This window comes from Lampris incognitus, chromosome 6 (assembly GCF_029633865.1).
Source record: "Lampris incognitus isolate fLamInc1 chromosome 6, fLamInc1.hap2, whole genome shotgun sequence".
Lineage (NCBI taxonomy): Eukaryota > Metazoa > Chordata > Actinopteri > Lampriformes > Lampridae > Lampris > Lampris incognitus.
This window is the reverse complement of record NC_079216.1, coordinates 24,336,279-24,480,457: the sequence shown is the minus strand read 5'-3', so window position 1 is coordinate 24,480,457 and position 144,179 is coordinate 24,336,279. Positions and strand designations below refer to the sequence as shown.

The 144,179-nt window shown below is 44.8% G+C and overlaps 4 protein-coding genes across 7 annotated transcripts; 3 read left to right on the top strand and 1 right to left on the bottom strand.

Moving 5' to 3' along the window:
• Nucleotides 1–26,967: 26,967 nt before the first annotated feature.
• pla2g15 (phospholipase A2, group XV) lies at nucleotides 26,968–69,524 on the top strand. Of its 3 annotated transcripts, none has more exons than XM_056281513.1 (8): nucleotides 26,968–27,219; nucleotides 29,419–29,575; nucleotides 36,225–36,343; nucleotides 49,338–49,436; nucleotides 56,109–56,333; nucleotides 56,855–56,967; nucleotides 58,859–59,139; nucleotides 69,312–69,524. In XM_056281513.1, the coding sequence occupies exons 1-8, from the start codon at nucleotides 27,078–27,080 to the stop codon at nucleotides 69,469–69,471; spliced, it is 1,296 nt and encodes a 431-aa protein (XP_056137488.1). In that variant the 5' UTR covers nucleotides 26,968–27,077; the 3' UTR covers nucleotides 69,472–69,524. The 3 variants fall into 3 exon arrangements, with proteins under 3 accessions (XP_056137488.1, XP_056137490.1, XP_056137489.1); XM_056281515.1 differs by lacking the exon at nucleotides 69,312–69,524 and adding an exon at nucleotides 61,799–61,880; XM_056281514.1 differs by lacking the exon at nucleotides 69,312–69,524 and having other exon boundaries at nucleotides 58,859–59,855.
• Nucleotides 69,525–69,982: 458 nt separating this feature from the next.
• On the bottom strand, nucleotides 69,983–81,540 carry usb1 (U6 snRNA biogenesis 1). The gene is made up of 7 exons (XM_056281516.1): nucleotides 81,210–81,540; nucleotides 80,464–80,603; nucleotides 79,888–80,071; nucleotides 77,344–77,397; nucleotides 76,857–76,962; nucleotides 71,214–71,294; nucleotides 69,983–70,897 (listed from the first exon to the last, which is right to left on the bottom strand). The coding sequence occupies exons 1-7, from the start codon at nucleotides 81,383–81,385 to the stop codon at nucleotides 70,790–70,792; spliced, it is 849 nt and encodes a 282-aa protein (XP_056137491.1). The 5' UTR covers nucleotides 81,386–81,540; the 3' UTR covers nucleotides 69,983–70,789.
• An 11,773-nt stretch (nucleotides 81,541–93,313) lies between these two features.
• znf319b (zinc finger protein 319b) lies at nucleotides 93,314–96,798 on the top strand. Its single transcript, XM_056282375.1, has 3 exons — nucleotides 93,314–93,321; nucleotides 93,410–93,596; nucleotides 93,684–96,798. The coding sequence occupies exons 1-3, from the start codon at nucleotides 93,314–93,316 to the stop codon at nucleotides 95,262–95,264; spliced, it is 1,776 nt and encodes a 591-aa protein (XP_056138350.1). The 3' UTR covers nucleotides 95,265–96,798.
• A 3,728-nt stretch (nucleotides 96,799–100,526) lies between these two features.
• On the top strand, nucleotides 100,527–125,236 carry csnk2a2b (casein kinase 2, alpha prime polypeptide b). 2 transcript variants are annotated; one of them, XM_056281405.1, is made up of 12 exons: nucleotides 100,527–101,548; nucleotides 102,404–102,515; nucleotides 103,364–103,465; nucleotides 104,722–104,772; nucleotides 105,030–105,089; nucleotides 106,428–106,511; nucleotides 111,885–111,995; nucleotides 113,800–113,901; nucleotides 114,179–114,279; nucleotides 114,774–114,922; nucleotides 124,143–124,226; nucleotides 124,632–125,236. In XM_056281405.1, the coding sequence occupies exons 1-11, from the start codon at nucleotides 101,445–101,447 to the stop codon at nucleotides 124,217–124,219; spliced, it is 1,053 nt and encodes a 350-aa protein (XP_056137380.1). In that variant the 5' UTR covers nucleotides 100,527–101,444; the 3' UTR covers nucleotides 124,220–124,226; nucleotides 124,632–125,236. The 2 variants fall into 2 exon arrangements, with proteins under 2 accessions (XP_056137380.1, XP_056137379.1); XM_056281404.1 differs by having other exon boundaries at nucleotides 111,885–112,010.
• Nucleotides 125,237–144,179: the final 18,943 nt, after the last annotated feature.

Below are 144,179 nucleotides of genomic sequence, written 5' to 3'. Positions count from 1 at the left end.
GTCTACTCATCCATGCACGTTACACTAACACTACCCCCCTGATTCGGGAAAGCACGTCCGCGCGCTTCAGCATATCAGCTCTCTCACGCCTCTGGGCGCACGCGCTTCCGATGACCTCACGGTCGCATCATCCTACTTCTGACACCAATGTAGCGAATTCGGGGGGCAACCACAGGAACTGCCGCAGGCGGGACGCGAACCCGTATCGCGGGAGACATTGCTGACCACTCGACTAAAGGGTCCGACCCGTTACTCAAGGACCAACGTGTCTACTTATCCATGCACGTTACACTACCCCCCTCCCCCCTCCTTCTGGAAGCGCGTTCCCGCGCTTCAGCATATCAGCTCCCTCACGCCTCTGGGCGCACGCGCTTCCGATGACCTCACGGTCGCATCATCCCACTTCTGACACCGTAGTGTAACATGCATGGATAAGTAGACACGTTGGTCTTTGGCTAACGGGTCAGACCCTTTAGTCGACTGGTTAACGTTGTCGCTTGCGGTGCAGGAGACACTGGTTCGCGGCCCAGCTGTGGCGGTTCCCTGACTGCCCCCCGAATTCGCTACATTGGTGTCAGAAGTGGGATGGTGAGACCGTGAGGTTATCGGAAGCGCGTGTGCCTAGAGGCGTGAGAGAACTGATATGCCGAAGCGCGGGGACGCGCTTCCCGAAGGAGGTGGGTAGTGTAACGTGCATGGATAAGTAGACGCGTTGGTCCTTGACTAACGGGTCGGACCCTTTAGTCAAGGACCAACGTGTCTACTTATCCATGCATGTTACAATACTGATGGTGATCGCGTGGCTTGGGTCCTGGACTGATCCGGTGGCATCTGGACACTGCTTGGCATCCTGCGCATCATATTCTTCATGAATTTTAAAATTCTATTATAATTCTGTTATCCTCTTTCAGTGTCATATTCCGCCAGTATTGGTTGTGGTTGCTATAGTTATCAAGCCTCCCTTCCGGTCTGCCTGTGTTGCAGGCTCTGTTGTCTTCCTGTGTTAACTAAATGGCTGCTGCCGCACGTTACCATCTGCGTTGTGTGATTCATTGATGTCGTCTCTCATTACTGGCGTGATGGCAGCGCTTACCAGACTTACGTCCCGAGGACTGATATTTACCGAATTAATCGCGGTAGCCCTTCCAGGGGAATCACAGGGTAGTTACGTCTACCACCAGACACAGCTGGGCTAGCTCAGACACAGTTGTGCTAGCTAAGTGGGCAGCATGGCGACACATGGAGCACCGAAGCAGTGGTAATTAACAAAGATCGAGACGGTGAACTGGCATCAGAACCTGTTTTATATACTGTCGCTCGATGCCGGGTTTGCCCCCTTCCTGCTCGATGGCGTGGAGTGGGAGAAGAAGTCTAAAACGTCCCTTGTCCGGGGATTCACAGATGACGGTGAAGATATTCCCGCGCTCCGACGTCGCACTAAACAGAGGGTAGCCATGTTAGAGCTAATGTTGAGACAGATAGCCAATTATTGTCCTGTAATCTCTCGTCACAGCATAGTCAGGAACTCCACATCTATTGACAGCATATGGCAAGCTATTCGTCTACATTACAGCCTTCAGTGCACCGGGGCTGTGTCTGAACTCCCCAAGTCAAAGCAATCCATCACTGTCCGGACAAGGAGGTCATGTCCCCTTTGTAGATGTGCCGGTAGGCCTGATAATCACTTCCTCAGCAAATGTTCCTTTCTGCCCCCCCAAGATAAAATATACATGGCAAAGTCGCGCCTGGTTTTGGGAGAGCAGGTCGAGACTGATAATGAGGTAGAGGAGTGCGTTAGTGGGGAGCCAGCGCCATCTAGTGGTGTGAAACGTGTACTTATCAAACAGTCCCCTTACCTCGATGCCTTCCATGGACACTGCCCTGTGCGTCTCACCGTTGATAGTGGGGCAACAGGCAACATGATGAGGGCCTAATGCACGACCAGGCTGGATGTCACCGTCACAGGAAGTATGGAGTCCGCATTCCAAGCAGATGGCTCGTCTCTTTTGAAAGTATTGGGAGAGACACGGACACACTTCCAGAGACATTGGCCATGACCTCTATTTTGAGGGCCTCATCGCTGAGAATCGCTAATCTGACATCCTGGCTGGAATTCCCTTTATGGAAAAGAACGACGTCTCCGTCAGACCAGCCAAACACCACATCTGCTTGGGCGAGGATATATACCGCTATGGCACCCTCCAAACACCGATGGATAGGCATGCCGTACGGCGCGCGCATGTGCTCCGCGCTCCGGATAAATCTACTATGTGCCCAGAGGAGTACATCGAGCTCGAGCTGCCTCCTGAGCTGTGCAATGTGGACAGTAGCTGGCTGTTGAACCACATGTCAATGTCTCATGTGACCAGTCTGATACACAGCAGTGGCCTGCCCCAACTTTGCTATGGGGTGTGTCCGGGAAGATCCATGTCCCAAATCTCACTGGCGAGCCGCAGCTGGTCCAGAAAAGCCGCCACCTATGCCGTGTCCGCGCCACATATGGCCCGTCACTCAGTGACGCCGCCATGCCAGCTGATCCCTCCAAACCGGCCCCGACAACCATGTCAGCCTTGTCCTCTGACCGTGTCGCTCTGGATCCAGATAACATCATGCCTGCTGACATCAGAGATGAGTTCCGCGCCCTGCACAGAGAGTTTGATGTAGTGTTTGATCCCCACTTTGAAGTGTCCTTCAAAGTGGGGATCAAACACGGCGCTGTGGGTCCGTTTCAGGCCAGGGTGAACATGGGACCTGTCCTACCTCTGCCCTTCACCAACGGGTCGGCCTGGCTTGCCATACAGGCAGGGTGCTCTGACCTCAGACGGAGTCTCATCAACGATGAACGCAGAGACACTCTCAGGGACACTTTAACCCGCTTATGTGTGGGTCTGCGCCCTCTCGACGGCCCCTTTGCTGTGATCAGGACTCACCCTGTGCCTGGTTTTGCTGCATTGGCAGGGGATGGGGCCCTCACTATGCACAGACTAGTTGTTGAGGTGGGCAACGCCAAGAATGTCAATGATAACCAAGTGGCGGAGAAGGCAGTTCAAGAGATTCAGGGGGAGATTCTTCGTCTCGAGCCTAACTGTAGGGCTGTTACTCCCCTGTTACTCTCTGTCGCTACGGCCAACCTGAACAGTCATGATAGGTTGCATGGATTGTCTGCCCGTGAAATGCTGCTTCAGCGTGACCAGTTCTCTCATAGGCAGTTGCCTGTGGTTGACCAGGACCTCTTCTTGAAACAACATTCGGAGCGTGTCACAACCATCCGTACAGCATGAAGTCAAAGGTGCCCTCTGGTCGTGTGGCCGTGCCTCCCGCCATTCAACCTGGTGAACTGGTGTACCGGCATGGTGACCGGAATAAGTCAAAGGCCCGTGACAGGTACCTCGTCATGAGCGTGGATGGTTCATGGTGCAATATCCAAAAATTCACGGGCTCTCAACTCCGTCGCACCTCCTACAGGGTCAGGCTGGGTGACTGCTACAGAGTGGAAGGTCCCTCTACGGCCTCTGAACCCCTCGCGGACGATTTCGCGTCTGATGAGGACTTGGACAACCCTGTCCCGCACTGCCCTGACATACCACCAGCCATTGCCGAACCCCCACCTGCACCTTGCCTGCCTTGTGATAACGATATGAGGCTGGGGGATGAGACTGTGCCTCCCGTCGAGGTCGAGCCTGGGGGGAGCTCCCCTGGTGAGTGTGTGCCTGCTCTTGCACCTGATGCTGCACCTCGACGCTCGGAGGACTTTGAACTTTAGGCCAGTTGTTTGTGTGTACTGGTTGTAGCCCGTGGAATTAGATACCACACAGGACACAATTACTTCCGGGGTTCTTGTAGCTTTAATTTTATTGTTTGAACCTTCGAATGCAGATCGTTTTACTGAGTGCATACATTCCTGTGTCTTTCGAGCAAACAGCTCATAAATGTTCACAGATGTGGCAAGTTTAACAGAAAAGATTTTAAAAAGGGAAATAATAAATACAAAATACGGTGCAAAATACGGCAGTGGACTATGTACGTTAAACAGGGTTTAACAAAGACATGTGGAACTTCCTGAAGATCGCGCAACTTCTCACTCTGTCAGTTACCTTTAAACAGAATTAAAATGCATATAAAACCTTTACATCCCAAATGCAATGGCATGGTGTGGCTTTATTCACGCCAACATTACCTTGTCATGCCTGCAATGGCGAACAGCGGTCGACGGCTCGCGCCCAAAATCACCGAACATCAACTCCAGTAGCGTCTAAATCAAACCATCTTGTCAAATTACCGACATACAATATTGTTTGGAATAATGTTACAGGTATATTTCACAAGATATTTACCCTTACTTACTACGGAGTCAGAGCCTCGTCACACCGCAATCTTCAGGCGCTCCACACAAGAAAAAAAGAAAGAATACCCAAGATGCACTTGGATAACTTGCACGGAATTACAATAAAAGTCCGCCACTGCCACTTACTGGTCAAAACATGCAATGACAACCAAAACTATAAAAATACACTCACAATCTGCCTCACAATTTAAATACATCAAATGACATTTTACATGGCTTGACAGTGTAACAATTACATATATTAACAGTTAAACTATACTAAATTTAAGTGGAAAATCATTTAACATATTTAACAGATTTACCACCCGGCTACATACTCCCCTGCAAATATAGTCAACGTCCTCGGTGACTACGAAACATGAACTGACTCAAATACTCCCTGCAAGGCCTTTTCAAAGAGAGCAGCACCCAGGCTTGTCAAAACCTTAGAGACCATGTCTGTGCTGACTGAGACTGCATTACAGGCTGACTTTGGCAGATGAAATGGGTTTGAATGAGATCCAGCCATTTCCCGCTTGCTTTTCCTAATGGCAGGTTTAGGTGCATAGGTTCTACGTCCTGCTCCACCAGCATCCTCTGTTAGTGCGGGCCTGTCCCTGTTTTCAATAATGGGCAAGTCACTGTCGCTAACGTTTGGATGCACATCATTAACACATTCTGTTTCTGTGCCACAATTTCTCTCATCTGAATAACCTTCCTCAGGTCCTTCACCGTCACTCTCATCTGTGGGTGCTGTCACAGGTAAACTAACACTTTCTGCTGCAAGAGGCAGGTTAGGTACTTGCACAAGCCGGCGAGGGATGACTTCCTCAACAATAACAAAATCAGCCTCAGGTGACTCAGGCTCATCCTCAGCTACAGGCTGTGTAGTGGTCTGTAACCTAGTTCTAGTTCTTGGTTTGGGAACTGGTTTCGCACAAGGTCGCAACTCTGACCTATGAACTCTTTTAATGGGACCTCCCTCAAAAGGTTCAACAGTGTGTGTGGTACCCTGGATGTCAACTACCTTGTAGACTGTTGAGGTCCATGTGTCCTGAATCTTATGTCTACCTGGGGGTCTGTGACGTAGGAAAACCAACTGACCAATGTCCACAGGAGGACAATACACCTTCTCATTTTGCAGTGAGATCCTCTCAGCTGCCTTCTGCTCTGAGTACTCTCTGGCTCTCTCATGTGCCTGTCGGAGTCTCTCCTGATGAACAGACAACCAATCCTGTTTCCTGTCTGACACACACTCACGCCCTAATAAAGCATCTACTGGGAGATGTGGCTGTACCCCGAAAAGCAAATAATAAGGCGAGTACCCTGTGGTGGAATGAGGAGTGACATTATAGGCATATACTACTTCAGACAGATGCTCTGGCCAACGCTTTTTTTTCTCGGGTGGGAGTGTCCTTAACAAGTCATGGAGTGTGCGATTGTATCTTTCACACTGACCGTTTCCCTGTGGCCTGTAGGGAGTTGTCCGTGTCTTTTTAACCCCATAGAGTTTGCACAGCTCTGCTATAATTTCACTCTCGAAATGAGTGCAGTCTCTCTGGGACCCCATATTTCATGAACCACTCCCTGAGCAAAACTTTAGCTGTAGTGTCAGCCTTCTGGTCTTTGGTAGCATACGCTTGTGTGAACTTTGTAAACACATCGGTCACAACAAGGACATTTTCACGGCCATCTGAAGCTGCCTCCAACACTGTAAAATCAACAGCCACCACTTCTAGAGGTCGGGAGGCCAGTAATGCCTGAACTGGAGCATGGATTTTTGGCTGAGGCATCTTGGTCAAAATGCACCGCTCGCAGTTTTTAACCCAGCTTTCCACATCCTCGCATAGCCCTACCCAAAAACACCTCCCTCTTAGCAAGTTTACAGTGCGCTCTATGCCCTGATGTCCCATGTTGTTATGTACATTTTCTAGAACTTGGTCCCTCAAACAACTAGGCACGAGTAACTGCCACACTTCTCCATGACGTGGGTCTGTGATAACCCTGTACAACAACCCTTCTCGTTGTTGTATGCATCTCCATTGTTTCAACAATCTTTTCACTTGACTAGACAGGGCTGCTCTCTCTCTGGGACATGGCCTCCTCCCCCGATCCCAAAATGCCCTAAACTCTTTTAGGGTGGGGTCACCGGCCTGAAAACCTACCAGCTCCTCTCTGGTATAACCTGGCAGTGTGGGGGTGTTGCCCTGTTTAGTACCTGTCTCACCAGACCTCGACTCTCCAGCACGGATCTGTCTCACTTTGTAACACTCCAGACCTCTAGAGACAAGACCAGGATCCAGAACTGTTCCTCGCTCAATCAGGTTACACACAGTGATACAGTCGTCAAAATCCGAGTCAGGGTCTATTTCAGGCTCCCCTGCAAACTCCTGCCTAGAGAGAGCATCTGCGGCGGCATTACTGCAACCAGGACGGTACTTAACCTCGAAATCAAAAACAGACAGTTGCGCTACCCACCTCTGCTCTATAGCACCTAACTTGGCTGTCTTGAGGTGGCAGAGGGGATTGTTATCAGTCAGGACAACAAACTTTGAACCAAGCAAGTAACCCCTGAATTTTTCAGCAACTGCCCATTTTAAGGCAAGCAACTCCAACTTCATGCTACTATAATTTCGGTCATTCTCCTCAGCCTGGCGTAGTCTGCGGCTAGCATATGCTAGGACACGTCTGGTGTCACCTTGCTGCTGACACAATACAGCGCCTAATCCATGCTGACTAGCATCTGTCTCAACTACAAATGGTTGTGTGAAATCGGCAAAACCCAAAATGGGAGCAGAGGTAAGTTTTTCCTTTAACTGCTCAAAGGAAGAGTCACACTCTGGTGTCCACATATTACAAAACTGGTGACCTACTTTCCCTGTTTTTTTCACACCTGAACATTTGTTGACTAGGTCATGCAGTGGCCCGGCAATCTGTGAGAAGCCTCGAATGAATCTCCTGTAGTAACTACAGAAACCCAAGAACGACTGCAGCTCTTTGGCAGTGGTTGGGACCTTCCAGTTCTTAACAGCAGAGACCTTGGAGGGGTCAGTTCCTATACCTTCTGCTGACACCTGATGACCCAAAAACTTTACTGACTGTTGTAGAAAAGCACACTTCTGCAACTTCACCTTAAGGCCCGTCTCTGCCAGTCTCTTAAACACAGTCTCAAGTCTCTCCAAATGCTGCTCAAATGTCTCTGAAAAAACCAAGATGTCATCTAGGTAGACCAGGAGTATCTGAAAAATGAGATCATTCATAGTAACTTGCATAAGTCTCTGAAATGTAGCTGGACCGTTACAAACACCAAAAGGCATTCTCACGTACTCATACAGACCAAACGGTGTAGTAAATGCAGTCTTAGTCCGATCTCTCTCATGCATAGCTACCTGGTGGTATCCGCTCGCCAGATCTATGGTCGAAAAGAACTTTGCCCCTCTCAGCGCATCAAAACTCTCATCAATTCTCGGGAGCGGGAATGCATCACGTCTTGTCTTTGAGTTGAGTTTCCTGTAATCGACACATAGCCTCAGACTACCATCTGCCTTTCTCACTAGTACTATGGGCGAAGCATAAGCACTAGAGCTTTCTTGAATGACCCCTTTTTTAAGCAGCTTGCCAATATGTTCCCTGACTTCACTGTACTGTGTGGGTGGGATTCGTCTGTATGGCTGTGTTACAGGTATGTCATCTGTCAGATGGATCTCATGTTGTACTTTGTCAGTGTGGCCTAGATCTTCATCTTCTGTTGCAAACACAAAAGAGTACTTCTCCAGTAACAAAGTCAGCTGTGCTTGCTGTTCTGGGCTACCACAAAAATTGAGCTTGCCGAGAATTTCCTGCACATCTGTCGGTGTTTCGGGGTGTTCACTGATACTCACTTGTTCAGTATCTGCTGAGATTCTCTGGAACTGTACCTCACAAAGCTCATCACTTTTCACACAGTCTACCTGAGTCAAAACCCCTAGCCTAGTCCGTGGCCCTAGCCAGATATCTTCATCAGACATGTTCATGACTCGGACTGGAAAAATGTGATTGCCCGATGAAACCAAAGTAGGCACAACAACCAAACCTCCAGGAACGGGGACACCCACAGACTCCAGCAACAAAAAAGAACCATCCTCACTCACGGTCCTGAGTCCCCTAGCCATAACTGTAGCAGCAGATGAAGCAGGTATATGGACTACATCCTTACCAGCTACCCTAGTGAAAGAGAGTCTGTCTGTTGCATGTACTGCATGAAGATGATTAAAAGCCTCTCTCCAGTTTGAGTCAAACCTCTCCTGCAGTGTGGTGCCAAACTCAGTGTGTACTAGCTCTCTGCATTTTTTGACAATGTTCATCCCTATTAGACCTGGAACAGAGGAAGAGTGTTCAGAATCTTTAACTATCAGAAAACCTCGCTCTGGGATAGTCAGACCCATGGCTTCTACATCAAGCTCCACATAGCCCATATAGGGTATGTATAATCCATTAGCTGCAGTGATCTTTAACCACTCAAATGCCGGGTGAATGTCTTCACCTTTCACTGACAGGTGTTCCCTGAAAAAACTCTCAGAAATTGTACTGACCTGGCTACCAGTGTCAAGTAAGCAGGACACTGTAACACCTCGTAGTTTCACCTCAACAGTTTTACATTCTCCGACTGCACGCTCTAAGATCCTGCTTCTGTCTGGAGTCTCTTTTGGTGAGCCAGCTTCCTCCCCTCGAGTTGTGTGGCTCATGACAACTGAGGGTGCAAGTTTTCCTGCACTACATAAGAACTAGGTGTTGCGTCCCCTTGACCCCCTCTGGCCTGTGAGCATTTTCTTGCAATGTGACCTATGCCTCTACACTTGAAACAGATAGGCTGACCATCTGGTGTGAACTTTGGCTGGGGTCTAGGTCGTGGCTTGGGCTCTAGGAATGTCTGTTGAGTGCTGCGCTTACTCAGTTCACCTACAGCAAAGGCTAGATCAGCGAGTGTTTTGCCTAACTCTGCTAGCTGTTTTTCTTGATGGGCTACTGCTCTCCGAACATCATTTAATGCAATACCTTGGTCATTGTTTGTTTTAATAATAGAGCACTGGGTTTCCGGAACCTCTGATGTAACTTGGTTGCTCTTTATGACCCTGGGACGATGAGACCTGCTGTCCTCCATCTCCCACAGGAGGGCCTCGTTCCTCACATCTAGAAGACTGCTCTCTGGTTTGTCCCTAACCATTTTCCTGAGTTCACGCCTGAGTGCTGCTTCTCTTAAACCCTCAATAAACCGGTCTCTGAGCACAGTTTTCTCATTAGGTATTACATCTGTGGACTGTTTCACTACAGAGCTCAAAATCTGGGATAGTGCATGGGAGTAGTCACGGAGGTCTTCTCCATCAGTTTGGTTACGGTTGTAAAAGGTCTGCAAAAGCTGTGTGGAACTGCGCTTTTCCCCAAATGCATTGCTCAGGTAAGAGTATAAATCACTGGGCCCCACTGACTGACCCCTCATGCATAGTCACACCTCTTCCAATGCAGGGCCATGCAATAGAGATAGTATATAGTCACATTGTTCTTCTGTTGTTTGCTCTCTGTATCTTAAAACCCTTTCAACCTCTTCAATAAACTCTTCGACAGATCTCCTGTCTGTACCACACTCCCCACTAAATGCTTGGATCTGGCGTTCTCTTGGAAAGTAGATGTATGAACGTGTGGGTGCACTGTTATCACTTGCTCTCTGAGCCCTTGCTTCACCATTTAACCTGGTGAGCTCATCTCGCAGTCTGGCAAGCTCTTGCATGGTGGTCTGCATTTCTTTTGTAGCACCTTCACCTATACCCATTATGCCACCTGAGGTGTGGCCATTATCATTACGTGAACTCCCTTCATCACCAGAATCACTAGACATAATGATATATTAATCTTTACTCAGTCCAGTATAAATGAGGATATTTAGTTCAAAACCTGGTTCAAGGATACTACAAGGACAGTCTTTAACTTGGAGCCTTGCTGGATCTTGGTCTTTGTAGCTGAAGTTAGCGCTGGAGTCCTCTGCACTGGTACGGCTGAGTCGTGTGAAACAGGAAGCACCAGAACCTCTTAGATGCCCTCACGTCGTCTCTCGCTGGTCACCACCTCCACAGCAGGATGGCTTCAGACTCAACACCAACGGACGTCACCAGCAATCTTCACCACTGCCGTATTTTTTTTTAAGTAAAAATAAGCCACTCTGTTGCCAATTTTTAAAAAAAATGTTTTAGCTACACCCCACTCCTGGTACCAAAATTATGTAGCCCGTGGAATTAGATACCACACAGGACACAATTACTTCCGGTGTTCTTGTGGCTTTAATTTTATTGTTTGAACCTTCGAATGCAGATCGTTTTACTGAGTGCATACATTCCTGTGTCTTTCGAGCAAACAGCTCATAAATGTTCACAGATGTGGCAAGTTTAACAGAAAAGATTTTAAAAAGGGAAATAATAAATACAAAATACGGTGCAAAATACGGCAGTGGACTATGTACGTTAAACAGGGTTTAACAAAGACATGTGGAACTTCCTGAAGATCGCGCAACTTCTCACTCTGTCAGTTACCTTTAAACAGAATTAAAATGCATATAAAACCTTTACATCCCAAATGCAATGGCATGGTGTGGCTTTATTCACGCCAACATTACCTTGTCATGCCTGCAATGGCGAACAGCGGTCGACGGCTCGCGCCCAAAATCACCGAACATCAACTCCAGTAGCGTCTAAATCAAACCATCTTGTCAAATTACCGACATACAATATTGTTTGGAATAATGTTACAGGTATATTTCACAAGATATTTACCCTTACTTACTACGGAGTCAGAGCCTCGTCACACCGCAATCTTCAGGCGCTCCACACAAGAAAAAAAAGAAAGAATACCCAAGATGCACTTGGATAACTTGCACGGAGTTACAATAAAAGTCCGCCACTGCCACTTACTGGTCAAAACATGCAATGACAACCAAAACTATAAAAATACACTCACAATCTGCCTCACAATTTAAATACATCAAATGACATTTTACATGGCTTGACAGTGTAACAATTACATATATTAACAGTTAAACTATACTAAATTTAAGTGGAAAATCATTTAACATATTTAACAGATTTACCACCCGGCTACATGGTGATAATGTTTTGTCTTACCTTACAGGTCTAGTTATATAGCCTGAGCTGTGATGTTGCCTGGTGTTCTGTGGTGTTATTGTTGTACTGTGTGTAAGGGGGGGGGTCTTTCTTTTGGAAAAAAAAGGGGGTGATGCCACTATTGGTTGTGGTTGCTATAGTTACCAAGCCTCCCTTCCGGTCTGCCTGAGTTGCAGTCTCGGTTGTTCTTCCTGTTTTAACTAAATGGCTGCTGCCGCACGTTTCCATCTGCGGTGTGTGATTCATTGATGTCGTCTCTCATTACTGGCGCTCTGTAAATTGTGTAAACACAACATCCATTGCACGTTGGCTGTCTTGGGAGAGAGATCCCTCCTCTGTTGCGCTCCCTGAGGTTTCTTCCTATTTTGCTCCCTGTTAGAGTTTTTTTTTAGGGCGTTGTTCCTTATCTAATGTGAAGATCTAAGGACAGTTTGTTGTGTTGCTGTGAAGCCCACTGAGACAAATTTGTCATTTGTGATATTGGGCTATACAAATAAAATTGACTTGACTTGACTTGATGGTCAGACCCATATTTATACATGAAACCGGTCGTTGGTTTCGGTCGTTACTGTATAGTAGTATGTATTGTATTGTTTATAAGGGTGGGTATACCTTTAGTGAGAAGGAAGATGTAAGTTAGTTGAGTGATGATACGTATGTCTGTAAACGTTGTATCCAGATGAACTGGTTCAACCTCCTTTGATTTTCTTACCTGGATTATCGAGCACGCATCAAGACAACGGAAACGGAACGGAAGAAATACGTTCCGGAAATACGGGACGTAAACATATTCAAAACAGAATATATTGCGTTCGTGAATGCTACTGAAACGCTAAGAACAGAATATGTTGCTGCTCTTTCACATCTGGCTACGCACTGCAACAGTCCACCGTGGAGCAGAGCAGGAGAGAAAACCACTCTCCATGCGCTGGGAGGCTTATAGTTGAGGAGGAGCGCACAGCTAAAACACCCCACATACAAATCAGTCTGACAAAACACTCAATACACATAGAAACAGAAGAACGACGAGTTAGAATAGGTACTGTAGTGTATTTGAATAAGAAGTGCATTACTCAGTGTGACTGCTAGGCAGCACTGTAACTTTGCTGTTGTGTTACTGTGTTTGTATTGAGACCACAGAATAAAAAAACGTCGTTGACTGACTAGACATGGCTTCCACCACATGTTACATGGTGTCAGAATAAAACTTGAAGAAACCAAACAAAGGAAGAAAATGGAGCAGATGAAACCTCCGACCTCATTAAGTCTAGAAGGAAATCTAGCGGAAAATTGGAGAGTCTGGATCCAGAGATTCGAACTGTTCCTTGTCGCCAGCGGAATTGACGAAAAGTCCGATGCAGTGAAAAGAGCCACGTTCCTACATGTGGCCGGAGACGAAACAATTAAGGTATATAACACACTTGACTTCGATGAAGACGTAGATGACTATGATATATTGAAAGAGCTATTCCGCCAACATTGTGAGCCAAGGAAAAATGTGACATATTTGAGGCACCTGTTCTTCACTCGAGTGCAAGGAAAATCAGAATCTGTTGATGCATATGTGACTGATTTAAAGAATAAAGCGAAAGACTGCGAGTTTGAGTACCTTACCGACTCACTGATACGAGATAGAATCGTGTGTGGAATCACGGATGACCAAGTGAGAGGACGACTACTGAGAGAACCGGACCTCACGCTAAACAAAGCAATGGACATTTGCAGAGCCAGTGAGTTGAGTCGGAGTCAGCTAAAAAGTCTACATGAGGAGGTTGAAATTCCTGTTAATAAAGTCACCAAGAAAAAACAACGTGACAAACAGAAAGACAGTGGTGCCACAGCACAGAGGGTAAAGATGAGAAATCAAGGAAACTGCACAAGATGCGGCTACAGGCATGAGCCAAATAAGTGTCCTGCCTATGGACAAGTGTGCAAAGCCTGCCACGGGAAAAAGCATTATGCAAAAATGTGCAACTCACGCAAGCACACAAACAACCATAAGGTGCAGCATATAAACAAGGCAGAGGCAGATGATCAAGAATTCTTTATTGGCTCAATCCAATTAAAACAACAAGACCACTCAGTCTCACAAATCAATGCGGTGGATGCAAAGAAAGAAAAATGGCATGAAGATCTGATTGTCAACAAGACAGTTTTGAAAGTCAGGCTGGATACTGGAGCTGATTGCAACCTCATTTCCATGAAAGACCTCAGAAAACTGAGATTGGATAAAAAGGTGAGCGAATCTCACTCCAAGCTTGTTGCTTATGCAGGCCACCACATTCCAGCTAAAGGCAAAATCATGTTGAAATGTCAGTACAAAGATAAAAAGTATGATGTGGAGTTTGAGGTCATAAAGAACAATGCACCTGCAATTCTAGGAGGAGAGGCATGCGAAGAAATGGGGCTTGTCAAAAGACTGCATGCGCTTAAAACAGAGTGACATTCTAAGTGAATATGAGGATTTATTCACTGGTTTAGGTTGCATACCGGGAGTATACCACATTGAGACAAATCCAGATGTCACTCCAGTAGTTCATGCTCCCAGGAAAGTGCCTGTTGCCCTAAAAGACAAAATTGAAACAAAGCTGAAAAGAATGGAAAACTTGGGTGTGATAACCAAACAGACAGAGCCTACAGATTGGGTGAATAGTATAGTGACTGTAACAAAACCTAACAAAGTTCGGATCTGCATCGACCCAAAGAACCTGAATACAGCCATCAAAAGAGAACATTATCCGCTGCGCACAATAGAAAAAGTGGTAGCTGAAATGCCAAATGCCAGATTCTTTTCAGTTGTAGATGCTAACCACGGATTTTGGCAAATCCAACTGGAAGAAGAAAGCTCTCACCTGTGTACATTCAACACACCATTTGGGAGATACAGGTTTAAAAGACTTCCATTTGGTATATCGTCAGTACCTGAAGTGTTCCAGAGGTGCATAGCCAGACATCTAGAAGGGCTAGAGGGTGTAGTCAATGTAATAGATGACATCCTGGTCTGAGGAGAGAGCATAGAGCAGCATGATCATCATTTGAGACAACTGCTGGACTGCCTGAGAAGCATTAATCTGAAACTGAACAAAAGTAAGTGTAAGATAAGGATGACAGAAATCAATTACATTGGTCATGTGCTCAGTGAGAAAGGACTCAAGCCTGATCCTGAAAAGGTCAGAGCCATACAAAACATGCCTGCACCAGAGGACAAAGCCGCCCTGTTATGTATGCACACATCGACAGTGCTGCATTTGATTTGGTGCTGTTCTATTGTGCTGGGATCGATTGGTGATGCCTGCGGGCTCTGGGTTGTTTGATCGGGTCTGCCTTTGAGGCTGTGTCAGTCTAAATAAAGAATGCCACGGAGAGGTTGTGTCGAGCGACAGCGCTGTGTCCTGACGTGATTTAAAAATACAATATTGGCGACGAGGATGGCTGATATCTCTCTCCCACCACCTGCCCCCTTCCTGGCATTACCTGGCGAGCCTCCGGTACCATGGACTCGCTGGCTACATAGTTTTGAAAATTACATCATCGCCTCAGGGCTCGACGACGTGAGCCAGGCTAGGAAGACGGCTCTGTTGCTACACTGCTTGGGAGCAGAGGGTCATCGTGTGCTCGGGACTCTGGGGAACGTCACAAGCTTTGACGAAGCTGTGGGACTTATGAGCACCCATTTCGCTGCTCCACAGAGTGCCCTCCTTCGGCGATTTATATTCCGTCAGCGACACCAACTGCCTGGTGAGTCTGTGCGGCAGTACGTAGCTAATTTGCGAGGGCTAGCTAGCTCATGCAAGTTTGGCGCGCTTCAGGAGGAGATGGTTCGCGACCAGCTAATCGAACACACCAACAACGCAAAGGTGCGTGAGACTCTCCTGCTGGAAAAAGACGATCTGCTGCTGTCCAGAGCAATTACCATCGCACTACAGGTTGAGGGAGCAGCTGAGTGTGCTGCTATGCTAAATACACAGCAAGTGGCCACCTCCAGTCAAGCTGCCAACGACTCCTCCCTCTACTCACGGCTGCCCCTCGGGACGCAACCCAACCAGAGCGAGGCGGGCGCCGACTCCACTGGGGACGTCTTGCAACTGCAACGACGGCGTTCTCGGCCCCGCCCTCAACAGTCCTGTGGTAACTGTGGATCTCGGTCTCATGTTTCAAGGGCTCAGAACTGCCCTGCCCGTGGCCAGACATGCCGTAGCTGTGGTAAGCACAATCACTTTGCCAACGTCTGTCGATCTTCCCCGGCTGGGTCAGAGGGCCACACCCCCCAGTCTTCAACCGCTGTCATTCACAAGGTGAGCTCTGAGCCAGTGTCATTCAAATCATGCACAGTCAACATTAATGATGTGTGCATCCCCCTGCTGTTGGACACCGGTGCAAGTGTGTCTCTCCTGAATGTTGATACCTACAGTCAATTTTTCGGTTCACTGCCACTGTCCGCACCCTCAGCTGTCCTCTGTGGGTATGGTGACTCCAAAATCGATCTGGTTGGCTCTCTCCAAGTGACTGTCCGCTATGGAACCAAGCTGGTGCCCAATGCAGTTTTTCATGTGGCACGGCGTGGGGCCAACCTGATGGGCCTGGACCTGTTCTCCACTCTGGGGTTCTCCCTCTTAGACACAAGGGGGGCAGCAATCCTGACTGTCGCCACACCTTGGCAGCAGAAGTGGCCATCGCTGTTTATGGGGCTGGGCTGCCTCTCCGCCTTCACCTATCAACCTCTCCTCAACCCTGCTGTGAAATCTGTCATCCAACCACTGCGCCGCATCCCGTTGGCTCTCCGTGATGGGGTCTCCGCCGAGCTGCAACAACTGCTGGAAGCTGGCATCATTGAACCGGTGGACGCGTCACCTTGGGTCTCAAACCTCGTGGTGGCTAAGAAGAAGTCGGGGGGCCTGCGTGTCTGCGTCGATCTACGTGCAGTAAATAAGGCAGTGGTCCCTGATAAGTATCCACTGCCCACCTCAGAAGAACTCACTGCTCAGTTCTATGGCTCTGAGGTGTTCTCCAAGCTCGACCTCAGACAGGGGTACTTACAGGTGCCCCTCCACCCCAGCAGCCGAAACCTCACAGCCTTTGTGACACATGCAGGAGTGTTTCGCTACACCAGGATGCCTTTCGGTCTCAGCTCCGCCCCTAGCTGCTTCCAGAAAATCATGGTCTCCGTGCTGGCTGGCATACTGGGCGTGGCCATTTATCTGGACGATATAGTGGTACACGGGCCCACCAGTGAAATCCACGACAAGCGCCTTAACATGGTCTTCGCAGCCCTGTCCAAGCACAAGCTAACTCTCAATGCTGAGAAATGTGTCCTCTCTGTGCCAGCCATCGACTTCGTGGGGTTCCGGCTGTCAGCGAGCGGTGTAACTCCACTACAATCCAACGTGGACGCCATTCAGGCCATCCCTGAGCCCAGCTCGGCCGCCCAGGTCGCCTCCTTCCTGGGTATGACAAGTTACTACCTGAGGTTTCTTCCCCAGTACTCTGCGACCACAGCCCCCCTGCGCCAGCTGCTGCGTAAGGACGAGCCATGGGTGTGGTCAAAGGCATGCAGTGACGCTGTGCGTGATCTCAAGACTCAAGTGACTTCACCACCAGTGTTGGCTCACTTCAACTTCTCCAGCTCCACCTTTGTGACCTGACGCATCAGCCACAGCGATAGGGGCCGTGCTGTCTCAAACCCAGAACGGTGTGGAGAAGCCCATTGCCTTCGCCTCCCGTGCCCTCAACCTGACCGAGCAGCGGTACTCCGTGGGTGAGCGTGAGGCGTTAGCCTGTATCTGGGCTTGTGAAAGGTGGCACCTCTACCTCTATGGCCGCTCCTTCACCCTCAGGACAGATCACCAGGCCCTGACAGCGCTGCTGTCCACATCTGGGACAGGCCACAAACCCCTGAGGCTGCACCGCTGGTCTGACCGCCTCCGCCAGTACAACTTCAGCCTGCAGTTCACCCCAGGCAGAGACAATGTTGTCGCCGACCTGCTCTCTCGCTCTGTCTCCACCCCAGCTCCACAGACGGACACTGACTGTGTGGAAAAGGACATTGTCCAAATGCTACACACACCCCTCCAGGCCACTGTCTCTCTGCAGGAGCTGAGGGCAGCCTCCGAACAGGACCCTGTCCTCTCCCAGCTCCGCACCTACATCCAGAACGGCTGGCCTCACAAGGTCCCAGAGGAGCTGGCTGCGTTCGCCCGAGTCAGACAGGAGCTCTCCTGCTGGAACGACACCTGCGTGGCACGTGGGTTTTGCACAGTGGTCCCAGCTGCTCTCCGTGCACGTGTTTTGAATACGGCGCATGAAGGCCACCTGGGCATTGTGAAACTGAAACAGCGCTGCCGAGACGTGGTGTGGTGGCCGGGGATAGACAGAGATATTGAGGCTCTGGTGAAGGACTGTTCTGCCTGCCTTGTGAGTGGCAAGACTGGCCACCAAGCTCCCCCACCCCTGCAACCTCTCGCCTGGCCCTCTCAGCCCTGGGAACACCTGCAGTTGGACATTTGTGGTGAGATCCATGGAGTTCCCCACCACCAACGCTTCATGGTGGTCGCCTACGATCTACACTCAAAATGGCCTGAACTCACCACTTCCGGCACTGTGACCTCACAGATCATCATCGACTTCCTGGACTCTCTTTTCTCTCGCTGGGGCCTCCCAAAGGCCATCACCACTGACAACGGCCCTCAGCTGGTCTCTGCTGAGTTCACTGCTTATCTCGAAAGCAAGGGCATCCGTCATATACGCACTGCGTACTACCACCCCCAGGCCAATGGCGGCGTTGAACGTTTTCACCAGTCACTGAAGAACGGCCTCAGAGCACACATGGCCCAAGGGTGCTCTTTCACGCAGGCCATCCGTCACACTCTGCTGCACTATCGGGCCACACAGCACTCGACCACAGGCGTCTCCCCAGCCTCTCTCATGCTAGGCCGGGAACTGTGCATGCCCCTTGACAGGCTCCGCCCCTCCACACCTCAGGCACCTCCCTCTGGGGTCAGAGCCTCAGTCACTCGTCAGCAGACGCGGATGAAGCAACGGTTTGACCAGTCAAAACGAACCAGGGTGCCAGACATCAATGTGTCAGACTGGGTCAGGGTCCGCAGGCCCCACAGGGACAATAAAATGGCTTCATACTGGTCCTCTCCTCTCCAAGTCACCCGTCAGCTGGGCCCAGCCACTTACCTCCTCAGCGATGGCACTCGGTGGCACTCCAGTCGTCTACGGAAGGTGTCAGCTCCGCCACACACAGCTGGTGACACAACCATAGCCATTCCCTCAGCATGGCGAGACGCCCCGGGGCTTCATGCAGCTCCTACACGGGCCCCAGACATTTCTGGGCCTCAGCTTCCCCTGCCATCTCCCTCCCCACCTCGGCCTGCCCAGCCTCAGGCCGACCCGTGACCTGTTCGAACACGTTTACGCCCTGGCCACCTAGAGGACTTTGTGTCAACCTTTCATGTTTGAAATCCTGCCGGGGGGGGGGGGGAAATGTTATGTATGCACACATCGACAGTGCTGCATTTGATTTGGTGCTGTTCTATTGTGCTGGGATCGATTGGTGATGCCTGCGGGCTCTGGGTTGTTTGATCGGGTCTGCCTTTGAGGCTGTGTCAGTCTAAATAAAGAATGCCACGGAGAGGTTGTGTCGAGCGACAGCGCTGTGTCCTGACGTGATTTAAAAATACAATACGCCCTCCTGAGGTTCACAGGGTTACTGCAATACCTCTCTAAATTCATCCCCAACCTCTCAGACTTGAGTGCTCCTCTGAGGAAGTTGGAAGGAAATGTGGAATGGCATTGGGGGTCAGAGCAACAACAGAGTTTTGAAAAACTAAAAGCTCTCGTCAGCCAAGCAATAGTACTCAAGTACTATGATTAAGGCTGGGTGTTTGTCACGGAAGTCGCGGGTGTCACGGATTCCGTGATTCTCGCCATTTTTTTTGCCATGTCCGCGATTTCCCCAGTTTTTAGTGCTTTCTGTGATTTTTCTACAGTTTTGAATGGTAGCCGACCTGTCAATCTTAACGTAGCCTACAGTGTGATCTGTATAGGCACTAAGCATTTTAACCATCACCTCTGAACCGCATATAGCCTAGCATTGTACATTTTGACCTACACTTCGACCCATAGATTGTCCCAATTAGCGGAAGTTTACAGTGTAATGTTACGTTCCCATGGTTATGTTAGAAGCGCGAACGAATGAAAAGCTAACGTTAGTCGCGGTCCGATCAAAAACTTCAAAATGAGTAAAACTGCAAAGACCTCCGCTAAAGCACGATCCCTACAATACCCAGAAGAAACTTTTCATGTCAGTGGTGGTTTGTTATTTTGCTCAGTGTGCAACATCCCGGTGGACTACACTCGAAAAGCAAGTTGCGACAAGCATTTGCAGACAAACGTCCATAAAAAGAAAACCGCAGATCGGGCCATTGAAACCGAGAAGAGCCGAAAACTGCGGAAAACTGTGTCAGAGCTGTTTCAAGCTAAAACAACCGCACAATTGCATAGACAGAGTGAGGTAATTAAACTTACAGAAGCTTTCACTTCAGCCAACATCCCCTTACACACACTGGACAATGTTGGCCTGAAGTCCTATCTGGAAAGCAATCTCCGCGACATCGGAGTAATTCCAAGTGCCTGTCAACTCCGACGCACCTGCCTAGCATATTCGTGAAACACGTGAACGAGATCACAGACAAACTCAAAGTTTGTGACGGAATTAGCATTGTTGCTGACGAGGCAAACAGCGGGCAACTGCCCTCTCTTTTTTTTTATTCAAGCACTTGTTACTGTTGCTACAGTTGCGCATGTTATTTCAATAATTTACCACTACTGTGCATGAGATCTCTTGGTTAATTGAATACTGTAGTGGGAAATGCCTGGGGATGTACTTGGAATGTTGCACTGGGCTCGTGCAGCTAGAGGACCAATCACAGGTTAGCTCGCGCTGTCACAGACGCAACTATATTAGACACCGCGGGAGAGACAAAGCGCCAGAACTGTTTAGTAACCATATCGTAGACTGTCACCTTAGCGTGGGATAGAGCAGGGAAACCTAGCGTATCCTGGGCTAGACAGTAGATACGGTGGCTAGCAGTGGTAGTGTTAGCAGCAGACTGCCTCGGTACCTGTAGCTAGCTGACTACCCCCGAGAGCTTCCCCAGAGAGACTGAGAGAGACATTCACCCGGTCACACCGGAGCCAGAGTACAGAGAGAGAGAGAGACACGCACCCCGGAGAGCAGCCATCCATCTCCCGCCCCGCCTAGAGCTCAGCCGCCCTGTTCCATCACCAGCCCTGGTCCCGAGGTGAGCTTGCTAACCCATTAGCACACGGCTAACTAGCTAACTAGCAGGCTAGCCCTAGCATTGGCGCAGCTATCTAGCTAACGGTGGTGAAGCCCGGTTTGTCGCACCTAAAAGCCCCCGCCTCCATCCATAGTTATCCGGGCTAGAGAAAAACCGCGACAAGTGGTGTCAGAAGTGGGATAAAAGGTTGGGATTCGCCATAATCTCAACACCGGAGGATCCTGCCCCGGTCACATGGCGGCATAATTCAGCCTGCACACTGTGAGCTAACCCAGCTAGCAACTGAGTGAGTCAGCCATTTTGTGAAGCACTGTAATTTCTTCAGTAGTCACGTAAATCAGTGGAAAAATAAAAATGTCACAGGACAAAGAAAACGTAAAAGAACAGTCTGAGTTGAGTCTGGATGGTGCTGGTGTGGGGACAGAAGACCCCGGAGAGCACGCCTGGATGAAGCTCCTCCTGGCGCAGATGGAAACCATGAACCAGACCCAGGTTCAGATGCAACGCCAGATGGAAAACATGGAACGCCAGACCCAGGTTAAGATGCAACGCCAGATAGAGATGCAGATGGAGGCCCTCACAGCGCGTATCGATGGACTAGCGGAAGCGGTGGCTAAGCGATCTCGTCCCCCCACACCTCCCATTCAGCGCACTGATTGGGCCCGTCATCGTTCAGATATCCAAGGTGAGCCTCCCGGTTTGTCGCCCATCGCTCAAGTAGTGAAGCAAGGGGTTTCTCCTAGTAGCCCTCAAAGCGATAGTGGTGTAGGGTCGGCAGGGGCTGTGCTCGGAGAACGAACTAGCAGAACGGTGCAAGACATGAGCCTACTCTCGCAGTTCACCCCGGCCCGGGAGAACCCAGGGGCCAGACAGCGAGACGGCGCTGATCACCTGTTGCCAGCAGCTATGGCCGCAGTGGCTAACTTGAGCGACCGGCGCAACGAGGAGACGCCAGCCAGGCCGAGCAGCAAAGCGGCCCCAGCAGCCCTGCGCTATACAGGAAATGGACCCAGTGAGCCCGCACCACTTACCAGCACTCCGATCGGTCATGGTGGAAAAAATGGAGCGACTGCAGTACCACCCCCCGACGGGATGCAGGGTGGCCAAATGTCCCTGGACAGCAACGGCGGCCGAAACCTGCTGGATGACAGCGTTGGAGGGCAGGCAGGTTCCTCTAGAGGTCAACAGAGCCAGACAGGAGACCTTCAAAGTCGGAGCGGCAACCGAAGCTCACAAGGTCCCGACCGAGGACACGAAAATGACATCAAGCTCCTCGCCACTTTTGATGGTAAGGGCGACCGGGATAGTTTCGTTGGACCATTCGAACGGATGGTGAGAAAGAGGGGCTGGACCGACGAGACCTGTTTGGACGCCTTGTATCTCCGACTGAGGGACAACGCCATGTCTTTTGTCATCGCGCAGCCGGCTCCGATAAAAGATGACTACCACGCGCTCATCACCCAGTTACGCCGCCGCTACGGTAAAGAGCTGCCTGAGGGAACTGCGCGCCGTAAACTCAGCGAGGTTAAGCAGGCCAGAGAGATGACCCTCTATGAGTTTGGCGAGGAAGTGAGGAGACTTGTCACACTGGCATACCCGCAGGTTGGTGTTACACTGCAGGAGGCCTACGCTGCAGAAGCCTTTCTGCGCGGGCTGAAGAACCAAAACATCGCGTATGAAGTCCTGGGGGCAGAACCCAAAACACTAGCTGAAGCAATCAGGAAGGTTGAGGCACGCGAGTATGACTTTAAAGCGACGCTGGGGCGAGAGGTTGAAGGAAAAGGGAGAATCCGGCGAGTAGCATGGGAAGACGAGCGGCGTCGCGATAGCTCTCCAAGTCCTCCACCGGTAGGAGACAGCATGAGCACCCCCGAGCTCAAGACCCTGGCCAGTGGCATCGACAACATTAACAAGGTGAAGTTGCACAGGCACATCAGCCCAGACCACCTACTCCAAGTGTGTTCTAGAGTATGTCCACTGCTGGAGAAAGAGGTTCCTGCCAGCGTGCCTGGTCTCCACAGCATCCTGGGAGCCGGCAGGCAGAACCTCCTGCGTACCAACAAGAGCTGCAAGCATGTTGTGTGGAAGGGCTCAGCGCTGGCTGCTCTGCACTGTGGACGACCCCCAGAGCCTCCTATTATCTATGGGAGTCCACCCAATATCGTGGAGACGAGCAATGGGCGTCGGCTCAATGGCTCCTACCGTCTACGCCAGCTACTGCCTACAGCTGTCTACCAGCACATGAAGATGCACAAGAGGATTCTGGGACATCTCTCCTCTGTCTACTGTGTCACCTTCGACCGCACCGGGCGACGCATTTTCACGGGCTCAGATGACTGCCTGGTGAAGATCTGGGGCACAGATGACAGGCGCCATGCTCTGTTGTCTGCTCCAGCACCAGCCATAGGGCCGCAGGAAACACCTGAAGGAGGTCCTCCCGCTGTTGACATGGAGGAGCCGGGGGCGCAGAGAACAGAGGAGTATGAAGGAGTGACAGAGCAGGAGGAGATCGATGAAGACCTTGATCTCCGGCTGGAGGACCTGTTCCACGCAAACGACGATGGAGGACCCAGCACACCAGGCTCCCCGGCTCGGTTCCAGCCGCTCCAACACACTGCTGCCAGCTACTCTTCAGGCGAGTCGACAATCACCCAACGTCGTGGGACAGCAGCCTGTGCTCCGGGCGGGCAGTCCAACGCCCCTGACCCAGAAGGAGACGAAGCCGACGCCGCTGAGTCCCATCTCCCGTACACCACCAGACGGGGCCGGCCAGTCCGGAGGCCCGCCTGGCTCCTAGACTAACTTTGACGGACGTGACTAGTTGACTTGGGGGTTACTAGGCTAGTCACAAGAGTCCAGTATGGATAGCGACCACCCACATTTGTTTGACGCCCTTTGTTCCGGGCCTAGTTCATTTCGCGGGTGTTCTGTCCCGTTTATCGTGTTAGATTAATCAGACTGATCTTTGTAGTCTGTTGTTCATTTATGTTGAAGGGACTCAACAGTGCTGGAGGGGGGCAGTGTAGTGGGAAATGCCTGGGGATGTACTTGGAATGTTGCACTGGGCTCGTGCAGCTAGAGGACCAATCACAGGTTAGCTCGCGCTGTCACAGACGCAACTATATTAGACACCGCGGGAGAGACAAAGCGCCAGAACTGTTTAGTAACCATATCGTAGACTGTCACCTTAGCGTGGGATAGAGCAGGGAAACCTAGCGTATCCTGGGCTAGACAGTAGATACGGTGGCTAGCAGTGGTAGTGTTAGCAGCAGACTGCCTCGGTACCTGTAGCTAGCTGACTACCCCCGAGAGCTTCCCCAGAGAGACTGAGAGAGACATTCACCCGGTCACACCGGAGCCAGAGTACAGAGAGAGAGAGAGACACGCACCCCGGAGAGCAGCCATCCATCTCCCGCCCCGCCTAGAGCTCAGCCGCCCTGTTCCATCACCAGCCCTGGTCCCAAGGTGAGCTTGCTAACCCATTAGCACACGGCTAACTAGCTAACTAGCAGGCTAGCCCTAGCATTGGCGCAGCTATCTAGCTAACGGTGGTGAAGCCCGGTTTGTCGCACCTAAAAGCCCCCGCCTCCATCCATAATTATCCGGGCTATAGAAAAACTGCGACAATACATTCAAGCTATTTAAAACACTCCGTGATTTCTGCCTCTTTCTTTTCAGTTTTCCGTGATTGTCTACAACTTTGCCGTGATTGCTCCGTGACTTTAGTCAATATTTTCCGTGACAAACACCCAGCCTTAACTATGATGTCAGCCAGCCAGTTACCTTATCTGTTGATGCAAGCTCTGAGGGTCTGGGAGCAGCGCTACTTCAAGATGGACAGCCAGTAGCATATGACTCCAGGGTATTAACTGACTGTCAAAAACGATATGCACAAATTGAAAAAGAATTGCTTGCAATCGTGTTCGGCTGTGAAAAAATCCATCAGTATCTATATGGAAGACATGTCCATGTAGAAAGTGATCACAAGCCACTGGAAGTGATATTCAAAAAATCACTCCTCAGCGCGCCAGCCAGACTACAAAGAATGCTCATGAGACTACAAAAGTACAGTCTTGAGGTCAAGTACAAGCCAGGCAAGGAGATGCATATTGCTGATGCTCTAAGCAGAGTATTTCTAAAAGAGCACCATGAGAAACTCCTTGATGAAGAGCTGGAAGTCAACTTTGTAAATCACCAACTCCCAGTATCAGAGGAAAAGTTGCAGGAGTTCAAAGAAGCAACAAAAGAGGATGCTGAGTTGATACTGGTTGCAAATGCAATTCAGAGAGGATGGCCAGATAAACAGAGACAGCTTCCAGACAAAATCAAACAGTATTGGACATTTAGGGAAGAGCTGTCATATGTAGACGGACTCATAAGAACTCAAGGTTAGTAGTACCACACACATTGAGAAGTGAAATGCTCAGGAAAATCCACGAGTCACACATGGGCATGGTTAAGTGCAAGGAGCGAGCCCGTGATGTACTGTACTGGCCGGGCATGGCCAAACAGATAGAAGAAGTCGTGGATCGGTGTGCTGTATGTAACACACACAAGAACAATAATCCCAGAGAGTCACTTATGTCACATCCAGTGCCTGAGAGAGCATGGGCAAAGATAGGTGTGGATTTGTTTCACTTCAGTGATGCAGAGTACTTACTGTGTGTGGATTACTTTTCAAAGTTTCCTGAGATCATCAAACTGAATGGAACCACAAGCAAACACGTCATCATTGGGTTGAAGTCTATATTTACAAGGCATGGTGTGCCAGATGAGTTATTCAACAATGGCAGACAGCTAGTGAGCCAAGAGATGGTGGACTTCAGTGCTGAGTGGGGTTTCAAACACACCACCTCAAGTCCCAACTTCCTGCAGTCAAATGGGCAAGTTGAGAGGGCAGTTCAGACAATAAAAAACCTGCTGAGAAAAGCACAGGACAGCGCTGGTGACCCGTACCTAGCACTGCTTGAATACAGGAACATGCCACTGAGTGGGGTTGGCCTCTCACCTGCTCAGATGCTCATGGGAAGAAGGCTCAAATCAAAGTTACCTGTGACAAAGACATTGTTGCAGCCAGCTGTCTATAAAAATGCCAGGAGCAACCTCGTGTATAGACAACAAAGACAGAAACAATACTTTGACCACGGAACCAGGACACTGTCTGACCTCCAAGATGGTGAAAATGTGAGGATCAGACAAGGCAACAAGTGGGAACCAGCCACTGTGGTACAGAAACACATACAGCCGAGATCATACATTGTTAAAACCACAAGTGGAGAAATGTACAGGAGACATCGCAGACACCTGCTCAAAACAAGAGAGACTTCATTCCCAGGGACACCTGATGACGTCACACCAGAGCACTCATATCATGTGGAGCAAGACACTGCCAAGTGCTGATCCACCCAGCCCTATTCCAGACTGTTCCACTGTACCGCATAGTCCAAGAGTAGTGACTGACAATACTGTATCCACAAACAGTCCTGTGAGAACAACGCGCCGTGGAAGGCCTGTTAGAGTGTCAAGGCGTTATCTGGACTGAGTAGAGAAGAAAAGAAAAAAAACTTGAGAAAAGGAGATGTAGTGTATTTGAATAAGAAGTGCATTACTCAGTGTGACTGATAGGCGGCACTGTAACTTTGCTGTTGTGTTACTGTGTTTGCATTGAGACCACAGAATAAAAAACGTCGTTGACTGACTAGACATGGCTTCCACCACATCATATATTACAGGTACCATTGACCAGTACAGTTACATTAAGTTATCTTTCAAAACAAACATGCCAAGATATGATTGGAACGTATTGTTCTTGCATTTATAACTTTTTTTTCTTTCTTTTTTTTTTTTACTAGAACGTCGCTTAACCATGTCATGTTAAAGTCTACTTCAACAACAAATATTACTGGGACCATTACAAAAAATTGCGGATGAACATTTAATAGCCAGGAAGTCAATATATACTACCGTTGACTATCCCTGTAACAAACTGGCCACAATTTTGAACATTGACCATACACGATCCAGCCATACACTAGGGTTTGACCTGTTTGTTTCCTAAGAGTTTCTCCATGCGCAAGTACCTCATCTGAAGTTCGACTACATCGGAAATCGACTACTTCCGACTTCATTGGGAAACTTGTAATGCTTGGTGGACTGTTCTGCAATCTGTTTTACCTCGTGATCTTCACACACATCACCGTCGGACACCAACATACGCCCGCCTGAAACTGTATGTGTTGTGTGCTCGCCGGCTCCTCGACGGGATCATGACGGTTTCTTCATAAGGGATCGGGGGCCATGACGAGTTGGCACGGTGTAGCTGACATCTTTCCGCTGCTCCAAGTAATTTTATTGTTGTTGGCTCGGAGCAACGGGAGACCGTTGGAGAAATGTCTCAACGGCAGGTCTTGCCGGCCCGAAAGACCGCCCGTGGTGCTCAGTAAGTGTATTGACATTGTTTATTTTGCAGCGCACCCGAAGATGTTTGCAGTCCGATCGCTCTCGCCATTGTCTGTCACTGCGGATGTGCAAACGACTCTCCCTTAGACGCTACATAGACTCCAGCCAGATCCCCTGTTCGCACAGGTCAACCAACAAGTATGATGTGGCTGGCCTTGGCGCCGTGGACTGGGCTGTGGAGTTGGTGGTGTTGGCGAGGATGGATGCATATTTGTACATAGTTACCCTGCAGCTAGCGACATCATTTAACCAGTTGCCCTAAGGTGGAGTCTTGTTCCTCGCCAGGGATCTTGTTTAACATCACGGCAGTCGGTCATGTGACTATACTGTCACACTGCATGCGATCCTCGAGTCAAACCGGGACTTTGCCAAAAAAGGTCCTTCTTTAGGGAAAGTTAATGGTCTTGGGTTTGTTTGTTTGTTTTTTTCCAGTGTTAATTTCGAAGTCGTTTACCTATTCGATTAACGAGTGATTTTTAGTTTTTGTTTTTTGTTTTGTTTTTGTTTTTTTGCCAAAATGAGAAAATGCTATACGTTCCGTATCTTAAACTAGTGTGTTCGAACTTAAAAGTGGTTCTTCTCCGACCTCTCAGCCAAAGCCAACTTGCTTGCAGAAACCTTGCATTGTGTTTGGTCATGTGTCGACCGCAGTCTTTGTTAAACTGCACGACCCTTTGTGTAATGTGGTTTATGGCTCTCAGGTTATCAGTTTGTGGCAGATAATCTGATGCCGGTATGTGTTTGCGCGTTTCCACGTGTTTCTTTAGCAAACATGAATGACAAATGATTCAAACAGTTGATAATAAAACTGTTTTAAACCAGAAATATCAATCCAACCATCCGTCATGTCTTAGCCTGGACAAAGCCAGCGGTATGACTCGTGAAGAGGTGAACACAGCCCTAATGTCCACCAACTTCTTAAGATGAGTCCCAACTGAACGAGCTGCATAATGGAGATGGAAGATAAGTGCCAGTGAAGGGCTTAACTGGCTTATGTTTTCTGATCAATACATCTGCCATGTGCTCCAACTTTGATTACTCATCCCCCCTTATCTCCCACACATTCAAGGAATTGTTTCTATTGACTGCATTTAGACGAGGTCATAGTTTGTAGATTCCCCCTATTCCTCCCTATCTTGAGCTGATTTGATGATGTTGTTCTTCCTCTTCATGCAGATATGCACAGGTTAGGTAAAGTCCCATAGGAGGTGGGAAGCTAGAGATGGTCCACCTGGTGACCATGTTATGTTGAGCATAACATGAGCATATGTTGAGCACATGTTGTCATGTGGACCATGCTGGGTTGGGTTGAGTTGAGAGTTGAGTGACAATGTGTAAAGTGATGGATTAGTGCCTTAGAGAGGGTGAAGGCCTATTTTTTGGAATACCCAACAAAACAACCTACAAAAACCATTTTAGATCCAGATAATAAAGCCAGCCCCCCCCCCCCATCCAAAATGGTTGTAATCGAGTTTGTGTTTTTGGGTTTGGTCAGTATGGGCAAAAAATAATTTGTGTGTGTGTGTGTGTGTGTGTGTGTGTGTGTGTGTGTGTGTGTGTGTATACTCTAGTTAGCTCATAATAGCAAAGCGTTCGAGTTGTAAATTCAAGTTTAAGATGAAATGAGATGACTTGAACCTATGTAAGGCCATGACACATTGGTAGTATTTTTAAGAAACGTTCCTGGTGCTTCAGCAGGAATGGTGACAGGTAAAATGGGAACACCAATATCGATTATTTATAGGTTAGGTTAACAATGTTATTGTAACCAAGTAAATTTGTTTTGTTCTAAATGATTCGTCTATTAACCACCAGCGTTATTCAAAATATCGTGTGATGGACTTTGGGCAGGATAAGTCTGAGATATTGACTAAATAACAACCAGTAGTCTTTGGTATTACTCTCAGATCCAGAAGTGTCGATTTATTTGTTTAACCGTTTCTCTTTTGTTAACTTTTTTTCTCATCCACATTTACATTACTAGCAATTTGGGACCCAGCAATTATTGCAGGGCAGTTTGTGGGAGATTTCCACAAGAAAAGAAAGGAATTGTAATGTATTTTTAGTAAAATGTGTTTCTCCAGCAAGATAAAACCTGTCATCATAACCACTGTCATCATAACCACTGGACTGTTTCATTACTTTGTTGCTGAAACTTTGTTCTCATTGGTTTTGGTAGTTCCGGGAGACCTTGGGAACCAGTTGGAAGCGAAGCTGGATAAGCCCAGTGTGGTCCATTATATTTGCTACAAGAAGACCGACACCTTCTTCACTCTGTGGCTCAACCTGGAGCTGCTGGTCCCTGTGGCCATAGACTGCTGGATAGACAACATCAGGTACCACATTCCTCCTCGTGTGTTTGTCCTGGCTGTCTGTGTCCACATGTGTCTATCTGTGTAACTATATACACTACCGTTCAAAAGTTTGGGATCACATTGAAATGTCCATATTTTTGAAAGAAAAGCACTGTACTGTTCAATGAAGATAACTTTAAACTAGTCTTAACGTTAAAGAAATACACTCTATACATTGCTAATGTGGTAAATGACTATTCTAGCTGCAAATGTCTGGTTTTTGGTGCAATATCTACATAGGTGTATAGAGGCCCATTTCAAGCAACTATCACTCCAGTGTTCTAATGGTACAATGTGTTTGCTCATTGGCTCAGAAGGCTAATTGATGATTAGAAAACCCTTGTGCAATCATGTTCACACATCTGAAAACAGTTTAGCTCGTTACAGAAGCTACAAAACTGACCTTCCTTTGAGCAGATTGAGTTTCTGGAGCATCACATTTGTGGGGTCAATTAAACGCTCAAAATGGCCAGAAAAAGAGAACTTTCATCTGAAACTCGACAGTCTATTCTTGTTCTTAGAAATGAAGGCTATTCCATGCGAGAAAGTGCTAAGAAATTGAAGATTTCCTACACCGGTGTGTACTACTCCCTTCAGAGGACAGCACAAACAGGCTCTAACCAGAGTAGAAAAAGAAGTGGGAGGCCGCGTTGCACAACTGAGCAAGAAGATAAGTACATTAGAGTCTCTAGTTTGAGAAACAGACGCCTCACAGGTCCCCAACTGGCATCTTCATTAAATAGTACCCGCAAAACACCAGTGTCAACATCTACAGTGAAGAGGCGGCTGCGGGATTCTGGGCTTCAGGGCAGAGTGGCAAAGAAAAAGCCATATCTGAGACTGACCAATAAAAGAAAAAGATTAAGATTGGCAAAAGAACACAGACATTGGACAGAGGAAGACTGGAAAAAAGTGTTGTGGACGGATGAATCCAAGTTTGAGGTGTTTGGATCACAAAGAAGAACGTTTGTGAGACGCAGAACAAATGAAAAGATGCTGGAAGAATGCCTGACGCCATTTGTTAAGCATGGTGGAGGTAATGTGATGGTCTGGGGTTGCTTTGGTGCTGGTAAGGTGGGAGATTTGTACAGGGTAAAAGGGATTCTGAATAAGGAAGGCTATCACTCCATTTTGCAACGCCATGCCATACCCAGTGGACAGCGCTTGATTGGAGCCAATTTCATCCTACAACAGGACAATGACCCTAAACACACCTCCAAATTGTGCAAGAACTATTTAGAGCAGAAGCAGGCAGCTGGTATTCTATCGGTAATGGAGTGGCCAGCGCAGTCACCAGATCTGAACCCCATTGAGCTGTTGTGGGAGCAGCTTGACCGTATGGTACGCAAGAAGTGCCCATCCAACCAATCCAACTTGTGGGAGCTGCTTCTGGAAGCGTGGGGTGCAATTTCTCCAGATTACCTCAACAAATTAACAGCTAGAATGCCAAAGGTCTGCAATGCTGTAATTGCTGCAAATGGAGGATTCTTTGACGAAAGCAAAGTTTGATGTAAAAAAAATCTTATTTCAAATACAAATCATTATTTCTAACCTTGTCAATGTCTTGACTATTTTCTATTCATTTCACAACATATGGTGGTGAATAAGTGTGACTTTTCATGGAAAACACAAAATTGTTTGGGTGATCCCAAACTTTTGAACGGTAGTGTATCTTAGTTTAGTTTAGTGTTATTTGCACTTATCAAAATGTAAAACAATATACATAAGTTGTATCGAGACAGAAAGCCAGAAGGCTCCTCCTGCAGCTCCCCTCATTACAATACAATACATCTAACCTGCGGCATGCAGGGATCCAAGCCAACACAGTGGAACCGTGTACTGCAGTCTCACTAGTGTACATACATGCTGTACGTGTTTATGCGTTGGGTTACCTAGCTGTGGATCTGTCCTTCTCCTTTGTTCACTTACAATACAGTGTTCTTAGTTGGTGAATGGAAACGTGTTTTTCCTCTGCCTCTTTTTTCTCGCTGGTAAGGGGTCCATGCACTTGTGAATGCTCAACATAGCTTGTATACCAAGTTGTACTTTCGTTTATTTGTCACACACTTTGGTCAGTATTCAGCCAAATGTATCGAATTGACAAGGAAATCGATTTATTTTTTTTATTTATTTAATTTTTACAGTGTTGTTCTGTAGACATCGAGAATGATTTATATTGAGAATCAAGTTATAACAAGTGTCAGATCGTAGATCCCAGACAGTGCGAGGTACCAGTATAAGTACAGGTGGCTGAGCTCTGAGCCTCCTGATGCTCCTGCGTGGTGGTTGACAGAAACATGACATAGTCAGGAGAGAGGGAATAAACTGTTAGAGACCCAGCAGGTCATGGAGGCAGAGGGAAGGAGGAACATCTTGGGGGTAATGTGATGAAAAATACTTAATGGAAAGTTCACCTTATCTGAGTTTACAGTGGAAAAATAGGTGGCGTTCTGCAGTTTTAGGGGGAAGTTCCTTGTAAATGTGATCCATAAATGGTGCTATAGTTGTTAATCTGTTTAAGAATTTGTCTGAATGCTGTTGGTAAAGATGAACAAAAATTTAAACTCAGATTATACTGCTTTTTTTTATTCTTGCTGGGAAATGTGCTTGGGTTTTAGTGAATAAAAAATAAGTAAATACATCTTATAGAATATCCCTTGGACTGTTTGTGGGAAACTGCAAATGGGACTGACTGACTGGTTTATCAGCCTGCTCTTCTCAAACAAACCTTTGAAACCTCTGCTTGTCAACAACGTGCGCTTATATATGAAGGGGGAGTCAGCATGCTCTGAAAGAAAATACATCTATATATATATATATATATATATATAATATATGTCTTTTCTTCAATATAGATGTAGGGGAAAAAAACGTCTAATACATAGCAGTACAAGCTTGTTTTGTGTTTCATGCGCTCATCAGCTGCTATTGTGATTCAACAATGAAAACACACAGTATACGTTTCCCTGCGTCACGCCCCTAATTTCAGTGGACCGCAACCAATGGGGTAGGTAGTAGTTACAATGCAGAGCAACCAATGGTGGGGTAGAAAACATTACAACCAATGGGGTAAGGGGTTGGGGCTTGTTTTGAAAAAGCATTTAAATGACCTGGGCACTGTTGAAATAGCATACATTTAGAATATAACAAGATAACGTCAAATGGGGTAATTTATGTAAATCATCCAGTGGGGTGGTGTTGGGGCACAGTTGGAAGGACAGGCAGTTAAAATATAAAAATACAACATCTAATAAATGTCATATGTGTATCATATAATGGGGGGGGGGATAAAGACATTTTACTTGTAATTAGACAGGAGATTTTTTTCTCGGTTCGGTGTCTACAACTGGTGGCCAATTCGTTTCTATTGTTCAAGGTAGACATATCAGATCTGCAGATAATAAAATACTTTTTCTGCCAAACACAGGTTACATCTTTTACCCTTAACTGAATATGCATTGCTCTTTGTAAAGATTTTCCATGATATAGAGTAACTGATATTCTTGTCTATCAATGACCAAATGTGGCGGCTTAAGGCCGTTGCATTTCTTGCATGTTCATTTCTGAAGCTACTCATGTGTGTTAAACCTAATTTTAAAAGGGCCTCTGTTAAGTGTTCACATTGCAGTTGTCTTCTCTTGTCACCGATGCCTGGTAGATGACTCCCTCTGTCTGGCATTTTACTTCAAGAGGACACGATGCCTTAGCGCGGCATATATATATATATATATATATATATATATATATATATATATATATATATATAATATAGTGTTTTTTTCCGAAACTGTCAATGGTGTTATAAGTGCTCAACTAATGAGGAGCAGAATATCAACACAGATACAGGGGAAAAAAACTTTTTTTTTCATCGATAGCAGGACTGCAATGCATTAAAACTTTTTTCCCATATCTGTGTTGATAGATATATATATATATATATATACACTACCGTTCAAAAGTTTGGGATCACATTGAAATGTCCATATTTTTGAAGGAAAAGCACTGTACTTTTCAATGAAGATAACTTTAAACTAGTCTTAACTTTAAAGAAATACACTCTATACATTGCTAATGTGGTAAATGACTATTCTAGCTGCAAATGTCTGGTTTTTGGTGCAATATCTACATAGGTGTATAGAGGCCCATTTCAAGCAACTATCACTCCAGTGTTCTAATGGTACAATGTGTTTGCTCATTGGCTCAGAAGGCTATTTGATGATTAGAAAACCCTTGTGCAATCATGTTCACACATCTGAAAACAGTTTAGCTCGTTACAGAAGCTACAAAACTGACCTTCCTTTGAGCAGATTGAGTTTCTGGAGCATCACATTTGTGGGGTCAATTAAACGCTCAAAATGGCCAGAAAAAGAGAACTTTCATCTAAAACTCGACAGTCTATTCTTGTTCTTAGAAATGAAGGCTATTCCATGCGAGAAATTGCTAAGAAATTGAAGATTTCCTACACCGGTGTGTACTACTCCCTTCAGAGGACAGCACAAACAGGCTCTAACCAGAGTAGAAAAAGAAGTGGGGGGCCGCGTTGCACAACTGAGCAAGAAGATAAGTACATTAGAGTCTCTAGTTTGAGAAACAGACGCCTCACAGGTCCCCAACTGGCATCTTCATTAAATAGTACCCGCAAAACACCAGTATCAACATCCACAGTGAAGAGGCGGCTGCGGGATTCTGGGCTTCAGGGCAGAGTGGCAAAGAAAAAGCCATATCTGAGACTGACCAATAAAAGAAAAAGATTAAGATGGGCAAAAGAACACAGACATTGGACAGAGGAAGACTGGAAAAAAGTGTTGTGGACGGATGAATCCAAGTTTGAGGTGTTTGGATCACAAAGAAGAACGTTTGTGAGACGCAGAACAAATGAAAAGATGCTGGAAGAATGCCTGACGCCATCTGTTAAGCATGGTGCAGGTAGTGTGATGGTCTGGGGTTGCTTTGGTGCTGGTAAGGTGGGAGATTTGTACAGGGTAAAAGGGATTCTGAATAAGGAAGGCTATCACTCCATTTTGCAACGCCATGCCATACCCAGTGGACAGCGCTTGATTGGAGCCAATTTCATCCTACAACAGGACAATGACCCTAAACACACCTCCAAATTGTGCAAGAACTATTTAGAGCAGAAGCAGGCAGCTGGTATTCTATCGGTAATGGAGTGGCCAGCGCAGTCACCAGATCTGACCCCATTGAGCTGTTGTGGGAGCAGCTTGACCGTATGGTACGCAAGAAGTGCCCATCCAACCAATCCAACTTGTGGGAGCTGCTTCTGGAAGCGTGGGGTGCAATTTCTCCAGATTACCTCAACAAATTAACAGCTAGAATGCCAAAGGTCTGCAATGCTGTAATTGCTGCAAATGGAGGATTCTTTGACGAAAGCAAAGTTTGATGTAAAAAAAATCTTATTTCAAATACAACTCATTATTTCTAACCTTGTCAATGTCTTGACTCTATTTTCTATTCATTTCACAACATATGGTGGTGAATAAGTGTGACTTTTCATGGAAAACACAAAATTGTTTGGGTGATCCCAAACTTTTGAACGGTAGTGTATATATATATATATATATATATATAAAACATTACATTACAGTCATTTAGCCGACGCTTTTATCCAAAGCGACTTACAATAAGTGCATTTAATGTCGGCATCAGGAGAACTACTAGTCATCAGAGGTCATCAGTGCATCTTTATATATATAAATATATATACACACACACACTTAGCACAAAAAGTGAGGAAATTTGTGTTTGGTAGATTATTTCTTTGTTGTAAAAATGCTTTTGGCAATAATCTTATACCGTTGGAAAGCCTGTTTATTTCCCTTTTAAATGGGGCCACATTTGTAAGGAACATGCATTTGTGGGATGAGCAGCAGAGCTCAGTATGTGGGTTGCACCCATGAAAAATTTGCCAAATCTTCTCTGCCAATGCCAAACAGCTTATTTTGCTGTTGCTATTGACTCTTGTTTTGAGCTTCTGGTACTCCAGGTGCTGACAATCAGCTGCCTGATATAAGATTTATTGCCAAGAAGCATTGTTACAACAAAGAAATAATCTACCAAACACACATTTCCTTACTTTTGTGCTGTTTATATATATATACATACACACACACATATGTATATACACATATGTATGTATGTATGGGTATATGTGTGTATGTATGTTTGTATGTATATGTTAGGTTAATCCCACTCTTACACATGTAGATTTCCACAACATACAAGACAAGAATTGCACAATGTGCAAGAACTGAATGAATGCTGTCGGCAGGCTGTCAGAGTTTTAATGTATATATATTTTGCCCATCGATAGCAGAAGGACTTAAGATGTGTTGAGATTTCAGAAACTAGAGTTCAGTATGCTGTTACTTTCTCTTCCATCTCAGTTCTTCAAATGCAGAAGTTGCACCTTAACTTTTTTCTCTTTTTGTGTGTGTGTGTGTGTGTGTGTGTGTGTTTGCTTTTTAGTCATGCCTTGCTTTACTAATTTAATGTATGTGTAAAATGCCAATAAAGCCAGTTAGGCATAGTCCTCTACAAACTACACTTTCATAAAGGTGGAACAAAACTGAAATGTGTGTATATGTGTTTTGTCTGTGTGTGCTTATGAGAATAGGCTGATCTACAATAGCACAACCCATACCACCTCATCCCCGCCAGGGGTGGACATTCGTGTGCCAGGGTTTGGGCAGACGTATTCCGTGGAATACCTGGACCCCAGTAAACGCAGTGTGGGTAAGTTGGAGGCTTAAAGCCTGTCTCACACACACACACACGCACACTATACTTCTTTTCAGCTGCTTCCGTTAGGGGTCACCACAGCGGATCATCCATTTCCATCTCTTCCTGTCCTCTGCATCTTCCTCTGTCACACCAGCCACCTGCATGACCTCCCTCACCACATCCATAAACCTCCTCTTTGGCCTTCCTCTTTTCCTCTTCCCTGTCAGCTCAATATTCAGTATCCTTCTCCCTATATACCCAGCATCTCTCCTCCACACATGTCCAAGCCATCTCAATCTTGCCTCTCTCGCTTCGTCTCCAAACCGTCCAACCTGAGCTGTCCCTCTAATGTACTTGTTCCTAATCCTGTCCTTCTTCATCACTCCCAATGAAAATCTTAGCATCTTCAACTCTGCCACCTCCAGCTCTGCCTCCCGTCTTTTCATAAGCGCCACTGTCTCCAAACCATACACCATAGCTGGTCTTACAACCATCTTGTAAACCTTCCCTTTAACTCTTGCTGGTACCCTTCTGTCACAAATCACTCCTGACGCTCTTCTTCACCCACTCCACCCTGCCTGCACTGTCTTCTTCACCTCTCTTCTGCACTCCCCGTTACTTTGGGCAGTGACCCCAAGTATTTAAACTCATACACCTTCGTCACTTCTACTCCTTACATCCTCACCATTCCACTGTCCTTCCTCTCATTCATGCATGTGTATTCTGTCTTGCTCCTACTGACTTTCATTCCTCTTCTGTCCAGTGCATACCTCCACCTCTCCAGGCTCTCCTCAACCTGCACCCTACACTCACTACAGATCACAATGTCATCCGCGAACATCATAGTCCACAGAGTCTCCTGTCTGATCTTGCTCATCAACCTGTCCATCAACATTGCAAACAAGAAAGGGCTCAGAGCCGATCCTTGGTGTAATCCCACCTCCACCTTGAACCCATCTGTCATTCCAACCGCACACCTCACCACTGTCACCCTTCCCTCATACATATCTTGCACCACTCCTGCATACTTCTCTGCCACTCCCAACTTCCTCATACAATACCACACCTCCTCTCTTAGCACCCTGTCGTATGCTTTCTCTAAATCCACAAATACACAATATAACTCCTTCTGGCCTTCTCCATACTTCTCGGTCAACATTCTCAAAGCAAACATAACATCTGTAGTGCTCTTTCATAGCATGAAACGATACTGCTGCTCGCTAATTGTCACCTCTCTTCTTAACCTAGCTTCTATTACTCTTTCCCATATCTTCATGCTGTGGCTGATCAACTTTATCCCTCTGTAGTTGCTACAGTTCTGCACATCGCCCTTATTCTTGAACACATACATATAGTGTGTATGTGTGTAATTATATATATATCTACTACTACTTTGGGCTACTCCCGTTAGGGGTCGCTACAGCGGATCATCCGTTTCCATTTCTTCCTGTCTTCTGCGTCTTCCTCTGTCACACCAGCCATCTTCATTTCTTCCCTCACCACATCCATAAACCTCCTCTTTGGTCTTCCTCTTTTCCTCTTTCCTGGCAGTTCCATATTCAGCATCCTTCTCCCAATATACCCAGCATCTCTCCTCCACACATTTCCCAGCCATCTCAATCTTGCCTCTCTTGCTTGGTCTCCAAACCGTCCAACTTGAGCGGTCCCGCTAATATAATCGTTCCTAATCCTGTCCTTCATCACTCCCAGTGAAAATCTTAGCATCTTCAACTGTGCCACCTCCAGCTCCGCCTCCTGTCTTTTCGTCAGTGTCACTGTGTCCAAACCGTACAACATAGCTGGTCTCACAACCATCTTGTAAGCCTTCCCTTTAACTCTTGCTGGTACCCTTCTGTCACAAATCACTCCTGACACTCTTCTCCACCCTGCCTGCACTCTCTTCTTCACCTCTCTCCTGCACACCCCATTACTTTGGACAGTTGACCCCAAGTATTTAAACTCATATGCCTTCATCAACTCCACTCCTTGCATCCTGACCATTCCACTGTCCTCCCTCTCATTCACGCATAGGTATTCCGTCGTGCTCCTACTGACTTTCATTCCTCATCTCTCTAGTGCATACCTCTACCTCTCCAGGCTCTCCTCAACCTGCACCCTACTCTCGCTACAGATCACAATGTCATCTGCGAACATCATCGTCCATGGAGACTCCTGCCTGATCTTGTCTGTCAACCTGTCCATCACCATTGCAACAAGAAAAGGCTCAGAGCCAATCCTTGATGTAATCCCACCTCCACCTTGAACCCATCTGTCATTCCAACCGCACACCTCACCATCGTCACACTTCCCTCATACATATCCTGCACCGCTCCTACATACTTCCCTGCAACTCCCGACTTCCACATACAATACCGCACCTCCTCTCTCGGCACCCTTTCGTATGCTTTCTCTAAATCTACAAAGACACAATGTAACTCCTTCTAGCCTTCTCTATACTTCTCAAAGCAAACATCGCATCTGTGGTGCTCTTTCGTGGCATGAAACCACATTGCTGCTCACTAATTGTCACCTCTCCTCTTAACCTAGCTTCTATTACTCTCTCCCATATCTTCATGCTGTGGCTGATCAACTTTTTCCCTCTGTAGTTGCTACAGTTCTGCACATCACCCTTGTTCTTGAAAATCGGTACCAGTATGCTTCTTCTCCACTCCTCAGGCATCCTCTCGCTTTCCAAGATTGTGTTAAACAATCTAGTTAAAAACTCCACTGCCATCTCTCCTAAACATCTCCATGCCTCCACAGGTATGTCTTCAGGACCGACTGCCTTTCCACTCTTCATCCTCTTCATAGCTGCCCTCACTTCCTCCTTGCTAATCCACTGAACTTCCTGATTCACTATCCCTACATCATCCAACCTTCTCTCTCTCTTATTTTCTTCATTCATCAGCCCCTCAAAGTACTCCTTCCACCTTCTCAGCACACTCCTCACTTGTCAGCACATTTCCATCTCTATCCTTTATCTCCCTAACTTGCTGCATATCCTTCGCAGCTCAGTCCCTCTGTCTAGCCAATCAGTACAAATCCTTTTCTCCCTCCTTAGTGTCTAACCTGTCATACAACTCACCATACGCCTTTTCCTTTGCCTTTGCCACCTCTCTCTTCACTTTACGCTGCATCTCCTTGTACTCCTGTCTACTTTCTTCATGTCTGACTATCCCACTTCTTCTTTGCCAACCTCTTCCTCTGTATACTTTGCTGTACTTCCTCATTCCACCACCAAGTCTCCTTGTCTTCCTTCCTCTGTCCTGATGACACACCAAGTACCTTCCTAGCTGTGTCCCTCACTATTTCTGCAGTGGTTGCCCAGCTATCTGGCAACTCCTCCCTACCACGCAGTGCCTGTCTTAACTCCTGCCTGAACTCCACACAACAGTCTTCCTTCTTCAATTTCTACCATTTGATCTTCGGCTCTGCCTTTACTCGCTTCCTCTTCTTGGTCTCCAAAGTCATCCTACAGACCACCATCCGATGCTGCCTAGCTACATTCTCCCCTGTCACCACCTTGCAGTCTCCAATCCCTTTTAGATCGCGCCTTCTACATAAGATATAGTCCACCTGTGTGCACTTTCCTCCACTCTTATACGTCACCCTGTGTTCCTCCCTCTTCTTGAAATATGTATTCACCACAGCCATTTCCATCTTTTTCGCAAAATCGACCACCATCTGTCCTTCTACATTTCTCTCCTTGACTCCATACCTTCCCATCACCTCCTCATCAACCCTGTTCCCTTCACCAACATGTCCATTGAAGTCCGCTCCAATCACCACTCTCTCGTCTTTGGGTACCCTCTCCACCACGTCGTCCAACTCACTCCAGAATTCTTCTTTCTCGTCCATCTCACTCCCAACTTGCGGGGCATATGCGCTGACAGCATTCAGCAATACACCTTCAGTTTCCAGCTTCATACTCATCACTCTGTCTCACACTCTCTTCACCTCCAGCATGCTCTTGACATACTCTTCCTTCAGAATTACCCCTACCCCATTTCTCCTCCCATTCGCACCATGGTAGAAGAGTTTGAACCCACTTCCGATACTCCTGGCCTTACTCCCCTTCCACCTGGTCTCTTGCACACACAGTATGCCTACCTTTCTTCTTTCCATCATATCAGCCAGCTTTCTCCCTTTACCAGTCATAGTGCCAACATTCAAAGTTCCGACTCTCACCTCCACACGCCTACCCTTCCTCCTTTCTAGCTGCCTCTGGACATGCCTTCCCCCTTTCCTTCTCCTTCGCCCAATAGTAGCATAGTTTCCACCTGCACCCTGCTGGTTAACGGTACCAGTGGTGGTCGTTGGTACTGCATGGGCTAGCAGTTAACTTAGCCTGCCCCACTTCTGCGTCCTGTCAGACCACCCTTAGTGTTTTCTCTTCGGTGTGTGTGTGTGTGTATCAAAACGGATACAGGAAAAAAGATTTTAATGCACAGCAGTGTTAATGTTTTTTTCACAACGAATCATACCGTTACATTGCCCAGCGTCACGCCCCTAATGTCGGTTGGACAGCGACCAATCAGATGGGGAAACATTCAAATTATAACAGCCAATGGGGTAGGTACATACGATGCACAGCAACCAATGGAGGGGTAGAAAGTAGCTTCAGTTGTAGACACCGAAAAAAATATCTCCTTTGTAACTATAAGTAAAACGTCTTTATTATCCCCCCCCCATTAGATGATACACATATGACATTTATTATGTTTTTTACATATGCTATTTTTTAAAATATGCTATTTTTAAATATGCTATTTTAAATATGGATTTTTTTAAATAGCTATTTTTAATATGGGTTTTTTAAATGTTTTTTTAACTACCTGTCCTTCCAACTGTGCCCCAACACCACCCCAATATATAATTCAATTGTTACCTTGTTATATTTTTAATGCACGCCATTTCAACAGTGCCCTGGCCTCTAAATGCTTTTCAAGACAAACCCCAGTCCCATTGGTTGTAATGTTTTCTATTCCTCCATTGGTTGCTGTGCATCATAAGTACCTACGCATTAAAATCTTTTTTCCTGTATCCGTGTTTATATATTCCGCTCCTCATTAGTCGAGCACTCAACACCATTGACGGTTTCGGAAAAAAACGCTATATATATATATATACACTACCGTTCAAAAGTTTGGGGTCACATTGAAATGTCCATATTTTTGAAGGAAAAGCACTGTACTTTTCAATGAAGATAACTTTAAACTAGTCTTAACTTTAAAGAAATACACTCTATACATTGCTAATGTGGTAAATGACTATTCTAGCTGCAAATGTCTGGTTTTTGGTGCAATATCTACATAGGTGTATAGAGGCCCATTTCAAGCAACTATCACTCCAGTGTTCTAATGGTACAATTTGTTTGCTCATTGGCTCAGAAGGCTAATTGATGATTAGAAAACCCTTGTGCAATCATGTTCACACATCTGAAAACAGTTTAGCTCGTTACAGAAGCTACAAAACTGACCTTCCTTTGAGCAGATTGAGTTTCTGGAGCATCACATTTGTGGGGTCAATTAAACGCTCAAAATGGCCAGAAAAAGAGAACTTTCATCTGAAACTCGACAGTCTATTCTTGTTCTTAGAAATGAAGGCTATTCCATGCGAGAAAGTGCTAAGAAATTGAAGATTTCCTACACCGGTGTGTACTACTCCCTTCAGAGGACAGCACAAACAGGCTCTAACCAGAGTAGAAAAAGAAGTGGGAGGCCGCGTTGCACAACTGAGCAAGAAGATAAGTACATTAGAGTCTCTAGTTTGAGAAACAGACGCCTCACAGGTCCCCAACTGGCATCTTCATTAAATAGTACCCGCAAAACACCAGTGTCAACATCTACAGTGAAGAGGCGGCTGCGGGATTCTGGGCTTCAGGCCAGAGTGGCAAAGAAAAAGCCATATCTGAGACTGACCAATAAAAGAAAAAGATTAAGATGGGCAAAAGAACACAGACATTGGACAGAGGAAGACTGGAAAAAAGTGTTGTGGACGGATGAATCCAAGTTTGAGGTGTTTGGATCACAAAGAAGAACGTTTGTGAGACGCAGAACAAATGAAAAGATGCTTGAAGAATGCCTGACGCCATCTGTTAAGCATGGTGGAGGTAATGTGATGGTCTGGGGTTGCTTTGGTGCTGGTAAGGTGGGAGATTTGTACAGGGTAAAAGGGATTCTGAATAAGGAAGGCTATCACTCCATTTTGCAACGCCATGCCATACCCAGTGGACAGCGCTTGATTGGAGCCAATTTCATCCTACAACAGGACAATGACCCTAAACACACCTCCAAATTGTGCAAGAACTATTTAGAGCAGAAGCAGGCAGCTGGTATTCTATCGGTAATGGAGTGGCCAGCGCAGTCACCAGATCTGAACCCCATTGAGCTGTTGTGGGAGCAGCTTGACCGTATGGTACGCAAGAAGTGCCCATCCAACCAATCCAACTTGTGGGAGCTGCTTCTGGAAGCGTGGGGTGCAATTTCTCCAGATTACCTCAACAAATTAACAGCTAGAATGCCAAAGGTCTGCAATGCTGTAATTGCTGCAAATGGAGGATTCTTTGACGAAAGCAAAGTTTGATGTAAAAAAAATCTTATTTCAAATACAAATCATTATTTCTAACCTTGTCAATGTCTTGACTATTTTCTATTCATTTCACAACATATGGTGGTGAATAAGTGTGACTTTTCATGGAAAACACAAAATTGTTTGGGTGACCCCAAACTTTTGAACGGTAGTGTATATAGTATATATATATATATATATATATATATATATATATATATATATATATATATATATACACACACACACACATATATAGGGCAGCACTGTGGCCAAGTGGTTAGCGCTGTCGCCTCACAGCAAAAAGGTCCTGGTTTGAACCCCGAGGGTTGTCCAACCTTGGGTGTCATCCCATCCTCTGTGTGGAGTGTGCATGTTCTCCCAGTGTCTGCAGTGGGTTTTCTCCGGGCGCTCCAGTTTCCCCCACCATCAAAAAGACATGCATGTTAGGGTTAATCCTCCTGTCTGTGCCCCTGACCGAGGCATGGCAAGACGAACTGGAGTTGGTTCCCGGGTGCTGCACGGCGGCTGCCCACTGCCCCTAGCTACACAGCTAGGATGGTTTAAATGCAGAGAAAGAATTGCCTCACGGGGATCAATAAAGTATCTCAAAAAAAGAAAAGAATGTTTCACTTTTTCTAATGTTGGGGTCACTGTAGGAAAAGTCATGAAATTTCAGGTTGAAAAAATATAATTCAGAGTCTTTTCTCTGCTGTTAAACACTGTTATGGGCCTTTTTGGCCCATAAGACAACAGAAAGTATATATACATATATATAAACACGCGTGTGCGTTATAGTTAATTTATCCAAAAACCAATAAATTGGTTGGGATTATGAATGGGGAAACTTAGTGCATACTGCGTAGGGGCATTACCATCAATACCAACGGCACATGGGACGCTTAGGGGATGGACAAGAGACGGCTAGGGGACGGCCAGGAGATGGACAGGGGACCTGGGCGACACTCAGGTGGGACTGTATTGTAATGGAAATGGTAGTGGTACGGAACTCTAGTAAAACAGAACCGACACTCGGACCAGAATGTAACGGAACTGATACTCGGACGGGACTCTACACAGAATTATGGTACTTTAGCGGAACTCTGGTGACACTGTTAACGGAACTGACTCTAAACGGGACTGATATAAACACTCTAAACAGGACTGCTACTTCATGAATTTTCCACATTCCAGTTTGATTTTAGTTGTCAACGTTGCTTGACACTTTTATATTTCAAGCCCATGGGCTTATTACTGCACTGAATTGTAAGTAAATCCATTCAAAATGTGTCGATATGGAATTCTAAAGATTTGATATGGAATTTAAGAATGGGGAAAACGGAAATCCCCATTCGCTTGCGCTTGTCCTGATTGCTCATTGCAGCATTGATTTGCTACCACATAGCCTCTCGCGCGCGAGCTCTCTCGGTGAGGCTCGCCGAGAGACTTATGTGGTGATAGCAGGGAACTGCTAATGCTAGGCAGCAGGCAGACAGCGTTTGTACTAAATCAATCACCTAGATGTTTTTCAACTTTTAGAAATATTGCCAGAAAAAGTTTAAATGTACATGGATCGACGTATGTTTGGACGCTGAGTCGAATAAACCCCACATGACGTAGGGTAAAAATGCAACCCTGAGGAGTTATTGCTGAAAAGCTGAATTGGTCACGTGACCAGCAAGTTTTAGTGTTTTCGACTGGTGTACACGGGGTGGACGGTGTACACGGCGCGGGGTAGTATTGCCTGGCACTTCCGAGGCAACTGTACCTCCTGAACGTGAGCCCTGTTACCGCCCCTGAATGTCTATGAACTTGAAGGGAGAAAAAGCATAAAATTAAATTTACGAAACCAAAATCTAGGTGATTGGTTTAGTTTCTAACCCATTTTTTTTCCAGCTACAGAAGTCTAGTGCCTCTGGCTCAGAGAGTGACTCCGCCTGCTCAGAAGCAGCCTACCATCCAAGCTGTTTTTGAGCAGCATATAAAGTACTCTAAGGAGTCCAAAGATGCTAAAAGGCTCAACAGGGCAGTGGCAGAGTTCATCTGTATGGACCAGTATATTTAGTTGAGAAAGACGGGTTCAGAAACCTTTTACGCAACCTGGACAAAAGGTATGACCTCCCCTCAAGGGATTTCTTCATGTATAATGAAATTCCCAAGGTGCATGGTGAGACAAGGTCTATTTTGAGTGCACAGCTGACACTAAAGCCATTCTTCTCATGGACTATGGACCTCTGGACCAGCAGAACTGTAAACATTAATGGCTGCAACAATCCAGCTCATCACAGAATCCTGGAAAATGTAGTCCTGGTGCTGAGCATGCGCAGCATTGCACTCTGACCACACAGCTGACAGCCTGAAGGGAGCCCTGGATGATATTGTAACAGATTCCTGGGGGCTAGATATGGCCAAAATGTCTGGTATCACAACAGATAATGCTTCTAACAACCACAAGGCTTTTGCTGACCATACCTGGATACCCTGTTTTAGCCACAATCTGCATTTGTCAGTCAAGAAAGCCATAGACATTGATCGTGTGGCAAGCTGTCTTTCCCGACTCCGCAAGACTGTCTCTGGCTTCTCAAGATCTGATAAGATGTCAAGACTGCTGAAAGACAAGCAGAAATCTTTAAAGCTGCCACAACATACACTAATTCATGATGAGCCCACCCGATGGGGTTCCACCTATGATATTGTGGATCGATAGTGTGGGCAGCAGCAGGCAGTCTCTGCTGTTCTGGCTGAGGACAGAAATAAGTGGCACCTGATGCTCAGAGACACAGACATGACAACTTTGGAAACAGTGAGGGATGTCTTGGCTCCACTCAGTGATTTTGCAGATACCCTAAGTGGAGAGAAAGAAACGACTCTCTCATCAGTCCTGCCACTCATGTGGAAGATAAGAACCTGCCTGAAAGATGAGGAAGGTGACAGTCCACCAGCGCTGGAAATGAAGCAGAGAATTAGAGAAGACTTTGAAAAGAGATACGATGAGCACAAGCTGAAGATGACCCTAAACATCTCCACTTTCCTTGATCCAAGATTTAAGAGCACTTTTGTTGCTATGGAAGAGGAAGTTAAGAGGGAAATGCACCTAAAAGCTGAGACAATTAAGCTTCCTAGGGAGCACAGACAGGAGCAACAAGAAGACTCGGAGGACAATAGAGGAGCAGCTGCTGCAGCAAAGAGAAAAAGAAGTGATCTAAAAAGTTTGCTCTGCAGGGTCACCTCAGAAAAGAAGGGAGCAGATAGTTCTGGAACAAGACAAGATTCTTCCACACCCACAACACCAGTAGATAAACTAAATAGTGAGATCACTGACTATAAACAATTGGGAGACATCAGTCCTGCAGAGGACCCCCCTGACTTGGTGGCATCAACATGAGGCACACCTGCCCATCCTGGCTCACTTTGCAAAACACTGTTGTGTATTCCAGCATCCAGCTGTACATCTGAACGCATCATTAGCACATCTGGAAATATCTGCAGTCCTAGGCGTTCTAGACTGAGGAAAATGTAGATGCCCTTGTTTTCTTGGCCAAAAATCTAAACAAGGCAAAGGGACTGAGTAACAAATAAACAGCCAGCCACCCTAGGACTACGGTTTAGGCTGAGTAGTGACCGGATACCATTCAAGCCACTTATGCTGCTATATTAGTTGGACTATTAATGTGCTAATTTTTGTCATAGTATAGATTTCATTGTGTTGAATGTCATTTCTTTTTGATTTTTTTCTCCCCAATTGTACTTGGCCAATTACCCCACTCTTCCGAACCATCCTGGTCGATGCTCTACCCCCTCTGCCGATCCGGGGAGGGCTGCAGACTACTACGTGCCTCCTCCGATACATGTGGAGTCGCCAGCCGCTTCTTTTCACCTGACAGTGAGGAGTTTCACCAGGGGGACGTAGCACATGGGAGGATCATGCTATTACTCCCACTTCCTCCTCCCCCCAGAACAGGTGCCCCGACCGACTAGAGGAGGCGCTAGTGCAGTGATCAGGACACATACAGTGCATCCAGAAAGTATTCACACCCCTTCACTTTCCCCACATTTTGTTATGTTACAACCTTATTCCAAAATGGATTAAATTCCTTTTTTTTCTCATCAATCTACATACAATACCCCATAATGACAAGACAAAAAAGGTTTTGTAGAAATTTTTGCAAATTTATTAAAAATAAAAAACTGAAATATTGCATGTACATAAGTATTCACACCCTTTACTCAGTACTTAGTTGAGGCACCCTTGGCAGCGATAACAGCCTCAAGTCTTCTTGGGTATGAAGCCACAAGCTTGGCACACCTATATTTGGGGTATTTCTCCCATTCTCCTCTGCAGATCCTCTCGAGCTCTGTAAGGTTAGATGGGGAGCGTCGCTGCACAGCAATTTTCAGGTCTTTCCAGAGATGTTCAATGGGGTTCAAGTCTGGGCTCTGGCTGGGCCACTCAAGGACATTCACAGACTTGTCCCGAAGCCACTCCTTCGTTGTCTTGGCTGTGTGCTTACGGTCGTTGTCGTGTTGAAAGGTAAACCTTCGCCCCTGTCTGAGGTCCTGCGTGCTCTGGAGCAGGTTTTCATCAAGGATCTCTCTGTACTTTGCTCCATTCATCTTTCCCTCGATCCTGACTAGTCTCCCAGTTCCTGCCGCTGAAAAATATCCCCACAGCATGATGCTGCCACCACCATGCTTCACTGTAGGGATGGTATTAGCAAGGTGATGAGAGGTGCCTGGTTTCCTCCAGAAGCGACGTTTGGCATTCAGGCCAAAGAGTTCAATCTTGGTTTCATCAGACCAGAGAATCTTGTTTCTCATGGTCTGAGAGTCCTTTAGGTGCTTTCTGGCAAACTCCAAGTGGGCTGTCATGTGCCTTTTACTGAGCAGAGGCTTCCGTCTGGCCACTCTACCATAAAGGCCTGATTGGTGGAGTGCTGCAGAGATGGTTGTCCTTCTGGAAGGTTCTCCCATCTCCACAGAGGAATGCTGGAGCTCTGTCAGAGTGACCATCGGGTTCTTGGTCACCTCCCTGACCAAGGCCCTTCTCCCCCGATTGCTCAGTTTGGCTGGGCGGCCAGCTCTAGGAAGAGTCCTGGTGGATCCAAACGTCTTCCATTTACGAATGATGGAGACCACTGTGCTCTTCGGGACCTTCGAAGCTGTAGAAATTTTTTTGTACCCTTCCCCCGATCTGTGCCTCAATACAATCCTGTCTCAGATGTCCACAGACAATTCCTTTGACTTCATGGCTTGGTTTTTGCTCTGACATGCACTGTCAACAGTGGGACCTTATATAGACAGGTGTGTGCCTTTCCAAATCATGTCCAATCCATTGAATTTACTATAGGTGGACTCCAACCAAGATGTAGAAACATCTCAAGGATGATCAGTGGAAACAGGATGAACCTGAGCTCAATTTTGAGTGTCATAGCAAAAGGTGTGACTACTTGCAATATTTCAGTTTTTTATTTTTAATAAATTTCTACAAAACCTTTTTCACTTTGTCATTATGGGGTATTGTATGTAGATTGATGAGAAAAGAAGTAATTTAATCCATTTTGGAATAAGGCTGTAACATAACAAAATGTGTGGAAAGTGAAGGGGTGTGAATACTTTCCGGATGCACTGTGCCCACATCCGGCTTACCACCTGCAGACATGGCCAATAGTGTCTGTAGGGACACCCGCCCAAGCCGGAGGTAACACAGGGATTTGAACCGCCAATCCCTGTGTTGGTGGCCAACGGAATAAACCGCCCTGCCACCCTGACACCCATTTGAATGTCGTTTCTTATTTTTTTAATATCTACAATTCTATTTTGAATCATGACAGAGTTGTTCAGAATTAAATTAAAGCTCAATGGCAGACTGGTAACAGTATTGGTATTGAAACAAAAATGTTGGTATCGTGACAACACTAATATATATATATATATATATATATATATATATATATATATATATATATATATATATATAAAACAGAACATAGTTGAGTCAAATACGAACAATGTAAAGTACATTAATGTATTTATGGAGACCAGCGGTGGCGCTAACCATGTGCCATGGAGAGCCATGTGTATGCAGGTTTTCATTCCAACCCGACTCCACACCAGGGGATTTCACTCTTTGGTTGAAGGGTTGCTAATCAGTGAAGTCACCTGGTGTGGAGTCCGGCTGGAATGAAAACCTGCATACACGTAGCTCTCCATGGCACATGGTTAGCCACCCCTGGTATAGTACATTAACGGGGTGTAGACACATTGATCACATTATCAAATACTTCAGGGCTGAGTGGTTGGTATTTTGGCCAAAACCGTGAAATTTATAATGCTCTGTTTTAACTCGTGTGTGTGTGTGTGTGTGTGTGTGTGTGTGTGTGTGTGTGTGTGTGTGTGTGTGTGTGTGTGTGTGTGTGTGTCTCTCTCTCTCTCCTAGGAATGTATTTCTTCACTGTGGTGCAGGCACTGGTGGAGTGGGGGTACACCAGAGATGATGATGTCAGAGGAGCGCCATACGACTGGAGGAAGGCTCCTAGTAAGAACACACACGTGCACACAGGGCCGCACACACAGCAGTGGTAGTGTAGCTGTCTATTATATTACACTGCTGTGTATTTATTCCCTTAGCACAATGTGGCTGTCAGTGATTTCAATTTAAAAACTTAATATTTGGTCAAACTCTTTGTACATCTGTCATAACCTCTGAATACTGAACCGATACTCTGTCTAATACTGAAACTTACTTTTACTTTATTTAGGTCTTGTTGGTTATACATTTGGATGATTTTACGCACGCTTTTTACCAGATACAGTGGATATAAAAAGTCTACACACCCCTTTTAAAACTGCAGTTTTTAGAGGTGTAAAAAAAAATGAAACCAAGATAAATTATCTCGTAACTTTTTCCACATTTTTTTAAATTGCAACCTATAAAAATAAAGTGGAAAGACAATCGGAAACACTTTAGGGGGATAAAAATGCAAAATGTACAATAACCTGGTTGCACAAATGTGCACACCTTTTTCTAATTGGGGATGTGGCTGTGTTCACAATTAACCAATCGCATTTGAACTCATGTTGAATAGTAGTTAGTAGGGCGTCCAGGTGGCATGGCAGTCTATTCCGTTGCCTACCAAGACAGGGATCGCTTGTTCGAATCCACGTGTTGCCACCGGCTTGGTCAGCTGTCCCTACAGACACAGTTGGCTGCGTCTGCTGGTGGGAAGCCGGATGTGGGTATGTGTCCTGGTCACTGCACTAGCGCCTCCTGTGATCGGTCAGGGCACCTGTTCGGGGGGGGGGGATAGGGTGATCCTCCCACGTGCTATGTCCCTCTGGTGAAACTCCTCACTGTCAGGTGAAAAGAAAGCGGCTGGCAACTCCACATGTATCGGAGGAGACGTGGTAGTCTGCAGCCCTTCCAAGATCGGCAGAGGGGGTGGAGCAGCAACTGGGATGGCTCGGAAGAGTGGGGTAATTGGCCAAAAATGCAATTGGGAGAATAAAAGGGGGGGAAATCCAAAAAAAAAAATTTGTAATAGTTAGTATACACCTACCATTAATTAAAGTTACTCTGATTAAGTCCAAATCATGTTCAACTGTAAAAGAACATGTGCAGAATTTGGCATACGCAAGGTTTTAGATATGCGATTATGATTGAATTTATGCAGTTTCTTTGTTTTGTGTGTATGCAAGATTTAAGTGTAGCGTCTAAGCAGTGTTGTATGCATGAACCCCTGGTATTCAGATGCATTTTCATTTAATGCATTATGTCCATGTTTTGAACATATCTCATTTGTTGTGCACACTGTGCAAAGAAAACAAGTGGGAAGGGAGATGGCAAGTGTGTCTGTTTCGTTTGTATGCATATATACTATATATACGTGTGTGTGTGTGTGTGTGTGTGTGTGTATGTATGTGTATATACACACACACATATATATACATATATATATATATATATACATACATATATATACACACATATACATATACACATATACACACACACACACACACACACACATACACACATATATATACACTACCGTTCAAAAGTTTGGGATCACCCAAACAACTTTGTGTTTTCCATGAAAAGTCACACTTATTCACCACCATATGTTGTGAAATGAATAGAAAATAGAGTCAAGACATTGACAAGGTTAGAAATAATGATTTGTATTTGAAATAAGATTTTTTTTACATCAAACTTTGCTTTCGTCAAAGAATCCTCCATTTGCAGCAATTACAGCATTGCAGACCTTTGGCATTCTAGCTGTTAATTTGTTGAGGTAATCTGGAGAAATTGCACCCCACGCTTCCAGAAGCAGCTCCCACAAGTTGGATTGGTTGGATGGGCACTTCTTGCGTACCATACGGTCAAGCTGCTCCCACAACAGCTCAATGGGGTTCAGATCTGGTGACTGCGCTGGCCACTCCATTACCGATAGAATACCAGCTGCCTGCTTCTGCTCTAAATAGTTCTTGCACAATTTGGAGGTGTGTTTAGGGTCATTGTCCTGTTGTAGGATGAAATTGGCTCCAATCAAGCGCTGTCCACTGGGTATGGCATGGCGTTGCAAAATGGAGTGATAGCCTTCCTTATTCAGAATCCCTTTTACCCTGTACAAATCTCCCACCTTACCAGCACCAAAGCAACCCCAGACCATCACATTACCTCCACCATGCTTAACAGATGGCGTCAGGCATTCTTCCAGCATCTTTTCATTTGTTCTGCGTCTCACAAACGTTCTTCTTTGTGATCCAAACACCTCAAACTTGGATTCATCCGTCCACAACACTTTTTTCCAGTCTTCCTCTGTCCAATGTCTGTGTTCTTTTGCCCATCTTAATCTTTTTCTTTTATTGGTCAGTCTCAGATATGGCTTTTTCTTTGCCACTCTGGCCTGAAGCCCAGAATCCCGCAGCCGCCTCTTCACTGTAGATGTTGACACTGGTGTTTTGCGGGTACTATTTAATGAAGATGCCAGTTGGGGACCTGTGAGGCGTCTGTTTCTCAAACTAGAGACTCTAATGTACTTATCTTCTTGCTCAGTTGTGCAACGCGGCCTCCCACTTCTTTTTCTACTCTGGTTAGAGCCTGTTTGTGCTGTCCTCTGAAGGGAGTAGTACACACCGGTGTAGGAAATCTTCAATTTCTTAGCACTTTCTCGCATGGAATAGCCTTCATTTCTAAGAACAAGAATAGACTGTCGAGTTTCAGATGAAAGTTCTCTTTTTCTGGCCATTTTGAGCGTTTAATTGACCCCACAAATGTGATGCTCCAGAAACTCAATCTGCTCAAAGGAAGGTCAGTTTTGTAGCTTCTGTAACGAGCTAAACTGTTTTCAGATGTGTGAACATGATTGCACAAGGGTTTTCTAATCATCAATTAGCCTTCTGAGCCAATGAGCAAACACATTGTACCATTAGAACACTGGAGTGATAGTTGCTTGAAATGGGCCTCTATACACCTATGTAGATATTGCACCAAAAACCAGACATTTGCAGCTAGAATAGTCATTTACCACATTAGCAATGTATAGAGTGTATTTCTTTAACGTTAAGACTAGTTTAAAGTTATCTTCATTGAAAAGTACAGTGCTTTTCCTTCAAAAATATGGACATTTCAATGTGATCCCAAACTTTTGAACGGTAGTGTATATATATATACAATGCATCCGGAAAGTATTCCCCCCCCTCACTTTCTCCACATTTTGTTATGTTACAGCCTTATTCCAAAATGGATTAAATTCCTTTTTTTCTCATCAATCTACACACAATTACCCCGTAATGACAAAGTGAAAAAGGTTTTGTTGAAATTTTTGCAAATTTATTAAAAATAAAAAACTGAAATATTGAATGTACATAAGTATTCACACATTTTGCTATGACACTCAAAATTGAGCTCAGGTTCATCCTGTTTCCACTGATCATCCTTGAGATGTTTCTACATCTTGATTGGAGTCCACCTGTAGTAAATTCAATTGATTGGACATGATTTGGAAAGGCACACACCTGTCTATATAAGGTCCCACTGTCGACAGTGCATGTCTGAGCAGAAACCAAGCCATGAGGTCAAAGGAATTGTCTGTGGACCTCCGAGACAGGATTGTATCGAGGCACAGAGCTGGGAAAGGGTACAAAAAAATTTCTACAGCTTTGAAGGTCCCGAAGAGCCCAGTGGTCTCCATCATTCGTAAATGGAAGAAGTTTGAATCCACCAGGACTCTTCCTAGAGCTGGCCGCCCAGCCAAACTGAGCAATCGGGGGAGAAGGGCCTTGGTCAGAGAGGTGACCAAGAACCCGATGGTCACTCTGAAAGAGCTCCAGCATTCCTCTGTGGAGATGAGAGAACCTTCCAGAAGTACAACCATCTCTGCAGCACTCCACCAATCAGGCCTTTATGGTAGAGTGGCCAGACGGAAGCCTCTGTTCAGTAAAAGGCACATGACAGCCCGCTTGGAGTTTGCCAGAAAGCACCTAAAGGACTCTCAGACCATGAGAAACAAGATTCTCTGGTCTGATGAAACCAAGATTGAACTCTTGGGCCTGAATGCCAAACGTCGCGTCTGGAGGAAACCAGGCACCTCTCATCACCTTGCTAATACCACCCCTACAGTGAAGCATGATGGTGGCAGCATCATGCTGTGGGGATGTTTTTCAGCAGCAGGAACTGGAAGACTAGTCAGGATCGAGGGAAAAATGAATGGAGCAAAGTACAGAGAGATCCTTGATGAAAACCTGCTCCAGAGCGCTCAGGACCTCAGACTGGGGCGAAGGTTTACCTTTCAACACAACAACGACCGTAAGCACACAGCCAAGACAACGAAGGAGTGGCTTCGGGACAAGTCTGTGAATGTCCTTGAGTGGCCCAGCCAGAGCTCAGACTTGAACCCCATTGAACATCTCTGGAAAGACCTGAAAATTGCTGTGCAGCAACGCTCCCCATCTAACCTTACAGAGCTCGAGAGGATCTGCAGAGAAGAATGGGAGAAATACCCCAAATATTGGTGTGCCAAGCTTGTAGCTTCATACCCAAGAAGACTCGAGGCTGTAATCGCTGCCAAGGGTGCCTTAACCAAGTACTGAGTAAAGGGTGTGAATACTTATGTACATGCAATATTTCAGTTTTTTATTTTTAATAAATTTGCAAAAATTTCTACAAAACCTTTTTCACTTTGTCATTATGGGGTATTGTGTGTAGATTGATGAGAAAAAAAAGGAATTTAATCCATTTTGGAATAAGGCTGTAACATAACAAAATCTGGGGAAAGAGAAGGGGTGTGAATACTTTCCGGATGCACTGTAGATGTGTGTGTGTGTGTGTGTGTGTATATATAATGACTGCTGGAATAGGCTCCAGCATCCTTGCGACCCTGAGAGCAGGATAAGCGGTTAAGATAATGGATGGATGGATGTATATAGATAGATACAGATATATAGATATCTATATATATCTAGCCATATATATATATATCAACACGGATACAGGAAAAAGATTTTAATACATATATATACGGATACAGGAAAAAGGATTTTTATGTATATAGTACACACACACACACACACACACACACACACACACATATATATATATATATATATATATATATATATATATGGCATTAGCAACTGGTGAGTGCACGACGCACAAAACAGGCCTGTACTGCAATGCATTAAAATTTATATACACTACCGTTCAAAAGTTTGGGATCACCCAAACAATTTTGTGTTTTCCATGAAAAGTCACACTTATTCACCACCATATGTTGTGAAATGAATAGAAAATAGAGTCAAGACATTGACAAGGTTAGAAATAATGATTTGTATTTGAAATAAGATTTTTTTTACATCAAACTTTGCTTTCGTCAAAGAATCCTCCATTTGCAGCAATTACAGCATTGCAGACCTTTGGCATTCTAGCTGTTAATTTGTTGAGGTAATCTGGAGAAATTGCACCCCACGCTTCCAGAAGCAGCTCCCACAAGTTGGATTGGTTGGATGGGCACTTCTTTGAGCAGATTGAGTTTCTGGAGCATCACATTTGTGGGGTCAATTAAACGCTCAAAATGGCCAGAAAAAGAGAACTTTCATCTGAAACTCGACAGTCTATTCTTGTTCTTAGAAATGAAGGCTATTCCATGCGAGAAATTGCTAAGAAATTGAAGATTTCCTACACCGGTGTGTACTACTCCCTTCAGAGGACAGCACAAACAGGCTCTAACAGGTACTATTTAATGAAGATGCCAGTTGGGGACCTGTGAGGCGTCTGTTTCTCAAACTAGAGACTCTAATGTACTTATCTTCTTGCTCAGTTGTGCAACGCGGCCTCCCACTTCTTTTTCTACTCTGGTTAGAGCCTGTTTGTGCTGTCCTCTGAAGGGAGTAGTACACACCGGTGTAGGAAATCTTCAATTTCTTAGCAATTTCTCGCATGGAATAGCCTTCATTTCTAAGAACAAGAATAGACTGTCGAGTTTCAGATGAAAGTTCTCTTTTTCTGGCCATTTTGAGCGTTTAATTGACCCCACAAATGTGATGCTCCAGAAACTCAATCTGCTCAAAGAAGTGCCCATCCAACCAATCCAACTTGTGGGAGCTGCTTCTGGAAGCGTGGGGTGCAATTTCTCCAGATTACCTCAACAAATTAACAGCTAGAATGCCAAAGGTCTGCAATGCTGTAATTGCTGCAAATGGAGGATTCTTTGACGAAAGCAAAGTTTGATGTAAAAAAAATCTTATTTCAAACACAAATCATTATTTCTAACCTTGTCAATGTCTTGACTCTATTTTCTATTCATTTCACAACATATGGTGGTGAATAAGTGTGACTTTTCATGGAAAACACAAAATTGTTTGGGTGATCCCAAACTTTTGAACGGTAGTGTATATATGTATAACTTTCTTAAAAGAAACACTCAACGATAGGGAAAGTGCTCAACAAATAAGGAGCAAAATAATCCAGTGAGTCAAGTAAATTCTTTGAGACAGTACAAGCCTGTTTCATGCCATAAGCAATCAATTTACTTGACTCACTGGATTATTTACATGATATTGGTCCCAGTATCAGGCATACTATAAAAAAAATCTAAGGGGTTGTATTAGTGTGTTAGCAAAGTTGGTCCATTTATATACCCTGAAAATATTGCCTGTCCATCAGGAGCCTAATATTGTCTCACTGTCTCTGTGCCGCCCTGTGTTCCAGATGAGAATAAAGAGTACTTCTTGGCACTGCAACAGATGATTGAGGAGATGGCGGAGAAGGCTGGTGGGCCAGTGGTTCTGATAGCCCACAGCATGGGCAATATGTACACCTTGTATTTCCTCAATCAGCAGCCCCAGGCTTGGAAGGACAGATACATCAAGACGTTCATCTGTCTTGGACCACCCTGGGCTGGGGTAGCCAAGACCCTTCGTGTGGTGGCCTCTGGTGAGAGATAGACACGGGGTGCACAATATATGTACTGATTTGAAATAAATTTGTGTCGCCTAAACTTAAACACACACACACACCAATACCATGATGGACAGACAGACTCAGTGTTGTGTCCTGTCTCTGAACATTGACTGCTACTGTTCCTTTGTGCTCCTTGCATTGTCTAGAAAATGTAATTTAGAACCAAAATCTTTTAACTGAAATTTGACCACCCTAAGTACACCTGATATCTTAAAGTCAACTTGTGAACAGTTCATATCACTATCAACATGCCGTATAGTCATGTGACTGATGTGTGGCGAGCATTCTGGTGCAAAATGGCTGCCGTGCATCACCCAGGTGGTGCTACACATTGGTGGTGGTTGAAGTGAGTTACCCCCCTCAATGTGAAACATTTTGGGTGTCTAGAAAAAGGCTATATAAATGTAATGATTATTGATTATTATTATTATGATGGGGTGTTAGCTGTACCATAGGGTTTGAGACTTTAAAGTTTCTTGTCTCCCTCGCTGCAGGTGATAATAACCGTATCCCAGTGATCAGCCCATTGAAAATTCGTTCCCAGCAGCGCTCTGCCGTCTCCACCACTTGGCTTTTACCCTATGCACACTCCTGGCCCAAAGACCAGGTCTGTGTATGGTTCTGAGTGTACATATATGAAAAATACTTTTTCTCTCTACTTCTGTTCCCATCTTGTTTTTTTTTCTTTTTTTTGGATTTTGATACCCCTTTTTTCTCCCCAATTGTACCTGGCCAATTACCCCACTCTTCCGAGCTGTCCCAGTTGCTGCTCCACCCACTCTGCCGATCCGGGAAGGGCTACAGACTACCACATGCCTCCTCCGATACATGTGGAGTCACCAGCCACTTCTTTTCACCTGACAGTGAGGAGTTTCACCAGGGAGACATAGGACGTGGGAGGATCAAGCTAGTTCCCCCAGTTCCCCCTCCACCCCAACATGCGGCTCGACCGACCGACCATAGGAGGCGCTAGTACGCCAACCAGGACACTTACCCACATCCAGCTTCCCACCCACAGACACGGCCAACTGTGTCTGTAGGGACGCCCAACCAAGCCAGAGGTAACACGGAGATTCGAACCGGCGAGCCCCGTGTTGGTAGGCAATGGAATAGACCACCACGCCACCTGGACAACCCCCTGTTCCCATCTTTCTTATCCCTTCTCTCAACCTTTCCTTACCCCAGCTGTTTTTCTTCCTCTTCCTCACTCTCTTTCTACTTCCCTCAGTCACAAAGGTATGGTTTGTATAATTTTCACTTTGTCTGTCAGTAGATCGAAAGATATCAATTTCGTATTTGTTTTGTTGTTCCCAGTATTTAACTTAGTTCTTTGTTCACTGTTTTTTCCACGTATTAAAATGTCCCCTTCTCTAAAGGTCATCCCTATCACACTCCTTTATAAATGCTTAAGGCTCAGCGTTTTCGGTTTTTATTTTTCAAAGCCATCCAGCATGCCGAATTTCGCCACAAGAGGACACTGTTACATAACCTCACACGACCAGGAACAACTTTTGGATCCATGGAAACATAAAATCCGGGTGAAAATCAGTTTAAACTGATCTGCTCCTTTTAAAAAAAATCTGGGTATTTTTCAGTAAAAATCGGTAAAAACCGAAAACGCTGAGCCTTGTAAATGCTTAGCCTTAAAGGGATAGTTTGGTTTCCAGGGTTTTTACAATATATCCTACTTCCATAATGTTAGACAAACTCATAGATAACTTTTTATGTTTTTGTGTGCAGTTTGAAGATCTGTGGACCAGTGAGTTTACCTAGCTTAGCTCAAATGCTGTATGTCTACTGGAATCATTAGCAGCTTCTCTCAAAAGAAGAACACACCTTCTCCAAAGCCAGTTGTTAGTGGTAAATGGACTGTATCTATACAGCACTTTTCTAGTCTACTGACCACTCAAAGTGCTTTACAGTGTATGTCTCACATTCACCCGTTCTCACACAGAGCCAACCTGCTCATCAGGAGCAGGTAAGGGTTCAGTGTCTTGCTCAAGGACATTTCGACACGCTCTCCGCAGGAGCTGGTGCTCGAACCAGTGACCTTCCGATTCCTAGACGACCCGCTCTACCTCATGAGCCATACTGCCCCATAATATATTTAACTACTGAGCCTTACATTTTTAAGTATTTTCTTAACTGTGTTTTAAGCTGGTCTAAATTCACCATTCAGCATACCTTCAAACTGCACACACAGATGAAAAAAAGTGTTGACGAGTTTGTCGAGCTCCATTCAAGCAGGATAAATGGTAAAAACCAACTATCCCTTCAGTCATTGAGAATTATTTAATTTTGGGTAAAGCAATGTGGCCCTTGTGGAAGAGTTATTTAGATAACATTCAGCTGCAAGGAACTGGTGTAAATCCCCAGGCCTACCCACATACTGATCCACAATGAAATGCTGTTTAGTTGAAATGTAATCTTGCAACATTGCATCCACATAAACAACAATAATTTTCCTTCTCTCTGCCATCTGATCAAATAACCACCAGGTTCTGATCCAGACGCCCAGCACCAACTACACTGTGATGGACTACAAGCGCTTCTTTTCAGACATCAACTTTAAGGATGGTTGGCTGATGCGGCAGGACACAGAACCACTGGTGGCTGACCTCACTCCTCCTGGCGTGGCTGTCCACTGCTTGTATGGCAGTGGCGTGCCCACGTCCGAGTCCTTCCAGTACTCCGATAAGTTCCCGGATGTGGAGCCGACGGTGTTGTACGGGGATGGAGATGGGACGGTTAACCTGAAAAGCGCCATCCAGTGCCAAAGGTGGGTAGGGCAGCAAAAGCAGCTTGTGGCCCTGCTAGAACTGCCTGGGAATGAACATGTGAACATGCTGTTGAACTTCACGACTGTGGCTTACATCAAGACCGTGCTGTTCTCCCCTTGACAATGACACAATCATAGTGACTGACTGGCAGAGAAACGGCTTGGCACACACAGATAACACTCGCACATCCACAACAAAACTGCCAATACATTGTACAAATTTGCTGATTGCTTTCACACACACACACACACACACACACACACACACACACACACACAACCCCATGATGGAAAGACTGACCAAATCTTGTCTCCAGTCTCTGAACATTGACATGCTACACTGTTCCCCTGTGCCCCCCACACTATTAAGGAAATGTATTTTAGTACTAAAGTCTTTGAATTTAAATTTTACAGTGATAATTACCCCTGATATTTTAATGTCAACCTATTTATGGTTGAGTAGAAGCAAAGCAAGTGACTTTTATATTTGTCAAAATTTTCAAAGTCAAATTTTAATTAATAAATCTACAAAAGATACATATTCTATTCAAGCCATGTACAATGGCTTAAGCCGGGGACATGCCATCACGTGTTAAACGTTTGTGTTTGTTTTTAGTTGATGTTCTCCATATTTTCTTTCTGACATCTGTTGTACGGTTTTAGGCTAAATTGTAAAAACTAAAGCATATGTTGGTAGCCTGAGCTGTAAGATAGGTTACAAACTCCATTATGTGTGTGTGTGTGTGTGTGTGTGTGTATGTGTGTGTGTATAGAGAGAGAGGGAGAGAGTCCCCCTACTGAACCATTGCAAAGAGAAACCAGATCACTGTCACACCATTGCTTGCGGGCAAAAAGAATCATTCCTAAATTACAAACCCAATTCCAATGAAGTTGAGACGTTGTGTAAAACGTGAATAGAAACAGAATACAATGATTTGCAAATCCTTTTCGACCTATATTCAATTGGGTATACTACAAAGACAAGATATTTAATGTTCAAATTGATAAACTTTATTGTTTTTTGCAAATATTCACTCATTTTGAATTTGAAGCCTGCAACACGTTCCAAAGAAGCTGGGACAGGGGCAACAAAAGACTGGGAAAGTTGAGGAATGCTCCAAAAACACCTGTTTGGAACATTCCACAGGTGAACAGGTTAATTGGAAACAGGTGAGTGTCATGATTGGCTATAAAAGGAGCATCCCCGAAAGGCTCAGTCATTCACAAGCAAGGATGGGGTGAGGTTCACCACTTTGTGAACAACTGCGTGAGCAAATAGTCCAACAGTTTAAGAACAACGTTTCTCAACGTGCAATTGCAAGGAATTTAGGGATTTCATCATCTACAGTCCATAATATCATCAAAAGATTCAGAGAATCCGGAGAAATCTCTGCAAGTAAGCGGCAAGGCCAAAAACCAACATTGAATGCCCGTGACCTTTGACCCCCTCAGGCGGCACTGCATTAAAAACAGACATCATTCTGTAAAGGATATTACCACGTGGGCTCAGGAGCACTTCGGAAAACCATCGTCAGTTAACACAGTTCGTCGCTACATTTACAAGTGAAAGTTAAAACTCTACCATGCAAAGCGAAAGCCATATATCAACAACACCCAGAAATGCCGCCAGCTTCTCTGAGCCCGAGCTCATCGGAGATGGACTGACGCAAAGTGGAAAAGTGTGCTGTGGTTTGACGAGTCCACATTTCAAATTGTTTTTGGAAATCATGGACGTCGTGTCCTCCGGGCTAAAGAGGAAAAGGACATTCCAGATTGTTATCAGCGCAAAGTCCAAAAGCCAGCATCTGTGATGGTATGGGGGTGTGTTAGTGCCCATGGCATCATGGGTAACTTGCACATCTGTGAAGGCACCTTAATGCTGAAAGGTACATACAAGTTTTGGATGGCAGCAACATATGCTGCCATCCAAGCGACGTCTTTTTCAGGGACGTCCCTGCTTATTTCAGCAAGACAATGCCAAGCCACATTCTGCATGTGTTACAATAGCGTGGCTTCGTAGTAAAAGAGTGCGGGTACTAGACTGGCCTGCCTGCAGCCCAGACCTGGCTCCCATTGAAAATGTGTGGCACATTATGAAGTGCAAAATACGACAACGGAGACCCCGGACTGTTGAGCAACTGAAGTCGTATATCAAGCAAGAATGGGAAAGAATTCCACCTACAAAGCTTCAACAATTAGTGTCCTCAGTTCCCAAACGCTTATTGAGTGTTGTTAAAAGAAAAGGTGACGTAACACAGAGGTAAACATGCCCTGTCCCAGCTTTTTTGGAACATGTTGCAGGCATCAAATTCAAAATGAGTCAATATTTGCAAAAAAAGCAATAAAGTTTATCAGTTTGAACATTAAATATCTTGTCTTTGTAGCGTATTCAATTGAATATAGGTTGAAAAGGATTTGCAAATCATTGTATTCTGTTTTTATTTACGTTTTACACAATGTCCCAACTTCATTAGAATTGGGGTTTGTAAAACAAAACTTGTCAACCAATAACAAAAACACGTGTCTCTGATCAGAAGATTAAAATCAGCTTTCTGTCCTCCCCCAGTGAGCATAACGCGCCCCCCCCACCAACAGTCCAAATGTGATTGAAGGCCCATATATTGTCCATCATCTTATAATAACTGTGTTCCACCCTCAGTCGGGCCTTCAGCAGTCCCTCCAGAACCTGTACCAGTTCCACACTGCCAGCGCTTTGAGTCCGATTCCTGAGGGTCAGCCAGATGGGCAACTTGGGAGGACCAGATGGGGAAAAAAAAAAAAAGTTCACCAATGTGTGTACAATCTTCTTTTTAGCACAATATTTTGGACCAAAGATAAACAAACTTAAAGAAAAAAAACCTCCCCAAGATCCTGAAACCAACTTTTTAAAAGTACAAACATTGCTGACAGCCGAGGACACCACACAAATAAATGTACCACGGTCTCAATCTGAGAGCAGAAAATACACTCCTCCCCCTGCTCTGGATCCAGATGCGCTCTGTATCTGTTTGTAGCTATTGTCCCGTTTACCACCCTCCACTGGAGGTCTGCTCTCCGCTTTTCAATGGGCAGCTTGTACAGGGACTGCCAGCTGCCTTTCGGGGATACGTCTGGGCCAAAAAAATCAGTCCACCTCAGCTGCTTCATCCTGTTAGAGAGTGCAGGTTCAGAACCGTAATACAGATTTGGTAGACCGCTTTTCCGCCTGCATCCTGAAACTTATCCAGGTGGGGAGTTGTGAAAGACCGCAGTTGACCTCCTCCTCCTTTCTGCCACTCCCCCATAGCTGGGGTGATAGACAGAGAAGGACAGCTATACTCACAGTACATTTTCTGCAAATGTTCTCAGGGATTGTGGCAGGGCAGCGCAGACTTCCTCCATCACTCTGTTGATCAGCCTGATAGAGTTGATGTTGCTTTGCTCTCTCAGGGCATCCACAGATGTTGCTGTCATCTTCATCAGATGGCCCAGTTTTGTGCAGCCAGCCTCTCTGATTGGCTCACAGGCTAGCAGACTGCGGAGTTTTTATGAGGTTAAAAAGCAAAGGTTCCTCAAACAACTACATGCCCTGAGTCTCATTTGTGGAATGTGCAATCTTAAAAGTTTTCCATGCCTGCAGTACAGAGCTTTAAAAAGGTGTCAGTTCAGTAAGGTCCACATCCTTGGGTTGTAATAGAAAAAACTGCTTGTCATAGCCCAATCGCCTAGCAGCAATCTAGCCAGCCTGGGACTTAATTGTACTGCAGTCTTTGTGCAGTCCGAAGTCTAAATAAGGTGATTTTGGACTGGAAGCTGATCAGTCCCTGCCCCCCTTCAGCCACAGGCAAGTAAAGGGCTGCTGCCTGGGCCCAGTGCGGGCCAGACCAAAAAAAGTCTAGGATGGCTCTCTGAATGTCCTCTATCATGCCTCTTGGTGGCGTCAGAGCACTGAATCTGTGCCAGAGAGTTAAGGTGATCAAGTTATTGTCAACAAGAACTCTTCCCCTATATGACAACTGGGATAGCAACCATTTCTATTTAGACAACCGAGCACACACTTTCTCCTTAACTCCCTCTCAGTTCTTTGCTTGCAAACCCTCAGTGCCCAAAAATACTCCCATCACTTTCAGCCCCTCCTTCCCACACTCAAGTCTTCCAGGCAGACTGGGCACTGCCTGATCCCTCCACTGTCCTACCAACAAAGCTTCACTCTTTGCCCAGTTCACCCATGCAGATGAAGCCTTTTCATAAAGAGACAGGATATGCTGCAAACACTGAATATCCCCCTGGCTGGAGACAAAAATATTAACATTGTCAGCATAAGCAGTAGGAAGACGGTCTAAATTGGGGAACCCAGGCAGTGAGAGACCACTGATCCGACCTCTCAACCTGCACAACAAGGGCTCAATAGCTAAACTATATAGTTGTCCTGAAATAGAAGAGCTCTATCTTATCCCTCATCATGCAGGGATTGGCCTACTCAGCCCTACCCCCATCTTAACCATACATTGAGCATGACTATACAATAAACCAACCCAAGCCAGAAACCAATCACCTATACCAAGAGTCCTAAGGGCAGAAAACAAATAAAAGTGGTCTACCCTGTCAAAACCTTTCTTTTGGTGCAAAGAGACAATACAAAAATTAACATTGTAAAAATTACACACACCAGCAATATCCTGCATGAGGAAAATATTCTCCATGATATTTCTGTCAGTTACCCAATGGGTTTGATTTGTATGTACAGTTATCTCCAGAGTGTCTTTAAGTCTATTTGATAAGGCTTGGGAAAGCACCTTATAGTCTGTACAGAGGAGGGCAACTGGCCTCCAGTTCTTAAGTAATACCAGGTCCCCTTTTTGGGCCGCACCTTTTTGGGCCACAGGGAAAGCACTGCTTGCTGACAGGAGACAGGAAGAGATCCTGTTCTGAAACACTGCAACAAAACACCATGTAAATAAGGTCTGAGAGTATTCCAGAACCGCTTATAAAAGTCAGTGGAGCGAGCCTTAATCTCTGGTGCCCATGCTGATGCCATCTGGTTGACAGCAACTGTCAACTCCTCCAGAGTCAGCTCACACTCCAGAGCAGCTTTCTCTGCCAGGCTGAGCTGAGGAAGCCCTTCAAGGAGCCCCTCCTTGCACTCCATGCTGCATTGTTCTTCCCCAAAGTGGTCAGCGTAGAAGTCCATCGCATGGCTCCTCATCTTGCCCAGACTGGTGATCACTCTGCTTCCTGGAAGCCGAAGGCAGGTTCCTTAGGCTTCATGCTTCCTCTGAGCCACCAATTTCTCCAGATTGAAAAAGAAATAACTTGGGGCATCTATGTCCTTTAGCTGGAGGAAGCCAGACCTGATAAGAGCTCCGTTCATTGTCTCTTGTAGGAAGGAGCTCAACTCCAACCTCTGCTCCTGCAGCAATGACGCATATTAGGTTCTGTGTAATCTGGAATTATGTATCCTCTAATATTAGCTTAAAGTTCCTGAACTGCTGCCTTGATCTTAGCAATGGAATGGGAGGTCTACTGCTGGCAAAAAACACAAATTTATGCCTTACCCACTTCCCACCACAGCTTCAAAAAAACTAAAATCTGCTTTTTTGGTTTTCAACAGTTGCCAAAAGTGCTAAAAACTGGCAGAAAGTACTGCAGGAGCTTGTTGTTAAAAAAAAAGAAGGATTTAACCCTTTCACCTGGTGGAGTTATGAAATTTATGCTGACAAAGTGATGGTCAGTGAACCCAACTGGACTTGTGTTACCATGAACTAATCTGCAGCTAAGACTGGGAAATGTAGAACCTGTCTGGTTTGGTGTACTCACCCTGTTATTGCTGACCTTCACCCATGTGTATTGTCTGGATTGCGGATATTTGACTCCCCATGTGTCTAACAGATCAAAGTGTGTGATGATTTTGATTTTTTTTTTATTTTTATTTTGATGTACTTTATGAATCCCCGTGGGGAAATTCCTCTCTGCATTTAACCCATCCTAGCTGTGTAGCAAGGAGCAGTGGGCAGCCGCCGTGCAGCACCCGGGGACCAACTCCAGTTCGTTGTGCCATGCCTCAGTCAGGGGCACAGACAGGAGTATTAACCCTAACATGCCTGTCTTTTTGATGGTGGGGGAAACCAGAGCACCTGGAGAAAACCCACCACAGCACAGACACGGGGAGAACATGCAAACTCCACACAGAGGATGACCTGGGATGACCCCCAAGGTTGGATAACCCCGGGGTTCGAACCCAGGACCTTCTTGCTGTGAGGCAACACTGCTAACCACTGGGCCACCGTGCTGCCCACCGTGCCTATACTGTTAAAGCTCTAAGATGGGTGGGGTTCCCCACTTGTCCTGTCCACAGCCAAGTCTATGGTGCAGTTGAAATCCCCACCAATGATAAATTGATCCTCATGGTATTTCTTCAGCTCATTTTTTTAAGCAGTGTATAAAAACGCACTCTGTTCCTTGATTTGGGCCATATATGTTAATGAAGCTGAATAGAGAGCTATCTATTTATGCCCTGACAATCAACAATCTACCCTTCACCACTTCAGTAGAGGATATAAAACGGTTGCATTTGTTGTTGTTCCAAACAGAACAGCTACCCCTGCACGAAGGTTAGTGCCATGGCTAAGGGCATACAAACCCTCCTACCGTACGCCCCAGTCTATCTCATCTGTTGGATTAGTAAATGTCTCTTGTAAAAATAACACATCAATCCTTTTTTGAGTAGAGACTTCAGAAATTAATGCCTTTTTGTGCCGGTCTCTCCCACCATTAATATTCAAAGACCCTATTTTGAGACTCTGCATAGATTGGTCTGAGAAGAGAAATAGACAGGATGAGACGAGCAGAGAACAGCGAAAAGAGGAAAACATTGTGTGATGCCTGATCATGTTACTTTTTAGTCTTTCTAACAGTTTTACCTTTTGTTACTTTTCTCAGAGATGTAATATGCTTTGTGAGGCGAAAGCGTTTTTTTCTCATACAAGAGGTCAAAACCAACCTGTTTAGTACACAAATGGATCTGAAGAATTTATCAGTGTCACTGAAATAATCCCTCACTTTCCAAATGTTTCATCCAGAAAATCTTTAATTTCCTCTAAAGAATAGAGATCTGTGTGCCTAGTTTCACCAACAGACACCGTATCTGACTCAGTCATATTCCATGTCTTCTCCTTCACATGACACCTGGTTGTTGAACACACCCTGTCCTTCATGGGTGATCACAGTGTGGTCTCAGCCTACAGAACTTGTGGAAGCTGCTCCCTCAGCCTTTTCTGGTGACTGTGAGCGTACTTAAGTGTCTGCAGACCGGGAACTGCTTAGACTCTACAGTCACAGAAGCATGTTGCTTCTCAGACTGGCTCTGTTTCTCCCCATCTAAATCATTACTCTCACAATGTGAACCAGTGACACTGGGTGCCGCGTCTGCAATGCCGTGTTCTGCTGCCGTACTCCCAGCTCCAGGTCCGCTATTCATCACCTCGGCGCAAGCGGAGCCTCCTGCCACCTCGGCGGAGTGAGCCTCCTCTTGGTGTTTATGCAGACATGCAAAGCGTTTGTGTCCCACATCACCACACTCAAAACATTTCAACCGTCCTGAGCTGGCATACACCATATAAGAGCCATCACCGTGCTTTACTCTGAAAGACACCTCCAGTGTTTGTGTAGGCGAGTCCAGGAACATGAACACCTGTCACCTCAGAGACTGCACGTGCTTCAGTTTGGGATCTTTACATCCCAAACTCTGTTTTAAATCCACTGGCAAATTTATCAGACCTATGGCGCTTGTTCTTTAACACCTCATTGGGTATAAAAGGCAGAACACCGGGCACGGAGATCCGCGTGGATTGAACTGACAGCGGAGACCTGCACAAACATGTCCCCGATAAACACACCACTCTCTGTCAGATGATAAACATGAGGCTTCTCTTTCAAGAGCACAACCACTGCTTTGTTCATTCTTGATACGGAAGATATCTTCTCATGTCCTACCTGCTCACCGACAGCCAACAGAACCTCTTCCACGGTGATGTTACTATCCGGCGGGACTATCCTTACTCCCTGCCAAATTCCTCTCAAAAACCACCTGACAAAACCACTGAGCTTACCTGATCATGGACATAGGACAGATGAAGAATAAGGGGAAAAGTCTGAAAAAAGGACAGCGAACAATTCAAACTCCTCGCCAATCTCTCAACCACAACCCTCACTCATGCTCACACACCCAACCTCCCAGCATGCAGTGAAGAGAGTGAGAGGGAGCATCAGCCAAAACATAGAAACCACTGCCACATGACGTAAATAACATTGATTTTCTCGTTAAAACCCACAGAAGAGCTCAAAATGCTTGAAAAGTTCATGCTGGCAATGATGAACAAGTGTCAGAATACACAGAGCATCGCAGCTTGGTGCATATAGGACTGTGTAGCTGCTGACCAGTCAGAGTGCCCATGATGGCCCCTGGCCACCACTGAAAACCCCTAAAATTGGCACATGAGCGTCAAAACTGGACCATGGAGCAGTGGAAGAAGGTGACCTGGTCTGATGGTCTCATATTTTCTTTTGCATCATGTGGACAGCTGGGTGGATGGGCATCATTTACCTGGGGAAGAGATGACACCAGGATGCACTGTGGGAAGAAGAAACAAGCTGGCAGAGGCAGTGTGATGCTCTGGGCAATGTTCTGCTGGAAAACCTTGGGCCCTGGCATTCATGTGCATGTTACTTTAACACGAACTACTACCTAAACATTGTTGCAGACCAAGTACACCCCTTCATGGTAAGGGTATTCCTTGATGGCAGTGGCCTCTTTCAGCAGGATAATGTGCCCTGCCACACTGCACACATTGTTCAGGAATGGTTTGAGGAACATGACAAAGAGTTCAAGGTGTTGCCTTGGCCTCCAAATTACCCAGCTCTCAATCTGATCGAGCATCTGTGGGATGTTCTGGAAAATCAAGTCTGATCCATGGAGGCCCCACCTCACAACTTACAGGACTTAAAGGATTTGCTGCTACCGTCTTGGTGCCAGATACCGGAGGACAGCTGTAGGTAGACGATCAGTATACCCTAGATGATCCGGGGAGTCCATACCTCGATGGGTCAGAGCTGTTTTGGTGACACGAGGGGGACCTACACTATGTTAGGCAGGTGGTTTTGGCTGGTCTGTGTGTGTGTGTGTGTGTGTGTGTGTGTGTGTGTGTGTGTGTGTGTGTGTGTGTGTGTGTTGCGTATGTGAGTATATATCAATCAAGTTGCATTTTTATTATATATATACATATATATATGTATATATATTTGTGTGTGTGTTTGTGTGTGTGTATATATATATAATGTGTGTGTGTGTGTGTATAGGGTTTTCCAGAATTACTAGTTTGCTTTATTTCCTTTTTATTATTTGATTCTTCTGATTTTTTCCCCTTTTTTATTGCCATTCATAATTTCTAGTATTGCATGCTGTTGTTGATGTTTGAGTCCTGGATGGAGACCTGTGGCTTATTTGTTTTGACTGTTTGTCCATGTTTAGTGTCAAGTTGTGATGCTGAATGATTTACACCATGCTCATGATTGAATCTACTTGATATGTGACATTTCAGGTTCAGATAAATTTACCAAAAATTTAAACTGCTTCTAAAAACATTCTGTTCAAGACAATTTTAATTTCCATCCATCCATCACCCAAACCGCTCATCCTGCTCTTAGGGTCACGGGGATGCTGGAGCCTATCCCAGCAGTCACTGGGCAGCAGGCAGGGAGACACCCTGGATAGGCCACCAGGCCATCACAGGGCACACACACACACACACACACACACACACACACACACACACACACACACACACACACACACACACACACACACGTGTCCGCCTGCCGCCCAATGACTGCTGGAATAGGCTCCAGCATCCCTGCGACCCTGAGAGCAGGACAAGCGGTTCAGATAATGGATGGATGGAAACTCACAGGATTGTTTCCTGTCATATTGGGTCAAGTTAAGACACAGTTGCTGCGTAACTTAATCCTGTTTCATGTCACATCTCCTGTCCCACCACTACTCCCGTGGCTCTATGCTCTTTAGAAGAGGAGCTCCTCATTCCACCTCCTCGCCCTCAACTGAGTTTGAAGGAGTTCATACCAGTGCAATGAGTATAATTTTTTTTTTTTGCTACCCCTCATGTGCACCGTGTACCAAGGCGTAGAGGAGTTTGGGCAGCCGATCATACAGGTGCAGATGATCTGACCTTCAAGCCTTTATGGAAGGAAGAAACCACATGGGATTCTTGCACATTCTCTGGAGAGCTGTGTAGAGACGAGACCTTTTCATATCAAGTTGGAATAAATGTTCTGTGCTGAAAACTGTTATGATCACTGTGATGTGCGATGTCATGCCTTCGACTGAGTAAACATATTAGAAATACTGCGTTCAGACTGACTGTGAGTGCAGGAGGTGACTGGAAAGGGGTATAATCACCTATGTTGACAAATCATTAAATGCCCCCGTGGGTAACTTTGGGAGAGGTATGGGGGTATATTGACAGTAAACCTCCCATCCTCTTTCCCCCCGTAAGGTTTAAATTCAGACCTGTCCACATAACTCCCTCCTGATCTTTAACGTTCACACCTCAGCCTTTCAGATGGGCTGCTCAGAAGTAAACTCATACAGATGTTCCAGCTGTGAGCCTCATGAAGTCACAAGTACGTTCTCTTTTAAAGCTAAAACATGCAGAACACAGCGTTGCTGTTGCAATTGTCCCACAAGATCTTAAGCCAACAAAAATGAGTATGAAATGAAAAAGCTTTATTTCCTTAATTAACAAAATATCTATAAAAAACTACCCCAGTTTTCTGGTGAGAGAACCCTTTATTTGGGGGGGGGCGGGTAGGGGGGTATACAAGAGAATTATAATGAACAGTGCACATGTCCCAAAAATAAAACATTAACTGGTCACTCTACATAAAGGGGCCGCCAGTGTTTGGCGATGCTTTCTTTAGAAAACCTTGCTACAGTATGACGAATGAGGCTCGAGACAACGCGCTACTGTTCTCGCTACAGTGAACAGTTTACTGACAGGTTGGTTGAACACCGTTTGAGTCATCGCCCATTCAAAAGACGATGCTCATTTTGAAAATTACATAAAAACCCTGTAGCATCCATCTCAGATTTACAAAACGGGGTTACAACAAAAGACCAGGAGGAGAACGTGTCTCCCCATTATAACGTTGTCTTCCACTCCTACCCCAGGGGTAAATTTGCATTTCGACTCAACGAGGGAATCGGGATAGGCAAGAGGAGGAAGGAAGTTTCTGGTATCAAAAAGAGAGCAGGGCCTGTTGTTGAGTCCTGTGCATATGGTTCCAGAAGTCCGAGCTGATGGAGGAGCAAAGAACCTCAGTCCGCGCTTTGCTGTACAACTTAACACTTTTACGATCATATAACTTCCCAACAGTTGTGTTTCCAGTAGTTTTGGTGAATTTGTTGGTATTTCAGATTTTTGGAAACGGAACAATTCAACTCAAGTTGACGTTTCCCGGTCCCCTCATTTCATCCTTTTTTTTGTGCCATCTCATCAAATCCCCAGCTATTGTTCCAAGGCTGACCGTGCACCCCCCCTCACAGTGCGAGTCTGGCGTTCAAGGGATCAGGGTTAATGTGGTAGGCAAATGCCAGGTTTTAGGACCCAAAAAGGAAGCTGAAGATCTTGTTTCCCGCCTTGCAGCAAAGCTCCTTACACTCCAGCTTCAGAAGGAAGGGCCCCTCCTCATGGTCATCGATAAGACTCTTAACACACAAAAAGACAATGATCACAAGGGTTGTTTTGATGTACACACCATAGACAAAGACGTATGCAGTGTTTTTTTTTAGGTTTATGTAACTGGTCTCAAGAAGAAAACAAAATTAAGACAGGTCAGGTCTGAGTTTGGGACAAGACAAAGTGTGACAATGAGCCTCGCTAGACTCAGACACCCATGGGTTTAGGTTAAATAAGTAAATGGGCGGCCCGGTGTCAGTTAAAGAGGAACAAAAAAGGAAAACACTATGAAAACATGAGAGCTAAATGGATAAATCCCAGATTGAAAGATCAGGGTCAGAATACCTGAAGCTCGTGAAGGCATTCCTTCATCTGCTCCGTCCGGTCTCCAGTGCACCATGCCAGACTCAGATGGAAAGATGGATCCTGGGAGGAAAAGGGTTGAACAAGAGAGAGGCCGAGAAGGAGACTGAATCCAAAAGAAAAGTGAGCCAGATTTTGCAGTGACAGACATAGTTGTGACAGTGTGGTGTAGGGGATGGCTTTTGTGTGTGTCTGGGGAGGGAGAGCAAGCAGTGGCTCTGGCATTACCAGCTCACAGCTGCAATCACTTTGTAAGCAAGCTCACATCTATTTCCATCTATTTCAGTGAGGCTGGAAACGAACATCCCCTAGGCTGTGCACCGACTTCCTTGGCTGATGTTGAGTTGGCGGCTTCGCAGTGTGACAAAACATACGCCTTTTCTGTTGGACTACTTTTCTGTTTCTTAATAAAATCCCAGCCGGTGTATAAAACCCTCAACCATGAACAGCTGTGCTGTGCTTAACATCAGTTATGCAGTTACAAGGATGAAATAAGCAATTCAAGTTTTATCAAGTGAGATCTATATATATATACACACACACACACGTGCATCTCAAAAAATTAGAATATTGTGGAAAAGTTCATTATTTTCTGTAAATTAATTCAAAAAGTGAAACTTTCATATATTCTAGATTCATTACCCTTCCAGTCAACTTTCCATAGATATGCTTTCATACAGCACTCTGTCAACAGCCAGCCCTTTCAGCAATGACCTTCTCTGGTTTATGGGTTATTGTCAAGAGGAAGATGAGAGACACCAGACCCAACAATGCAGATGAGCTGAAGGTCGCTATCAAAGTAACGTGGGCTTCCATAACATCTCAGTAGTGCCACAGGCTGACTGTCACCATGCCACGCCGCATTGATGCAGTAATTCGTGCAAAAGGAGCCCCGACCCAGTATTGAGTGCATAAATGAGCATACTTTTCAGAAGGTCGATATTTCCGTATTGTAAATCCTTTTTTTGGTTGCTCTTATGTAATATTCTAATATTTTCAGATACTGGATTTTTGATTTTCATGCGTTGTAAGCCGTAATCATCAAGATTAAAACAAAAAAGGCTTGACATATTTGACTTTTTGTGTAATGAATCTAGAATATATGCAAGTTTAACTTTTTGAATTAAATTACGGAAAATAATGAACTTTTCCAAAATATTCTAATTTTTTGAGATGCACCTATATATATACACTACCGTTCAAAAGTTTGGGATCACCCAAACAATTTTGTGTTTTCCATGAAAAGTCACACTTATTCACCACCATATGTTGTGAAATGAATAGAAAATAGAGTCAAGACATTGACAAGGTTAGAAATAATGATTTGTATTTGAAATAAGATTTTTTTTACATCAAACTTTGCTTTCGTCAAAGAATCCTCCATTTGCAGCAATTACAGCATTGCAGACCTTTGGCATTCTAGCTGTTAATTTGTTGAGGTAATCTGGAGAAATTGCACCCCACGCTTCCAGAAGCAGCTCCCACAAGTTGGATTGGTTGGATGGGCACTTCTTTGAGCAGATTGAGTTTCTGGAGCATCACATTTGTGGGGTCAATTAAACGCTCAAAATGGCCAGAAAAAGAGAACTTTCATCTGAAACTCGACAGTCTATTCTTGTTCTTAGAAATGAAGGCTATTCCATGCGAGAAATTGCTAAGAAATTGAAGATTTCCTACACCGGTGTGTACTACTCCCTTCAGAGGACAGCACAAACAGGCTCTAACCAGAGTAGAAAAAGAAGTGGGAGGCCGCGTTGCACAACTGAGCAAGAAGATAAGTACATTAGAGTCTCTAGTTTGAGAAACAGACGCCTCACAGGTCCCCAACTGGCATCTTCATTAAATAGTACCTGTTAGAGCCTGTTTGACGAAAGCAAAGTTTGATGTAAAAAAAATCTTATTTCAAATACAAATCATTATTTCTAACCTTGTCAATGTCTTGACTCTATTTTCTATTCATTTCACAACATATGGTGGTGAATAAGTGTGACTTTTCATGGAAAACACAAAATTGTTTGGGTGATCCCAAACTTTTGAACGGTAGTGTATATATATATATATATATATATATATATATATATATATATATATATATATATATATAGTATATATATAGTATATATACAGTGCATCCAGAAAGTATTCACACCCCTTCACTTTCCCCACATTTTTTTATGTTACAGCCTTATTCCAAAATGGATTAAATTCCTTTTTTCCCCCCATCAATCTACACACAATACCCCATAATGACAAAGTAAAAAAGGTTTTGTAGAAATTTTTGCAAATTTATTAAAAATAAAAAGAGCCCAGACTTGAACCCCATTGAACATCTCTGGAAAGACCTGAAAATAGCTGTGCAGCGACACTCCACATCAAACCTTACAGAGCTTGAGAGGATCCGCAGAGAAGAATGGGAGAAATACCCCAAATATAGGTGTGCCAATCTTGTAGCTTCATACCCAAGAAGACTTGAAGCTGTAATCGCTGCCAAGGGTGCCTCAACCAAGTACTGAGTAAAGGGTGTGAATACTTATGTACATGCAATATTTCAGTTTTTTATTTTTAATAAATTTGCAAAAATGTCTACAAAACCTTTTTCACTTTGTCATTATGGGGTATTGTATGTAGATTGATGAGGAAAAAAAAGGAATTTAATCCATTTTAGAATAAGGCTGTAACATAACAAAATGTGGGAAAAGTGAAGGGGTGTGAATACTTTACGGATGAACTGTATATATAGATACACACACATACATATATATGTGTGTGTGTGTATATATATTTATGTGTGTGTGTGTGTATATATATATATAGAGTCAGCACCTCCAAGTTGTGTATATGAGAGATACTTTCTTGATCCTGTTGGGGAAATTACCCTCTGCATGTAACCCATCCTAGCTGTGTAGCTAGGAGCAGTAGGCAGCCATCATCCAGCACCTGGGGACCAACTCCAGTTTGTCTTGCCATGCCTCGGTCAGGGGCACAGACAGGAGTATTAACCCTAGCATGCATGTCTTTTTGATGGAGATGGAAACTGGAGCACCTGGAGGAAACCCATGCAGACACGGGGAGAACATGCAAACTCCACACAGAGGATGACCTAGGATGACTCCAAAGGTTGGACGATCCCAGGGTTCAAACCCAGAACCTTCTTGCTGTGAGGCGACAGTGCCAACCACTGCACCACTGTGCCGCCCAAATAAACCCGGAAGGCAAAGTTCTAGATTTACCAGTCAATCTTCGTTCCAACCCTCACCTATGGATGGTCATGAGCTTTGGGTAGTGACCGAAAGGGTGAGATCACGGATTCAAGCGGCTGAAATGAGTTTCCTCCGTGGGGTGTCTAGGCTCAGTCTTAGGGATAGGGTGAGGAGCTCGGACATCCAGAGGGAGCTCCTAGTAGAGCTGCTGCTGCTGCTTCGCATCGAAAGGAGTCAGTTGAGGTGGTTCAGGCGTCTGATTAGGATGCCTCCTGGGTGACTTTGTTTGGAGGTTTTCCGGGCATGTCCAACTGGGAGGAGACCCCGGGGTAGACCCTGAACTCGCTGGAGGGACTACATGTCCAATCTGGCCTGGGAACACCTTGGGATCCCCCAGGAGGAGCTGGAGGGCGTTGCTGGGGAGAGGGACTCTGGAGTACCCTACTTAGCTTGCTGTCACTGTGACCTGACGCTGGAGAAGCAGCTAAAGATGAGATTTTATATATATATATATATATATATATATATATATATATATATATGTGTGTGTGTGTGTGTGTGTATAGATAGATACATATATATATATATATAGATACAGTGCATCCGGAAAGTATTCACACCCCTTCACTTTCCCCACATTTTGTTATGTTACAGCCTTATTCCAAAATGGATTAAATTCCTTTTTTTCTCATCAATCTACACACAATACCCCATAATGACAATGTGAAAAAGGTTTTGTTGAAATTTTTGCAAATTTATTCAAAATAAAAAACTGAAATATTGCATGTACATAAGTATTCACACCCTTTGCTATGACACTCAAAATTGAGCTCCGGTTCATCCGGTTTCCACTGATCATCCTTGAGACGTTTCTACATCTTGATTGGAGTCCACCTGTAGTAAATTCAATTGATTGGACATGATTTGGAAAGGCACACACCTGTCTATATAAGGTCCCACTGTTGACAGTACATGTCAGAGCAGAAACCAAGCCATGAAGTCAAAGGAATTGTCTGTGGACCTCCGAGACAGGATTGTATCGAGGCACAGATCTGGAGAAGGGTACAAAAAAATTTCTACAGCTTCGAAGGTCCCGAAGAGCACAGTGGTCTCCATCATTCGTAAATGGAAGAAGTTTGGATCCACCAGGACTCTTCCTACAGCTGGCCGCCCAGCCAAACTCAGCAATCGGAGGGAGAAGGACCTTGGTCAGAGAGGTGACCAAGAACCCGATGGTCACTCTGACAGAGCTCCAGCATTCCTCTGTGGAGATGGGAAAACCTTCCAGAAGGACAACCATCTCTGCAGCACTCCACCAATCAGGCGTTTATGGTAGAATGGCCAGACGGAAGCCTCTGCTCAGTAAAAGGCACATGACAGCCCACTTGGAGTTTGCCAGAAAGCACCTAAAGGACTCTCAGACCATGAGAAACAAGATTCTCTGGTCTGATGAAACCAAAATTGAACTCTTTGGCCTGAATGCCAAACGTCGCGTCTGGAGGAAACCAGGCACCTCTCATCACCTTGCTAATACCATCCCTACAGTGAAGCATGGTGGTGGCAGCATCATGCTGTGGGGATGTTTTTCAGCAGCAGGAACTGGGAGACTAGTCAGGATCGAGGGAAAGATGAATGGAGCAAAGTACAGAGAGATCCTTGATGAAAACCTGCTCCAGAGCGCTCAGGACCTCAGACGGGGGCGAAGGTTTACCTTTCAACACAACAACGACCCTAAGCACACAGCCAAGACAACGAAAGAGTGGCTTCGGGACAAGTCTGTGACTGTCCTTGAGTGGCCCAGCCAGAGCTCAGACTTGAACCCCATTGAACATCTCTGGAAAGACCTGAAAATAGCTGTGCAGCGACGCTCCCCATCTAACCTTACAGAGCTCAAGAGGATCTGCAGAGAAGAATGGGAGAAATACCCCAAATATAGGTGTGCCAAGCTTGTAGCTTCATACCCAAGAAGACTCGAGGCTGTAATCGCTGCCAAGGGTGCCTCAACCAAGTACTGAGTAAAGGGTGTGAATACTTATGTACATTCAATATCAGTTTTTTATTTTTAATAAATTTGCAAAAATTTCTACAAAACCTTTTTCGCTTTGTCATTATGGGGTATTGTGTGTAGATTGATGAGAAAAAAAAGGAATTTAATCAATTTTGGAATAAGGCTGTAACATAACAAAATGTGGGGAAAGTGAAGGGGTGTGGATACTTTCCGGATGCACTGTGGATGGATGGATGGATGGATGGATAGATGGATAGATAGATAGATAGATAGAGAAAATCTGGGGATGACAATTATTTCCAATTTAAAAATAACACTAAGCTGATTGCTAGTTAATTAGGATTTAACCTCTTTGACACAGACAACTGAGTAAAACACTTAGTGACTGTGGTGTTGATGAGCAAATCAGTAAGTCACCTTATAGAAAGTGTCCAGGCTGAACTCTGTCATGATTTTGTCTACCACTTCTACTATCTCCAACAATTGAGCATGCCCAGTACAAACTTCCATACCAAGGAATGTCCTGTAGGGCCAAGACAGACAGACAGACAAGTCACTGATGGGCATGTTATCAGAAAAAATGTAGACATTAAAACAGAGCAGAAAGAATTGACAGCCAAGGAAGAACAGAGGGTAAACAGAGCAAGTGAACAATCAGGAAATGATGGTATATGACGGTATATCAGAATCAGAATACTTTATTCATCCCGAGGAGAAGTCAGGTTCTATTGCAGACACTCAAGAGCTAGTGAGAAAAAAACTACAAACTAACAAGATACAAGATAACAAGAAAATAGAAACAAATAGAAAGAAGAAAAACAGAAACAAATAGAAATAAAAGATAAAATAAGAAATTAAAGTATATTATCTGTACCCAAAGATACAACAAACTTTTTGACTGTACCTGGTCCTCTCAGCATTACAGTAGACCCTGAGTCTTCCTGCTGCACACACAAATCTAAACCAGAGAGAGAATCAGTCTGTTTTCAGTTAGAGAAATAATTCTACCACAATCAACACTACGTTATTTTCACCTCCAGCATACTGTATTACTACCCATCCACCCTAATTCAACTCCATCTCTTGACTTCGAGGAAATTTACTTTAACTTGACAATTTAGCTCATCTATCTGGTTTTATTCACATAAGCTTGGAGGAGTTACAAGGTCTGCATAGAATATGATTTTATTATTATCATATAAATATCATATATAACATCAGCTGGGAACCCATTTGCAATCAAAAATAAGATTATATTAGCTTCTATAAAGCAAAAAGCTCATATATGGACATGGTGCTAGTAAGGCTATGTACAGTGCATCCGGAAAGTATCCACACCCCTTCACTTTCCCCACATTTTGTTATGTTACAGCCTTATTCCAAAATGGATTAAATTCCTTTTTTTTTCTCATCAATCTACACACAATACCCCATAATGACAAAGCGAAAAAGGTTTTGTAGAAATTTTTGCAAATTTATTAAAATAAAAAACTGAAATATTGCATGTACATAAGTATTCACACCCTTTTCTCAGTACTTGGTTGAGGCACCCTTGGCAGCGATTACAGCCTCGAGTCTTCTTGGGTATGAAGCTACAAGCTTGGCACACCTATATTTGGGGTATTTCTCCCATTCTTCTCTGCAGATCCTCTCAAGCTCTGTAAGGTTAGATGGGGAGCGTCGCTGCACAGCTATTTTCAGGTCTTTCCAGAGATGTTCAATGGGGTTCAAGTCTGAGCTCTGGCTGGGCCACTCAAGGACAGTCACAGACTTGTCCCGAAGCCACTCTTTCGTTGTCTTGGCTGTGTGCTTACGGTCATTGTTGTGTTGAAAGGTAAACCTTCGCCCCAGTCTTAGGTCCTGAGCGCTCTGGAGCAGGTTTTCATCAAGGATCTCTCTGTACTTTGCTCCATTCATCTTTCCCTCGATCCTGACTAGTCTCCCAGTTCCTGCTGCTGAAAAACATCCCCACAGCATGATGCTGCCACCACCATGCTTCACTGTAGGGATGGTATTAGCAAGGTGATGAGAGGTCCCTGGTTTCCTCCAGACGCGACGTTTGGCATTCAGGCCAAAGAGTTCAATCTTGGTTTCATCAGACCAGAGAATCTTGTTTCTCATGGTCTGAGAGTCCTTTAGGTGCTTTCTGGCAAACTCCAAGCGGGCTGTCATGTGCCTTTTACTGAGCAGAGGCTTCCGTCTGGCCATTCTACCATAAAGGCCTGATTGGTGGAGTGCTGCAGAGATGGTTGTCCTTCTGGAAGGTTCTCCCATCTCGACAGAGGAACACTGGAGCTCTGTCAGAGTGACTATCGGGTTCTTGGTCACCTCCCTGATCAAGGCCCTTCTCTCCCGATTGCTCAGTTTGGCTGGGCGGCCAGCTGTAGGAAGAGTCCTGGTGGATCCAAACTTCTTCCATTTACGAATGATGGAGACCACTGTGCTCTTCGGGACCTTCGAAGCTGTAGAAATTTTTTTGTACCCTTCCCCAGATCTGTGCCTTGATACAATCCTGTCTCGGAGGTCCACAGACATTTCCTTTGACTTCATGGCTTGGTTTCTGCTCTGACATGTACTGTCAACAGTGGGACCTTATATAGACAGGTGTGTGCCTTTCCAAATCATGTCCAATCAATCTAATTTACTACAGGTGGACTCCAATCAAGATGTAGAAAATCTCAAGGATGATCAGTGGAAACCGGATGAACCGGAGCTCAATTTTGAGTGTCATAGCAAAGGGTGTGAATACTTATGTACATGCAATATTTCAGTTTTTTATTTTTAATAAATTTGCAAAAATTTCTACAAAACCTTTTTCACATTGTCATTATGGGGTATTGTGTGTAGATTGATGAGAAAAAAAGGAATTTAATCCATTTTGGAATAAGGCTGTAACATAACAAAATGTGGGGAAAGTGAAGGGGTGTGAATACTTTCCGGATGCACTGTATGTACTGCTATGTCTAACTTGTGTTTCAAGACCAAGCGCACTTCTTCAGGCAGCATAAACTACTATTATCACTGATTACTATTATCAATATTCATCCATCCATCCATCCATCCATTCTCCAAACCGCTTTTACATATAAAATGAATTGATTGTTTAGAGTGACGGATTGGAAATGGTTGCAGGGTTTCCTATACTGTTCACTAATTATTTTGTTTCAAAACCTCAATTTTTTTACTGCCCCATTTCCTTATCTAGTCAGTGTTCAGTGTGATGTATGCTGAAACTATGAATAACGTGTAGTCACAGGTATGTTATGGTATATTCAGACATGTGCAGGAAAGCCATGGCTGCAAGAAAGGTAAGGAAGTAAAAGATTCGGATTTAACTGTAAATTCTCAGCGAGAAGCTGTAGAAAGCACCAGTTTAGTTCCCCAACATTCTGCAGTGCATTTAAACAATCACTTCCCCTGTATACAGGCCATAGATGGATAAACTGACTTTTTACGGTGGGCAAGGCCTGTCCTGAGCCTCTCTATGAAAGGCTGGATCCAGTGGTGTCTCAACACCACTGTTTGAGACAGACTGAGGTGAAACTCCTCCTGCTGAGTTAAAGCCACTCCGTGAGCTGTTGCAGCAGACAGTATATCTTCCAACAGCTCTGCAAACTCCTCATCTGGATTGTCTGAGGAGGAGGGGATCAAAGAGAGGGAGAGAAGAGATAGGAAAAGGAAGAGTTAAGATTTATTGTGAAATTAAAATAGTTTACAGTCTGCATTTCTGTTCCACTTCAGCATTATAAAAGGAAACACCCAAGAGCAGTGGTTCCCAACTCTGGCCAGCATTCTACTCATGGGGTTTTAGACTTGTGGCAATAGATGAATGTAATTGACTACCTGGCTGGTAGGATAGAAAATTAGCAGTGTGGGTCCAAAGGACTGGCGTTGGGAACCATGACTGTAGAGTAGTTTCAAAAATCATGGGATAATTGTGGGAAGGTATGTGTGTGTGTTTAAGTGGGGGTGCAGAGTGAATGTTTTGCGTGACTGCAAATGTGCAAATCCCTGCCTGTCTTACATGGCAAATATACATAAGTTGCCCAGTTTCCCCTCTCATGTCTGAAAGAGCGGATGCGTCCACCATGAAGGGAGCAGTCTTCAGTCTGATGGTCCACCTCCTCTGGAAACATGGAGATTAGGCAACCAGGAACAGGCAGCCTGAGGAAAATTACCACAACAGCTTTGGTCTGTTTATTTTGAAAATTCCATTGTGAAATAAGTCATGATAAGATTTTAAAATAACATTTGGATTCATTCACAATGTTTTTCCTCAATAATGTTAGATGTTCTTCACGTAAGTGGATGCACCCATTATACCCAGTAAACACTAAAGGGTGCTACCTCATTGCATCTCTCCTCAAATCACATTTTGAGGGGGGCAAGCTACTATATATATATATATATATATATATATAGCGTTTTTTCCGAAACCGTCAATGGTGTTGTTATAAGTGCTCAACTAACGAGGAGCGAATATCAACCCAGATGCAGGAGAAAAAGTTTTAATACATAGCAGTACAGGCCTGCACATTAGCAGCTGATGAGTGCGCGACGCACGAAACAGGCCTGTACTGCTATGTATTAAAACTTTTTCTCCTGTGTGTGTGTGTGCGTGCGTGTGCGTGCGTGTTGTTATCCGGGGTTATACTTTTTACTCTGACAAGTCTCTCTATGTGACGTCTCCTAGTCAAACATGCTTTTCCGTAAAGCCGAACCCAGCCGTACACGCACGCGCGCCACACACACACACACACACACACACACCTTGTTTTGGGGATCTGCTCCTCTGTTTTGAGCGTCTTCCTCGCTAAGGTGTCATCATCGTTATCGCTATCTTCTTGACAGGTCCTCGGGCGTCTTCTGCTTCTAGCGTCTGAATCTGCTCGCGCACCTTCAGGCTCGTTCTCCTCGTCGGAGCTGCTGCTGTAGCCAACCAGCATGGTGCAGCACGTGTCGCGTTAAATAACAACGGTAGACATCAATAGAAATATTAAAGAAATAAATTAGTGGGAAACAAGACAAAAAAATGCTTCAGTAGATTCTTGACTACTTAAAAAGGAAACATGGTTGATTATCTACAACAGCAACAGCAGCGTCCGCCAATCAGAAGCAAGCTTTGGCACTACTTCTTCTTCTTCTTCTTCTTCTTCTTCTTCTTTTTCTTCTTCGTTGGTTTTTACTGGTGGGCTACAAACTGCCGTTAAAGGTGCATCCCGCCACCTACTGTACTGGAGTGTGTAACATCATGACTTTTTTAAAGAAGTTATATTCTGGATAGCAAGTATAAAGCCCTTTGCACCTGTGATTGTTTGTCCTGTCTCAAACAGACCTCTGATGCTCCACTCCCTTCCCGTATCTACCACCCTGCCTTCAGTCTTTCTCTGTATACACTGAACCTCCTACAACCTATATTTACCACCCTGCCCTTCAGTCTTTCTCTGTATACACTGAACCTCCTGCAACCTATCAGCACACGTCCAACCGTTTCCTTGCAGTTACAAGTCTCACATTTATCCGACACGGTCTTTTTCACTGTGTATAAAGTAGCATTGAATCCTGCATGTCTTAATTTCAACCTAGAGAAAATAGCATCCTCTTTCCTACATTTACCTATATTACGTATAACTCCAGCAGACTTTTGAATTTTGTAATAATCTCTACCCTCACCGTCATTATTCCAGATTTTCTGCCACGATTTCATTATTCCATAATGAATTTGTGATTTTGCTTCTGATCTGCCGAAACACATTTCTAAACCATTGTAGCGAATTCGGGGGGCAGTCTGGGAGACCGTCGCCACAGGCGGGAGGTGAACCCGTGTCTCCCATTCCGCAAGCGACAACGTTAACCAGTCAACTAAAGGGTCCGACCCGTTGGCCAGGGGCTACCGAGCCTATTCATCCTTGATCGTTACACTGTCATTATCATCTTTTAATGCACCTTTAGCAAGCTTATCTGCAACCTCATTTCCCTCTATTCCAACATGTGCTGGTATCCAACAGGGATGAATACTTATTCCTAGTTGCTGTAGATTTGATAAGATCGTATAAACCTCAATTATAGATCCTCTCAAACTGTTTGTCCTGATTTTATACTTTGCATTACAACAGCAGAATCTGAACACATCCATCTATCCACCCATTATCCAAACCACTACTTTAATTGGTTTAACCTCCTCTACTCACTGAACACTGATGATTATTGCTGTCGGTTCTGCTGTCAGTTCTGCTGTGTATACTGAGACCCTGTTTGAAGTTCCCTCAACAACCCCTTTATCGACTTCTGGAATGTAAACTCCCACTCCTACGTGCTTATTATTTGACTGTTTTGATCCAGCTGTAAAAATATTTAATTATAGTAACTCTTAAATTATTCTTGAACTGAGAACCTAGTGTTAATATTCCTCTCTGTCCACTCTCCTCTTTTTTATATTTGAAGATTTACTTTGGGTTGTGGAAAAATATCCATGGGGGGAATCCTGCTAATAAACTGCTGAACTAGAATCTAAGTTGTACTCTTTTTAACATTCTTGTTAATGTCCCATCCAAAACCTTTACCAGAAAAAGGTGTGTACTCCCAACTGCTCTGCAGAACAGTTGATGCTAAACTTCCATTTCCTCCTCCTTGAATTCTTATCCAGTATGTTAGCAATAACTAGGTTCTCCTGAAATGCAATGGTAGTTCACTAGAATCAACGAGCAATGCATTAATGGGCGTAGTTTTGACTGCTTCCAAATTATGTTGTAATGCTCTTTATTGTATCCCGTCTAGCTTTTCTAGCTGACTTTTCTAGATGCTGCTGATTCATCCACCATGCAGCCGTAATCCAGTGTGGCTCTCATCAAAGCCTTGGTGTAATAGTGCTTCTATGTCAGCTCCCCATTACACTTGGACCACACACCTCATTAGATTGAGCACCTTTTTACATTTGGTCTCAATAGTTTCAATATGATTCTTCCATGTATATTATTCATCAGGCCATATAACTGTTTCCACGGGATTTCTATATAGTGTTAACCCCTTCCCATTACCTATTTTCTTTTTACTTAATGGCGTATAGCATGATTTTGCTCCTGAAATGTTGAATCCCCAATGATAAGACCATCTGTCTACACTGATTATTGCTTTCTGTGTACATTTCAGCACATGCAAGACATTTTTTCCCCTTTTCCAGATCGCTCTATCACCTGTTCCTGTATTTTTAAAAATATCATTGATTATGGTATTAAACTGAATTGGACTGATGACACTACCTTGTGGTATCCCATTTATAATGTCAAAACCTTCTGAGATTTCTGATCCTACTTTAACTTGAAATGTTCAGTTTTGTGAAGGCCATACTCGCAGCCACACATTTGTAGCTCTTTTTGTCCTAGTTTAGTTTACTTTATTTTAGCCACATCACATTTCATATCACAAACAAATAAATGAGATGACACATTGCTTTTCTTTCATACATCATACTTACACTTTATTTAGCAGTTTTGACAGTACATTGGCTCTATTTTCATAGTGCACACATTTAGGTAACTTGTACAGTCAACACTCTAGATTGTCTTTAGTTGTAAGTTGTTCTAATGTTGGGTTGTTGAGTTACCAGTGCTGGGGGTGCCAATGCTGGAGGACATCTTGTCAGGCCTGAGCACAAAATGCGTTCAACAGAGAACAGCTGTTAAATACAGGGTGGCCAGTTGGGCTCTACCAACTACCCACCACGTCATAGAGGGGAATTTTATTCTTAATTTAGATATTTTGTTTGCTTCTTTAGACTAAGTTAGGCTTTGGTTCTTTCGCTTTGGTTACTATTTAAATTGGTTAACCTTTTTAAAGAACTGTCCTGTTTTTTGTTATTTTACTTTGTTTGGTAGAAAGTTGTTTCTGTGTTACCCCTTTGGTTTCAAAATGGTCCGACCAGCCAGTCTATATGTTCCCCATTGTGTTCAGTTTGTTAGCTCATCACTTCTCGGCCTTTTGGCGAAGATCAACTGTAGCAGTTTGTTAGGTTGGTTTGGTGTGTTGAGTTTGATATGAATTAAGTTCTGTTTGGTTGACCTCTGTTATGGGCCCAGAGGTTTTTCTGGGGAATTGTTTTTGGGTAAATAAAAATTTCTATTACCTGTGATTCCTGTTGCCTACCAGCCTGGTCCCTTCCAAATTTGAAAGAAAATCTATCCATCCATCCATTATCTGAACCGCTTATCCTGCTCCCAGGGATGCTGGAGCCTATCCCAGCAGTCATTGGGCAGCAGGCAGGGAGACACCCTGGACAGGCCGCCAGGCCATTACAGGGCCCACACACACAAACACACACCTAGCGACAATTTAGTACTTCAGTTCACCTGACCTACATGTCTTTTGGACTGTGGGAAGAAACCAGAGTCCCTGGAGGAAACCCACGCAGACATGGGGAGAACATGCAAACTCCACACAGAGGATCGGGATGACCCACCAAGGTTGGACTACCCTGGGGCTCAAACCCAGGACCTTCTTGTTGTGAGGCGACCGTGCTAACCACCGTGCCACCGTGCCGCCCAAAAGAAAATCCACAATCCAGTTATATAACCTTCCACCTAAGCCTAGTTTGTTCACTTTAATGAAAAGACCTTCTGTCCACATCGAGTCATAAGCTTTCTCAGTGTCAAAGAAAACTATAGCCATCACCTCCTTCATCTTCAGGGTCTTTTCAGTCTCTATAACTGGAGCGTCTGCTGTGCAGCTTCCTTTCCTAACGCCACTCTGGTTGAACAACCTTCTTTTTTCTAAAGAATACCATCACCTGTAAACAACCCCCCCGTCCATTTACACAAGTAGGAGTTTAGTGCTAATGGTCTGTAATTTACAGCATTTGTTGTATCTTTTCCTTGTTTAGCAAATGGTAAAGTTAATGCCATCTTTTTTTAACGGATTTTTTTATTCAACACATATAATACAAAGAACTTACAACTTGAAGGAGATGCATATACAGTTACACTTGTTTTTACAATAATTTACATACCGCACCACTTGTACCCCCGCTGAATTAACAATACCTTTACTGTAGTATTAGCCAAACATATACGTTGTGACGACCTGACAAAAAAGGGAAGAAAAAAAAACTAGAAACCAGTGCGATAGGACCAGTGGTGAATCTAGAGATTTTTTCCTGGGGTGGCAAAGGGGTGGCAAGACTGTGTCCCAGAGGTGGCAGCTGCCACCCCTTGCCACCCTGTAGATCCGCCCCTGAATAGGACTAACAATACAAATGAAAATTAAAGCCGCAAGCGGCGTTGGGAGGGGTCCAAGCATTGGCACTGTTGCGCCCCCTATGGAGCAATTTGAATGGTTTTGTCCACATGATCATATACCTTCACCCAACGTAAATAATTAACGCTATGATACGTAGGGGCCTTTTATACACCTAGCCTGTAATAGACTACCGTTTCAACATGAAACTAAACCGCTGTTGGTAATGTAATAAAGATTGAAGAATCTTGCTTCAGAAACAGTAGCCTACCCGAGTTTCCAACTAGATATGACAATGTCGGATTACTTGGGTTGCCTGTGTCCTAGACGATTACCGTAATTTTTTTAAAATGTCGTAACACTTCTATTGCTTCAGAAACATGTGCCAGAGTTTCCAAAACTGGACCAGACGGTGTCTGATTTCTTGCGTCCTAGCCGACTGCCGTAAAAAGAAAAAGTATGTCGTTATACGCAGGTGTCCTGGCATGTGGTATGTAGAGCTGCAGCGCTTCCACACCAAATAAGTCAAAATAGCGGGCAAACTATATGACTGACATAGGTGGTCCCAATAGTAAAGTTGTTGAGCACATTGAGATGCATGGGTGGATTAAGTTTTGTGTTGATCTGACTTATGCTGTGGGAGTTATGGCCTTTTAAGAATGACCCTTTGTTATAGCGCCACCATCTGGCTGACATGGGTTATTTGTAGTGCCAGAGTAGTGGGGGGCCATAGAAATCCACGTACCAAATTTGGTTGGTCTAGGACTTATAGTTGCTGAGCCTCAGACACTTTTAGCTGAGAAACCGCGCCCAAACTAATACAAGTCAAAATGGCGGGCAAACTATATGGCTGACATATGTGGTCCCAAAAACAAAGTTGTAGAGCACATTCAGATGCATAGGTCTGTGCAGTTTTGTGTTGATCTGACTTATGGTGTGGGAATTACGCATGATCCTTTGTTATAGCGCCACCATCTGGCTGACATAGGTGATTTGTGGTGCCTGAGTAGTGGGGGGCCATAGAAATCCACGTACCAAAGTTGGTTGGTCTAGGACTTATGGTTGCTGAGCCTCACACACTTTTAGCGGAGAAAAATAATAATAATCCTAACAAATACAATAGGGTTCCACCAGCTTCGCTGCTTGGACCCCTAATAAATGCAGAAACATAAATAAAAGAAAGAAAAAGAGGTGACTGAGGTTATGGCATTGCCTGTATGAATGGTGACCATCTTTCAGAAAAACTGTCTGTCTTCAGCTGTAGTCTTGCTGTAGTTTTCTCCACGATGAAGACTTTTTTACTCTGTCTCTCCATTGTGTTATGCTGGGGGGCTGTGACTTCAACCAGGAAAGTTATTTATTTTGGTATTAAAAGCAGAATTCTCAATAACCAATTTAAGACTACTACTACTTTTGGCTGCTCCCGTTAGGGGTCGCCACAGCAGATCATCTATTTCCATCTCTTCCTGTTTTCTACATTTTCCTCTGTCACACCAGCCACCTACCTGCATGTCCTCTCTCATCACATCCATAAACCTCCTCTTTGGCCTTTCTCTTTTCCTCTTCCCTGGCAGCTCCATATTCAGCATCCTTCTCCCAATATACCCAGCATCTGTCCTCCACACATGCCCAAGCCATCTCAATCTTGTCTCTCTTGCTTTGTCTCCAAACCATCCAACCTGAGCTGTCCCTCTAATATAATTATTCCTAATCCTGTCCTTCTTCATCACTCTCAATGAAAATCTTAGCATCTTCAACTCTGCCACCTCCAGGTCCACCTCTTGTCTTTTCCTCAGTGTCACTTTCTCCAAACCATATAACATAGCTGGTCTCACAACCATCTTGTAAACCTTCCCTGTCAGGAAGTATAACCAGTATAAAACATGCTGGATCTAGATTAAAGTTTATACTTAAAGCCTATTTAATCTCCTTTTGGACATTCTTTCAGAAATGTGGGAGCTTTGGGCAATCCCAGCATATAGTGTGAAGTCCCTCACCAACCCACACCCCTCCAGCATAGTTCAGATGTATTGCTATATTTTGAAGTGATATATGGAGAGTTAAAATACCACATTTTCACCTTCCAGTCAAATTCCCTCCGTGATGGGTTGTTGGTTAGTTTATGTCCTACTTTGAACATCTCCTTTAATTTTTCATCTGTTACTATAATATTTGATTCCAACTCCCATTTTTCTTCGACACCAATATTGTTACTGATAGGTTTACACTTAACAGTACTCTTCTGTCCATATCTGGAAGCATTTCAACACTATTTCTAATGCTTCCTCTGGTAATGGTCTGAACATGGCATAACTTAGTGGATCTGGTCCCGGAGTAGAACACCTGCTGCCCTCTAATGCCCTTCTCATTTCCCTCAAGTGAAGTCCACATCCATAGCTGAGCTTATTTCTACATTCTTATTATGCACCATTTCCTTATCTTTTAGGACTCCTTTGTTTATGTATAGCAGTAAGGTGATTTCCATCAGGAACACTAGCTGATACTCTTCCTAGACGGTTGGCTTTTTCCATATCTGTTCTTGCTAGATTGTCTCCATCTGCAAGTACTGGTATTTTGTTGATTATCCTTCTCCTACCCATCTTTTTCATCTTATTCCATACCCACATCTCTCTCTCTCTCTCTCTCTCTCTCTCTCTCTCTCTCTCTCTCTCTCTCTCTCTCTCTCTCTCTCTCTCTCTCTCTCTCTCTCTCTCTCTCTCTCTCTCTCTCTCTCTCTCTTCCAATAGAAGAACAAAACTGTCCCCAGGTATTCCTTCTAGCTGTTTTAATTATGTTGCATGTTTTTATATTCTATCAAATTGTCCAAATTCAGGTTATTTCTGGGGTTTCTGAGAGTTCTATTCTTTAGTAGCCAAGTTACACTCATGAATCCATCATGGCACCATTTTCTTATTCCCTGTGACCCGAGTTTTAGGTATACTTTCTGAGGCAGTTTCGGTTATCCTACATGTAACTTTACTAGTGCATTCATCCACATCACCAGTCATTCTAATGCCGTTTGCTAATTCCCTGCAGCAGTCTTAAGTTTGTCCCATTGAGCCTTTTGAAAGCACCATCTCTATATAGGAGCACTTTCTTGGGTATATTTATCAGTATTTATATTACGTATAATGGGAAAATGGTCACGACCTATGTTATTATTGCATATTTTCCATTCACATAGGTTAGCCATATTTGCAAAATCAATGTTAAATCAATACAGGACATCATATTCATATTTATTTCTAATCTTGTTCCTCTGCCACTGTCTATACATACACGAGTTCTTGTGTCATTTCTTTAATAACTGCACCATTATCATCAGTATGATCACTTCCCCATGAACTATTGTGTGCATTGAAATCACTGCACCAAACTTCTCTTCCCTCTCCCATTGTTTCCTCAAACACTAAAGTACGACATGGATTATAAACATTAATTATTTTGACTGTGTTCAGTACACCTCAATCACCGTGCATTCATGTCCACCTGAAGGATTAATTCTTATGTCTGCTAAAGTATCTTTAATGAATGTGACACAGTCACTCCCTTGATCATTTGCTCTATCATGCCTGACTGAATTGTATCTTGCCAAAACAAAATCTAGATGTGGTCTATGCGAAAGGGTTCATCGTTTCTTGTATCGTTTTACATTGTGTACTTGATATCTCAAGGTACTCTTTTACTGCTTCCACAATTGTTTCAATTCTCTCATTCTTATCATTTGGTTCCAATCCTATTGAAAACCACTTTATATACGAATGCAAAAAAATGTATTCCCTCCTTTACCCTGCACTTGTGGGAGATCTCATTTAGGCCTCTCAGATGAGTCTGTCTGTTTTCTTTAACAGGAGGATTACGACTGTTTACCATGTTATTCTTTTCAGTGCTGTTTTCCTTTGCTACCTGCTTGTTGTTGAACCTCTTTAACAGCCTCTGCATGTGAAGCTTTGTTTAGTATTTTAAAATTTTTGGACTTCTCCTGCATGCTTTTGTACTGCACATCCTCCAAAAGCTGCACCATGATCTCCTCCACAATTGCAACATTTAACTGGCACATCTTTCCCACACTTTCCAAATCCATGATTATCTCCACATCTCGCACATCTTTATTTGCCTTTGCACTGGCTGGGAGTATTCTTTAACATTTACAGTATCTTAATGCTGGAAGAAGGAAATCTCTTACTGGATAGCAGAAGAAGCCTAACAGAAAAGCGCTATATAAAATGCAACTTGATTCATTGATAACTTTCCTTGGGAGGATGTGTTCAAAATCAAAGATTACTGACGTTTCTGCTGTTTCAATTTATTTTAATAGAAATACGTTTATAGCATCAGGCACTTTCCCTCCTTTCCGTTCTGTTCTAATATCCTCCATTGAGACAGATAGTGAGACACCAGATATGACTTCCTCCACATCTAGCAACTGAGCCAGGTATATGGGTTTTAACTGTTTTACCATCCAGGGTCAATGGCATGGTGGCACAGTGGTTAGCACAGTCGCCCCACAGCAAGAAGATCCTGGGTTCGAGCCCTGGGGTAGTCCCGGGTCATCCTCTGTGTGGAGTTTGCAGGTTCTCCCCATGTCTGCGTGGGTTTCCTCCGGGGGCTCCGGTTTCCTCCCACAGTCCAAAGACATGTAGGTCAGGTGAATTGGAGGTACTAAATTGTCTCTAGGAATGAATGTGTGTGTGTGTGTGTGTGTAGGCCATGTGATGGCCTGGTGGCCTGTCCAGGGTGTCTCCCTGCCCAATGACTGCTGGAATAGGCTCCAGCATCCCCGTGACCCCGAGAGCAGGATAAGCGGTTAAGACAATGGACCTGGATGGACCATCCAGGATATGCATTTTCAGTAGAATGTCTTGTTGTGCTTTACTCACTGCGTATACCAATTATATGCTTATTATTCAACAACTTTCCAAACTTCACTTTGCCTATATCATTTTCTACAGCTTTGCCCACCGTTATAAGGTGAAAATGCTCAACAAACACAATATAACTTTCCAGTCCTTGCTTTGGTTTTCAGCCCACCTGCCCTAGCTGTCTTGACCGTTTTCATCATATACTGTTCCTGAGCTACTTAGACTACTATTTTAACTTTTGTCTGTGAATGTTCTCATTCATCCAGGTCATGGTTATCCAAAGGAGTTGAATCAAGTGCAACTGGACTTGGTATACGTATATCCGTTTCGCCTCTCATCCAAGAGGCTTCACCAGTTCGTGCCTTTCTGACTAGACCAAGCTAGTCTGACTGGCTGGTGACGAGACTCAGAATTTATCCTCTTTGGAGTCGTCAGAGATATAGATGTCCGTGGCTGTTTGTCGCTAACAGAGCCACGGTTCTGAGCGAGTCAGACTAGCTTGGTCTAGTCAGAAAGGCACGAACTGAGGAAGCCTCTTGGATGAGAGGCGAAACGTCTTCACGGATATATACCAAGTCCAGTTGCACTTGATTCAACTCCTTTGGACATGTTCACTTTTCCTTTTCTTTCTGCCACTCCATACCTCCATAATCCCAACCTTCATCACCACTCCCAAAAGTCATGATTGTTACATTCGCGATACAGTTGTTTGTATTAACCACCTTTTCCCCACTCGCCTCTCTCATGCCTCCGACTCCACCAATCCGACCAAGCAATGCAATCAGTTTTGCCACAACGACCTCCCCTCCAAGCGGACCCACTTCCTTGAAGAACTTCATTTGAATTCCGTACTTCCGATGTAAACCATGGCTGTAAACAAGTGTCCTACCGAAACACCGTCTACGACATTTATGAGTTCCACGTTAGAACTGTAATACCGCACTGTTTTTATACAACGCAAAGATCTGAAGCAAAGCATATTGAAAGAACTTTTCCAGATACAATACTTCCCAATTGATTTGATCTCTTAATTTCTCAAAAGTGTAAAGATTGTGGCTCGCTACAAACGGCGCAGGTTGTTCTTAAACGATATTTAACGCTTTCTATTACACGTATAACTTAAATTTATTACTTTTGCATTGTACACTTGAACTTAATCCTGGGAAAAATAAATAGGAGTTTATGATGTTATAACGAAGCATTTTTCTCAGGTTTGATAAAATCCCCTGGTAGCAGGTTCCGGGTGTGATGTGTGAGCATGCCAATTAACTCCTGGTTTATTCATGTTCCCGTGCGAGGCAGGCTCGAACAAGCTAGCCGATAGCCACCAAGCATTTTATTTGAAAAGGTGTTGTCATTTCACCCTTCGAGGTGATGGTCTGACCGTCAACTGACTGTACAGTTACAGTTGACTGTAAAAGGGTTGCTTTAGGAGGCGATCTGGTATATCGCAGGATATCCTGAGGTTTTTATGTGACCTAAAAATCCTAGTTTTTTTTCGGCCCTGGAACCACTGCACTCAAACCAGAGAGCATCCGAGAATCTTCCGCGGATACGAAGAAGGAACGCAATTTGGGCCTAGCTACCCACGACGAGTTGAAGATTTCAGAAGAAACCGCCAGATGTTTTCAAAACACTGATTTGTTGATTTAAGGTATTTTTCAAATGTTAATTTTGCTACAATGTTCTCGCACATCAGCCGATATCGCAAGCGCGTAGCTCTGGTTCCTCGTATAGCCGTGATTAGCCTGCTAACGCCTCGGTTAGCTGGCTTCGCTAGCCATTAGCTTCACTAGCCAACTAACCCTACCTGGTTAAGATTGCGTTTAAGACACCGTGTCTCACCTTTCGCCCCCAATTGTTGAGCATAACAATTTGGGTGTTTTAAGGGGTGGAACTATCACCACGCTTGTCTAAACTCAGTAAGTATTCAGTGAGTATTTTACAAGTGTGGATGCTCACCACTGTTAGCTTGCTAGGTGTTCGGGTGCATTGTCAAGATTGAATTAGTTGTAGTCCATGTGTACACGATAAATCGCTCTCCAGTAACTAATTTTATTGCACGGCTGTGTCCATTGTCGACGGCGCTAATCAAACCAATGATTAACCAATCGATGTCTCCGTTCTCCGTATACACGACTTCAAAGCTGCTGAATGAAGAATGCATCTGATTTAAACGGATGTTATGACGGCTAGTGTAGTTAATGTGTCACTCACAATTTCGGTTCAGTTAGAGCTGTTTTGTGAGTTCTTACGGCTCGTTTGTGTTTTCTAACCTTGTGAGTCGTCCGCACTGTTATGTGACTATTCATTTTGAATCTCCACGAAAGTATATTTTGGTTTGCCTGGTTTCAAGGGTAACACTGTATAGGGTGGGGTGGTATTAAATAATGTACTTGATCTGTGAGAAAAGCTTATCTAAAGCATGATTCTTCAAAAAATGTGAAATATCCCCTTCTGCCGTAGATGGTTGTCTATTGGCAGAGTGAATACTGGAGTAGTTGGTTCAAAACTTAAACAACCTTTTATGTTATATTACTGGCTGACCATTAATTGAACAGTAACAAGTTAACTGATTGTGGCTCTTTTCCCTTCTTTTCTTTGTTCCCATACAGTTATCATTTGAAGACTGGCAAAAGAATTGAACGTGGATTTTCCTCCACCACCTTCACAGTCCAGAGCTCTACTCAACTGCCTGTTCATAAACTGAGCATCAGTTCCAGTCATAGGCCTCTGCCACTTTCAGCAGCTACCTTTGCTAGCTGTTTAGTATCACCCGTGGAGATGGCAAAGTGAGATCTTAGCTCTCTTGTCTTTAAACTTCCCAAATCTTTAAGCCATTGAGTCAACATATCTCCCAATCTTCTATTCTCACCCTAGTTGGACCACATCACCTGCCAAACTGAATCCCTACACACGAGCCCGGATGACAGAGGCCTGGCAGCAGCATGCTGTCGCTCCACCTCCAGTTGTCCACACCATACCGCCGGGTGCTGAGAATGCACTGGGTTGTGCTGTCTATGGCATTGTACTGCAGCCAGACCCTCCATCTCTACAGCAGCAGCAGGCTCAGCATAGCCAACACAACCAACAACATGGTGGGGGTCATGGGGGAGGGCAGCACAGTCAACAGCAGCACCCTGCCCAGGCCCAGCAGCCCTCACTGCAGGTAGGAACTGAAGGAGGGCACAAGTGTGGAGCCTGTGGGCATGACATCTCCCATTTGGCCAACCCACATGAGCACCAGTGCATGGTCAGTCAGGACAGGTCGTTCCAGTGCACCCAGTGTATGAAGATCTTCCACCAGGCTACAGACTTGCTGGAGCATCAGTGTGTTCAGGTGGAGCAGAAACCCTTTGTATGTGGTGTGTGCAAGATGGGCTTCTCCCTGCTCACTTCTTTGGCACAGCACCACACATCCCACAACAGCACCAACCCAATGAAGTGCTCAATCTGTGAGAAGACCTACCGACCTGGTTCCTCTGGCAATGCAACACCCACTACATCAGCAACCAGTGCACAGCAGCCTAACAGTGACGGGGCATCAGCCAGCGGCAGTGCTTCCACGCTGCCCTTTCCTTCTGCCCGGGATCGGCCGTACAAATGTTCTGTATGCCAGAAGGGCTTCAAGCACCTGTCGGAGCTAACACGCCATGAGCGGGTGCATACAGGAGAGAAGCCCTTTAAATGTGACACTTGTGACAAGGCCTTCAGCCAGTCATCTCATCTGGCCCACCACCAGCGCACACACAGCAATGAGCGCCCCTTCAAGTGTGCTGTTTGCGAGAAGAGCTTCAAGCATCGTTCCCACCTGGTGCGCCATATGTATGCCCATTCTGGGGAGCACTTGTTTAAATGTAACCTGTGTGAGCTGCATTTCAAAGAATCATCTGAGCTCCTTCACCATCCTTGCCACCCACAGGGTGCCCGCCCCTTCCGCTGTGCCACTTGTGGAAAGGGCTTCAAGCGCCCATCTGATCTGCGCCAGCATGAGCGCACGCACTCAGAGGAGCGGCCCTTCCACTGTGATGAGTGCCAGATGAGCTTCAAGCAGCAGTATGCGCTTGTGCGCCATCGACGCACACACAAGGACCCCACAGACCGGCCTTTCAAGTGCAACCTGTGTGATAAAGGCTTTATGCAGCCCTCTCACTTGCTATATCACCAGCATGTCCACGGAATGGACAACCTGTTCAAGTGTGCCTCCTGCCAGAAAGAATTCAGCCAGTCGGGAGAGTTGCTCAGACACAAGTGTGGCGAGTCATCCTCTAACTCACCTGACAAGCCATACAAATGCGACGTATGCGGGAAGGGCTACAAGAAGAGCTCCACGTTGCAGCGCCACCAGAATTCCCACTGCCAGGAGAAGCCCCTGAAGTGCTCGCTCTGTGATCGTCGCTTCCTCTCCTCCTCAGAATTCGTCCAGCACCGTTGTGACCCATCGCGTGAGAAGCCTCTCAAGTGCCCCGATTGTGAGAAACGCTTCAAATACTCTTCAGACCTAAACCGCCACCGACGCGTGCACACAGGGGAGAAGCCGTACAAATGTGCCAACTGCAACAAGGGATTCAAACAGCGGGAACACCTTACTAAGCACCAGAGCACTCACTCCAGAGAAGGCCAGTTCAAGTGTGTTTGGTGTGGCGAGCGTTTCAGCGACCTTGGTTCCCTACAGGATCACACAGTACAGCACACAGCTGAGGGAGGCGGCTACCCTGTGCCCCCTTGCATATAAGTCCAGTACCCAGTTTCTGCCCTTTGTTTCGGCAGGGGCAAAAAAGAAAAAGAAAAAAAAGACCTAAGTGACCAATTCTTCTAAATACGCAGTCCCCCTGAACCCCATGCCCTCCTATCTATTCTTTGCAGGCCATTCACTTACTGTAGACAGGATGAAATGATGTGCTTGGATTTTGTTAATCCATTGTACCCCCACCCATTCTTCATCAGGTACTCTTTGTTCTGACACCCTTTTCCCTGTCTCTCCCTGATCCTGAGGTGGCCTTTCATCCTTTTAAAGCCTGTTACCTCCCCCTTGCCCTCAGCGCCTACTTTAAAAAGATGAAATTTGATTCAAAGGTGTAACTCAAAACTTTTAGTCAAAAGTCATACTTACTGCCAACCAAGTCTGATTTGTGTCCAAAAGCAACTGCCATTGTGCAGGTTTATCTAGCAAACACGTTCATCCTGTGTAACCTCCCCTCCTCATTGACCAACCATTCTAACCCCAATAATAGCAAAATAATTTGAAATGCCATCTTGTATTCCTTGTCTTCACAAAACCAATCAGCCATCTGTGGTTTATAGGTTTTGTAACTAAAGTTTTCTTTTGTATTTTTTTAGAGGTACTTTATTGATCCCCGTGGGGAAATTACACTCTGCATTTAACCCATTCTAGCTGTGTAGCTAGGATCAGTGGGCAGCCGCCGTGCAGCATCTGGGGACCAACTCCATTTCGTCTTGCCATGCCTCAGTCAAGGGCACAGACAGGAGTATAAACCCTTACATGCATCTCTTTTTTTGATGGTGGGGAAAACCGGAGCACCCGGAGAAAACCCACCGCAGACACTGGGAGAACAAAGGATGACCTGGGATGACCCCCAAAGGTTGGTCAAACCCAGGACCTTCTTGCTGTGAGGCGACAGCGCTAACCACTACACCACCGTGCTGCCCAAAAGTTTTGACAGTAAGTTTGTAAAGAATTGAGAGTGAGGGTAATGATGGTGGAGTCATTTTAGTCTCCACCTAAACTGACCTGACCAACCAATCCATTAGATGAGGGATGGTTCTTTTTTTTTTTCTTTTCCCAAGCTTTCTGGCCCTCTTTCTCTCTTAAGCTATCCTTCTTACCATTATTCCGCTCTCTGCATCAAGTCCTCTGTTTCCATCCCCCTCTTCCTCTACTTTGCTACCTCCCATCTCTTCTCTGCTTTACTAACTTTCAGGATACCAGGACTGTTTTCTTCAGTGTCTTTGGCACTGACAGCATCTTGCTGTTAGGATCTGACTTCAGAGCTGGACCAGTTCTTAAAACACTCACATACTACAAATCGCTGATTAACGATGGAAGATGATGATAAATACTTAATTTGGTTTCTCATCCCTTCAGTAATATCAAAATAGAGCATACACACAAACAAAAGCTATTTGACCTAACACCTCACACCCTTCTCGTTTTGCACCCACCTCCACAGGCTTTAGAAGTCCTATGAGTTAAGTGTCAGCTACATACTGTGGTCCTCAGCTTACAAATGTTTGTGTTTTTTATTATCATATGTGAGGGGAAAGAGTTGGGGCTTGGGGTGGGGGGCTGACGGTGGTGTTGTGCATTTGTAAAATGATTCCAATGATAAACTGTCTTGAGTGTAAGTTGATGTCAAGGTGGGCCATGATCGTGGCTGCTGTAGTCAAACCAAAACACCCGTTAAAAGCAGCGCCCAGTCACAAAGCTGTAGAGACTAACCGACCAGCCAAATTCTCTTCATTAAAACTCCTTATAGTTCAAATCTTACCATTCAGTACAAACATATATATATATTTCACACCAAGTTACCCATCATAATCCTACAGGAAAACTGTACTGAACATATTTGAGTTTGACCATTACACTTTCTGTTAGTCTGTACATAATATGGATGTGTGATTTAAGTTCCAGTTCAGATGGAATTGTCAAAATTTGTCTTTCTAAAAAAAAAAAAGAAAAAAAAAAGGCTGCATCGATTGACTTTGTATTCTTGCTACTTTTTACCATGTGAGATGTTTATTATGTATTTTTTTTGTAGGTCAAGTAGTGATTGTGTTGATATTTTGCAGGGATTCTGAAAGAGCACCCTGTTGTCTGTGTTTGTATGTATGATGGTGAAGAGAGGAAGAGTGAACATGAAATTCTGTCAAACAGGGAACTGCAGACTGAAGAGTTGTACTAGAAATGTTAACGGTTTCAACAGCTCGACGCTTTTTTTTTTAAATACTTGTTAGCCTGCCCTTCTGGTGAATAGGGAAACTGTTTTGGGACAAACCTGTATTTAATGCCTACTTGTGTTCAGTTTTTTTTTTTTTTTACTTTTATTCTTAAAACTTTTTTTCCCCAAGATGTTGCATTTAGCTTGATGTTCTGTCTGTGGGGATGTTTTTTTTTAATATTTAACCAGGGTTAATAATACACAATTATTTGAATGCCATGAGATTGTAGTTGGATACTCGATCCTGAAGCAATAGTTGGTTCACATGTCGGCCGTTGAAGTTGTTCCCTTTTCTCCTCCCTCCCATTGAGTAGTGTATTTGAATCCTGGTTTGACTGCCGTATTGAAAAGTATTCTCTAAAAATGTAGGAGGCGTATCACGTTTGTTTTTTTCCTTTTTGCCTTAAAGAGAGGCATGGGTGCTTCTCTGCCTCCATTTGTTTAGTTTGCGCTCTCTTCCCTCTGCAGCCATGCTGACGCTGCTTTCCATCTGCATCCGCATCTGCACCACGGTGGGAGGTCACACAGGTGTTACTCAGTTGACTTGTTTTAGTTGATTTCTTTAATCTGGCATTAAATAACATCAGAACAGTTGATATTTTAAGTGAGGAAAAAAGTACTGTATGTTTTTTTTATTTTCACATTTGTGTATTATATTAATTTTTTTATTAATATTGTTTAAATTGGTATGATTATCTATATTCCTTGAAGGAGAGACCAGGGGCTTTGGGTCAGCTAGGGTTAAGAAAATGGCATAAATTGATTGAGAGTAAACAGACCTTTTTTTTTTCTTTTGTCCATCTGTCAAATTTATGTTTTAATTCTCCAACCAAACTGTGTGGTGGTTGACATGATGTTGGGTAAACATTTCATCTAAGGTCAGATTCCAAAGAACTAAACTTTTCCAAGGATAATTAACCTAAAGGTTGTTGTAGAGTGTTTGCTCATTTTTCTATGGCTCTAGGGATGTTATGTTATAAAATATTTGGCAGCATTGATTCAAAAGAAGTGGGTATGCAATGATTTTGACCTGACTGATGGATGCTGACGCTGTAGAAGACAGTTACAACAAAGTTGGGATGGACATGCTAGATGCTGGACAGAACATAACAGGACCTCCTATATTGTGCAGACAAGACATACTGTATGGCAGTATATTGATTACAAACTCATCTTACACTCGAAGCCAAAGAACTGTCCCATCCTAGCAGCATTGGCAAGTTCAGCAACAGTAACGATGGGAGTTGTGCTTCTGACAGCGGTGGTCTGTTGTACGAACCGGTCACACGGTCAGCGAGGAGTTGAGTTCAACAGGACCAACTTCAAGATGCTGTGAGGACTAGTTATCCAAAACTTAGATTTGACAGTACGGTTGGTCATATTGGACATGTGCCAAATAGTCTTGGGTCGATTAACGGCAAGGTATCGACACGTGTGATTGGTTGGATTGCATATATCATCTTTTAAAAAGCTTCTGCTCATCATAAATCCTGGAGGGGAAACAATCCCAGGACATTCATGGGATAATGGGGGACTACATTCCTTCGAAAAGCACAAATGATGAAATTTACCTCCCTTTGTTAACGAGAAATTTTAGTGAAAATGTCACTTCACAGTTAACCTACCCTAAGTAACAATGACGTCACATCAGCCGTTCTCTGCTGGCGGTGTTCCCGGACCCTGGTGTCTCCTCTCTGCATGCTTGCTGTCGTTAGTTCCTGTGTGTGTCTGGGAGCCGCTGCTATTCCTCATGGCACGGTTCCCTCCCATAGACTTTTTTAAATTGTACTGTAGTTATGTGAATGATGTAGTTAAAAAAAAAAGGAAAAAGAAAAAACCTTGTGGCGACGTATAGTATGTGTACATTCATGCTAAGATTATCTGTATGTAGCATTCAATTACACACAGCACTAACAAATAAAACTTTTTTCATTTATTAAATTACATGCTTTGTGTTTGATTAGTTAAGCAAAATTCCACCGAGTAACATAACTGCATATGTAATTTCTGTTACTTTGGACAGTTAAGTGCATTCGTGAACAATATTTTTTTTTCTACTGAATCCAACATTTTGGTCAATGCTTTTTAAAGGTGTGTAAGGACTCCAGGCTGCGATCAGCACTTTTCCAGATTTAGGGCTACCTTTCTGCTTGGTGTCTTTTGACGCAAAGACGTACCTTCAGAAATCAAAGGCTATGCTTTGCGTTACTGCGTGTACGTCTTTGGATGTTAACGAAACGCTCTTGAAAAGTTACAAAAGGTGACAGTCACGTCACAGTGGTGTAGCTCCCGGGAAGGAAGCATGCATTGGTGTTTGCGTTGGTTTTCTGTAAGAGAAACTGCTGTCGGTGGAGAGCAGGTGGTTGTGAGTAGGACACCATTCGACCATCAGGATCTGACTTGGAGTCTGTTGATAGACATTAAAAATGGAGAATAAACTTTAACGCAGCTTAACCATATGTTGTACAGCTTACACATAGGGGATACATGAGAAAAGAACAACAAGCCCGTTTGTTTGTTAAAATCAGCGAAGGTTTGTTGTGTTGTAATGAGCAATTGCTGCAGTTGCCCAACACACGTTTTTTCAACGTCCTACGCTGTGGTAAAAGCTTGCTAAACGGCTCTTACGATGAAAAAAAAAGCAAAACGTTCGTGGGATATGCAATGAGAACATTCACAGACATGTTAGTGGGATATTGTTAAGTGGGTTTTTTTTAGGGATTGGATCGGATTTGATCTGCGGTGATGCTAATAACACTTAAAGTTATACAGGCTGCATCTTCGTAGTAGTCGCCTATTCATTGTTAGTGCAAGATTCCTTTATTGTGCAAATATTGATGTCCTTCTGTTGCCGGTCAGAAACGAGACTTGTTTGATGGGGCCTCCTCATCCTGATCAATTTAGTTCCCGTTTTTAAGGCAACGATCTCCCGAACCACTGACGGCGCTGTTCCCCCAGCTGTTAGTTACACGACGAGGACCAGATGGCGTTCTGTAACTTTACCCCGGCAGCCGCTTTCACATCCGGGTGGCCTTGCACTTCAGTCGCTCCCCTGCGGTCTCGACCGGGGTCTGCAGACAGCCCCCGAACCCCGACCGCCGCCGGGCGCTCCAGGGACCCGACAAACGCTCCCTCGCCGTCGCACATGTCACGCGTTCTGCCGATGGTGCACGGCACCACGCGCTCCCCGTCGGTGCGATACCTTCGTACTGATGTAGCATCGCATGCTAATGTTAGCTAACAACATCAATTTGCCCTACTCCACCCCCTTCCAGCCTGCGTGAGACGCCGATCGTGAAAAAGGGGTGGCTGTCAAATCACCTACTGATCGGTAACGTCGGAATACCGGAGGGATTTGCCTCGTCTGTCGCTTTTGACAAAAACCCAGCAACATAGTAAGCCCCCTCCACCTCCTCCATCATCTGCGTTTTCCGACTCCGGGCCCATAAGCACAGCGAGGGGGGGTCTAACCCGGGACATATCGAGTCACAGCCTCCCGGTCTTTGCATTTGTGGCCTTTAGGCTCAGTTTTAATTAAATTTACATTAAGCTAACAAACGAGCGTTTGTTGTCTACCTCAACACCCCACTGCCTCCCCTCCCTCGTCGGTTAGCCTCGCTGCTACACCGTCTCTGGTTCCGCCAACAACCTCTGGAGCCCCGCGGCTCTGCTGCTCTGGACAATCGGAGCAATTAACGCTGCTTAGCGGCTTACTTGCAGTCGCGTACCCCGGCAGACTTTAGCAAATAAGCTCAATCTTTTCTGTCTATTTGGGGGAGTCGGTTCGCCTGAGGCACGCGAGTCTGCCTTGCTCGTTGGATCTGACAGACGGGGCAAATATCTCGTTATCGAAAGCGGCGGTCATTCTGCCGTGATCCGCCGGTTTTCACGCACAAGGAATCTTGCCGACCCGCACCCCCCTTCATCCTTCACAGCAGCCGAGCCCGGATCTCGCCATGCCTGGTCCAGCGGCCGGCAGCAAGTCCCGGGTGTACGCAGACGTGAACACATTGAAGAGCCGGGAATACTGGGACTACGAAGCGCACGTACCCAGCTGGAGGTGAGGAAACCCGGGCGACATGGGAATGATGATGAGGAAGATAATCATAGGGAGTGTTACAGAATAGCAGTAATATATCGCGATATCTGCTCGCATAACGCAGAAACACCACGTTCGAGAATCCAGCAGAGGTTCACCACGTTGAACTAATTGGTAACGGATTGGAAAAGTGTCGTGTCGCACCAAAACTAGTTTTCAGATTCAAATTCCCTCAGATATTTCAGACCTCATTTTGTGGAAAATTTTAGGCAACAGATTCTTGCTATCCTAAATGTAAACAACCTAATTGTGTATCACGACATGACAACTGAACTTAATATCATTGAAATATGATAAAGGTTAATGAGTAATTATTGCCCATTCCTATCTTAAAATAAACCAGAGTGTCCATGTAGTACATTATGTTACTTCCTGTAACAGGACCTGAGAAGTGCAGAATCAGATGTCCAAGTCCAGGCCTAAACATATTTTCTTTAGTGTGGTACTTTTACTGCATGTGTGTTGTATACAACCCCAACAAATAGTGGCTTCTTGTGTGTGTGTGTGTGTGTGTGTGTGTGTGTGTGTGTGTGTGTGAAACTACATTGTGCATGTTGAGGGTATGATCGCTGTACTATGTCAGAAGGTTTAGGGTTAGCTCTGGTAGCTTTTCAATAGAAATCAGATTCCCGTTATTTGACAAGTACAATACATTTGCTGGAATTTGCTGTGGCCAAGAGAGCGTATTTACAAGTCATATAGCAACACAAGTCATTGCTGACAGACATCGTACAAGTGCAAAAGGAACTCTTCATTTGTATGATAATGATTTGGATTAGATCGATGAAATTATTCTCTTTCACACAATCCCCTCAGCAACCAGGAGGACTACCAGCTGGTTCGTAAACTGGGCAGAGGGAAGTACAGCGAAGTGTTTGAAGCCATTAACATCACCAACAATGAGAAGGTGGTGGTCAAGATACTCAAGGTGAGCACCTCAAATGTAACGCTTTGATGAGGAAAATGTGGATAGTGTGTTGTTATGTCTCAGCAGAACAACGTGGCACCGTATGAACTGTCTGTTTGCTCCACTCTGCCTTGACACCGCTGGTGAAATAGCCAAACTAGCATCTCAGAGGGCTTTCTGAAACTGATTCCTATTTCTACTAAGTCGTAATGAATAAGTAGTGTCATTCCTAAAATTGTTACCATTGTCACTGTGAAATGTTGTATCTTCAAACAGAAAACTGCCCTCTAATCAGATTGACAGATCTAAGTATATACCGCTGACAGGTGCAATGGATTTCATGGGCTTTGGGATGTGTGTTAGGCAACATAAAGGACTATTGTCTGTTGAAGTTTGGATGGGGGAAATGAGTTAGAAGGATGTCATTTAAAAGTAATGGTGATAGAAGTCCCCCCCCAACAAAAGTCAATCCTTTTCTCAATTACACTAACGCCTAATTCTTACGTTTTGACAATCCTGCCATTTGCTTTGCATTACTTCTGCTTTCCATTCTTCTTTATAAGCTTTTTGAACGTGGGTGGGTACTTCATGCATTGGCTAAGATATGGGCTCATTGTCTGTCCACCTTCTCCTCTCCACCAGCTGACATGGAGATGGCTAAGATTGACAGACTCCTGCTGAAGGGAGCAGGAATAGCAGGGCTTGCAGAATCAGCAGAATTCATCAGGGTCATGAGAGTAGATGCAATCGGAAATTTAATGCAGACAAAGTCTGCCTTTCACTTCTTGGTGTGTTTATCGCTTCTCACAACCTATTTCATCTTCTGCGGTTGTTCTTCTTGTCATTTTTTTCCCCAAATGATGAACCAGCCAGTCAAAAAGAAGAAGATTAAACGAGAAATCAAGATCCTAGAGAACCTACGAGGAGGGACCAACATCATCCGCCTGGTGGACACAGTCAAAGACCCTGTGGTAGGCTCTCCTATGGTCCTGATGGAGTTTTCAGTGGTTTTTATGGCACTTCTGTCCTGTGTATCGCGACACTTGGTACCCTTGATGACAGTTATGAATCGAAGGAGAGGGGATGGCATGGAGCAGTCAGAGTTGAACTCTTAACATTGGAAGTACATGCTGTGTACTTTTGTCCATTGAGCCCCACAAACCCCCCCCCCCAAAAAAAAAAAAACTAACAAAAAAACCCCCCCAAAAAAACCCAATAAAGTTTCAAGATTTGTGTGCGCTCACTGTTTATTGGTCAAAATCAAAGTTAGATGTGGCTTGTATCACCTGCATGTCTCCATTTGGTATCCCTACTCCTCCAGGACTGGGTACAGCTCATTGTATCTGATTGGAATTACAAAGTCCAAATAATAGATGATTTAGTTTTTGCCTGTGATAATCACTGTTTCATAGTAATCAGGACAATTATTGATTATGATTTATCTGCCTTTTGTAAACTAATTTGTGTGTCTTGTGAAACATCAGCTTGTGAGCCTTTCAAAAAAACTGGAATGTTTCACTTGAATAATTATTCCTTTGTGCTTCACTCATACACAAACAATGGTTCCTTTTTGACTTGCCATCAAATGTGTGTGTGATATATAGATCATGTCTGGATGATGCAGCAGTTTAGTTTGTACGGGGATTTAAAATGTGCTGTCACTGGCAGAAGGACTCTCATATGACGTAATCACATACAGTGGGCATAGGGACTGAATGTGATTATTGACTGGTGATGTTTGAATCATTTGCTTGACAAACACAGTAATCATTTTCATGTTACCTTGGCAAATAAATTAATCGTGTAGAACAAAAACAGGGGTCCCAAACAGAGGATTACAATTATTTTCTAAATTCCAGAGGATCTTTTCTTGTCACGGTGCTGCGGGGGCTATACCTGTCTATGTGGCAGTGTGTTGGAGGGATTCCAGGGGCAGTGTGGGTGTTTTGAGGGCTGCTCACTGCACACTGGCATCCATTCACTGTCAGTGGGCCGGTTGAGGGAGGAGGTTTCCTTCAAATAATAGGAACAGCTGAAGAATGAGGTTGTCAAATGTGGAAAATAAAAGCCTGTTCTTAATAAAGGAAAATAAGTGAATCTTTTGGCTGAATCAAAGCTGAATTCACCCCTGCTCTTGCTTTCAATGGTGATTTAGTCTGATTGTTTACTGATTTCAATTCTTTGACCCCCCCCCCCCATTCCTTATCTTTCTGTGGTGGCTATACAGTCCAGAACTCCAGCACTTGTCTTTGAATGCATCAATAACACAGACTTCAAGGTACAATAATCACTTTTCTTCTGCATGCTTTTTAGCGTCTCGTCCGAGAGGTCATATATAATATATTTTGCTTTCATTTGATGTCCCACCCTCTATCTGTTCCATATTGGTGGTCCTTGTAAGCTTTTGGTCTTGTATAATTATGGAAATAAAGTTTCAGCAATTTTTGTCTTTAACAATCTCGATCATGTTCTATTCATGTGATAACAATATGCATTGGCGTATACAAGCTTATATATTCTTTCCCTTCTTTGCAGGAGTTATACCAGAGGTTGACAGATTTCGATATCCGTTTCTACATGTATGAACTACTGAAGGTGAGACCGCTTTTTAGATAGTAGTGAACCTAAAGGGGCTATGTGTAGTATTTTGGCTTGGTAATATGACTTGGAGGGCGGCATGGTGGCACAGTGGTTAGCGCGGTCGCCTCACAGCAAGAAGGTCCTGGGTTTGAGCTCCGGGGTAGTCCAACTTTGGGGGTCATCCTCTGTGTGGAGTTTGCATGGTCTCCCCGTGTCTGCGTGGGTTTCCTCTGGGGGTTCCGGTTTCCTCCCACAGTCCAAAGACATGTAGGTCAGGTGAATCGGCTGTACTAAATTGTCCCTAGGTGTGAATGTGTGTGTGTGTGTGTGTGTGTGTGTGTGTGTGTGTGTGTGTGTGTGTGTGTGTGTGTGTGTGTGTGTGTGTGTCTCTGTTGGCTGGCTGGCTGGCCAGCCCTGTGATGGCCTGGCGGCCTGTCCAGGGTGTCTCCCCGCCTGCCGCCCAATGACTGCTGGGATAGGCTCCAGCATCCCCGCGACCCTGCGTAAGGATAAGTGGTTTGGATAATGGATGAATATGACTTGAAAATATCAGTGAGGTAGCGGAGTCATAATGATTGTAAGAAAGTAATCCTCCGCCACCATACACACACGTACTGCAGATTTCTACATTCAAAAATTCAGGAGCAAAGCTAGCTGAGTGGTTTTTATGGCTCGCTCACCCTTGCAGTCCACAGCAAACTGTGCAGGGATTTTAGACAAACAGATACCTACTGAAGGCATTCCAGAATAGCAGATATTGGCAAATGTGCTTGGTATCCACTAACTGCATGCTGGATTGATTTGCTGTTGCACATATCACTGAATGATAGAAGTCAGTGTTCAGGCAGAAGTTACATATAGCCCCTTTAACCTGTTTTCAGTTTTAATCTTGTCCCTTAAAGCAATTCCCTACTGTGACGGGAGATATTTATAATAAGTTGGATATCAAACGTGTAAATCTTTTTTGCGTGGGCCAGAAGGGATTGCATAAATCATGAAAGTAAATTATAGTGTATTGTAGGAACGTACCCATAGCCATCTTATATAAAAGTGACTTTCAAGCTAAAGATGAGAATGAGTGCATGACTGTTTTAGTAATTCAATTTGAACATCTGGATCAAATTCACGTTTTTTTCTTAACCAGTCTTTCTTTTGATAGATTGTGGTTTTCAGTGGTGTGATAAGGTTCTGACTTGATGCAATCGTGTATGTGCATGTATGTCTGTCTCTGGCATTGTGTGTGTGTGTGTGTGTGTGTGTGTGTGTGTGTGTGTGTGTGTGTGTGTGTGTGTGTGTGTGTGTGTGTGTGTGTGTGTGTGTGTCTGTGTCCTGGTTGGGGTGGGGGGGTCCTAGGCGCTGGACTATTGCCATAGTATGGGGATCATGCACCGTGATGTCAAACCGCACAATGTGATGATTGACCACCAGATGAGAAAGGTGGGTGGCGCTCTTTGTCTCCATCAACTCTTTGACACCAGTATGGCAGTGTACTAATACAGTGGGTCTTATATTTATCCCCCTCACTATCTTTCTACCCATTTTAGTTTTCTCTGAGTGTAAGGATTTCCTAATAAACTAAATTGAAGAGAAGAGCCATGTGGCTGATGCATGTTCCTGTGCGTGTCTGCTTGGTCCAAGAATGATTCCCTTTGTTCCATTTTGAACATTCATTTTAACTGTAGACATGAGACAATGATGAATTGCATCCAAGTAATGAATAGTATCCACATATCACCAAATAAAATATACTTTCCAATGCAGCCTAATCAACACAGTCAGAAAACTGCGAGACTCCACTCTTCCACTCAATATCCCAAAATACACTAACAAGTGGCCACTAACGTAGTGAAACTATTCCCCCTTCTTAAAGCGACAGGCACCATTAGGCCTACACACCACCACAATATAAATATAATGAAAGTATAAAGATACACAGAGTGAAACATCAATACTAAATATTCAAATTACTAAATATTAACTATAGGGAGACATTTGGCTCCTACATTACCAGCCTCTAAAGTTCTGATAATGCTAGAGCTTAGAACGATCCGCCATTACAAAAATGAACAGGCATTTGTATTGTCAAACATTCAATGTTCCAAACATAACAGAAAGAAGCGCTTAGTAGGCACATTAATTGTCCATAATTTTGCCGGTCAGGTTGGCATGTTCATTTTCTGAAAGAATGTAGAGAAATAGACAGAGAGGAAGAGAGCCAGGGGTTACCAGTACATGGCTCATTGTAGGGGATCAGTCTTTACCACTGTCCCGTTCTGATTCCATAAGGAGACATCTTTGTGATGGGTCTGTCCAATATGTTGATGATTGCTTCCACTTCACATAAGACTGTGTTGAGGCTTTCTTCATCAAGGATTTGTTCTCTCACAGTGGAATTCAGCACCTTCCTCACTGATTTTATCAACCTCTCCCACACTCCACCATGATGAGAAGCTGTGGGAGGGTTAGATGTCAATTTAATCCCATGCTGATGAAACAAATGCTGAAAATCTGAGATGTTCCAGTCAGCAATGGCTGCTTTTAGGTCATGATTGGCTCCAACAAAGTTTTTCCCATTGTCTGAGTGAATCTCTTTCACTTTTCCTTTCCATGCTATGAAGCGATGGATTGCTTTTATGCATGAGTCCATGTCCAGTGATGAGGCAAGCTCAATCTGAACTGCACGAACAGCTAAACAAGTGAATATAACACTATCTCTTTGTGAAGCTTCTTCTTCATTTCACCTCAAATGGTCAGAAATCCACTGCAACTTTGGTGAAGGGTGGAGCATCTGGCATTACTCGTTCTTGTGGAAGATCAGCCATTAGTTGTTTCTCATGTAAGCGACATGTCACTTACTTTTGAAAGGACCTTTCAAATAGCTGTGTTGGCACCAGGGATCCAAAATCTCTGTTGCAATTCTGAGAACATATGATTGCGGCCTCCATGTCCAGTTTCCTTGTTGATCTGCCAGAGGACTAAATCAACAATGTGAAAGTCTCTAGACAAGATGACAGGCTGCTTACAATTTTTTGGCATAGCTGCCCAACATAGTAGCCTTCCACCAATTTGCAACAGACTATCTTGAAACACAGGGTTTAGCTTATACAAATGGCTACCGTGCTTCACATTCTGTCCCTTGAGTAGAGCTAAAATCTTATCAGAGAACTTCTCTTTCTGACAGAATTTGATAATGTCAAGCTCTGCATCGTCAAGGTCTTCTACTGAAATGCATGTATGCTTGAAGCTTGGTTTAAAACTGTCAATCTCCCTTTGAATCAGCTGAACATATTGACTGTTGTCTAGGCTGTCTCACTCACTGGCTGCACACAACTCTTTACGTTTTCAACAGAGCCCCAAAAGTAAGGCTTTAAGCTTCAAGAACCAGGCCACAATTCGTTTCAGCTTTGTCCATGATGAGAAATGGTTGATCAGTCTCTTGAATGGAGTTGTATTTTTTTCCACCTTTATGGAATTTACTGTTGACTCTTTTGATCTCAGGATCATCTAATATTATTTCTGTATTGCTCACTGGAATCTTTGGCCAGCACTCAACTCGACTGCAAAGGAAATCTGGACCAAACACCCAAGTTGTGTTCTTCATGAAATCTTCCACTCTTTGCCTTCTTGAGGCACAGTTACTGGATTCTTATCGGTGCTCACGTGTCTCCACTGTTCCACTTCAGAGTCTTTCAGAATAGCTGAAACTCTGTTCGCTAAAAATGTATGGAAACGCGTGGTCTCATTCTGGAGATACTTGAGTACCACTGTACTGTCAGTCCAAAAGATTGACTCTGCAAGATCCAGTTGTAGCTCCCTTCTCAGCACACCATCCATTTTTGCAGCTACCGCAGCAGTAGTCAGCTCCATACAGGGAATGGTAGGTTGCCTAAGGGGCGCCACTCTGGATTTGCCCATCATAAACGCACAATGTGTCTTGTTATTCATGTTCCGCACCAGAAGGTAACTGACTGAGCCATATGCATCTTCACTAGCACTGGCAAAGTGATGCAATTGCTCAAATGTATGATCGCCGAACCCTCCAGGTTTAAGACATCTTGGATCTGAGAAGTGTTCCAAAGCAGGAAGACCAACTAACCATTCAGACCACCGTTTCTTGATGTGCTCTGGTAGGTCATCATTCCATCTGATCTTCAGTCTGCATAAGTCTCGCAGAATCTTCTTTTCCGGCAAAACAATGGGTGTCAGTATGCCTAATGGGTCATAAACTGAACCAACAACTGAAAGAAGTCCTCTTCTTGTAAAAGGGCGATCTCTGATGGTGATCTTAAATTCAAATGTGTCAGACTCAACACACCAGTTGAGAGCAAGGGCTCTTTCCAGAAGAAGTTCATCCTGGTCAAGATCTTTTTTTTTCTTTTTTTTCCCCATCTCTCCTTGCAGTTCAGACTTTGGAATGGAGTCAAGTACTTTCCAGCTGTTGCTCATCCATTTTGTTAAGCTGGAACCCTCCTTTGTCACAGATTTTGATGAGATCCTGACACATTGATATAGCTGCTTCATCTGTAGCAACAGATTTCAGGCAGTCATCCATGTAGTAATAATAATAAATCAAACTTATATTTGATTTTCTAACACTCAAAGTCACTTTACAATAAACGGGGTGAAACAAGACAACAGATAAACATAACACAGATATACAGAAGTCTTTGGGCTACGAGAGGGAGAAGCGGCAGCCACACACGACGCCAGCAGTACTCTCCGACTTCAGCAGATACAAAAGGGCAAGAACAACAACAAAAAAACAACAGCACTGTGGATGTTGATTTTCTGTAGGGGTTTACTCCTGTAGCCTATTCCTCTCCCGAGGTATCCACCAGGCAGTGGCACTATTTAACCCATAGCTGGGGGCTGGTTTGTGGGCATCAGGGAATATCCACACACTGGTGGGCCTGCATACCACACATCTAGGGGCCAGACCTGCTCCGAGTCCCTTGTAGTTCAGCAAGGGTCCCAGGTGTACCCAGTTACCGTGTGTTGCCACGAGGAGGCACTATGTAGGGCTTGCTGTTGGAGAGGCTATATACTGGCAGGGAGAGACTTACGTACTCAGCTCTCCTGTTTGCATTTTTGCTAGCCAGCGGTGAAGGTTGAGAGTGAGACGTGGCAGCACAGAACACTACATCAACACACTAGACACTTCACAACAACCCTGCTTCTTACGCAAGAATGTCAGACACACAATTATTGAATTATTATTTGTTATTATTGAATTAATATAATATAATATTGATCTTAATTAATATTAATTCCTCTGTGGCGTTTGCATGTTCTCCCCGTGTCTGCGTGGGTTTCCTCCACGTGCTCCGGTTTCCTCCCGCAGTCCAAAGACATGTAGGTCAGGTGAATCGGACTTACTAAATTGTCCCTAGGTGTGAATGTGTTGGCCCTGGGATGGACTGGTGGCCTGTGCTGGGTGTTTTCACCGCCTTCCGCCCAATGACTGCTGGGATAGGCGCCAGTATCCCGCAACCTTGATTAGGATAAGTGGCTTGGAAAATGGATGGATCTGTTTACATTAGCATCGTCTTCCATTAGCCTCTCAAGCTGATTTGCTTGGTTGGTTAGATGACCTAGTTTAGCCTTTCTAGGTTGGGTTAACCTGTGCAGTTTATCCTCGACAGCCTTCTCTGTCATTTTTCACCTTTCTTTTTTGACAAGCTTGCCCCACAAAACCTTGTTCCATAATGACACATCACTTTTAAATGATTTCCAGTCTAGCAATGCTAAATTTTCACTGCTTACCGTACCTCTTTCCTTAGCTCTGCAGTGCATGAGTGATCTTCATGAGAGAGTTTCTTTGTATTTCGCCGAAGCCATCGGCACTTTCACAAGCCTTGCATCTGTCCCAATATTCCCCTTTTTCACGCGTTGCAGGAGGTTTTCTGACTAAATGTAAGGATTTTCTGATAAACTAAATCGAAGAGAAGAGTCATGTGGCTGATGTGTGTTCCTGAGCGTGTCTGCTTGGTCCAAGAATGATTCCCTTTGCTCCATTTCGAATGTTTATTTTAACTGTAGACATGAGACCGCGATGAATTGCATCCAAGTGATGAATAGTATCCACACATCACCAAATAAAATATACTTTCCGATGCAGCCTAATCAACACGGTCAGAAAACTGCGAGACTCCACTCTCCCACTCAATATCCCAAAATACACTAACAAGTGCCTACCAACATAGTGAAACTATTCTCCCGTTCTTAAAGCGACAGGCACCATTAGGCCTACACACCACCACAATACGAATATAATGAAAGTAGTATAAAGATACACAGAGTGTAACTCATAAACATCAACACTAAATATTCAGATTACTAAATAATACTAAATATGGACTGTCAGGAGACATTTGGCTCCTACACCGAGTTTCAATACAGTTCATCCTCCTCTCTTCTGCTCTATTCATGCATCTGCTTCTGTACCTGCAGAGCTTATTGAGAACTGATGTTGGGTCATAGTTGGTAGTGCTTGTTAGTCAACTGTGCTGGAATATTTGATCTAAATTGGATTACTGTGATGGATTTGGATACAGTGGGGAATAATGCTTTACTAGTAACATTTTAATGCTGCGCTATCCACTGAACTAAAGGGAAGTATATTTACTATTCCATCACATTATACCCAGAAGCTGACTTCCCAACTTGACCAGGTGAGAGCAGCACATGTACATGAGAATGAATTCATTGGAGTAGGGAAAACTGAACTGGTGTTTATAGAGATTAAATGAATCCTGTATCAAAAATCACCAAATAAAACTGCGAGATTGTCTTCATCATGTGTTTTCATAGCTGCGTCTCATAGACTGGGGTTTAGCAGAGTTCTACCACCCCGCTCAAGAGTACAATGTCAGAGTGGCTTCACGATACTTCAAAGGCCCTGAACTCCTAGTGGACTACCAGGTAACACATGCAGAGGTGCAACACTTGGCATACTTCAAGGAAAATCTGCTATTTTTCAAGCGAAGTCCTGTTTTCCTATCATTAGGACTCAGTTGAGTGATGGGTTGCAGAAACTTTTAAATTGATTCTGTATTGAGCAAGTTTGCATCAGCTGACTGTTGCGCACCAAGCTGCAATGTAATCCTTTGCCAAATAACGTCTACAAAAATAGCTCTTTTTAGGTCATGACAGATTCAGAATATTATGAGAGGAGTCTAGAGAAACCTCGGGGGTCATCCTCTGTGTGGAGTTTGCATGTTCTCCCTGTGTCTGCGTGGGTTTCCTCCAGGTGTTCTGGTTTCCTTCCACAGTCGAAAGAGATGTAAGTCAGGTGAATCGGCCGTACTAAATTGTCCCTAGGTGTAAATGTGTATGTGTGTCGGCCCTGTGATGACCTGGCGGCCTGTCCAGGGTGTCTTACCGCCTGCTGACCAATGACTTCTGGGATAGGCTCCAGCATCCCGCGACCCTGAGTAAGGATAAGCGGTTTGGATAATGGTTGGATGGAGTCTAGAGAAACTTAGCCACGGTAGCAATCCATTTCTAACTCAGAGCAAAAGTCTCACTCTGTAGTCCCATGAGGAGTGACTTGTTGCAGGAAGACAACAGTGGAAACATGAGAATTCAAGAAAAGTCCAAAAAAGAAAATGTAAAAAAGGACTGTCACGGTGCCGACTGTCTATACTGGGATTGTCTTTTCAGATTGGAAGTTTTTTTAGGTACTTCTCAAAACATTGAGTCTGTTGATTCCAAAACGGAGCTTTTTTAGTGGATGTTATGTGGTGAGCTGTCTTACCCAGAGGACTTGCAGCTTGGTGTGCATAAATACCCGAGTTTCCTTCAACTACTCAACTGAGTAACAAGTTTTTCTGTTTGAAATAAAAAAATAGTGATCCCTGCACTTGGATTTATACATGTAGTTAGGGCTGCACAATATATCGAAAATTTACCTTCATCGCGATATCAACATGTGTGATATATGTGTCGCAAAAGACTGCCTGAACTGCGATAAATGGTATATGCAGTTTGTGTTGACTCTGGTGCCCCCTTCTGGAAAAAAGGTGGTAGTGTCACTTGGTTTATTCCGCCTCAGTAACAACAAAATATAATGTAAAAAATAAAATTCTAACATTAGTTACTCTGCAAAACTGGTAACACATCAGTTTTAAATTGAGACTGTTACATAATCATTTACTCCTAGTAGCTGCTATATTTAAATAGGCTCCTAGTAGCATAAACTCCTAGTCGCTGCTATATTTAAATAGGCCTAGATGTTGTGTTAAAGTGATGAAGATACTGTGTTGCCATGCAACCAAGTTGGTGGTATTTGCTCATTGTCAATATAGCGGCTTTATCCAGGTGCATTTTTTTTTCAACAAAACCATGTTGCTGGAATGGAAATAATGCATTTCATTTTTTTATTCAGCGTGCATAGGCTGTTCATTGTCTGGGGTCTATGTTAGCTGCAAACCTAAAGCAGAAAGACATTAAAACTGTATACTTCAATATTTGTTTATTGATCGCGAGTCATATCGTCATTACAATATTCACCAACGTTATCGCATATCACATGTTTTCCTCATATCGTGCAGCCCTACATGCAGTTAGGAGATGCTCTTGCTATCAGTCCCTTCCTGCTCATGCAACCATTTGCTGTGACACACATTCATGCTTACTCCACAAGCTTTTTGTCACATTTCAGATTTTCTTATACAAAATATTCTGATTTTTTTTGTCTGTGTGTGCGTCCCTGCATGTTTTGCAGATGTATGATTACAGTCTAGACATGTGGAGCTTGGGCTGTATGCTGGCCAGTATGATATTTCAGAAAGAGCCTTTCTTCCATGGACAAGACAACTATGACCAGGTATGTGTCTGTAGCTTTCTCTGTCTCACACGCACACACACACACACACACACACACACACTTCTACTGAGAAACAAATAATGGGATATTTGTATCAGATACTGTCATTTTAAAGCAATTAATGATTTGAATAAAATAATTATTTTTATATTAAGACTGAATAATTACCAAAGAGTAAATCTCATTTATTTAAAACGTTTCTTTTGGGAAAACACACCAGCACTGACTATCACACAAGAAACAGTTTTCATTCTAGTCTTTCCTTTTTTTCCCCCAGCTGGTGCGGATCGCCAAGGTTCTTGGAACCGATGAGCTGTTCGGCTACCTGCGTAAATACCACATTGAACTGGACCCACGCTTTAAAGACCTACTGGGACAGTGAGTTAACACTAAGGCCAGAAAGCAAGCGATGTGTGTGTCCTTCACATTCAGTGTGTCCATAGTTACATAGTTGAGAGACACTTGTTGCTTACAGCATACAAACTACAAGTTAACAGGAAGCTGCATAGTTTAGGTAATAGGAAAACTATCCCTCAACCTGAAGGACCGGGTTCAAGCCTCCCATGACTGCAAGTCTCTGCCATGCTTAAGGGTCCTTATAAAGAACACTTGATCCTCTTCCAGTTTCAGGAGCACCATTCCATTGCTCACTCTGTCCCCTGACTCCCTTGTCCTGTAGAGTCTCATGAAAAAGAGAAAATAATGTTGTGATGTTTTTATTTTCACTCTGATCATTTTTATTCACCACCATTTGAATAATAACTCCATATGCTGCTTGAAAAATGTTAAGGCGGGACACAATAGCATGTTTCGTAATCATTATTGTTGAATATGTCCCGGAAACATGTTTAGACTACGGCCTCTTTCAACAGGCAGAGCAGGAAGCGTTGGGAGCAGTTTGTGCAGACAGAGAACCAACACTTGGTGAGTCCTGAAGCCCTTGACCTGCTGGACAAGCTGCTACGCTACGACCACCAGCAGAGACTGACAGCCACAGAAGCCATGGAGCACCCTTACTTCTGTAAGAATAAACAGTCCTGCATGTGGAAACAATCCACTCACCCACAATTTTACACACACGGGCAAATACATACACATATTTGAGCTTAATTGCTGTAGGTTGCTGCTGAGAACGTAGAGATTGCATTCCCTTTTAGAAACACACAAATATAGGGGCATGTGCTTAAGGCAGGAGTATTCTCACTCCTGGGGCCAAATGTGTAAACTGTGCCCACACACGAAAACTGTACTTATGCCAATTCCCACGCAAGTTTCCGAAAGTATTAAAATCCACGGGTGGTGAGAATCTGCGTACCAGTGCACATCTTTCACACCATGCGTACCGTATATGCAGTCTTTCAAATCCGATTAGTGTGATTTTGCGAGTTGGCAAAAAGGAATAATAAATGTGAAATTGGGTGAAATTGTATTTAGAGCTTTTTCCTTTCACTACGTTGTGTTAGGATGTAATCTATCATTTAAAAAACCTTCACTATGATTACAAAGTGATGCATGACTGGATACCAACCTTTTTTTCTTTCTTTTTTTTTTGGACAAGCCTTAATTTTGTTCTACAGTGGTACTTGAAAGTTTGTGAACCCTTTAGAATTTTCTATATTTCTGCATAAATATGACCTAAAACATCATCAGATTTTCACCCAAGTCCTAAAAGTAGATAAAGAGAACCCAATTAAACAAACGAGACAGCAGCATTATACTTGGTCATTTATTTATTGAGGAACATGATCCAATATTACATATCTGTGAGTGGCAAAAGTAATGTGAAACTTTGCTTTCAATATCTGGTGTGACCCCCCCGCGTGCAGCAATAACTGCAACTAAACGTTTCTGGTAACTGTTGATCAGTCCTGTACATCAGCTTGGAGGAGATTTAGCCCATTCCTCTCTACAGAACAGCTTCAACTCTGGGATGTTGGTGGGTTTCCTCACATGACCTGCTGCTTCAGGTCCTTCCACAACATTTCGATTGGATTCAGGTCAGGACTTTGACTTGGCCATTCCAAAACATTAACTTTATTCTTCTTTAACCATTCTTTGGTAGAACAACTTGTGTGCTTAGGGTCGTTGTCTTGCTACATGACCCACGTTCTCTTGAGATTCAGTTCACGGACAGACGTCCTGACATTTTCCTTAAGAATTTGCTGGTATAATTCAGAATTCATTGTTCCATCAATGATGGCAAGCCATCCTGGCCCAGATGCAACAAAACAGACCCAAACCATGATACTACCACCACCATGTTTCACAGATGGGATAAGGTTCCTATGCTGGAATGCAGTGTTTTCCTTTCTCCAAACCTAACGCTTCTCATTTAAACCAAAAAGTTCTATTTTGGTCTCATCCGTCCACAAACATTTTTCCAATAGCCTTCTGGCTTGTCCACGTGATCTTTAGCAAACTGCAGATGGGCAGCATTGTTCTTTTTGGAGAGCAGTGGCTTTCTCCTTGCAACCCTGCCATGCGCACTATTGTTGTTCAGTGTTCTCCTGATGGTGGACTCATGAACATTAGCCAATGTGAGAGAGGACAGATTTCTACACCTAAATATACACAAAGTTTTACACATTTGACCTCTGGTCTACAGCAGCCGTGTGTTCCTTCATTTGTGTGTCTCTAAAGCCTGAAGAGAAATGCTCAGTTTCATCAATGCTACTGTATAACATCATGTATATGTATGTATATGTATGTATGTATCAGGGAAAGCATCTTAACTGTGTCCTTCGTGTGTCACTGCAACCTGTTGCATCTTTTTATGCGTCAACTCTATTTATTTTTACATATGTGTAGAAACTTAGAGAGCTTTTTCTAAATATATAAGCTTTCAAACAATTGTCATTTTTTTCTTTATTCATTATTATTGCAAAAATATGCAGAAGGGTCTGAATGCAGCAGTGATATTCTGAGGGTTAAGCAGTCACACATATTTCTATGTACGTGCGAGTGTCAATTTGTGGATTTGGCTTAAAGTGGCAGCAGGTAACTTTTCTGCTTTAAAATATTAAATTAATTTTGGTTCGATAGTGTGGTTGCTATGGGAGAACAGCAATTGGTGTTCAGATCAGTTCCCTAGAAGCTTGGTTTTTGCTACACGTTTTGTCTGCCACTGAGCAGAAACCTCCCAGGAAATATAAGGATTGCTTAATGGCATCCTTATATTTCCTTTACTTGTCTGCAAACAAATGGGCTCTTTGTCTGCAGTAGTCTGTTGAGCTGTGGCTTGTAAATGAATGCATGTCTCTTCTTGCTACTTCATTAATGAAAGAAAAACACAACCCTCAGTTGTCTGTGTGACAGTTGACCTAAAAGATGGTGTTAAAATCCAATTTTGGGGCAGTTGAAGGTGTACTTGATATTATTGCTTTTCAAGTATAATTCATATTCAGAATGGTTTGACTTCATATATTATGTAATCTGTGATATTTAGAAAGTAAACAGTCTTTTTTGGACTGTCTCCACCTACTCACATTTTGAAAAAGGATAAAAGGGGTAGAGGACAGTGACGGAGGTGTCCATGTATAAAGGATATAAAGGGATGTAGATGTAGAAGACAGTGATGGAGGTGTCCATGTATAAAGGATATAAAGGGATGTAGATGTAGAGGATAGTGATAGTGGTGTCCATGTATAAGGGATATAAAGGGGTGTAGATGTAGAGGACAGTGATGGAGGTGTCCATGCATATAGCATATAAAGGGGTGTAGATGTCCTGATACCACTTTTTCACTTCTGATGCCGATACCACAGCTTTGGCTATATGCCGACACCGAAATCAATCTGATATTTAGTTTTTCTATTTAACAAGTAATAATAATAATAATGATAATAATAATAAATACATGGAAGTACTTTGCTCATGGTGGCCAATTACCCAACTAAAAACATCTCACTCAACTGGAGAACAACAATACTTCCCAGTATGTAGTCCACATCAACAGTTGGTTGTGGTCTGTCAGCCTTTATACAGTGAAAGACTGCCACCCATTTTAACTTTGTTTGACAGAGTATTGCAGTGTGTACAGTAAACTAAATCAATACCTTCAAGCAGTATTAAAATGGGATCTCTGAAAGGAGCGGAGCCATCAGCTACGGTCCATTCCACCCCCATCTCAAATGTTAACTTGATGAGCGAGCAAGTGTTTAGCGGTCGTAGGCTCGCGGGACTGTGTTTATGCACGCGGGGCAGAAATGTTCCCCCACGAGGGTGCTTTTCCGCTCACAGATGCTGTTCTCTGTGATTGCATCACGTGTACACACCTCGTTTTTATATGCATGGGTTTTGAGACTTACTTAACCACAATATGGCTACTGCTGTTGTCCTCACTCGACACGCTGCACCACTTTACCGGATGCCGCTTACCACAGGAAGTGCCACGGGAAGAAAAAAAAAGGCAATATACAAGCATTTTGGTGATGGTTTAAGCTAGATTTTCCCATTGTTGTATCGGATAGGTATTGGATCATATTTTTTCTCCCCTCCAATATCCAATCCAGTGTTCTGGGCCAATATTGGCCCGGTACCGATGCCGTGCATGGGATCGGGACATCCCTATTAAGAGGCGTAGCTGTAGAAGACGGTGATGGCGGTGTGGGTTTGACTCGAGATGTCAGTGTTAGTGTTGTAGGAGCACATGTCATCTCAGCCTCTCAACAGTCTACCCAGAGAGTTGAGGTAGTTAATGCCGGCGTGTCACCTTCATATGCACTTACCTCACATGCTGGTGGTCTAACATGCTGGTGAGTCTAAAGAAAACATGATCAACCCCCTCCAATATTCCTGCATAATACAGGGAGCTCTACCTACTTTGTGTCATACCAACATGCTTCAGCTCAAAAAATGTAAAAAATTAATGAATGAATGAATGAAAGAAAGAAAGTTTGGTGCTCTTTACAAAGAGCATAGATGGTCTGACAAACAGCAACGGGTTGGCCTAGATCAAGTTATAATCACATCCTGATCTAAAAATTTTCATTAACCGACCTTTGCATTTACTGCTGTACAGAAAAGAAGGTATTTCTGTGGGTCTGCACTAATGCTGAGGAAAAGTCTTCTTATAAATGGTAATTTTACCTGGTGATTGTTGATGTAACAAATAAACAAATGCTGCAGACAGTGATTTTAGCTTTAACTGAGGCAAATCTTTGCATGTCAGTCCTGGCAAGATGGAAGTCTCTCAGAGGAAAGTGGCTCAAGTTACATCCACACCTTCGTTTATCCTTCGGTATAGCAAAACAAGTGTCACTGCCTCAAAGCGTTCTCATAAACAGCGTTAATATGTTCGAAATGTGTCTTGGCAAGACTACACAACAAGTCGCATCCTGCCAATCAAGTCTCACATAATGACCTCTGACCCAACTCGTCTGAGGATTCCCCGCTAGTAACATAAGAGAAAATATATTTTAACACAAGGGAAAATATATATTAACATAAGAGAATATATATATTAAAGCAAGAAAATATATATTAACATGAGAGAAAATATATAAACACAAGAGAAAATATATATTAACACGAGAGAAAATATATATTAACGAGAAGATATATTAACAAGAATATATATGCATGATAAAATGTATATTAACACGAGATAAATATATATGAACATACGAGAAAATATATATTAACATAAGAGAAGATATATATTAACATAAGAGAAGATGTATATTAACATAAGAGAAAATATATTAATGTGAGAGAAATTACGGTGCTTCCGGAAAGTATTCACACCCCTTCACTTTCCCCACATTTTGTTATGTTAAAGCCTTATTCCAAAATGGATTAAATTCCTTTTTTTTCTCATCAATCTACATACAATACCCCATAATGACAAAGCGAAAAAGGTTTTGTAGAAATTTTTGCAAATTTATTAAAAATAAAAAACTGAAATATTACATGTCCATAAGTATTCACACCCTTTACTCAGTATTTGGTTGAGGCACCCTTGGCAGCGATTACAGCCTTAAGTCTTCTTGGGTATGAAGCTACAAGCTTGGCACACCTATATTTGGGGTATTTCTCCCATTCTTCTCTGCAGATCCTCTCGAGCTCTGTAAGGTTAGATGGGGCGCGTCACTGCACAGCCATTTGCAGGTCTTTCCAGAGATGTTCAATGGGGTTCAAGTCTGGGCCACTCAAGGACATTCACTGATTTGTCCCGAAGCCACTCCTTCGTTGTCTTGGCTGTGTGCTTAGGGTCATTGTTGTGTTGAAAGGTAAACCTTCGCCCCCGTCTGAGGTCCTGAGCGCTCTGGAGCAGGTTTTCATCAAGGATCTCTCTGTACTTTGCTCCATTCATCTTTCCCTCGATCCTGACTAGTCTCCCTGTTCCTGCTGCTTAAGAACATCCCCACAGCATGATGCTGCCACCACCATGCTTCACTGTAGGGACGGTATTAGCAAGGTGATGAGAGGTGCCTGGTTTCCTCCAGACGTGACGTTTGGCATTCAGGCCAAAGAGTTCAATCTTGGTTTCATCAGACCAGAGAATCTTGTTTCTCATGGTCTGAAAGTCCTTTAGGTACTTTCTGGCAAACTCCAAGCAGGCTGTCATGTGCCTTTTACTGAGCAGAGGCTTCCGTCTGGCCACTCTACCATAAAGGCCTGATTGGTGGAGTGCTGCAGAGATGGTTGTCCTCTGGAAGGTTCTCCCATCTCCACAGAGAATTGCTGGAGCTCTGTCAGAGTGACCATCGGGTTCTTGGTCACCTCCCTGACCAAGACCCTTCTCCCCCGATTGCTGAGTTTGGCTGGGCGGCTAGCTCTAGAAAGAGTCCTGGTGGATCCAAACTTCTTCCATTTATGAATGATGGAGACCACTGTGCTCTTTGGGACCTTCAAATCTGTAGAAATGTTTTTGTACCCTTCCCCAGATCTGTGCCTCGATACAATCCTGTCTCGGAGGTCCACAGACAATTCCTTTGATTTCATGGCTTGGTTTCTGCTCTGACATGCACTGTCAACAGTGGGACCTTTATATAGACAGGTGTGTGCCTTTCCAAATCATGTCCAATCAATTGAATTTACTACAGGTGGACTCCAATCAAGATGTAGCAACATCTCAAGGATGATCAGTGGAAACAGGATGAACCTGAGCTCAATTTTGAGTGTCATAGCAAAGGGTGTGAATACTTATGTACATGCAATATTTCAGTTTTTTATTTTTAATAAATTTGCAAAAACTTCTACAAAACCTTTTTCACTTTGTCATTATGGGGTATTGTGTGTTGATTGATGAGAAAAAAAAGGAATTTAATCCATTTTGGAATAAGGCTGTAACATAACAAAATGTGGGGAAAGTGAAGGGGTGTGAATACTTTCCGGATGCACTGTATATATGAACATGAGAGAAAATATATATTAACATATGAGAAAATATATATAAACACGAGAGAAAATATATATTAATGTAATAGAAAATATATATTAACACGAGAAAATATATATTAATGTAAGAGAAAATATATATTAACACGAGAAAATATATATTAACACGAGAGAAAATATATATTAACATAAGGGAAGATATATATTATCACAAGAGAAAATATATATTAACACAAGAGAAAATATATATTAACATGAGAGAAAATATAAATATATATATTAATATATATATTATATATATTATATTAAAATATATTAACATAAGAGAAGATGAAGAGAAGATGTATATTAACATAAGAGAAAATATATATTGACATAAGAGAAAATATATATTGACGCGAGAGAAAATATATACATTAACATAAAAGAAAATATATATTGACGGGAGAGAAAATATATATATATTAACACGAGTGAAAATATATATTAACATAAGAGAAAAAAATATATATGAGCTCAACAAAAACACAAAAAGTTAAACAAAAAATGTATCCAAATAAATGTGTTCCCATTGCGTGGAGTGTCCTTCTAAAGAACCTACACTCACCGGCCACTTTATTAGGCACACCTGTCCAACTGCTCGTTAATGCAAATTTCTAATCAGCCAATCACATGGCAGCAACTCAATGCATTTAGGCATGTAGACATGGTCAAGACGATCTGCTGCAGTTCAAACCGAGCATCAGAATGGGGAAGAAAGTGGATTTAAGTGACTTTGAACGTGGCATGGTTGTTGGTGCCAGACGGGCTGGTCTGAGTATTTCAGAAACTGCTGATCTACTGGGATTTTCACGCACAGCCATCTCTAGGGTTTACAGAGAATGGTCCGAAAAAGAGAAAATATCCAGTGAGCGGCAGTTCTGTGGGCGAAAATACCTTGTTGATGCCAGAGGTCAGAGGAGAATGGCCAGACTGGTTCGACCTGATAGAAAGGCAACAGTAACTCAAATAACCACTCATTACAACCGAGGTATGCAGAAGAGCATCTCTGAACGCACAACACGTCGAACCTTGAGGCAGATGGGCTACAGCAGCAGAAGACCACACCGGGTGCCATTCCTGTCAGCTAAGAACAGGAAACTGAGGCTACAATTCGCACAGGCTCACCAAAATTGGACAATAGAAGAATGGAAAAACGTTGCCTGGTCTGATGAGTCTCGATTTCTGCTGCGACATTAGGATGGTAGGGTCAGAATTTGGCGTCAACAACATGAAAGCATGGATCCATCCTGCCTTGATCAACGGTTCAGGCTGGTGGTGGTGGTATAATGGTGTGGGGGATATTTTCTTGGCACACTTTGGGCCCCTTAGTACGAATTGAGCATCGTGTCAACGCCACAGCCTACCTGAGTATTGTTGCTGACCATGTCCATCCCTTTATGACCACAGTGTTCCCATCTTCTGATGGCTACTAACGCGCCATGTCATAAAGCTCGAATCATCTCAGACTGGTTTCTTGAACATGACAATGAGTTCACTGTACTCAAATGGCCTCCACAGTCACCAGATCTCAATCCAATAGAGCACCTTTGGGATGTGGTGGACCGGGAGATTCGCATCATGGATGTGCAGCCGACAAATCTGCAGCAACTGCGTGATGCTATCATGTCAATATGGACCAAACTCTCTGAGGAATGTTCCAGTACCTTGTTGAATCTATGCCACAAAGGATTAAGGCAGTTCTGAAGGCAAAAGGGGGTCCAACCCGGTACTAGCAAGGTGTACCTAATAAAGTGGCCAGTGAGTGTACATTTGAATTAAAAATGAACCTTGGTGGAATTTAAATGGCTTTAAAATGGGAAAGGCAGGAAGTGTGTTGGAACCTGCCATTGGTTTTTTTTTTTTTTTTTACTTGGACTTGGTTTTGATTGACCTGGATTTGGTGCCTGTCTACTCCTTGTTTGTTTTTTTTTTTATATGTATAAAATGTGTTACGTGGTGTGTCTTAACTATGTTGTGAGTTGCTGCTGTCTTAGTCGCGTCCCTTGTAAATGAGATGTTTTACCTTGTTAAATAATGGTTATATGATTTAAAGAATCATGGTGTTTAGATGTTTCATAAAAGGCATATTGCTTGGGTGTTCGGGTGGCGTGACAGTCTCTGTCGCCTACCAATACGAGGATCGCCGGTTCAAATCCCCGTGTTACCTCCGGCTTTGTCGGGCATCCCTACAGACACAGTTGGCCGTGTCTGCGGGTGGGAAGCCGGATGTGGGTATGTGTCCTGGTCACTGCACTAGCATCTCCTCTGGTCAGTTGGGGCACCTGTTCAGGGGGGAGGGGGAACTGGGGAGAATAGCGTGATCCTCCCACGCGCTACGTCCCCTGGTGAAATTCCTCACTGTCAGGTGAAAAGAAGCGGCTGGCATGTATTGGAGGAGGCATGTGGTAGTCTGCAGCCCTCCCCAGATCAGCAGAGGGGCTGGAGCAGCGACTGGGACGGCTTGGAACAGTGGGGTAATAAAAGGGAGGAAATTTAAAAAAAGGAAAAGGGCATATTGCTTTTAAGACTGAGTCTAAAGTACGTTTTATTTTCACATCAGCGTGGCCAGATGTTCCTTACTGTCTTGTCCCTACAGCTGCCTCAGACATACATGGAGGATCACATGTGGACACATGGAGCATCACATGTGGACACACATGGAGGATCACATGTGGACACACATGGAGCATCACATGTGGAAATCTACACATGCTAACAGGGTTTCATTATTCACTTGCTTTTTATTTTATTTTTTTGGACTTCTGTCTGTCATTTTCTCATTGTCCTGTCTCCCCCCTCTTTGTTGTCATCTCCTCTCACCCATTTCCCTGATATCTCCTTCCTCCTCCTCTCTGCAGATCCAGTGGTGAAGGAGAAGTGTCTGTCAAACTCGGACAATAACATGGTTTCCAGTGGCAACACCACAGCCCGATGAAACACAGGTGATGTGTTGTATAGAACTCTAGCGTTGTGTTTACTGTTGTTATAGTTCTATATTTCGCAACCTGAACAGGAGATTCTGTTTCCGTAACACTCGTCACAGCAGAATGTGTAACCCCCTATTACTTCACAAGCGCACAACTCACTGTGAAAGTCCAGCACCTGCCCTCGAAAACTATACAGTGTCTTGGACAATCAGTTAATCAGTTAGCTTACATGATTTTTCTAATCTCTCTCTCTCTCTCTCTCTCTCTCTCTCTCTCTCTCTCTCTCTCTCTCTCTCTCTCTCTATCACTCACACACTCACACACACACACACACACACACACACACACACACACACACACACGCGCGCGCACACACACTCACTCACTCACTCACTCACTCACTCACACACTCACATACAGTGGGAAGAAGGATGTTTGTTACCTCAACTCTGTACCCGGTGTGACAGTAACTTTGACAAGTGTACAGTTGACAGTGGATCAAAGTTGCGCTGACCAGTTACACACTCACAGATATGTGCTTATGCACACACACACACACACACACATACACACACACACCTGCAGACACTTATACATACACCCTCCTTCTCTGTACCAGTCTGTGATCGGCTCGTCCTGGTCCCTCATCAAGCAGCCTGACCAGTGAGCAGGAAGCTGTCTTCTCTCTGCCCACCCGTCCCAACTCCGTCTCATGTAGGTCAACAGAAAAGCTTCTCCTCAAGACAGTGTCCTTCTCTCAACCCCCTCTCTCCTCTGCCTGCCCCAACCCACCTTTGCTTCCCCGTCTATAAACCCTCTGCTCCTTGTTTGAATCAGCATGGAGAATGAACAGGAGCGCGCCCAACCCTCCCCCGGCTCCTCTCCTCCTCAAGCCATCTCTCCATCCGTCCGTCTGTCTGTCCTGTACTGTGTGAGCGCACCCCATCCCACCCCGAACAGACAGACAGACATCTTAACACTACTCCAGTTTTGAAAGTGGCATGGTGGACTCTCTAGATAGAATGATGACGATTATTATAATAATAATAATGAAAAAAATAAATGATTTTTATTTAGATGAACCTCGTGTCATGTGTGGATTGTATACTTCTGAGTAGAAGTGAGGTCATCTGTTTGCACGCATTGTATTCAGATCAGGTTTGGATATTCTGAGGTAGAGTTGCAATCGGTCGAGTAATTATAATTAATAATTTAATTTTGTATATTCATTAGTAACTTGGTAAGTACACACTGGAAAGTGACAAAAACATTTTGGAGAGGGGACAATATGCATTAAAATAGATCCAAACTCAGAGTGATATTTAACCAGGGGCAAGTTTGAAATTTAGCTAACAAATGTTTTCATACAGAATTTGCATATAGCCCTCAGTATTATATTTAACAAGAGGAATGCAATTTATCATTTGTGAGAACATTAACAAGAGGGGCAGCACGGTGGCCTCACAGCAAGAAGGTCTTGGGTTCGAGCCCTGGGGTAGTCCAACCTTGGTGGGTCGTCTCGGGTCGTCCTCTGTGTGGAGTGTGCATGTTCCCCCCGTGTCTGTGTGGGTTTCCTCCGGGGGCTCCGGTTTCCTCCCACAGTCCAAAGACATGTAGGTCAGGTGAATCAGCTGTACTAAATTGTCCCTAGGTGTGAATGTGTGTGTGTGTGTGTGTGTCAGCCCTGTGATGGCCTGGTGGCCTGTCCAGGGTGTCTGCCCACCTGCCGCCCGGTGACTGCTGGGATAGGCTCCAGCATCCCCACGACCCTGAAAGCAGGATAAGCAGCTTGGATAATGGATGGACTAATGGATGGACTAAATGTAATATTGTTAGAAATGTTTAGTCTGTTTTATAAGATTAACTTAAAGATTAATGTAAAAATGACGTAAAATTCTGCCAAATCAGTATGTGGATTGACAAGACCATACAGGATCGGTCGAAGCCCGAGTTAACAACGGCCGCTATTAGTGCTGTGTCCTCACAAGGTCCTGATGGAAACAATAAACTCTGCTGTGGTAACCCCTGAGAAACGGAGCAAGCTGAAGGAAGAAGTGTGTTTTATAAGATTACAACATAGATTTTTGAATCGTTTTGGAATCCTAGTTGGATAACTTTAATTCTTCCTCTTTCCGATGCTTTCAGCAGAAGCTTTACTGTGAGCAAGCAGACTACACAGTTACATTTACATGGTTGTTTAACTGTATTCATGAAACCCTCAAGCTAAAAGTTTGTAAATGAGCTTTGGCCTGTTGCAGTGCTTAAACTGGTTTTCATGGGTACAGCAACAGTAGTACACAGACACCCCTTCTCATATGATGCAGCAAATGTTCATGCTGATGTATAATGAGAATGCTGAATGTTGCAGATCGACCTGCCAATGCATGAGGATGTAGAGGTGAGTGTAGGCCAAAAAATCCTACTCAGTTTCCTGGGTTTGACTTGTGGAATGCCTTACAACCTGCAAAAATTAATTGCCAGATTAATTGATTCAAAATTAATTATCAAATTGAGACTCAACAGCCAATTAGAATGATTGATCTTTTTCTATCACACACACACACACACACACACACACACACACACACCTGCAGCACTTCCATGGCTGTTCTCTGGTCTTTACTACAGAACACTTGAATCTACAACTGGTTACTTTTTCTTGAGCTTTCTGTTACACAACATTTTTAACTATATTTTTATTGAACTTTGCATATATTTCACACATGCTCAGACAAACAAATAATAAACTAACCAATGAACATATTTAACAAAGTAATAGAACAAAAACACATCGGAAAAAAAGGAGGAAAAAATGTAGAAGCACCCAACAACATAGCAATTTCAAAATAACTTTGCACCTTGACGTCCAAGGAACTCCAACAAATAATTTTTGTTTTTCTTTAATTGCCTTGGACATACTTCGCCTTATCCTGTGGTTAATTCTTTCTTTCCTTCCTTTGAATTTGTATACATATTGATTTGTATAATTTTAGGGGTCAACAGCTTATTCTCTGAGAAACCTATATTATTAATTTATTTTAATTTCTCTTTAATGAAAGCATCAGGAGAGCACCAGGAACCTCAGAGCCTACACACAATATTTCTCCAGGCTGACGAACATGCAACAGCTCATATAAAGCACCTCTCCATTATTACTGATACAAAGCACCTCTCCATTATTACTGATATAAAGCACCTGTCCATTATTACTGATATAAAAACCGCTCTGTTATTACTGATATAAAGCACCGCTCTATTATTACTGATACAAAGCAACTCTCCAGTATTACTGATATAAAAAACCGCTCTGTTATTACTGATATAAAGCACCGCTCTATTATTACTGATATAAAGCACCTCTCCATTATTACTGATATAAAGCACATCTCCAGTGTTACTGATACAAAGCACTGCTTTATTATTACTGATACAAAGCACCACTTTATTACTGATACAAAGCACCTCTCTATTATTACTGATATAAAGCACCTCTCCATTATTACTGATACAAGGCAACTCTCCAAGTATTACTGATCCAAAGCACCGCTCTATTATTACTGATATAAAGCACCGCTCTATTATTACTGATACAAAGCAACTCTCCAGTATTACTGATCCAAAGCACCACTCCATTATTACTGATACAAAGCACCTCTCTATTATTACTGATACAAAGCACCTCTCCAGTATTACTGATACAAAACACCTCTCCATTATTACTGATACAAAGCACCTCTCCATTATTACTGATAAAGCACCTCTCTATTATTACTGATATAAAGCACCTCTCCATTATTACTGATACAAAGCACCTCTCCATTATTACTGATACAAATCACCTCTCCATTATTACTGATAAAGCACCTCTCTATTATTACTGATACAAAGCACCTCTCTATTATTGCTGATACAAAGCACCTCTCCATTATTACTGATATAAAGCACCTGTCCATTATTACTGATAAAAAGCACCTGTCCATTATTACTGATGAAGCACCTCTCCAGTATTACTGATATAAAGCACCTGTCTATTATTACTGATATAGAGCACCTCTCCATTATTACTCATACAAAGCACCTCTCCATTATTACTGATATAAAGCACCTGTCCATTATTACTGATATGAAGCACATCTCCATTATTACTGATATAAAGCACCTCTCCATTATTACTGATATAAAGCACCTGTCCATTATTACTGATATAAAGCAGCTATCCAATATTACTGATATAAAGCACCTCTCCAGTATTACTGATATATGTAAAGCACCTGTGTTATGGCTCGCCCACCCCGCGCCGTGGCCCGCCCACCCCACGCCAGCAGCCAATCGGCTCGTCAGGGCCGGGCTTAGTCATAAGGGCTGGGTTTAAGTTTGGTGGCCTCCCACGTGCCCGTTGTCAGTTCGTGTTGTAACCTCCCCGCAGTAGCGGCGACTCTCCTCTCACGGTCCTTTTCTCTACGAACTCATCCCAGTCCTTGGTTCATGTTTTTCCCTTGCAAGGTTTCCCCTTGGAAGTATCCTGCCTTGTTCCCGTTTGGATTACCCGCGAGTTTTTTTCCCCCTTGGACTTTCCGTTTTTTCCTTGTCGCTCATTGCCTTCCTATGTTTGAATAAAGTATGCCAGTTTTCGGCTAACCCCATCTCTGTCTGGTGTCGTGCGCTTGGGGTCTTCCACAAACCCTAACAGTACGAACTGACCATGACGACCCCAGCCAACACGGAGAGCGTACCGGCCAGCCCGCTTCGAGCGGCCCTCATCGAACAGATCGGCCTGACTAACTCCCACACTCAGCAGCTAGATGCGGCCTCCGCCGCGGTGAGAGATCTTCAGACTTGGGTCCCGCCCCTCCAGGCCTGTGTGGGTAACCTAACGAGGCAGCAGGCGGTGTTGGCGAGCCAACAAGCAGAGATCCTGCGGCAGTTGCAAACCATCACGGTGGCTCTCACCATCCAGCCGCCGGGCCAGCCTGCCCCTGGAGTCATGGGTAACCCGCCCCCTGGGCCCGCGGCCCCGGTTAGCCCTGTGGGGCTCAACCCAGTTCCCCGGGAGCCCTGCCTCTCCAGCCCACAACCGTTTGATGGCGACTTTGAGACCTGTGCCACGTTCATCATGCAGTGTGAGCTGGTCTTCCTGCACCAACCCAGCATGTTCACGTCTGATGCTGCCCGGGTCGCTTACGTGACCAACCTGCTCACAGGCCGAGCAGCTCAGTGGGCCACTGCTTCCTGGTCCATGAAGGCCAGTTTCTGCCTCACCTACGAGGCCTTTGAGGCGGAACTACGGAAGGTTTTCCACCATCCTGTCGGTGGCCAGGACCCTGGTGCTCGGCTGAGCAGTATCCAGCAGGGCAGTGGCAGTGTCACAGACTACTCGGTGGAGTTCAGGCTGGCTGCAGCTGAGAGCGGCTGGAACGACCGGTCACTTCGGGTCACTTTCCGGAGAGGTCTCAGCGAGGCTGTCAAGGACCAGCTAGCCACCCGGGAGGAGCCCACCTCCCTCGAGGACCTGAGGACCGCCCCGAGCTGCCTCCCCGGCACGTTCAAGCCACTCCCCCAGCTCGGACGTGCCGGAAACATCCGAGCGCTCGGCTCGCGCTCTGAGGAGACGAGAGCTGCACTGCACCAGGTGTTTGCCATCATCCATCAGGCACACCTGTGGCAATCAGGCAGCCCTCTACAAGAAGTCCCCCAGAACACTACTTCGTGCTTCGACGTACTGAACCCTGCGGTAAAGTTCTGACAAGCCCTCCAGCGTTTCTTGCATTCTGTTTATTCCCAAGTGTCTTATCTTCGTGTCTCTGTTTTCTCCCAAGACTCTCCCTCCGCGACTTCCACAGCTCCCCGCGTCTCCCTCGTCCCCAGCGACCTTCACGTTTTCCCCCGGACCTCTCCTGTGATCTCCCCCCTTGTCCCTCTACCTGGACCCCTCCTTTCGGACTCGACTTCCCGGATCTCGGGCCCGGACTTCCTCGGACAACCCCTCTTGGATCACGGACTGGACTTTCTTGCCAGGTGCACGCACATTATTTCAACACCTCCTGATGACTTGTATACCGCACCACACACAGGCTAAGAACACTCACACATAGTTATACACGCAAACCACGGGACACCACACATAGTTTATTCACACATCCCACTAACAGAACGTTTTTCGCACCATCCATTCCCCTCCCACAATAAAACCACTTTTTTGGATTTTGAAGTCATCCTGTGTCTGTCTGTCTTGGGTTTCGCCACACGGGTCGGGTTCTCGTGCACGAGCATAACAGAACGTCGGAGCCATTATGGACCCAGGCAAACCCAAGGAGCAGACGGTCCCTGTGAGCCCCGTCCCCCTAGAGGCAATAGTAACAAGTCACAGCTGCCAACTTGCCTCTCTCCACTCAGAGCTTACTACTGCCTTCACCCATGTCACCGGAGAGATCAGGCATCTTCAGTCCGGCTCCCAGGCCGCGACGAGCGCGTTAGACGCCCTCTCCGCGCAGATCGCTGCTCTTTCAACAGCGGTCCCCAGGATGAGCGACCACCCTTGCTCTGGTCTCGGCCTCCGGTTTCCCCGTTCCTGGTCCCGACATTCCCCCCCCCCGAGTCAACCCCCACTGCACCCCCGGTGCCAGCCTAACCTTCCCTGCCCCCAAGGCCTTCGGTGGGGAGTTCGAGCTGTGCAGGGGTTTCCTTGGTCAGTGTGAGCTCCTGTTCAAACTCCAGCCAGCCAGGTATAGGACAGGAGAGACCAAGGTAGCCCTTGTTATGTCCCTCCTCACCGGCAAAGCCCTCAGCTGGGCCATAGCGGCAGTTGGCCATACCGAGCGGCTTGCCTCGGACTATGGTGCCTTCCGCCGCGAGTTCAATCTGGTGTTCAACCACCCAGCTGATGGGCAGGACGCTGCCAGCCGCCTCCATTCCATCCAGCAGAGAGCCAGGTCGGTGGCAGATTATTCCTTGGCGGTGAGAATACTCGCGGCAGACAGTGGGTGGGATGACACTGCGCTCAAGAGCGCGTACAGGAGGGGGCTGAGCGAGCCCATCAAAGATCTCATCGTTCGGGACCGCCCTGCCTCCTTCAACGAGCTCGTCACCCTCGCCCTCCTGATGGACAACGGCTGCGGGAGCGGTGCTAGGAACGCGCCCCGCGCACTGGCCCCTCCCATAGACCAACCCCCGTCCATTCTACCGGTGCCTTCCCTGGGTCAGCGTCCCGTGGGCTCTCTCCACCCTCACACTCCCCCTCGCAACCCTGGGTGGCTTCTGGATCCAGGCCGGAGGAGGAGCCCATGCAGTTGGGTCGGTCACGGCTCCCGCTGGAGGTTAGGGAGCAGAGGATGCGTGACCGCCTCTACTGCGGGAGGTCGGGCCACTCCATCAAGGCCTGCCCGACCCGCCCAAAAGACCCGGCTCACTAGCGAGGGGTGTCCTAGTGAGCCTGACGACCCTTCCTCAGCCCCAGCCCAAGAAGGAGCACAACCAGCTTTTCCCGGTCACTCTCACCTGGGGTAACGACTCACTGTCTATTGGGGCACTCTTGGATTCGGGGGCGGACGAGTGTTTGATGGACATCTCGCTGGCCCGGCAGGCCGGCATTCCACTCGTCCCCCTAGACACACCCCTCACAGCCCAAGCCCTAGATGGTCGTTCACTTGGTAAGATCACACACAGCACTGCTTCCCTCACTCTTTCGGGTAATCACGTGGAAGCTATGTGTTTTTTGGTTTTGCACGCCCCCACAGCGCCCCTGGTGTTAGGGGCGCTGTGGTCTACTGGGCGGATTTTGGGTTGGAGCGTTGCGTGTCATGCCAACTGCCTTCGCTCCGCCCACTCCCCGTCCAGCGGCCTCAGAACCGTGTCTCCTCCCACGGATCTCACTGGTGTTCCTTCCATTTATCACGATTTAGCCCCTGTATTTAGTAAGGACAGTGCACTTTCCCTCCCCCCTCACCGTCCCTACGATTGTGCCATAGATCTCTTTCCCGGGGCCGCCCTTCCCACCGGTCGGTTGTATAATCTCTCCGTCCCGGAGAAGGAGGCTATGCGCAATTATATCACAGTCCCTGGCCTCAGGAGTCATAAGGCTCTCGTCTTCCCCGGTGGCAGCGGGCTTCTTTTTTGTGGCAAAGGAGGGCAGCCTGAGGCCTTGCATAGATTATCGAATGTTAAATGACATCACGGTGAAAAATAAATATCCACTCCCCCATATGAGTTCCACGTTCGAGCCACTCACTCACGCCACGGTGTTCACCAAGCTAGACCTGCACAGCGCGTACCACCTGGTGCGCATCCGGGAAGGGGATGAATGGAAGACGGACTTCAACACCCACCTAGGGCATTTCGAGTACCTCGTTATGCCCTTCGGCCTCACCAACGCCCCGGCCGTCTTCCAGGCGTTGGTCAACGACGTGCTCCGAGACATGCTGAACACGTTCGCGGTGGTGTACCTGGATGACATCCTCGTGTTCTCCAGGACTGAGGAGGAACACCACCAGTATGTCCGCCTGGTCCTCCAACGGCTGCTGGAGAACAGGCTCTTCGTGAAAGCCGAGAAGTGCGTGTTCCACTCCGCCTCCGTGGAGTTCCTTGGCCACATCGTGGAGAAGGGGCTCGTCTGCACCGACCCCAGGAAGACCCGAGCGGTGGAGTGGGCACGGCCCACAAACAGGACGCAACTCCAGCGCTTCCTGGGGTTTGCAAACTTCTACCGGCGCTTCATCAGGGGGTTCAGCCATGTGGCCGCCCCCCTCACTGCACTCACCTCCACCCTCCGCCCCTTCTCCTGGACCTCGGAGGCAGAGGCTGCCTTCTCGGCCCTGAGGGGGCTGTTCACAACGTCTCCGGTGCTCGCCCACCCGGACCCGTCCAAGCAGTTCATCGTGGAGGTGGACGCATCGGAGCCGTCCTCTCCCAGCGGTCGGAGAAGGACCAGAAGATCCACCCGTGCGCCGGCTTCTCCCGGCGTTTCAGTCCTGCGGAGAAGAACTATGACATCGGCAACAGGGAGTTGCTGGCTGTCCACGCCGCCCTAGAGGAGTGGAGACACTGGCTGGAGGGAGCAGGGCAGCCGTTCATCGTATGGTCCGATCACAAGAACCTGACCTACGTGCGGACGGCTAAGAGGCTCAACCCCAGGCAGGCGCGCTGGGCTCTCTTCTTCAGCCGGTTCGACTTCACCCTCACCTACCGCCCGGGCACCAAGAACGTCAGGGCAGACGCCCTCTCCCGTCTGTTTCCCGAGGGGTCCCCTGACGCCCCAGACACCATCCTTCCCCCGGCCCGGGTGGTGGGTGTCATCACCTGGGCCATCAAATCGGTGGTGAGAAGGGCCCAGGCAATGGACCCCGGAACCGACTATTTGTGCCTCCCTCTGTCCGGCCCCAGGTGCTGGAGTGGGGCCACTCCAGCCGTTTTGCCTGCCACCCCGGTGTCCACCGAACGGCGGCCTTCATCCGCTGGGGTATCTGGTGGCCCACCATGGAGGCAGACACCAGAGAGTTCGTGGCTGCCTGTGTAACAATAGGAACTATTGTTAGGAACCATTGTTTAGATCCTTGTTTACACAGGGGTCGTTTATGTTGTTGCACCTGGAATAACGGACCGAGCATGATGCATAACCTTACGTGCCGAAGTTATTATTAAAGTTTATAGCCCAGTGGGGTTGAAACGAGTTGTAACGTCTCATTAGTAGAAGGAAACAACACACTTTAACATGGTGGCAGCGGCGGACGACTCGGTTTGAAGTTTGGTGCGGAAAAGTTTCTAGGAGTGGGAGAGCGGTTAGTGTTCCTAAGCAACGTTCAGTATATGTTAGCATTAGCTGCTAGTGTGAGACTGCCGTGTGACATGGATGGGCTTAAACCACCGCAAACGTTATGTCTGGACTCAAGCAACCTTTCGAGGACATGGAAGGCCTGGAGGGACGAGTTTGCTCTGTATGTGGATTTAGCCATGGCTGACGCCGATGACAAACAGAGGGTGAAACTGTTCAGCTATCTTGTCGGGGAGAGCGGCAGGGAACTTATGGACACATTACTGGGCGACACACCGAAGGATGCATGGACGTTAGATGACGTTATCAAGAAGTTTGATGATCACTGCGACCCCAGCGTTAACGAGACTGTGGAACGTTATCGTTTTTTTTTACAAGAAACCAGGGCACCAGTGAAAATATAGACCATTATGTCATGGAACTGAGAGTGTTGGCAAGAACATGCAACTTTGGGACAGTGAGAGACTCGCTCATTCGGGATCGGATTGTGTGTGGAGGTAACAACACAATCGTAAGAGAAAGACTGCTCCGAGAGAAAAACTTGACACTGGACACATGTTTGCAGCTGTGCAGAGCCGCTGAGCTCTCAAAGGACAATGTGAAAACCATCTCGGGATCGATGGTGGAAGAGGTACATGCAGTGCAAGGAACACAGTATCGGAAACAGACGAGCAACACTGTGGAGTGCAGATATTGTGGAAAAACGCATGAGAAAAGTAAACAAAAGTGCCCAGCGTTTGGGAAGAAGTGCACAAAGTGTGGAAGAGAGAACCACTTTGCAGCAAAATGCAGAGTAAAACCGGAACTAAGGAAAAAGAAATATGTGAGTAAAATAACAACTGAATCTGAGAGTGATGAATATGAAGATATTATCACCTGTGTCACTGAAACTGAGACAAAAACTGTGGATGCAGTAGAGACTGACACAGGGAAAGATGTGAATACAGAGACTGTAGAGGATGTAAAAGAAACTGAGAAAATGAAGAAAACTCAGCTGGCATGCTTCTAGGCAAGGACATGATCAAATTCCAAATAGACTGTGGTGCCAGTTGCAATATCATCCCAGTTAACCTGCTGAATCCAGATGCCAAATTAGAACACACGAAGAGTGTACTAGTAATGTACAATAAAACCAAATTAAAACCACTTGGAAAATGTAAAGTGAAAATAAGAAACCCGAGAAACAACAAGCTATATCGCTTAGAGTTCCAGGTGGTGAATGCAGCTGGTACAGTGCCTCTGCTGGGTATGAGAGCCAGTGAGGCCATGAAATTGATAAAAGGGCAATATGAAAACGTCATGACAATAGACAGTATTGTCACAACAGAAACAACAACAGGACAGTGGATAATGGGACAAATTAAAGATGAGTATGCTGATGTGTTCATTGGCGATGGCTGCCTCGAGGGAAAATACAAAATAGAGGTGGACAGCACAGTGAAACCAGTACAGCTGCCAAAGAGGCGGGTCCCAGTCGCCATGATGAAACCACTGAAGGACGAGCTACAGGACCTACAGCAAAGAGGGATCATAACACCTGTGGAATGCAGTACAGATTGGATCAGTGCAATGGTGGTGGTACAGAAACCAAGTGGGAAACCAAGAGTGTGTATCGATCCCAAGCCTTTGAACTCTCTAAAGCTCTAAAGCGCAGTCACTTCCCACTGCCAACCATTGAGGACATTTTACCGTACTTGTCAAAAGCAAAAGTATTCACAGTGTGTGATGTCAAGAGTGGATTCTGGCATGTGCAGCTGGAGGAGGAGTCCAGCTATTTAACAACATTTGCCACTCCATTCGGACGTTACAGGTGGCTGAGGATGCCAATGGGGATAAGTCCGGCCCCAGAAATCTTTCAGAGAAAGCTCACACAAGCGCTGGACGGTGTACCGGGCTTGTACATCATAGCTGACGATGTACTGATCACAGGCCAAGGGGAAACACAGGAGGAAGCTGAGCGTGACCATGATGGAAAACTGAGACTGTTTCTCGAAAGATGCAGACAAAAGAACATCAAGCTGAACAAAGACAAATTCAAGCTGAGACAAAAGGAGACCACATACATTGGACACTGCCTGACGGCTGATGGACTCAGGGCGGATCCAGAGAAAGTGCTTGCCGTTGAGAAGATGCCGGCACCGACTGATGTGAAAGGAGTGCAAAGGCTGCTAGGTATGGTAAATTATCTAGCCAAGTTTTGTCCCCACCTCTCAGACCAGTGCATAGTGTTGAGAGATTTGACACACAAAAACAGGGAGTGAAACTGGACAGCACAGCACGAGGAGGCTTTCCTCAAATTGAAAGAGACTATAGCAAAGGTCCCAGTACTGAAATATTACAACCCAGATGAGGAACTCACAGTGCAGTGTGACGCTTCAGACACAGGCTTAGGCGCAGCGCTCATGCAGATGGGTAAGCCAATAGCATTTGCAAGCAGAGCACTCACTCAAACAGAGCGTGGGTATGCACAAATAGAAAAGGAGTTCTTAGCAATGGTTTTTAGCATGGAAAGATTTCACCAGTACACATACTGCCGAAAAGTGACGGTGCAAAGTGATCACAAGCCCTTGGAAACAATAGTGAGAAAACCTCTACTAAGTGCACCCAAAAGGCTGCAGGGAATGATGCTGCGCATACAAAAGTATGATCTAGATGTAGTATATGTGCCAGGTAGAGACATGCTGCTAGCAGACACTCTGAGCAGAGCTTATCTTCCTGAGAGTGCACCGGATGCAGAACTAGAGGCTGTCAACATGGCACAACACTTACCTATCACAGCAGACAGGCTACATGATATACGATCTGCCACATAAGAGGATGAAACACTGCAGCTTCTCATCAAAATTATGCAGCAAGGATGGCCTGACGATAAGTCAAAAACACCAAGGGAAATCAAGCCCTACTTCTCATTCCAAGAGGAGTTAAGCCACCAAGATGGAATAGTGTTCAGGAGTGAGCGCGCCGTCATCCCTGATGCATTGAGGAAAGACATCACTTGCTGCCTACACGCATCACATCTGGGTGTGGAAGGATGCCTACGGAGGGCTAGGGAGTGTGTCTATTGGCAGGGCATGAACGACCAAATAAAATCATATATAGCAAAGTGTGACATCTGCAGATCAATGGACATTAAGCAACAAAAAGAAACACTAATGTCACATGATGTGCCAAGCAGGCTGTGGGCAAAGGTGGGCACGGATCTGTTCATGTTTGAAAACAAAGACTACCTCATAATTGTTGATTTTTTCTCAAATTTTTGGGAAATAGATTACCTGGCAGATACCAAGTCAACCACAGTGATACAGAAGCTGAAAGCTCATTTTGCCCGCCAAGGTATCCCAGATATTGTAATCTCGGACAATGGCCCACAGTATTCGTCACAAGAATTCCAGAAGTTCAGTCGACTGTGGGGATTTCAACATAAAACCTCATCACCAGGTTACCCGCAAAGCAACGGCAAAGCTGAGTCAGCCGTTAAGACAGCAAAAAGACTCTTGCACAAAGCCAAGGCTGCTGGACAGGATCCTTATCTCGCCCTTCTGGACCACCGCAACACACCATCACAGGGTACTGATACCACACCAGCACAGCGGCTGCTCAGTCGCTGTACCAAAACACTACTGCCAACCAAGGCAAGCCTGTTACAGCCGAAAGTTGTGCAGGTGAAACAGGATTTACAAAATAACCAACAACGGCAGAGGGCATACTACGGCAGGTCGGCTAAAGACTTGGACACGCTTGCCCCAGGTGAATGTGTGAGAGTTCAGCCTCTCGCACCCCACACTGGCTGGAGAGTGGGCAAGGTGCTGAGGCCGGTCGATAGGAGATCCTATGAGGTCCAGCTGCACACGGGTGGTGTCATCAGGAGAAATTGCAGACACCTCAGGTATGTACCAGGGGCAATCTTCACTGACACTATGGACATGGAGATCAGCAGCCCCAGTCAGCCAGAGAGTGTTGAACCCGGACATTCAGAGAGTGTTCCTTCTCGCAGTGTCTTAGCAGGAAACAAAACCAAGGACACTGGTGACAGGGCCAACCCTGTTACCACCAGATCAGGCCGCTCTGTTGTGCAGCCGCAGCGATACAAAGACTTTGTGACCTCACACAGATGAATGGATCTGTAGCACTAATGGACTTTGGGGGGGGCATGAATGAAAAAAAAAGGAAAAAAAAGTGAATCACAAATGTTGTGTACATGTGTTCTTGTTCACCTGGTTATCTGCAAGTTGAGGTATTCATTTAAACATTGGTTATGTTAAACTGTGAAGAAAAGCCATAGCACTTTGATACACAGTCGTTGATAATGTTCATTTTCATTAGGAGCTATAAGTAACTGATAAATATATGTCATTGTTAATATGAAAAATATTTTGAATGTTGATATTCGTACACTGTTAGTAGCAAAGAGTTTTGTTTGTATTTTATTGTTTACAGCAATAGACAATTAAATTTTTTTATTAAAGGTTCTAAAAAAAGAAGAAGAAACTGAAAAGAGAAAGGATGTAACAATAGGAACTATTGTTAGGAACAACTGTTTAGTTCCTTGTTTACACAGGGGTCGTTTATGTTGTTGCACCTGGAATAACGGACCGAGCATGATGCATAACCTTATGTGCCGAAGTTGTTATTAAAGTTTATAGTCCAGTGGGGTTGAAACGAGTTGTAACGTCTCATTAGTAGAAGGAAACAACACACTTTAACAGCCTGCACCACCTGCGCCCGCAGCAAGGCTCTCCATCGCCCTCCAGCAGGTCTCCTGCGCCCCCTTCCTGTCCCCGGCCGACCTTGGTCCCACATTGCCTTGGACTTTGTAACTGGCCTCCCCGTGTCCCAAGGCAATGACACCATTCTGACCATTGTCGACCGGTTTTCCAAGGCCGCCCACTTTGTTGCCCTCACCAAACTCCCCTCTGCAGCCAAGACGGTGGACCTTCTCATCTCCCACGTCGTCCGACCCCATGGGATTCCCCTGGACATTGTCTCTGACCGTGGTCCCCAGTTCACTTCTAAGGTGTGGCAGGCCTTCTGTAAGGGGATTGGGGCCACGGTCAGCCTCTCCTCCGGGTATCACTCCCAGACCAATGGGCAGGCAGAGCGGGCCAATCAAGCCCTGGAGGCGGCTTTGCGTTGCGTTACCATCAGCAACCCCGCCTCCTGGAGCAAGTACCTGCCCTGGGTGGAGTACTCGCTCAACTCCATGGAGAGTTCGGCTACCGGTTTGTCCCTCTTCGAGTGTTCCCTTGGCTATCAACCCCCTCTGTTCCCCCGTCAGGAGTTGGAGGTGGCGGTCCCGTCCACGAGGGCCCATCTCCGCCGATGTCGGCGCGTTTGGAAGACCGCCCGGGCCGCTATGTTGCGAGCTACAGAGCGGGCCCGGCGGAGAGTGCCGGCCCCAGCTTATCGACCTGGCCAGAGGGTATGGCTCCTGGCCCGGGACCTGCCCCTCCCTACCCTCAACCAGAAGCTGGCTCCCCGCTACGTCGGTCCCTACACCAGCGACCGCATCGTCAACCCATCAGCGGTGCGTCTCCATCTCCCCACCTCACTCAAGATCCATCCCGTCTTCCATGTCTCGCGCCTCAAACCGGTAGCCTCCAGCCCCCTGTCTCCCCCTGTCCAAGGTCCTCCACCCCCCAGGGTCCTCGAAGGTGGTGACATGGTCTGGGATGTCGACCGTACGCCGCCGGGGGCGTGGGTACCAATACCTGGTGGACTGGGTTGGCTTAGCCCGAGGACCGCAGCTGGGTTCCCCGGTCCTACCTGGCCGACCCCGCACTCCTGGAGGAGTTCTATCGGGCCAACGCCATCGGACGGTCGCCCGGTGTCTCCCGTAGGATGGGGGGTCCTGTTGTGGTTACACCGCCCCGAGCTGCCTCCCCGGCACGTTCAAGCCACTCCCCCAGCTCGGACGTGCCGGAAACATCCGAGCGCTCGGCTCGCGCTCTGAGGAGACGAGTGCTGCACTCCACCAGGTGTTTGCCATCATTCATCAGGCACACCTGTGGCAATCAGGCAGCCCTCTACAAGAAGTCTCCCAGAACACCACTCCGCGCTTCGACGTACTGAACCCTGCGACTCTCCTTCCGCGTCTCCCTCGTCCCCAGCGACCTTCACGTTTTTCCCCGGACCTCTCCTGCGATCTCCCCCCTTGTCCCTCTACCTGGACCCCTCCTTTCGGACTCGACTTCTCGGATCCGGACTTCCTCGGACAACCTCTCTTGGATCACGGACTGGACTTTCTTGCCAGGTGCACGCACATTATTTCAACACCTCCTGGTGATTTACATACCGCACCACACATAGGCTAAAAACACTCACACATAGTTATACACGCAAACCACGGGACACCACACACAGTTTATTCACACATCCCACTAACAGAACGTTTTTCGCACCATCCATTCCCCTCCCACAATAAAACCACCTTTTTGGATTTTGAAGTCATCCTGTGTCTGTCTTGGGTTTCGCCACACGGGTCGGGTTCTGGTGCGCGAGCATAACAGATATAAAGCACCTCTCCATTATTACTGATATAAAGCATCTGTCCATTATTACTGATATAAAGCACCTCTCCATTATTACTGATAAAAAAGCACCTGTCCATTATTACTGATGAAGCACCTCTCGAGTATTACTGATATAAAGCACCTCTCCATTATTGCTGATATAAAGCACCTCTCCATTAAAACTGATAAAAAGCACCTCTCCATTATTACTGATGAAGCACCTCTCCAGTATTACTGATATAAAGCACCTCTCCATTATTGCTGATATAAAGCACCTCTCCATTATTACTGATAAAAAGCACCTCTCCATTATTACTGATGAAGCACCTCTCCAGTATTACTGATATAAAGCACCTGTCCATTATTACTGATATAAAGCACCTCTCCATTATTACTGATAAAAAGCACCTCTCCATTATTACTGATGAAGCACCTCTCCAGTATTACTGATATAAAGCACCTCTCCATTATTACTGATATGAAGCACCTCTCCATTATTACTGATATAAAGCGCACCTCCATTATTTTTTAAGCAATATATTTATTGAATTTTGTTTGCAAATTACATCAAAACAAGTAATAGCGCAGTACAGCAAACATTTTCACCCTAGCCCCCCCACAACCCCCCCCCCCATAACAAGTAATACAATTCAAAGTAGGGTTAAAGAAGATAATAAAGATAAAAATTAAATTAATAAAAATAATAAAATAATAACAATAATTTCTTTCACAGACTGATTAGAGGGTGTGGTTTTTTTCCCAGTTGCTTTTACGCATATAAACAGTCAGAGTTGTTCTACTCCCCCAGAGCTTGTTCTTGATGAAGCAATTTACCAACATTAGTATTACGTCTTAAGAAGTACAGAAACAATCCCCAGATTTTATCAAAAACACTTTGTTTACGTCTAACAATATACATTATCTTTTCCATTGACATGTTTGAAGCCATTTCTTTAACCCACATACCAATTCTTGGTCCATCAACACTTTTCCAATTAAGAGCAATTACACGTTTTGCTTGTAATATACACATATCTATAAATCTGAACTCATTGCTATGTAAATGTGGGGTGGTAGGATATAAACCAAGAATAAAAAGCTTTGGACTCAATGGTAATTTCTTTGACAAAATTTGATCAATCATATCAACAACATCTTGCCAGAAGGTTTTCACTTCCACACATTCCCATATACAGTGAAACAGCGTCCCCCTTGCCTCACTACACTTACAGGTATCAGGAATATTGTCATTAAACTTGTGCAATTTAACAGGAGTTATATATGTACGCATCAGCCATTTATACTGTAGAAGCTTTAGGTTGCTGCTAACTGTCTGTCTCTGGGCCTCTTTACATGCCTCACTCCATTCTTCTAAACATATTTCCTCCTCTATATTTCCCTCCCATAATCTCAGTTTTCTCTCTGATGATTCATCAGATCCAGATACAAATAAGTCATACATAGTTGAAATTAAACCTTTATCATAACAGTGTTTTGTGACTGCAACTTCTAATATAGAAATGGTAGGAATGTCTAATGAATGGCTTTGACAGGATATAAAACTCCTTAGCTGAAGATATTTGAAAAAATTATTCCTTGGAATGTCATATTTGGTAGATATTTCCTCAAAGGACATGAATACTTCATCCTCCTCCCTGTACATGTCTTGCACTTTCCTTAACCCCTTTTCAGCCCATAATTTAAATCCCCTGTCATGTTGCCCTGGTTTGAAATTGGCATTACCCCAAATCGGACTGAAGCTTGACCGGGAAATATTTATATTCAAATACTTACAAGCATCGAACCAAACATCAATCATATTCAATATTATAGGGTTGTCTGTATTTTTCTTCAGATATTTACGGTCTGCTGAATACAAATACAGGTGCAATGGTAAGCCCGGTTTAACAGAGCAGGCTTCCAGATCAATCCAAGCTGGGGGACTTCCAGATGAGAAGTAAAACATAATCGACCTTAATTGTGCTGCTCAGTAATACCATTGGATATTTGGACATTTCAGGCCTCCTCAATCATATGGTAGATAAAGTAAAGATAGACGTAATCTAGGACGTTTATTTTGCCAAATAAAGTTGGTAAACAGTTTCTTGATTTTCGTGAACAAAGATGAAGGAGGGGGTAGGGGGATATTCTGGAACAAATAAATAAATTTGGGAAGTATATTCATCTCTAGGATATTAATCCTGCCGATCACTGAAATAGGTAAGGATGTCCAACGCTCTATTGAAGCAATACTAGCGTCCAGGATGGGCTCATAATTTGACTGAGCAATCTTATTCACCTCAGGGACAATTTTTATTCCCAGATATGTAAATGTATCTGTTGGGTTGAAGGTAGAAGCATAAACAAGACCATTCTTCCTCTCTGTTTCATTCAGTAACATTATAGCTGATTTGGAGTAATTAACTTTATAACCGGATATTTTCCCAAATGATTCAATAAGGCTTAGGAGCGCTGGGATAGATTTATGCAGATTTTTAAGCATTAATATCACATCATCGGCGAAGAGTGCTACCCTGTGCTCCAGATGTCCCTCTCGAATTCCATAAATATCGCTGTGTCCTCACCGCTATAGCAAATGGTTCTATCGCTAGGATAAAAAGTAAAGGCGATAAAGGGCTCCCTTGAGGGCAACTTCTACAAATGTTAAAAGGTTTAGAAACCTTACTATTCGTCAAAACTTCTGCAGTAAGCCCTGTACAAAGCAATCTTACCCATTTGATAAATGTATCTCCAAGGCCAAATCGTGTTAACACCTCAAACAGATAAGGCCATTCAACACGGTCGAAGGCCTTCTCTGCATCAAGTGAAAGTAAGGCCGTGTCAGGCGCCTCCCTCTGACGGTATAAAATATTGAGCACTCGTCTAACGTTATGAAAACCCTGTCTCCCTTGAATGAATCCGTTCTGGTCTTCCCTCACTACTCTAGGTAGAAGATCCTCCAATCTTCTTGCAAGAATTTTACAGAGTATTTTTGTATCAGAATTTAGGAGACTAATTGGACGCATATTTTCACGTTTTGTATTTGGTTTCCCCGGTTTTGGGAGTAAAGTGATTAGGGCGCCCCTCATAGATGTAGGGAGAAGACCATTCTCAAAGGATTCCTGAAACATCTCGAAGAGGGGTGGTATTAATTTGCTTTGACATTTTTTATAAATGTCTATAGGGATGCCATCTGGACCCGCTGATTTTCCAGCCTGCATACACCCAATTGCTTCTGCAATTTCCAATGCAGTTACATCTTGATCTAATACTCTACATTCCTCTTCCGAAATTTTAGGAATATTAAGATTGTCGAGGAATTGTGTTTGCGTGTCCAGATTAGGAGAGCACTCAGAGCTGTATAATTTCCCGTAGAAGTCTCTAAAGGCTTCATTAATCTCTGCCGGGTCCACTATAGTTCTACCACTTGGGACTTCAATACAATTAATAGACCTTTCTGTTTGTTGTTGTTTAATGCGCCATGCTAGAAGTTTTCCGGGCTTTTTCCCCTGATCATAGTAGGACTGTTTGAGTCTCATTAAATCAGCAGCCGCTTTATCAGCTGCCAGTTCATTGTACTGTGCTCTAAGCAGTAGCAGTCTTGTATGAACATCTGTAGGTATATTTCTATTATTATATATTTCTGTTTCCAGTTTTTTAATTTCCTCATCTAATGTCTTCATTTCAAGTCATGTA

Excerpts from the sequence above, each read along its gene's own strand:
- pla2g15 (XM_056281513.1), top strand. The coding sequence starts at position 27,078 with ATGACGAGTTGGCACGGTGTAGCTGACATCTTTCCGCTGCTCCAAGTA. Across the intron at positions 27,220-29,418 it reads AAGACCGCCCGTGGTGCTCA|TTCCGGGAGACCTTGGGAAC; the intron begins GTAAGTGTATTG and ends TGGTTTTGGTAG. Across the intron at positions 49,437-56,108 it reads CGACTGGAGGAAGGCTCCTA|ATGAGAATAAAGAGTACTTC; the intron begins GTAAGAACACAC and ends CCTGTGTTCCAG.
- usb1 (XM_056281516.1), bottom strand. The coding sequence starts at position 81,385 with ATGCTGGTTGGCTACAGCAGCAGCTCCGACGAGGAGAACGAGCCTGAA. Across the intron at positions 77,398-79,887 it reads GGCCTTGCCCACCGTAAAAA|ATTTGTGTGTGCAGCAGGAA; the intron begins GTCAGTTTATCC and ends TCTCTGGTTTAG. Across the intron at positions 70,898-71,213 it reads AATGCCTTCACGAGCTTCAG|AGTCTTATCGATGACCATGA; the intron begins GTATTCTGACCC and ends TTGTGTGTTAAG.
- znf319b (XM_056282375.1), top strand. Across the intron at positions 93,597-93,683 it reads CATCTCTACAGCAGCAGCAG|CAGCCCTCACTGCAGGTAGG; the intron begins GCTCAGCATAGC and ends GCCCAGGCCCAG.
- csnk2a2b (XM_056281404.1), top strand. The coding sequence starts at position 101,445 with ATGCCTGGTCCAGCGGCCGGCAGCAAGTCCCGGGTGTACGCAGACGTG. Across the intron at positions 104,773-105,029 it reads TCAATAACACAGACTTCAAG|GAGTTATACCAGAGGTTGAC; the intron begins GTACAATAATCA and ends CCTTCTTTGCAG. Across the intron at positions 112,011-113,799 it reads ACCAGGTAACACATGCAGAG|ATGTATGATTACAGTCTAGA; the intron begins GTGCAACACTTG and ends CATGTTTTGCAG.